This window comes from Sceloporus occidentalis, unplaced genomic scaffold (genome assembly GCF_023333645.1).
Source record: "Sceloporus occidentalis isolate IW3139 unplaced genomic scaffold, rSceOcc1.0.p SCAF_3, whole genome shotgun sequence".
NCBI lineage: Eukaryota > Metazoa > Chordata > Lepidosauria > Squamata > Phrynosomatidae > Sceloporus > Sceloporus occidentalis.
In genome coordinates this window covers 19027618-19130200 of record NW_028316983.1, presented here as the reverse complement: position 1 = coordinate 19130200, position 102583 = coordinate 19027618, and the positions used below count along the sequence as shown (strand labels likewise).

The 102583-nt window shown below is 40.8% G+C and overlaps 3 protein-coding genes across 10 annotated transcripts; all 3 read left to right on the top strand.

The window, feature by feature from the left end:
- Positions 1-11056: 11056 nt before the first annotated feature.
- Positions 11057-49428, top strand: SPO11 (SPO11 initiator of meiotic double strand breaks). Of its 4 annotated transcripts, XM_089513781.1 has the most exons (13): positions 11057-11357; positions 15996-16109; positions 30423-30511; positions 31081-31147; positions 37705-37813; positions 40100-40186; positions 41972-42005; positions 42237-42346; positions 44465-44564; positions 45049-45086; positions 46603-46679; positions 47209-47320; positions 48773-49428. In XM_089513781.1, exons 1-13 carry the CDS (start codon positions 11239-11241, stop codon positions 48890-48892), a joined length of 1176 nt encoding a protein of 391 aa, XP_089369907.1. In that variant the 5' UTR covers positions 11057-11238; the 3' UTR covers positions 48893-49428. The 4 variants fall into 4 exon arrangements, 2 of the variants coding, with proteins under 2 accessions (XP_089369907.1, XP_089369908.1); XR_016280380.1 differs by lacking the exons at positions 47209-47320; positions 48773-49428 and adding an exon at positions 45803-45962 and having other exon boundaries at positions 46603-46675; XR_016280381.1 differs by lacking the exons at positions 47209-47320; positions 48773-49428 and adding an exon at positions 45803-45926 and having other exon boundaries at positions 46603-46671.
- A 2104-nt stretch (positions 49429-51532) lies between these two features.
- On the top strand, positions 51533-74188 carry RAE1 (ribonucleic acid export 1). Of its 4 annotated transcripts, none has more exons than XM_089513765.1 (13): positions 51533-51605; positions 53277-53373; positions 55516-55620; positions 57041-57133; positions 57479-57565; positions 60065-60151; positions 62250-62321; positions 62638-62745; positions 64979-65085; positions 65191-65266; positions 67079-67273; positions 69432-69517; positions 73723-74188. In XM_089513765.1, the coding sequence occupies exons 2-13, from the start codon at positions 53284-53286 to the stop codon at positions 73811-73813; spliced, it is 1197 nt and encodes a 398-aa protein (XP_089369891.1). In that variant the 5' UTR covers positions 51533-51605; positions 53277-53283; the 3' UTR covers positions 73814-74188. The 4 variants fall into 4 exon arrangements, with proteins under 4 accessions (XP_089369891.1, XP_089369894.1, XP_089369892.1 ...); XM_089513768.1 differs by having other exon boundaries at positions 72622-73815; XM_089513766.1 differs by having other exon boundaries at positions 72256-73815.
- Positions 74189-85354: 11166 nt separating this feature from the next.
- LOC149315620 (uncharacterized) lies at positions 85355-94256 on the top strand. 2 transcript variants are annotated; one of them, XM_089518491.1, is made up of 3 exons: positions 85355-85404; positions 91518-91575; positions 93060-94256. In XM_089518491.1, exon 3 carries the CDS (start codon positions 93080-93082, stop codon positions 94223-94225), a length of 1146 nt encoding a protein of 381 aa, XP_089374617.1. In that variant the 5' UTR covers positions 85355-85404; positions 91518-91575; positions 93060-93079; the 3' UTR covers positions 94226-94256. The 2 variants fall into 2 exon arrangements, with proteins under 2 accessions (XP_089374617.1, XP_089374616.1); XM_089518490.1 differs by lacking the exon at positions 85355-85404 and adding an exon at positions 88546-88680.
- Positions 94257-102583: the final 8327 nt, after the last annotated feature.

Below are 102583 nucleotides of genomic sequence, written 5' to 3'. Positions count from 1 at the left end.
TTTGTTATAGGTGATGTCTCTTGACCTCGTAGCTCTGAACTGGTACCAACTGGATCAGATGCAGTCTTCTCTGGAACTCAGGATCAAAGCAACCTCCAACACACAAGCTTCAGCTTGCTGGAACAATGACTAGTGAAACAGCTGCTTAATTAAAGAAACAGACTTCACAGCAGACATCACTCAATGAGGGTTTTATTGTCTTAGTTGCTATTTACAAAACTAACAGCTACAAGTACTATGTAACACATCGTTCTCTTTCAGAGTCCATGCTCAAAAAAACAAAAACAAAACTTGAACAGTCCTTTGTTCTCTCTTCAGGAAAACATTCCCACGATGTAGTCCAGCCTCTTCCCACATAGGAACCAATCACAGTACAAACAACAAACATGTCATGTTTACATTCTGTCTCGGTCATTTGTCCTTGAACATTCTGTTTTCAAGCCTAGACTTCCTGGCCTTCAACAGGAACCAATTTTTACTTTAGCAAACCATTGACACATCTGAACATTTTCAATACAAATATACAGTATACATTAACAATACCTACAGATACCTGCACAAGAACTCCAACCATCACCCAGGACAAAAAAGAAGCACAATCAAAACAGTGGTAGACTGGGCAAAATGCATCTGTGAACCCCATTTCTTGGAACATGAATTGAAGCATTTAGACCAGGCTTCACAGGCGAATGGTTATTCCACTCAGACATCAGAAGGGCTGCCAGACCCAGAAAAACTGTAATGCTTAAACCTCTTTTTGAAAAATATACTTTGGCTGTAATTTATTTAAGGGGTGAAATAGACTGACATAAAAAGCTGACTTCTGGGTGTTTTGGGAGCATGGCGTACAGATGATACATGCCCCCAAGACGTCCAGAAGCTGGATTCAAGCCAGGCATCTGCCCAAATGTGGGTCAGCTTCTGGGCATTCTGGCGGTGCTGTGTTTACATGCTGCACACCGCCGGAACACCATACAGCTGGCATCTTGCTGTGGCGTGGTGGAAAAGACAGCTTTTTGCTAGTGCAAAAAGGAGCAGCTATTTGCTGTTTCCTTTTGGGCCAACAAAAAAGCGGATTGGGCCCCCGGTGCGCGGTTGCCGTGACCCCAATCTGGCTATCTCAGGAGCGGTTTGTTTTGCCCCTATGTAATGATATGATAAACTTGCTGTACTAATTTGTAAATCTGCCCTTCAACAATTATACGTGTCAATTTGTAGTTTTAATTATACAATAAAGAGATAAAGAAACAATAAAGAATCTGTGTGTGTATGGTGTGTGGCTGTGTGTAATAATGATCAGTGTTCCTTTCAATGGGAGCAATGCAGGAAATTTTATTCAGTGCTGCAATCGTTCCTAATGGCAGTCGATACTTGGTGATGAAATGAAATAAAAGGAAGCCTTTAAAGTATCTTACCATGTAAAATTTAATTAACTGATGTTATTTAAGGTTCTAACATTTATTTGTCAGCCTCTGTATCAAAGAAGCCCTGGAATACTGTTTGATATGAAGTTCTTAAATGGAGCTTCAGGGGTTTTGCATAAATATTTCCTGTGTGATCTGAAGATACCTAAAAAACCCAAAGGAAGGTGTGTTAATTCAAAAGGATTCAGTAATTTCCCCTACTTTTGTTGTTCCTTTGTGAACTGAAGCATTTTCTCTCATGTCATAGCCTAAAGCTTCACTGGATTTTTGTTAAAAAGGAAAAAACTTCAGATAGGTTACGGATAATCTGGTTAGGAATAAATGGTGATAACAGTATTGTATGTTCTATGTCTATATCAAAATAAAAGGTAAAATTCATTCTTCTAAGCCTAACCCACTAAAATAGTTTTGCACAGAAATAACTTATTTCTAAGAGTCTTACACAGAAAAATCTCCCATTTAATTCTACTGTAAAAGAAGTTGTTCAGTGGCAATTTGCTGAGCAATCCACCACTCTGAACATTATTCTAGCTTCTAAGAGAAAAATATATAATGCTATCCTGAACATACACGGATTTTGGTATCCATGGGGGGTCCTGGAACCAAACCCCAGCATAGCAAGGGCCCACTGTAGTTACTTCTTCTTAATACAATGACAATTCCAATTTTTGTTGTTGTTGTTGGGAACTGTCCTTGAGTCAATCTCAACCTATGGTGACTCTGTGAATGAGACATCTCCAAGACCCCCTGTCCTCCACTACTCTGTTTACTTCCTGTACATTCATACCCATGACCTCCTTAATAAGAGACCATCCATCCAATATGTGGCCTTCCTCTCTTTCTACTTCCTTCCATCTTCACTAGCATTATTGTTTTTTCCAATGAGTCGTGCCTCCTCATGTGTCCAAAGGACTGGAGGAGGACAAACGTTATCCCCATCTTAAAAAGGGGGGTAAAGAGGATACCAACAATTATCGTCCAGTTAGTCTGACATTAATACCAGGAAAGATTCTGAGCAGATCATTAAACAGAGAGTCTGTGAACATCTAGAAGGCAATTCTATAATCACAAAAAATCAACATGGGTTTCAGAGAAAGAAGTCATGCCAGACAAATCTGAGCTCTTTTTTTGATAAAATTACCAGCTTGATAGATGAAGCGAATGCTGTAGATGGGGAACCTTGTCAAAGGCCTTACTGAAATCAAGATACAGTATATCTTGATTTCAGTAAGGCCTTTGACAAGGTTCCCGATGACATTCTTGCAAACAAGCTTGTAAAATGTGGTCTAGACAAGGTAACTGTTACATGGATTTGTAATTGGTTGACTGGCCAAACCCAAAGGTTGTTCAACAATGGTTCCTTTTCATCTTGGAGAGAAGTGAACAGTGGGATCCCACAGGGTTGTACTGGGTCCCGTGCTATTCAACATCTTTATTAATGACTTGGATGACAGTATTGGGGGCATAGTTATCAAATTTGCAGATGACACCAAATTAGGAGGAGTAGCTAATACCCTAGAGGACAGGATCAGAATTCAAAATGACCTGAATAGACTAAAAATGGGCCACAGCTAACAAAATGAAATTCAACACAGAGGAATGTAAGGTACTGCGCTTAGGGTGGAAAAATAAAATGCACAGATATAAGATGGGGGACACCTGGCTGAACAAGAGTACATGTGAAAGGGATCTAGGAGTCCAAGTAGACCACAGCTTACACTGTATTTCAGACTACCCAAACCATGCCCTCCAAAATCTCACCAAAGTTCCCCAAAAGTGAATTTCATACACACCATGTAGGTTATATTGCATTGGTCAGACCATTCCAAACATATCTTGTGATACTTGCCTACAAGTGGCAGTCCCAGTCCTCCCTCTTAAAACATCAACAGTTTTCTGCAGTTTTTCTGTTTTAAGAGGGAGGACTGGGACTGCCAGTTGTAGGTAAGTATCACAATGTATATGAAAAATAGGTTTAGCAACTGAAATAAAGGTAAAACCTTCCATTAGAATTTATTTTCTTCTCAAATGTATACAGAATTGAGAAAAAGTGCCAGTTCTCTTGTTATGCAAAAAAAAAGTTTAATAACATACCTCCCCAAAAGTCCGGGCTGTAGGCATCCGCTTTTCCTGTGAAGGGACACCGTAGCAGCCAAACTGCGCAGTGTCCCTCCACCCCAAAAAGAACCCGGAAAAACCGAGTTATTCTTGGGACGCTGCATGCATGCCACAAGCGCACCATTGGTGCTCTCATGATATAAGCAACGCACAGTGAGTCTATACGCTGCGCATTGCTTACGTCATGATGGCGGCTGCCATATGGATGGGAAGCCGCCATGACGCCAGTGCCTGTGCACTCCGTAAAACCTAGAATTGGCCGGAGGACGGCGCTTCCTGCCCGTCTGTCCCGGGCCTCAGTTTCCCATCTTATACCAGTGATGGCCCATCTATATTCTTCTACTATCTTCATGTTTGTCTGCTTGCTTTGTGAGTTGAAAAGAGGTTGAGCTTTATAGACTACACGATTTTTATTCCCAAGGCTCTTTGTTAACAGGGAACCAAATAAAAACTAAACTGCCAGATGCCCCAGGATTATGTTACAAAATTACAAAATTATACACTTCCTTAATAATGAGGAAGCAGCAAGACAAGCCACACACCCTCTTACTTTAAGCAATTAATAATTATAGTACAGGTTGAAAAAGAAGTGTAATCACTGCCTTACACAGTAAGTCAAACAAAAGACAAGTCTTATAAACTGTGGAAGCAGCAGAATTTCCCAATAATAATATCCATCAATGGGTAATGACCCCCGAAACTGATGAACCAGAGTACTGCATTCTTCTAGGTATCATGGAACCAGAATCCTGATTCTCAAAAGGGCTGTCCAGAAGATATGAACAAGGTTCACACCCTCTAGAACCATGGGTTTCAGGGGGAGACACCAAACCTGAGAAGGATTTAGGCAGAAAGAAGGAAAGACCTTCAAACCCTCTTAAGAACCAGGGACCCTTTCACATTGCATATGATACCACTTTAACAGCCATGACAACATCATATAGAATCCTGGGATTTGCAGTTTAGGGAAGTGATTTTAGAATTTTAGAATTCTCTGAAGATGCCAGTCACAGATGCTGGTGAAACATCAGGAATAAACTCTTCTAGAACATGGCCACATAGCCCCAAAACCCACAAAAAAAAGGATTTTAGAATACTTTGCAAGAGAGATCTACTGTCTTACTCAGCTACAAACCCTAGAATTCCATAGGATGTTGCCATGGCAGCTAAAGGTGAATTATAGCACAATTCATGTGAAGTGTGAAAAGGCCCCAAGGTGGCAACTAAGGCTGACATCATGCAGTTTGAAATAATTATGCTGAGATGCAGTCTGAGACAATTATAGTTATTTTTGTTTATTTATATACTCAGCCATGATTAAACTAGTTACACTTATTTACAGGGCATCAGAAGGGAAAGTAGACCATATAAATCCTGGCCCTGCTTTGCATGGCATGACTGGAACATGCATGCCTGAACTCCCTGAAATTTCATTTACATTACAATAACCTGTTACACAATCTACAATGAATAAATATAAATAATCATTTTGTGGACCTTGAGTGGGAAGAACTGAATCAACTGGCATTGTCAAGTAGTGTGTTTGTTTTCATAGTCTAATTAAGTTCAGATGCTGAATTGTGTGTGTTTCTGTATTTGACTAGCCAAATTTAACACTATTTTAATATTTGAAGGCAGAGAATCATGTTGTTGTTGTGTACTTCAAGTCATTTCTGACTTATGGTGACCCTAAGGCAAACCTATCATGGTGTTTTCCTGGCAGAATTTGTTCAGAGGGGGTTTGCCCTTGCTTTCCTCTGAAGCTGAGAGATAAGCAACTTCATGGTAGCAATTTCATTCTCACTGCAGAAAAATTGAAATGAAGGAAAATATACTATTACTTTATGAATCTGCTGTCTGAGAATGAAAGATCTCAGTCCTCTCTACTTAACAATATAGGCATTGCAATCCCGCTGTCTGGTTAGACGGGGATTGTTAGTGCCTTCTTAAGATCCTGGAAGGTCCAGAATTTAATCCATTACCCTTCAAAGGCAGCTGATGGTTTCCAGCCTATGCCAGACCACCTTGGCTCCTAATACCAGAATGATTTGCCCAAAGAAAAAAGAAGAAAGTAGTGGTAGATATCAAAAGTAGGACACTATGCACACAGCTCCCTTGTAGATATCTCTATGAGCACCATCCATTATCAAGCTCTAAAGGCACTCTTGCTCTGAAGTCTGAAGGTAACATAATCTCTGAAAGCAGTCCTCAGGAAACCAAATGAATTACCTGTTAGATCGCCTGGTCATTGGTTCCCCTACCTACAGCTGGAAACTGTCATTAACAACGTAATTTAGTCTGGAGTCCAAATTTTCCCCATCTGCTTCAAAGAAAGAGAACCTCTCAGATTAAAAAGTGAGCTGTATTCTCAAAGATAGGCATCATAGGTCTGAATATCCCCTCTCTGTCCCTGAAGAAGATCTATGGAAAATACTGTATAGGCAGGGAAATGGTCCTATACCATGTGTGCTAAGGACAGCCATAAAATCTACAAAAACTTAAATAAACATTTTAGGGATTAAAAGACACCATTGGAAATCTTTCCTTTTGGAAAACATCATGGAGACTCCTTTAGGAGGATAAAAGGATGCCATAGAAATCTGAGTCCTGGCAACAGGCCAGACACTACAGGATGATAAAGGTCTAAAGTCATTAATTTCTCATGCAGTGATGAGCCATTTCAGGCTTAAAGGGGTTGATTATTGCCACTCTTACAAGTCCCATTAATTGGCCTTTGCGTGCCTCTGGAACTTAATCAACAAGCCCTAGCTCTGCAGGAACTTGAAGTCCAGCACAATGCTAGGATGATGTGTTAGAAACAGAAACCTAATTCTAGGGAATGTGAAAAACCTGGCAACTGTAAGGCATGGTCATTGCCAGTAGTACAGAGTCCTGAATAGTTCTCATTTTGAGGTAAAAAATCAGTGTGAGTGATTTCATAAACACCTTCTTTAACCTTTATCACAAATGATGAGGAAAAACATACTAATATGTTGACTGGACAGTCATTTGACTTGTATTTTACCTCCTTAACTTCCAGAAGGGTTTTTATGTCCATTGTAGCCCTTGCAAAAAAAGAGAGAGAGAACAAATTCAAGAAATTATTAAATCTCTAGCACTACAACATCTCCTCCTCCACCACCACCACCCCAATTATGTTTTGTTGCAGAATCCACAAAGTAGGCTTACAATACAGCCATTCTGTTATTACCTGCTGCTATGAACCATTTTTCTAGATTTCAGCCACTTGCCATGCAGTTTTTTCTTACAAATAGAAAAACAGCTGGGGCAAAACATATTCCAGCAAATCGATTTATTTTTGCCACAAGATAGGTTTGTTTGTTTAGGTAAGAGAATTTTTTTAAAGCCCCTATGTTGTTGTTTTACATACCATAAGTGTATCTATACTGCATAATTATAGCACCTGAAATCACCTAATTGCCATGGCTCCATCCTTCAGAATCCTAGGATTAGACTATTGCGCTAGAGAGTTAGAACAGCATTTGGGGAGAAAAGACTATAACTTTCTAGCAGAAAATTTTAAGTCTCTCACTATAGATCCCAGGATTCTGCAGGATGGAGCCACGACAGTTAAAGGGGTATCAAACTGCTGCAACGATGTAATGCAGAGACACTCTATGATGCAACAAAGCAAAACTGAGGTGTTTGGTTGCCTTGGTAAATTGGCCCCATTCATGAGAAATTGAAATGTCTTTCACGGGAGGGTCAACTTTGGAATTAACATGAGTAGAAAAAATGTACATTTTATTTTATCTGAGTTTGTTACACTTTTATTCTCTCTTGTACTACTTGGGTGGAATATATTTGATTCTGCACACACATGCAGCTTTAGACATGGGACATGTTTACACTCTACTGGGATTCTCACTAGTGGTCAAAAATACCCCACAACTGAAAAAAAAAATGTGTTTTTATCAGTCTGCAAGAGGGTCAAAGAAAATAACTATCCTTATAAGTATTTCGAAGACCCATTCCAAGGGAGAGGTACATCCCTAGAAAACACTTCATTTGAAATGTTTGTTTTAAGAACAAAAAATGCAATTATTTTGAACATTATATTCAACATATCTGTGTCCTTCCTTGCTGCATGCAGGTGATTTAGGCTAGGAATCCCCCCTCCCCCGCCCCAAGATGTCACAAAATGCAGCAAGGACAAATAGGGATCTGCACCCAAATCTTTTAAAGATGTAAAAATGCAATATACCATCCACTAAATCAAACTTGGTCTCTGCAGGAATGCATGCCAGGGTAGACTACGGAATATAGCAAGATACTCTTTATTCAAAAATCAATTTTTCAAGAAGTATTTTTCTAGTGGGGCAGGTTTCCTGAATACTTATGGTGATGACCAGCTCCCAATTTTTTAACTCTTAAGGCCTTGTTTTGTTTCATATCCTATCAAACCTTTCTCATCAGAAGCAATTTTGGGGCTTGACAGTATGGCATTCTCTTATTCTCTGAGAAGAAACAGAGGTAGCTGGTCCATGACTGCTTTGTACATTTTATAGGCTAACTTCTCTCTTTCTTTTTGACCTGGGCTAAATTCAGAAATCCTTGCAGTTTCTGAACTGGTCTACTTCCAAATCCTAACCCCCAGTGTTACCAGTTGGCCTTTGGCAAGTCTAATCCTTAAAAAGAAAAGGGAGAACCAGCTACTTGCTCTATAGTGGATGAAGTGAGTTGCCCTTCCTTTACGTTTGCTTTTTCATGAACAAGCCACAGAGCAGAGCACAGTGCTTCATATAATGAAGGAAAGAAGCAGCTGTTTTTCCCCTGAAGAATATGAACCAAGAACTGCTGTTCCACTCTGCAGAAATATTCTTTAGCCATCAACAAAGAAAAGACTTCAGTTCTTTGGGAAGAACACCAGCTACTGAATTATTCTGATGCTAGACAACTAGTGAGGCCTGCAGCCTCCCATTATTACTCTAAATCCCAACAGCCATTTTAAGATTTCACTTCCCACTCTCCACTAGGAGGCAGCAGGGAGGCCCTCCTCCAAACATTAACTCTCAGTTCAATATTGTTTTATAGTAGGCCTCAGTGCCTCTACAAGCTAAATTGGTGAGGCAGAAAGGTTTGCTGGTCTTTTGACCACCATGAAACCGGGGCAGAAAAGGAGGACAGTCACTGAGGCAATGGTCCAAAACACACTGCAAAAATAATCCAGCTTGAGACCGTTTTAACTGCCCTGGCTCAATGCTAGGGGATTCTGGGAACTGTGGTTTTGTGAGACATTTAGCCTTCTCTGTCAGAGAGCTTTGGTGCCACAATAAATTACAATTCCCAGGATTCCCTAGCACTGAGCCAGGTCAGTTAAAGCGGTCTCAACTGGATTATTTCTGTAATGTGTTTTGGACCTGAGAGAAAGGCAGCATAAGCCTTTGTAGACTGAAGTCTACTTCATCAGATGCATTCTTTCTGTCATTTAGCCTCAAAGGTGCCACCAGAAAGATCCCTTTGCAGACTGATATAGACTAACAGAGCTAAGTCTCTGAATTTACAGTACGTTCATTGCTCTCTTGGCATTCATGTGCAGTTGGCTTTTATTTTATGGCTGCTAAAAGACACCAAACCAGAGGTGAACTGCTGCCCTTCCCCAAGCTTTAGAGAGTGATTATCACTGCTTTCCTTCTCCACAATATTCAGCTTTGTGCCAGCTGTTGTGAGACACCATATGATGTCTGTGGAATATAGCCCAGTAATGCCACTGGCAGGTCACTGGGGCCAAGCAAATAGCCAGATAGGGACTCCAAAATATTTCTCATCACCAGCTTCTTTTGCTTCCATACTGGGAAAAAAGCCAAGCTCAGGAAACTGCACTAACCTCTCCACAGGAACACCCTGCTGATCGTTCTTCTTTGTGTTTAATACTGGAAACACAGCTTGAGTCCCAACCTAAAATGGTGTTGTACCTTCAGTCCAGGAGGATTTCCAAACTGTCTTCCATTTTGAGTATGACAAAGAAGCACAAATTTATATTTATATTAGCGGTTTTAGCATTTATTTGGTAGTGTTGTAGTAGGAGTCAGGCAATCGCTTGGCCCCACTGACCTGCCTGTGGCATCACTAGGCTCCTACACATTAATAAACTGATAAATACAATTCCAAGTGTGTTGTAATAGTTTGGGTGCAAGCCAGTGTGGTGTAGTGGTTTGATTGTTGGACTATGACTCTGTTGACCAGACGTCCTCCTTTTCCAGGACATGATCTACATTTCAACCTTCTGACCTGGAGGAATTACAAACTGTCCTCCATTTTGAGCATGACTAAGAAAGATGAATTTATATTTATATTAGTGTTTTTCGCTTTTATTTTGTAGCATCTTACAATTTTCATGAACGCCTTGTCCTCCTTTGCAGTTAGGAAACCTGGTCACCCTGCTCTGGAGACTGGGTTTCAGATCCTGGTTTGTCCATGTAAACCCACTGGGTGACCATGGGTGAGTCACAGTCTCCTAGCCTCAGAGGAAGGCAATGGCAAACTCCCCCCCCCCCCGACAAATCTTGCCAAGAAAAACCCATGATTATGACCTTACGGTCGCCGTAAATCAGAAATGGCTTGAAGGCATACAACAACAACGAACTAGTCATGCCAGAATCTTGCAGCTGCCTACTGGCCAGACTGGCTGAACTGGGAAGTCTGAATGGTGTTATTCCTGCTGGAAAGAACTGTGGGCGCAAAGAACAAAATCACACACACCCTAGTTTTTGGGGGGTTTCTTGGGCTATGTGGCCATGTTCTATAAGTTTATTCCTGACATTTCGCCAGCAACTGTGAAGATGCCAGCCACAGATGCTGGTGTAATGTTAGGAATAAACTCTTCTAGAACATGGCCAATTAGCCCAAAAAACTATGGATGCCGGCCGTGAAAGCCTTTGACTTCACACCTCTCTCACACACCCCTTTATACAATTGCGCATCTGACTGGAAATTGTATCATACTCCAGCACTGGCAACAGGGCAGGGGCTTCCATCACACCTGGAGCAAGAAACTAATCCAGAGCAGTGATGTCCAAAATTTGCTGTCCAGATGTCCAGATCTGTAGGTGTAGAGGCAGGATATAAATAAATTTTATTACTATCATTATTGTTATTTTGGACTTCAGCTCCCAGTCTTCCTGATAGCTGGCTGGGGCTTCTGGGACTTGAACTCCAAACCATGTGGAAGACCAAAATTTGGGAACTACTGGATGATGGAAGAGGGGTTCAGGAAGAATGGCTGTTAGGCTACCACTGCCAACACCCTCTGCATTTCCCTCCTTCTGCTACTTTTTCTGAGAGATTAGTATTATTTCTTCTTTTTAAAAATCATTTTACAAAAGCAACATCTCAGAACTAAAGGGGTGTGTGTGTGTGTGTGTGTGTGTGTGTTTCTGCAGCAGCAGGTGAGACTCGGCTCGTCCCGCCTCCCGACGCGATTGGCTGCCTGCCTGAATCCACCTGAAGATTGACAAGAAAGAGTCTCTGCTGGACAGGTGCACAGATTACCTCATGCCCCATTCTGCCTCTCCAATGATCCTGGCTGAGGGCAGGAAGAAGTGCTGGTTTTGTGGCACGTATTTGAACTTTTCATGTAGAAACTGAGCAGACAGGCGAGGGAGAAGGAGCATCCCTCGCCACGCTCTGCCAACAGTTTAGCCTTTCATTTTTGTTTGCTCGTATCAGCCTTAAGATGGCTTTCTCTAGACAGACAGACTGGACCTTGTTCACATTACTGGATCAACATCGACTTTCCCTCAGGGAAGCAATGGGAAAAACTGGTGCTGCCAGTGATAGCTATGAGATATCTAGGTAAAGACACAGAGTCATATGAGGGATTTCAAAAATAGAGCCACTTTCACTGTGGTCCAAAACACACTGCAAAAATAATCCGGTTTGATAGATTTTTGTGGGTTTTTCGGGCTATGTGGCCATGTTCTAGAAGCGTTTGTTTATATGCAGGCAAAATGTCAGGAACAAACTCTTCTAGAACCTGGCCATATAGCCCAACAAACCCACAAAAAACTATGGATGCCAGCCATGAAAGCCTTCGACTTCACAAATCCAGTCTGAGACAACTTTAACTGTCCTGGATCAATGCTAGGGAATGCTGGGAACTGTCCTTTTTGTGAGACATTTAGCCTTCCCTGACAGAGAGTTCTGGTGCCACAATAAACTAAAACTCCCAGGATTCCCTAGCACTGAGCCAGGGCAGTTAAAGCAGTCTCTAACTGGATTATTTCTGCTGTGGTGTGTTTGGATCTAAGAAAAGCACAGGAGAGAGTCGGAGCTCTGCATCCTTCTGTATTCACACTGCTCTGTATAAAATATCAGAGGAAAGAGATAGTATATATTGTTGTATACAAAACAATGTTGTTGTTGTGTGCCTTCAAGTCGTTTCCAATTTATGGTGACCCTAAGGCATACCCCATCAAGGTTTTTGTTATTGGTTTTGGGTTTGTTTTGGCAAGAATTGTTCAGAGGAGGTTTGCCATTGCCTTCCCTGAAGGCTGAGAGGATGTGACTTGCCCAAGGCCACCCAGTGGGTTTCTTAACTGAGCTGGGAATCAAACCCTGGTCTACAGACTGTGGACCAGGATAGTTTTTGTTGGCTTTTTGGGCTATGAGGATGCCAGCCACGGATGCTGGTGAAACGTCAGGAATAAACTCTTCTAGAACATTGCCTCATAGCCCCAAAAACCCACAAAAAACTATGGATGTCGGCCATGAAAGCATTTGACTTCACATGTAGTCCAGGACTTCTCAGTGTTGTTCTTCTATACCATCAAGTCATTTCAGACTTATGGCTCCCCTAAAGTGAACTTGTTATGGGGTTTTCCTGGCAAGATTTGTGCTGAGGGGGTTTGGTTTTGCCTTCCTCTGAGGCTGAAAGAATATGACTTGCTCAAGGTCACCCAATGGATTTCTATGGCTGAGCAGTGACTGAACCCTGGTCTCCCAGAGCCATAGTCCAACACTCAAACCACTACACCATGCTGGCTCCCACCCTTTCTCAGTAGGCTCAGGCAAAAGCACACTGCCACAGCCCCTCTTAGCTTGGGCATTATTCCTCACTAATAATCTTGCTATCTACACCCCGATGTCTCTTTCGTATGTTATATGCTGGAGGGTATATGAAGAGTTCCTGAGCAAGACAGGGCAGCAGACCTGTTTGTGGCTGTATTATTTCTTCACTATTATGGAGCTTTTCAGGTGCTACACACATGATCTCAGAAGTCTGGGGTGTGCCATGGGCAAACCAACAGATCAGAGAAACAGTTTTTAATCTCTATCTCCCCCCCCCCCAAAAAAAAAAAAATCAAGTGCAGAATTGGCTAAAACCGTGCAATAGTTTCCAGTGTCACAAAAATAAATTAATATTACTGCTGACAGTGTATGGATATATGGCACAAATACAGTGGATATGTAGTGTAAATAATTTACCATTTAATGCCATTGTCTTAAGCAACATACTGTATTGTTTTCCAAATTTAATTTAGAATATTTTAAATCTAGGTTTATATAACACAGTTTGCTAACATACTTGCACAGTCCCTTCTTCTCTTTCCCTCTCTCTCTCTGTTTAATTCTATAACTGAGTTTAATTCCTGTTGTGAAATAATAATTTAAGTGCATTTCTATTTGTATTGCCAAAAGGAAAGAAAGAATGCTCATGCTGTGACTTGTTGGAAAAGAGCTGACAGGCCTTATCCTCATGTGATACATCTCTAGTGCCTTGCTGTTCCCAGCTTAGATTTCTCTGTAATTAATGCTGAGAGCTTTTTAAGTTGGCATGTTTGGCCATTAATGCATCTTTTTCTTCTTAAGGGTTACTTCATCTTTAAGAAGTGGGAGCTAAAATGAAAGAAAGAACATATGTGATTTGTTCCAGTGAGCATGCCATTCAAATCCTCCCCTTTCTCCTTTAAAGCACTCTCAACTTCTGTTGGTTCCAAGACATTAAGCCTGGATGTGAAACCTGGATCTACCATTTGGCACTGTTTACCAGTCACACATTTCTAAAGATGAAACAAAAACATATCTGTCTAAATTATCTGGCTTAGGCAGAACAGTGATAAAATTCAATACACATGGAACATAAAAGAGCATTGCAACAGCAGGAGAAATTGAAAGAAACAGAAGTAAAATGATAAAAAGTACCAACAGAAAACATGGCAAATCAGTAATGTTCACAACCCTTTGATTCTGTCCATCAAAGTTTTTTTTATTCAGAAGCTGTTCAAACTTAAACACTAGCAATTTTGGGGGAAACTATGGCTGAAAACCATATAATACCTTTCTGATATATTCTAGCCCTCTAATATATATATGTACAATTATCTTCAAAAAGAACTTAATATACTTTTAGTAAGGAGGAAACACACTGTGAGAGTCTGATGTTCATTGTAATATATATCACAAATATGCCCCTATTGAAGAAAAGACCATATTCTTATCCACAATTGAATGTGATCATCCAGAGCTAAAAGTTTAATCATGATCCAAAAAACCACACAACCAGTTCTTCATGCCAAAAGGGACTTTAGACTTCTGCTATATGAAATGAAGCCAAATGGCTGGGACACCACCATCTCCATTCTCATGGAAAGCTATTTTTCAAACCAAGGGAAGACTCTCAAATTGTTTGCAGTATGGCAATAGTTTACAAGACAAAAATGGGAAGCCCTTGAGAATGCCTTAAGTAAGTTTTCTGTTGGATTTTGAACAAATCATCTGTATAAAGTGATTATGAGAAGGATGTTTGAAAATCCTGAGCTGCCTACCACTAATTTGGGACGTAAAAGCACTCACAAGGGAAGTTAAATGCATAAAGTTTATTTAGAATAAAAGTAACATCATGGAGTTAAAAGAAGGTAAATAAACAGATCTTGAGTCACACCAAGACATTTTAAGTACTTACAAAACAATGTCAGCAATAAGTGCTGGTAGTGGTTGGTCTCCTGGAATCACATCTGGAAGTACTGTATCCTGCATAACTCTAAGGTATTAGAGAGATCATATACTGCAAAATACCCAAGGTCTTTAAGAACAATGATAGTTAAAGATGCTTAACTCCACCTTCAGCAACCTTGATTACATCATGTTACTCATGCTAAAATCTAAATAAATGTGAAAAGCTAAATGATAGATTTATTTAAGAAATCCTTTTAGCTATGAACACTTCCTCAAGACCTCCCCTCTGTAGTTAGTTACTATGTAAGTTCTTACACCTCTTAGCAAGCCCTTGGCTGTCAGTTTTGTTTTGCTGAAATACATTGTTTTCAGCTGGCACAGCCCAAAGCCTGGTTTCTTGAATCTTGGCATAATTTTCTCGTTCGAGCAACTCTGGGCATCTTCTTTTGAATCTTAGCTATCTTGAATTATGGCATAATGCTGGATGTGATTTTGTTTTATATAGTCTGTTCATAGAATCATAGAGTTGGAAGAGACTACAAAGGTCATCTAGTCCAATCCCTTGCCATGCAGGAACACACAAAAAGCACCCCCAACAGATGGCCATTCAGCCTCTGTTTAGAAACCTCCAAAGGTTTGAATCGCAAAATTTTGCCTTGTCGAAGCCTATGCTAATAATTGAGCTAACCTGACCTAGTCAATCCAACCATATAGGGAAAAAGGCATAAAAATAAGGAATCTGACATTCTAACATTTCACATCTCAATTTATATGATTTTGATTATAGCTACAAGTTATAATTGCTCTTTAAATATGTTCATAAAACATCTTAATGCTATATATAAAATGTTCATCGAGACCACAGTAATGCAATTGGAGAGAAGGGGCTGAAAAAAATTAAGCAAAACTGTTATTTTCTTCACAGGAAGCTCAAATCAGCTCACTATTAAAAAACAAACAGGGTGCAGCACTACCAGTATTCTTTGTTCAGTTCATAATGTATTTTATCTCCGCTGCCCCCCCCCCTGCACCACACACACAATGTTGCTATCCAGCCAAAACCTTCATATAATTAAAAACCACAGGCACTCATTCAAAGTGTCAGATCAAAAGGTTAATGTGCTATGGTAGAAAGGAAGTACTTATATTATACCCTTGAACATTTTTTTTGAAGTTTACAGCATTTAAAAACAAGTTAAGTCAAACTCTGGCCAAAGCTAATATTACATCATTTGATTTAAAACATTAATCATAGTTGTTTTAAACCAGTTGATCCAAATGTTTGGCTCGCTGAGGAAAAATAACCCTCATCAGTAGGGGTTGGCAATGCACTTTCTAAGTTTCTACACATGGAATGGCAGATCAAGATTTCTAAGGCTATTGAAAGCAAAACAAAGTGCAGGGTTTTGGTTTTGCCATTTCAAAAACCTAAGTAATACATTAAATCAGTTATTAATTGTATTGAGAATTTTATCTGGAATTGTGGGACCGCAGTGTGTGCTGTGTGATACTGTAAATCAACTTGTTTTGTTTCAGCTCTGAGGTTCTTAGAACAATCGAAAATGTTATTGAAGATGCTATCCTATGTCTATCCAGAAACAAAGCACCTGTTCTCATCTTGAAAAACAGATCAAATTGGGGAAATATACAGTAGGTATCTCTTACTATGCTTGTCAATCTAGTGTTCATAAAGTGTTAAGAGCATGTTAAAGAAATTGTGTACAAAGTGTTAGGAATATAGGAAGCTACATGGTGCTGTCTATACTGTCTATCCAGTATAGTCAACTCTGGCTGGTAGCAACTCTTAAAGGCTTTAGGAAGGATTTTTTCTAATCCTACCTAAAGATGGCTGGTATTTTCTGGTGCTCTTCCATTGTGTAGGGATAAATCTACTTAAAATTATAAGACTGCATATGCTCAGAGTGATATGGCAGTCCTAAACTTGCTTGTTTGTTTATATTGTCCTTCATCATATTAGTTTTCAGGGTGTTGTACAACAGTAAACTAATTTCAGGGGCCCCTCCTCTCCATATTGCATGAAACCCTCTTCAGTGCTGCATGATCAGCAAGATTATACAGGCTTGTTCTTACAATTCATCCGGTGTATGATAACTGTAGCTTTTAGCCAGTGCATGGCAGTGGTATTTCTATCAGTAGCTGAGTGCATAACAATCTGGCTAAAAATCAATATAGGTTCACTAAAAAAAAAAATCAGTTACCATACAATGAAAAAGCCACAATGTCCTGAAAACTGGTGATAAGTTCTGAAATACTGTATTACTATATCATCTTAGCAACAGAAAAACAAATTGCCCATCTTTTACTGCATGCACTTAGGACATTTCTACTTGTCAAGTCTATTTCAGCTTATAGCAGCTCTATGAATTAAAAACCTCTGAGTCACGCAGTTATCAAAAGCCCTGCTCAGGTCTTGCAAACTTAGGGCTGTGGCTTCCTCAAGTGAGTCTATCCACCTGTAGTGCAGGCAGTGGCGTCCCTAGGGTTGGTGTCACCCAGTGCAGTAACTCAAGATGTCACCACCACACCATTGACCTCCTCCCATTTCACACCATACAGAATCCTTAGCAATGATTTTTCCACTAATGTTACTCGTAAATAGTAAATCTCAAATACCACTGAATGTAAGTAATGCTAATAGTGTGACATAAACAATGAGAAAAATTAAAAGTATACCTTCAAATTACAATATCATACACACAGCCTAAATGTATTTACATATACATGATGAAGATTTGGTTAAAATGTGATGTTTTTAGAGAAAATTTAAAATATTTTTTTAAAAATTAAAAATTCAATTAAAAAAGTTTAAAATTGCAAACTTTAAAATTTTAATTTTAAAAAATTCTGGGGCCTCTACTTTCTCCTCCTATGGAGCTTCACTCTACTCCCACCATCTTTTAAAGCATTTTAAAGGGAAGCAATTGAAAGCCAAAGCTTTTTTCTGCCAAAAGACAGGTGTTTCAGGAGAAGTGGTGTCACCCCCCCCCCCTAAAGTGTCACCTGGTATGGTTCACACACACCCCACACACTCCTCCTAGTGACGCTACTGAGTGCAGGGACCTTTTTCCATACACAGTTTTGACTAGGTGTTATGAATTTATGCCAGCTCCAACAATTCTCTTATGCCTTCATGAGTAGGGATTTTTGTCCATACCACAATATCTATATTAGGAAAAAAATGCATTGTAAAGTAGAAAGCAGTACGAAAAGAAGACCATATTACTGATGGATTCACTCAATAAATGAAATCACGATTTGAAAGACCTCAACAAGACTGTTGATGATCAAGGATCTTGGAGGGCTCTCCTTCATTGTTTGTTGCTGTTAACTGCCTCAGGTTGATCTTGACTTATGGCAACCCTGTGAATGAGAGAGCACATTGTTATCAACAGCCTGTTGTCCTATTGTCAAGACCTTTTATCAGGTTTTATCTCTGATAAATGCTTCACCAGTGTCACCCTCCACAAGTGGTGCAGTTGACACATTTAGGGGCAAAACAGACGGCCTCAAAGGAGTGGCTTCTGGCCACCCCTTTGATCACCGGGTTGTGGCCGCGGCATCCACATGCCATGCCCCCAACCCAGCCTTTCCCAGCGCAAAAAGGAGCAGAAGAAAGCCACTCCTTTTTTGAGCCAGGGAGAGGGTGTCTTTGCCTCCGCAGCGGCCTTTCTTCACTGTTTCTTTCATGCAGCATATCTAAATGCTGCACCACCAAAACACCATGGATCTGTCGCACATGTGGTTGGCTGTGCAGCTTCTGTCTGAATGCCACACCTTCAGTCTGCCGGGAAGCTGGCTCTTTTTGACCATCTGTTTTGCCTGTCAGTCTGGCTCCTCAGCAAAAACCTGTCTGACATGGGAGACCCTACCAGTAACACTGCTGCAATCCGTATATCCTCTTGCCTTACAGGGGCACACAGCCCCTCCATAGCAGAAATGTAGTGCCATTGGTGGTTAAATGTAATTATTATATACTAAATAGTTACCACATCCCCTAACTAGGCTTAATAGATTAATTTCTTGGTTAATGGCACCCCTTATTAAAGCTTGGTAATACTGTACTGTAAGTGGTTCAATTTAACTGTTGATTTGCTGACTCATTTCCTCTTCCTCCTAATAAGGCTTAAGAAGTAAATCTGCTAGTTAACAGTGTTCATTATTCATGTGGTGCAGTGAATAAAAAATTCTTCCTCATTATTCATTGCTGGTGTTTTGAGAGGAGGATTGGAGGGAGCACTGGCTATTTAGAAACTGGGCAAGGCCCCGACTGAGCTTGGGATCTTTGGCCCTTACATAAAACCTACATTGATCATTTGCTATACTTAAGACTGTATTTAATTATTCTAAATGAGTCAAGAAGCAGAGGAGGATATGCTCTGCGTAAGTTCAGAAACATTCAAAATATTTTAGATTAGAAATTTTCATCCATATTCTCCAGCTGCTCTTTATAGCCATTTATTGCTGGAGCTCAGTGCTGTAGTGAATCAGTATAAATAGAATGGACATATCCTTTCTTATTTACCACTTCCAATCCATATGAACAATCTGGAGTGTTTGCAGAGAGAGTGAACAGGGTGGGAATCAGAAAATGCCAGAACTATATTTGCTGATGGGTCTGTACTTTTGTCTCAAAGGCCCCATTTTATAATTCAAACCAAGAATTGTGTACAACAGGCCTAAAATAAGACAATAGATGGCCACTATTAACATTTAGTTGTATGCTATATACATCTTTATAGAAATGCTAATGGATGTGGCAAAAATGTGAACTAGTTCATTGAGGCTACTCTTTGGATGACTAAATCTGGTTCCAATTCACCCTCTTGATATATTTCAACTTTTATGAGCTATGCTGTCGTTACAGCCTTTTTGAGGTGTTACCACAGTGTCTTCTGCCACCTTAAGGCCATAAAAAGCACTGCATTTAACAAATAAAGCTCAGAAACAAAACTTTAGTAATCTCACGCTTTGCCTATTCATGTTTTGCATACTGAAAAATCAGTCATATAATATTTTTGCATAATAGAGACTCTAGACATTTCATTCTTGATAGATTCACAAGATAGTGCACTCTGATTATATAAGTAGAGTGTCTAGATTAAGGGAAGTAATAGTGCCACTATATTCTGCTCTGGTCAGGCCCCAACTGGAATATTGTGTCCAGTTCTGGGCACCGCAATTTAAAAAGGATGTGGAGATACTGGAGAATGTCCAAAGGAGAGCAACTAAAATGGTGAAGGGTCTGGAAGCCATGCCCTATGAGGAACGACTTAGGGAGCTGGGGATGTTTAGCCTGGAGAAGAGAAGGTTAAGAGGTGATACGATAGCCCTGTTTAAATATTTGAAGGGATATCATATTGAGGAGGGAGCAACCTTGTTTTCTGCTGCTCCAGAGACTAGGACCTGGAACAATGGATGCAAGCTCCAGGAAAAGAGATTCCACCTCAAAATTAGGATGAACTTTCTGACAGTAAGGGATGTTCGACAGTGGAACACACTCCCTCGGAGTGTAGTGGAGTCTGCTTCCTTAGAGGTCTTTAAGCAGAGGCTGGATGGCCATCTGTCAGGGATGCTTTGGTTTAGATTTCCTGCATGGCAGGGGGTTGGACTGGATGGCCCTTGCGGTCTCTTCCAACTCTTATGATTTTATGATTGCACCACAATATATTAATTTATTATTATGAGTGCTCAGTTCTACACATATTGCTATAACAGAGAATTCTGCTGATATGAGGAAATATTATTGGGATAAAAATGATATAAGGAATGTAACAAATAATAGAAGGAAGGCCATCAAACGGTTGACATTGTCTAATTATAGTTGTTGTTGTTGTTGTTGTTGTGTTCCTTCAAGTCATTTCCGACTTATGACGACCCTAAGGTGAACATCCTAAGGGATGAGGTGAATGAGTGGTTTAAGATGCCAATTCTGATGATCGGAAGATCAGAAGTCTGGCAGTTTGAGGCTCAAATGCTGTATGAGGGGGTGAGCTGCTGTCACTAGTCCCAGCATCTGCCAACCTAGCAGTTTGAAAGCATGCAAATGCAAGTAGATAGATAGGTACCACCTCAATGGGAAGGTAAACAGCCTTCTGGCCAGTCATGCTGGCCACATCATCACTGGAGCAGTCCTCAGTCATTGCTGGCTTTTCATCTTAGTAATGCAGATTACGACTAGACATTCAAGTCAATGGAATACTTTTACCTTTTTAAGGTGAACCTATCATGGGGTTTTCTAGGGCTGAGGGTGTGTGACTTACCCAAGGTCACCTAGAGGGTTTCTATGGCCAAGCAGGGAGTCAAACCCAGTCTCTAGAGTTAAAGTCCTACGCTCAAACCACTACACCATGCTGGCTCTCGCCTAATTATATAAATTTATGTTTATATTAAACACAACAGTATGTTTCCTAAGGAGCCGCTTAAACTAAGCATTACAGTGTACACCAAAGAGTGCTATAAAGGTGCTATTAATCCTAACACAAAATAATTGCTAATATATTGGAGCCTACTTCCAGATGTAATTTTTCAGCACAGCCGTTATGAATCAGCTTGATATTCACCTCTTTCCAACTACCTAATTGTCAGTCCCTAGTCTCTTCTCACCTTGTCTGTGAACAGTAAATTACCTCGACAGGAACAACTTCAACACTTGACATAATGAGTGGCACACAGATGATACTAAACAGCTGTTTAAAGGCAGTAACAGGAAGTACATGATGTTTAATGGTGCTGACAGGATCTAATGAAATACTGCTTGGTCCTCAGAAGAAATATTCTGTATCAGAAAAATTTTCTCAAAAATAAGACATGTATTGAATATGAGCCAGTTAATAAGTAAAGTTAGCAAAGGTCCTAAAACCATATGTGTCTATACAGTGGTCCTGCTGTACCAGCAGGGATTTGTTTCCGCACCCTCTGTAGATGCTTAAAAACGCAGAATATTGTGCTCCAATATTATTTAGTGGTGGTGATGTGAACACATACACTTCAGCATGTGCACATGTACATCACTGCCAATGAATAACGGGGCATGGTGATTTTCAGGCAGTCATATTCACGGATCAAAAGCCCAGTGATATGGAGGGCCCACTGTTCCTTTAGGTCAATCAAAAAGGCACAAAAACCTTTCTCTTAAAATTTCCCCTTAAAATACAGACTTTTGAGTGATTTTATAGCCAATGTGGCTGTTCCCATATTGTTTATGTGATTTTAAAAAATGGCTCTGTAGTACAAATGGGGCAGAACTTGTTTTAAAGTAAAGTTCATGTTAAAATTTCTGCATATGTTAATAAAAACAAATTTTCCAGCGATGGAGGTGGAAACATCCTATAACGTGGGTTGATTCCACCTCTTGCTCCGAAATAGGCAGGAAAAACAGAGCTCCGCTCGGCCACCTCCCTGGCAGAGTTCAGGAAGGAACTAAAAACCTTCCTGTTCAAGTTAGCATTCCCCGATATAAGCTCCAGTTAGTCTCCCCCCCTCTGACGGCAATGGCGAGCTGGCCAGAATGTATTTTTAATGTAAATTTTAATGTATTTTTTCTTATTGCATATTGTATTGTATTGTGTATTTGTTTATTATGCTGTACACTGCCCTGATTACAAGAAGGGCGGTATAAAAATAAAACCTTTATTTATTATTATTATTTATTATTGAAGGAGTCGATGCCACCAGAGGGAGCAACCCCCTCCATCCCTCAGTCTTTTTCCTGCCTCGCTCCAAGTAGGCTGTGTTTTCCTTTTCTCCTCCTTCTTTGACTTTGTCTTAAAGACTTTAATATTTCTTCTAATATTTCTTCTATTCTTCTTATATTGATGATCTGTTCTCTCCTGCAAAAAACAGCTATGTTTTCTTTAGTCTTGCTCTATTCCTTTGACTATCTAATGGCTGAATCAAAGCCAGGCAGGGAGAGACAGTTCAGAAGCTGCTGTGCTGTGAGGCAACAAGGCCCAACTCCAGCATTAAAGAAGAACAAGACAGCCCAGCCATGTCTGGCCGAAGGGGCTGAAAGGCCAGAGAGCCCAGGTGCGGCCAGAGGAGGGAGACCCCTCGATCCTGGACCAGATGTGCTCCGCTGCAATCTCCAACCCCAGGAAGGCGTCTGTGCAGTGAGATGGACATCCCGAAAGGAATTGGCATGGTGGAGGAGGGAATATTCCCTGTCCTTAACCAAAAGGCGCCACACCGCAGTCACCATCCCCAGAAGGGGTTTGGGCGGTGAGATTGACAACCAGAGAGGCCTTGGCGTGGCCAGAGGAGAGAACCACCTGTCCTTGGCCAGATTGCGCCCACTGCAGACATCAAACCTGGCAAGAGGTTTGGGCAGTGAGAGAGAGAGAGTGGAAGCAGACTTCAAGAGGTGAGTGATGATCCTACTTCTAATCCTATGTTTGTGGGTTAAGATTTACCCCAGAAGTTTGTTACTGCCTTCCATTGCCAGTTTTCAAGGAGATTTCATTTACCTCAATAGTGTGATTAGAGAGTTTGTTTCTGGCTTACATTGCCAGTTTTCAAAGAGATTTCAGTTATCTCAGAAATATGGCTGGAGAGTTTGTCTCTGGCTTACATTGCCAGTTTTAAAAAAGTTTCTGGCTTACATTGCCAGTTTTAAAAAAGTTTCTGGCTTGCATTGCCAGTTTAAAACAGACCTCAACACAAAATTACAAATGGAGAGTTTGTCTCTGGCTTGCATTGCCAGTTTAAAAGAGACCTCAGTTGCACAGAAGTGCAAATGGAGAGTTTCCCTCCAAAACCAACTGCCACCTCCTCCTCCTCTCCTTCCTCCATGAATCACTTGGACTGAAGGGATCAGAGAGGGTTAACAAAAGGATCTGCCAGGTACATTATCCCCTAGTTGGATTTTTCAGTCACTCCTTTGGATAAATTTGCCTAAACAATTTATTTATTGTTCTCCCCTTGTTAAAAGAAGAGGCAAAGCTACAACTTAAGGTGTGGCAGCCATTTTGTTTAAGGACACCAAGTCAAGTCAAAAGAAGAAAGGCCTGCTGCTTCTGCTCCAGTCTGCCTCTCTTAAAACAAAATATTAACCGGAGTTCATTCCTCAGAAGAGGAATCTGATCTGAAATATATATATATATATATATATATACACACACCTATATATGTATGTATATATGAAATACAAATAAAAATGAGGGCCCTTCAATAGCCTGAAATCTCTTAGACTTTTGGGGTCTGATGATCTTTTATTATTGCTATATTTGTTTTTATGTTATTATTGTATAAGACAATTAATATATTACAATTTAATAACACCTCGGTGCAATTAAAGCTGTAAGATCCTGATCTTTCTCAAGGGAAGAATGTTCTCCCCGTCCAAACCTGGGCCTTCAACACCAAATACTCCATTTTCATACAGATTTTATGAAGGTCATAAGGCCTCCATAGATTGTTATTGTGAGACCAAATCCAATAGCTCTGTGTGTGTGTATAGTTACAGCTCACCTCGTTATGGGAATCAGCAGATCCCACTTGTGATTGCCATAGTTTATGCTCAATGAAAGTTGTTTCTCCTGTTTTCATTTTTTCTAGAGCTATGTGTGGCCTACAGCGCTTGTTAAAAACAAACAAACAAAAAACACTTGAGGTCAAAATAAAGTTCTGCCAGAACATTAAAAAATGGTTTAGGATAGTGGCTATTTCAGGAGACACTAGCCTAAATGGGATTTGATACAATCCAAGACCACAACTGGTTTAGTTCCAGTACAACAACAGATTTGATCAAAGAAATTGACACATAGATGTCCATTACAAAGAAAATCTGACATTTCTACCTCTTACTGGGGACAAATTGTTTAGAATAAAGTCTCTTGGCTGAGTCTAAGGACAACAAAAAGACCTTACCATCTTTTATTTTTTTTTTTAAAAAGGTTCTTTCCTATAATACATTCCTCAAATGAAGAATGAAAACAAGGCCCTGACTTTGCTATATTGTCTAAATATGATAATGGAGAGCCTTTAGAGATCAAGATCGCTCCATCTTTGTGACTGAGCATTTTGCAGTGTTACTACACAATGGTTAAGATTTTTAAATAACATTTTTGAGGCCACCCCTCCACTCCAATTAGTCTACAAGAAACGGTCTTGATTTGCCACAAGGCAAAGGTGACTTTTCATAGACCAGGGCCTTCAATCCTAGAGACACTCTTCAGAGCTGTCTTCACAAAGGTATCAGGTAAGAGTGGGATAAACCTGCCACATTACACCTAAGTTCTGTGTCTGTTAATAAGCCTTATCATTTACCTTGACAGGTAATGGCAAAACTGCAATTCTAACCAATGGATAACTCATTATAAGTCCTGGGTTTCTCCCATTTATACTCAAGCTTTACGAGACACACATTCCCTCTCTCTTTCACACACATACATATACAATATACATGTATATATACATACCCTAATGAAAAGACAGATAAACGATCATAAACAGCATCCTCCTTGGCAATTAGGGCTGCTTCAACTATGTCATTTTCTCAAGGGCTGACCTTATGTGGGCTAAAGATTTTATGAGATCCCTCATAATCAGGTGAACATAAAATTATATCAAGACAACCTACAAAATACTCAGAACGGCTGCTTTCTCAGCTTATGCCAGGCCAGATGTAATACAATTTGACAAAAGGCCACAGGCAGCCTCTATATTGGTCAAGAGGCAGATTTTAAATAAAATCAAACAAATAAACCAGGGGTAGGCAACCTTTTTGAGTCGGGGGCCGGGTTGCTGTCCCTCAGACAACTGGGGGGCCGAAGCCGGAGGGTGGAGCTTCCACCCTCCGGGGGCGGAGCCGCACATGGGGGTGGAGCTTCCACCCTCTGGGGCGGAGCCACATGCCAGGGCGGAGCTTCCACTATTCGGGGGCGGAGCCACATGTCAGGGGCGGAGTTTCCACCCTCCAGGGGCGGAGACGCATAATATTTGCAAGAAGCTACTAGGGCCGGCAATGCCATAACACAGGAAAAACGCATGCACACTGTCTCAACCCACAAAAGAGCAAGCAAGTCCATGTGGGGGGATTTTACAAAGAGAATACCAAAGGAGAACAACAACAATAATAAGAGCAATATTTGCAAGAATGGAAGCGACTAGGCAAGGCCACAAAACAGCAAAAAATGCATGCCACTGTCTCAACCCACAAAAGAGCAAGCAAGTCCATGTGGGGGGATTTTGCAAAAAGAATACCAAAGGATAACAACAATAATAAGAGCAATATTTGCAAGAATGGAAGCAACTAGGCAAGGCCACAAAACAGCAAAAAATGCATGCCACTGTCTCAACCCACTTTCTTTCTCTCCCTTCCTCCCTCCCTATCACTCCCACCTTCTCACCTTTTCTCTCTCTCTTCTCCTCTCCCTCCCTCCCTCTCCTCTCCCTCTTACCTTTTCTCTCTCTCTTCTCCCCTCCCTCCCACCCTCTCCCTCCCACCCACCCTTTTTCTCTCTCTCTCCTCCCCTCCCTCCCTCCCTCTCTCTCCTCTCCCTCCCACCCTTTCTCTCTCTCTCTCTCCTCCCCTCCCTCCCTCTCTCTTCTCTCCCTCCCACTCTCTCTCTCTCTCTCCTCCTCCCCTCCCTCCCTCTCTCTTCTCTCCCTCCCACTCTCTCTCTCTCCTCCTCCCTTCCCTCCCTCTCTCTCTCTCTGCCTCCTCCTCCTTCCCCCCGCCCCCCCATTTATAGGAGGGAGGAGGGCGGGGCCAGGAGGGAGGTGGGCGGGGCCCATTTGAAGGCCCGGTGCGGCTCCTGGAGCCCCGATTCAGGGCTCCAGAGGCCGCATCGGGCCTCCCAGGGGCCCGGTGAGGCTGCTGAAGCCCCGTTTCAGGGCTTCGGCTGCCGCATCGGGCCTCCCAGAGGCCCGGTGCAGCTCCTGGAGCCCCGATTCAGGGCTCCAGAGGCCGCATCGGGCCTCCCAGGGGCCCGGTGAGGCTGCTGAAGCCCCGTTTCAGGGCTTCGGCTGCCGCATCGGGCCTCCCAGAGGCCCGGTGCAGCTCCTGGAGCCCCGTTTCAGGGCTCCAGAGGCCGCATCGGGCCTCCCAATGAGCGCCGTCATTTTGCCCTTCAAAATGGCGGCGAAGTCTCGCGCGGCCTTTATGGTCACGCGAGACTTTGCCGCCATTTTGAAAGGCAAAATGGCGGCCGGAGCGGCCGAAATCGGCGGCGATTTCGGCGGTAGGAGGGAGCGGGGGCCAGCAGAAAGGCGCCTGCGGGCCGCATCCAGCCCACGGGCTGGAGGTTGCCAACCCCTGAAATAAAACAAAACCGCAGTCATATGGATGCCTGTTCTAAACAAAATTTGATAATTGATTGGTGATATACTCTTTCAACAATCACTGGATCCAATATTGATAAAAAATTAATGATAAGGGAAAATCATTTGCTTTTTCACATAAAAATAAAAAATGAGGTCCCTTCATCAGGGACAATCCTCCTTTTCCCCCCATAGATATTTATTTTACAAGAGACAATAGGTTTGGCAGACAGTGGTCTGAGCTTAGTTATCAACCTTACCATCAGTCCCAGGCGCTGCTTCACCTGAACCTACAACAACAATGTTCAGTGACAATTCTTGTCAAACAATGACACAAATAGCCTCAGTCCTGACTGACTGGTGCTAAAGGGTGAGAGGAAGACTGCAGTCTTTCTTTCATCTTTCATAACAAATTCAGCCAGACCTATGAATCCTCCCAACTCTAAAAATTTGCTCACATATACATATACCATTCTCATCACTATTTCATTGCTTCCTCAAGATACAGGAAAGCAAAGATTCATTGGCTGATACCAAAAGCCACAAGACGTCTGATCAATATTGGGACAATTAAAAAACTATAAAAACAAAGAGGCTTGTTCCAATCTTCTTTAATTCTACATTTAAAACAATCAAAAACAAATTTAGAGTGTGGTGCTAGAGCTAAAAAATGGGTAGATTGGTTTATTAAAAAACAAAACAAATAAACAAAAACAATACAAAAAAAAACAGGGTCGGACTGGAGATTCTCCAGAAAACCCTGGAGGCACTTCAGCTCCATGATTTTGTGTGTCCCTGTTCTTAGTTGTAGTTGTTTCTGCATCCCAATCCACCTACCTCATCACAATTATCTACACACTGCTTACCAGGGAAAGCTTTTTCCATACAAGGCTCTACCATTCAGTCTGTTGTTTTATTCAGTGACACTCACTACACTGATAGGGACACATTAAAACAGTGAGATCTTCATGTATACCCGTTACTTCACAATGGCCTGATCAGATCTGTTTCTCTTCCATAAGATGTAACAGATGTCGAGTTGTGCTTTCCTTCCTATCCAGAAAAGGTTTTCTGCTAACTCATGAAAAGGACAACCTAGTTCCATTTCAGAAGGTACAATACTTTGGAGTGGTTGTAGATGCGTTGCTGACCAGAGTCTACCTGACCAAACAAAGGGTAAGATCCACGAAAAACACCTTCAGGCAGGTAGGTTGTTCTCAGTTATCTGACCTAGTGTTATTGGCGCACCTACAGTGCCCGATCTGCTTCAATTAATAGTTTGTCATGAACACGAGCCTAGAGTGGTTCCTCTAGCTATTTCAACAATAAATGTCACAGATAAATCACTTGTTCTGACATATCCCAAATAAGTTCAAATCCCTTTGAACGGTGGTTGTGCTGCCAATCGAGAAGGATTGTCTGATTTGGCCCCTGATGGAGTTCCAAATAATGGTGGATGCCAGCTTAGGGCGATGCAAATCATTTTGTTACTCCCAATAAGCAAAATGAATACGACCAACAATCTCTACTCCACAATATAAATTGGCTTCAATTAAAACCAATAGTGTTTGTTTTCAACTACAACTACTAACAGCTCAATTCTGATTCAAATTGACAAGTTTACATTAAGGGTTCATATACACCAAATGACTGACCCAATCCAGGTCACTGATGACAAAATCAACATTTCTAATAACTTGATTCAAGAAATGATTTCAACATCTTTTTGTCACAATTAAATTGTGGCTTGTCTTGGATGCATTTTAACATGCTACAAGAAGATTGAGATATCTCTGTTGTGATCAGTTGCTGATCACTCCATTTACAGTGCAGCTACTTCCTCTGCACTACCAACAATCACATCCATCTAAGATAAATGTAGGACATGACATGGCCTTCATCTTCCACATTTACATGCCACCTCTGTTGAGTTGCCTTGAATCAAGAAGAGGCTTCCTTTGGAAGACACATTTGGTGGTTCTCACATAAGTGATATGCCTCAGTTCACCCACCCATTGGTTTGGGGAGCTTTGGTAAGTCCCGCGTTATAGGCTGTTTCCACCTCCATCGCTGGAAAAAGGAACATTGGGTCTTACCTGTGAGATGTTCGTTTTCAGCGATGTAGGTGGAAATATCCTCCCCACCCAGAACTGAGGAGGCTGTTTCCCTTGGCTGTGCAAGGGTGGTTGTTAGTTATTTTTAGTTTGACTTTATGATAGTTTCCATTGATTATACTTAGATTTGCATTAAATCCTCTCTGAGTTTGTTTTCTATCCTCGGCTGTAATATTGACTGAGGGATGGAGGGGGTTGCTCCCTCTGGTGGCGACTCCTTCAAGTCTGTTTTTCCTGCCTATTTCGGAGCAAGAGATGGAATCAACCCATGTTATAGGATATTTCCACCTACATTGCTGAAAACGAACATCTCACAGGTAAGACCCAATGTTCCTTTTTATAGCATTTATTTCAAAAATCTACATATTTTATAAATACATATTTGATGTTGTTCACTGCCATCAAATCAGCCTCAACTTGTGGTGACCCTATGAATGAGAGATCTCCAAGTCACCCTGTTGTCAACAGCCTCCCTGAGGTATTGCATATTCTGGGCTGTGGCTTCCTTGGTTGAGTCTATCCATTTGGAATGTAGCCTTCCTCTTTTCTTACTGCATTCTACTTTACCAAGCATTACTGTCTTTCCTAGTGAGTCATCCCTTCTCATTATGTCCAAAGTATGACAGTCTCAGTTTAGTCATCTTGGCTTCTAGGGTGAGTTCAGGTTTGATTTGCTCTACAAACATTTTCTTTTTAGCAGCCCATGTTATCCACAGAAGTCTTCTCCAGCGCCATACTTCAAATGAGTTACTATTCTTCCTATCAGCTTTCTTCACTCTCCAACTTTCACAACCATATGTAGAAATTGGAAATAAGATGGCATGGACGATCTTAATTTTAGTATTCAGTGATATATACATTTACGCTTCCTTAAAATTGTATTAAAAGGAAAAACAGAGTTGGATTTCATCATCATACTGGAGCCACTAAACTCCAAATAACCTCTCCCAGCAGTTTCATTCTTGTGTTAAATACTAATGGGGAGAGAACTGAATGTTTAAGGACCCTGCAGGCCAGTGACCAAAGCACTGAAAAGGAATCCCCCAGCATCACTTTGAGAGATTCCCTCCACAAGCAAGATGGGAGCTACTGTAAAACAGAACCAACATGTCCTATCCCAGAGAAACAGCTCATGGCCAATGGTATCAATTTGATAAGAGGGCCTGAAGAGCCAACATACATTCTTCTTGGCCATCTCTCTGAATAAGACATCCAGTAAAGTGACTAAACTTCTCTCTCCCTTAACCAGACCTGACGTCATACTCAAATTCAAGAACTCCTGGAGTGGAAAGACCATCATGTGTTCCATGTTGCCCAAGAATGGAATGTTTTCCAGAAAAGGGTTTGGGGAGACTTTTTTTTTTAAAGCAAAGTCTTAACACCACATCTTTTAGGCAAGCTGAGACCCTGAGGTGTTGTAAAAGAGGATTCCACCAAATCCCTTACACAAAGGGCCAGCTCTCCTCTCGTGGCTTTCACGAGCCATAAAGAACAAGGGGTAGTTTGGAAGCTGCATATAGTGCAGAACAAAAACATCTAAAATGATCTGAATCAATTTATAAAATCACAGGTTTAAAGATTCAGTAGGCTTGCAGATGAACACCAACTGCACCACAAGGAAAATCAGAAGTGACTGTCCCAAATCAGCAACAACTTTTGGTAAGTCAAAGAAGTTTAATGATCTAGTTTTACTTTCTGTAATACTGTTCAGTAGGACTGAATTTGGGTAAACCTCAAACCAACACATTCTGAATCAATTGGGATGATCTGGAGGTTCAGGTTTCAAAAATAAGCAGAGAAAAGAAACCAGATACATGTCTCCAGTATACACATATGGAAAACCCCAAGGATATATTAGGAAGAAGCCTGAGAAGGAGGCGTGTGCACATGTCCAGGGAAAAATCCTGGGAGGGAGGACCCAGGAAGGGTGTGTGAGCATTCCCCCTCTTCCTCCCTCCTGGACCTCTTCCTAATATATCCTTGGTGTTTTCCATATATCATATGCTACTGTACTCTACTCAAGAGCAGAGCAGTCAGGGCAGTGAGGGGGGGTTCCCCATCCCTTGAAGCCCTACCCCCTGCCCCGGGTAATTATTTTTATTCATATTGAATATGTTGTGAATGCAATATGTATTATATGTATTTTAATACAGTGTGTGTTTTAATATAATGTCTCAATGGCTTGTGAACTTAAAAAATGATAGTGATGGCTTCGTTTTACATTTCAGCTCTGTTTCTTAAAATATTATCTATTATCTACAAGATGGTGCAGACAAACATTTATGCAACAAAAAGGTAATAATCATATTTGCATCTAATTACTAAACTAAAATAAGCATGCATTTGAAAAATATATTAAATTAAAATTTTACTTTCTATGGATATAATTCACTACTCATGACATATTTTAAACTACTGAGATATTAACTTAAAAATAACTAGGGCGCTGCTGGTTGCTGCGTCTGGGAACCGCTGCGGTCAAACCGCGTGGTTCCTGGATGCACCAAAAAGAAGCCGCAAAAAGCAGCTTCTTTTTGGGCCCCGGAAGTGGCGCCGCAAGTGGCCAATGGTGCACTCGTGACATCACTTCCATTGCGGGACATGCGGACGCTATGCAGACACGATGTCAAGATGGCAGCGCCCATGTAGAATGGGCGCCGCCATTTTGTACTTCCCCAGGACGTACTAGGGTTAGGGGCGTGCATAAAGCACGCTATTTCCTAACCCGAGTACATCCTGGGGACGTACTTTACGCCCGTGCGGAACGGGCCTAGGATACCCTGTAATAATTTGATAACATGCTAACAACAATGCAGCAACATGGAGTCATTTGAACAATGGAAATATATAACTTTGTCATTTACTTTAGCATTTTTCAATATATACTGAAGTGTACATTTGTTGTTCTACAGCAGACACCTGTTTTGGTCAAAACTATGATAGAGTGGTCCAGTATTGTTTGAGAATGCTCTACTTTCTGAAAACTGTAGTCACTATGTTAAAGCAATGTGCTTTAAATTTACATACCAAAAGTATATACCTTTACAAAGTAGTATACAATAACTATCCTGTGTCTAATTTTTCTGAGTATGTGCTTGATCAAAAACAGAAGTGTCATGTTTCTGTATCACATCTAAGTCTAATTTGTCCTCATTCTTTACAAGATTTAAAGCACTACATCTACCCAAACTGTACTGTGATCTACAAATAAATCATAGCCTTCTTGCACCTTATCTGTGCTCTGCGATACTATAACCTACGACTAGACCAGTGTCACCTTACTACATGACACTTTAGCAACTACCGTATGGCTCCCATATCCATAGGACAGGTACTCACAGTTTCACTTAACTGTGATTCATAGCTGTCCTGCCTGCTGGTGTCCTTCTTCTCCTCTTCCTCATGTGAGGAGGGGAGACAGGGAGGGAAGCAGCACCACCACCATTCTCTTCCTTCCTTCCTTCCTTCCTTCCTTCCTTCCTTCCTTCCAATGACCTCCTGCTCTCCATCTTCTCCCCTCATGGGATAAGGAGCACAGGGAGCAGCATCTACCTTGGCCATGCCCTGCTCACCATCACATTCAAGACAACATACATACAGTAGTTCTTCCTCCTTTAGCCTAAAGGTAAGTGGAGAAAATAGAAAACAGCAGTACTTTCACTTACCATATTCAAAGCTCATGGTACCACTGAATAGAAGTGTATGTTTGATCTTATGAAAGCGATGGATATGGGTGAGACATTTATCAGACCAATAAAAATACCATATAAATATGGGTGTTCAGTCATAAATAAATAAATAATAAAATAAATAAAACTTTTATTTATATACTGCCCTTCCGTCGATCAGGGCGGTGAACAACATAATAAAAACAATACATACATTGTACAAATTAAAAACAACTTAAAAACCCCGGTCAGCCATCCATCTTGCCGTCAACATAGAGAGGGAGGCCATCTAGGACTTCACTCGGGGAATGCAGTTTGAAATAGAAGGGTTTTTAAGTCCCTTCTAAACTGAGCCAGGGAGGTGGCCGAGCGGAGCTCTGTGGGCAGCGCGTTCCAAAGGGTCGGGGCAACGATGGAATACGTCCTCCTCGTTGTAGAGGAGAGTTTGGCCCCTGGAACCCTAAGTAATTGCTGCCCAGAAGTTCTGAGGGTGCGGGGCGGAATGTATGGGGAGAGGCGGTCCTTCAGGTATCCTGGGCCCAAGCCATGTAGGGCTTTATAGGTAATCACCAACACCTTGTACTGTGCCCGGAAGCGAATAGGCAGCCAGTGCAGATCTTTAAGCACAGGTGTAATATGGCTGGTCCTGGAAGTACCAGTGACCAGCCTGGCCGCCATATTCTGTACCAGCTGTAGCTTCCGGGTATGATACAAGGGTTGCCCCATGTAGAGCGCATTGCAGAAGTCCAGTCTAGAGGTTACCAGAGCATGTACCACCATTTCAAGGTCCCTCTGGGCCAGGTATGGGCGCAGCTGGCGAATAAGCCGAAGCTGATAACAGGTGTTCTTGACTGTCGCATTCACCTGAGATGTAAGGTGGAGCGACGAATCAAGAAGCACCCCCAGACTGCGCACAGAGTCCTTCACAGGGAGCGTGACCCCGTTCAGGACAGGTGGAACTACCACCATTCCTGGACCAGGGGAACCTATCACAAGTACCTCCGTTTTCTCTGGATTCAGCTTGAGTCGGTTTTCCCTCATCCAGCCCATTACTGACTCCAGACAGGCCACGAGAGGAGAGACACCATCCCCGGTCACTGCATCAGTCGGAGACATAGAGAAAATTATTTGGGTGTCATCAGCGTATTGATAACCCCGCGCCCCATGTCTCCGGATGATCTCTCCCAGCGGTTTCATGTAAATGTTAAATAGCATGGGAGACAGAATGGCTCCTTGAGGGACCCCAGTTATAAGGGCCCTCTCATCGGAGCACACGTCTCCCAGCTGCACCATCTGGAACCTCCCAGAGAGGTAGGACCGGAACCACTGGAGCGCAGTGCCCCCGATTCCCACCTCAGCCAGGCGTTCCAGAAGGATACCATGGTCTATGGTATCGGAAGCCGCTGAGATGTCCAAGAGCACCAACAGGGACACGCTTCCCCTGTCGATGCCAAGACGGAGATCATCGACCAAGGCGACCATGGCCGTCTCAACCCCGTAACCCGCCCGAAAGCCAGTTTGAAATGGGTCCAGATAATCCGTTTCAACCAAGACTAGGACTAGGATTCTGGAAACCAGGGCTCGATTCCCAGCTCGGCCTTAAAATCCACTGGATGACCTTGGGCAAGTCACATGCTCTCAGCCTCAGGGGAAGGGAATGGCAAACCTCTGAAGAAAGTATGGCTTAAGTGAACATTTGAATATTTGCCAATCTTTTAACCGAAGATTAAACTGTTTGGGCATAAAATAATTCAATGGTTGAGTAAAATAAAAGGAGAAGTAATTGCAAACAAATCTCTCTCTTTAACATTATTCACTGAGGAAAGCAAGAGATTGTTCCCTTCCATTCTTCTCCTCCTTTCCCAGTAGAAGGCAGAGATAAACAGACTGATGAAGTACAGTCATCCCTCCATATTTGCGGCTTTGATATTTGCGGCTTTGATTATTCACGGATTTCATTAATATGTTCTCTCTAGGACTGTCTAGGTCCTCCAGTGCAACTCTGTAGTCAACTTTAACTAAAAGTTGCACTGAAAGATAATAATAATAATAATAATAAATCTTTATTTATATACCGCCCTGTGGCGAACCAATCCGAGCGGTTTACAGCATTAAAATAACATACAGCATAAAAACAATTTATTTCCCTCCCCCCTTAAAAAGTAATTAAACAACATATCTAATTTAAAACCACAATAACTAGTTAAAATAACAATAAATTAAACAAAATAATACCAACCAATAAACCACTGCAACTTCAGTTCTAAAGAAAAGGGGGCTTTGGAGACATTACTGAGGAGGGGGAAATCCTGAGATCCTGAGGCCGGGATATTTCAGTCTGGGAAGGCCTGCCTGAAGAGATCCGTCTTGACAGCCTTTTTGAAACTGTCCAAAGATGTTAATTGACGGATCTCATCCGGCAGGCCGTTCCAGAGCCTAGGGGCGACAACAGAGAAAGCCCTCCGGGAGGTCGTCGCAAGCCTCGATTTTTGAGGCTGCAACAAGTTCCTCCCAGAGGACCGGAGAGCGCGGGGAGGATTGTATGGGAAGAGGCGGTCTCTGAGATAGCTTGGACCCAAGCCATTTAGGGCTTTAAAGGTAATAACCAACACCTTGTACTGGGCCCGGAAACCAATAGGCAGCCAGTGGAGGGACCTCAAAACCGGAGTGATACGGTCCCTTCTGGATGTTCCTGACACAAGCCTGGCGGCCATGTTTTGAACCAGCTGTAGTTTCCGAACCAGGCACAAGGGTAGCCCCATGTAGAGCGCATTACAGAAGTCAAGGCGTGAGGTTACCAGCGCGTGCACAACTGTCTCGAGATCCCTTACTTCCAGAAAAGGGCGCAGCTGGCGTATCAGCCGAAGCTGATAACAGGCGCTCCTGACCGTCGCATTAACCTGATCTATCATCAGGAGCGACGAGTCAAGGAGCACCCCCAGACTGCGAACGCAGTCACTAGAGGAGAGTGTGACCCCGTCCAGGACTGGTGGTTGCAACCCAATTCTTGGTTTCGGGGCCGCTACCGTGAGCACCTCCGTCTTGTTCGGATTCAGCTTCAATCTGTTTTTCCTCATCCAGCCCATTACCGCCCGAAGACATTCATTGAGAGAAGAGATGCCATTAGAATTTGAGGCCGACGAACGAGACATGGAGAAATAGATTTGGGTGTCATCAGCGTACTGATAGCACCCAGCACCATAACTCCGTATGATCTCACCCAGCGGCTTCATATAGATGTTAAACAACATTGGGGACAGAATGGCTCCCTGAGGGACTCCACAAAGGAGCTCCCTCTTTCTGGAGCCACTGTCCCCAATCAGCACCCTCTGGGACCTGCCTGAGAGGTAGGACCGGAACCACTGCAATGCAGTGCCTCCGATACCTAATCCCCCCAAGCGGTCCAGGAGGATGCTGTGATCTATCGTATCGAAAGCCGCTGAGAGGTCTAAGAGCACCAACTGGGTCACACTACCCCTGTCGATGCTCAGACGCAGATCGTCAGTCAAGGCAACCATGGCAGTCTCAACCCCAAAGCCTGTCCTGAAGCCAGTTTGAAATGGGTCTAGATAATCGGTTTCATCCAAGACAGCTTGGAGCTGAAGAGCAACTGCCCTCTCGATTACCTTGCCCAAAAATGGCAGCAAAGAAACAGGCCTATAGTTGTTCATATCCAGGGGGTCCAGGAAAGGTTTTTTCAGAAGCGGCTTAACAGCCGCTTCCTTCAGACAAGATGGAACATGCCCTTCCCTAAAGGATGCATTGATGATATCCGTGAGGAATCTCCTCAATGCATCCCCCCACTGGACGGCCAGCCATGATGGGCAAGGGTCTAGAGGGCAGGTTGTTTTCCTCACCTTGCCAAGCAGCTTGTCCACGTCCTCGGTACTCACTGATTGGAGCTGTTCCAGAATAACTTCATCGACGGAGTCACTGGACACCTCGCCTATAGATTCTGTTCCAACAGTGGCGTCTAAGTCGGCTCTTATCTGAGAGATTTTATCTGCGAAGAAGTTGTTAAACGCGTCACAGCAGGCCATCGTCGGGTTAAGCAAGGGATTTGGCGCAGGAGGTACCATTTGTAGCTACTCCAGTGCCATTCTATGGTCAGTGTATGTTGGACATTGACCACAGAGTTGCACTGGAGGACCTAGAGATTCCTATAGAGGTGTCCTCTCAGGTAAAAACAGTGTTTTTGTTATTTGCAGTTTTTCCATATTCATGGGGGTCTTGTTCCCCTAACCCTACTGAATATGGAGAGACAACTGTATATAGTAAAACCCCACTATATGTACCACTGGCTGTTGTTCTGTTAAATCTTGATTATTATATTTACTTCTGCTGAAAAAGATTATACACTTGGCATGAAGCAACGCTGCATCTCAGCCTTCAAAGGATTTTACATTCTTCAGTGTTATTTCATGTTTTGTGTTTGTTTGCTACTCAACATTGTTTCTTAGCCCTCTGAGGACATGACTCTTTTCTGACTGTTGTTTTGTAAATAATATTGCTATTTACCTTTTAGAGAATTATAGAATCTAATTAGCTGTTGTTTTGTAAACTTTTGAACTTCTGCTGAAAGAAAATACTACCTATTGCTAATTATACTCTTTAGTAGTTCAGTGTTATATAGTGTTATTGTAAATTAGTTATTACATGTTTGCTATATTTTTGTATATGTATAATTGTGAATTGTGAAATGTGAATATACTTTTTTGTCAAGAAGAACCAAGATAAATGTATATTTATTATTACAATATATATATATATCCATTTATAAAAGTAGATTTGTAATACATATATTGGGATGTTATTGCATACTTTATTAGTGCACTTGTCTGACTGTAGTTTCAGCTTAACCTTCTGCTATCCTAAGTGGTAAATTAACCCCTTATTCACTAGATGTAGCTTGTTTCATAGCTACTAAATAATGTATGAGTAACATTATAATAATATATATAATTTTTAATTTAAATTATAAGTGATTGGATAATGTAGATACATGACTATACCTCATATATAATTATAATTATTAGTGGGGTTGGTAGGTGGAAGGTTATGTGTTTGTCACTGTCAATACGTTTAGAAGAATAAAAAGATATTTTTAAAGAAGCATGTATTCAAATAATTTTATTAGACTATTTATTTTTTATTTATTTTTAAACTACATTTTTTTCTTGACAGAGATATATTTTACACTGATACAATACATTTTGGTAACCAAAGAGTTGTTGACGACATTATCACTGATATTTCCTGTATGCTCAAGATACCTAGGAGGAATCTACATATTGTTAAGTATTAAATCATTCTTCTGTTGTATGTAAAAATTGATAATTGGGAAACAAGCAGCAAATTCTTATTACTATATATTGTAGCAGGAAATGACAAGATAAATAGGGAATGTTAGTTCATTTTCAGCAGTATAGCAAACGAACGCTTAACACTATTTGGTTTCTCAGCTCAAGGCCTCCTTGGTAAGTGAGCAGCTGAGATTATCACAATGAACAGTAGCATCCCTGACCCAGACTGCACCCAGTGCAGGGGGCGAGGCTCCAGGAGGCGGCGTGCCTGGCCCTCCCTCCCATTGCCTCTGCATCATCGTTCTCGTGAGTAGTATTACACAGTGGCAGCAAGGTGGGATGTGACCCTCCCTCAGTGCCTCTGCATCCTACTCATGAGCAGGACAATGCAGAAGCAGTGAGGTGGAGGGGGGCCCAGCCCTCTCCCCCAGCTCCTCTGTATCCTCCTATTCACAATGGCAGCGAGGGGTATAGGAGGAGGCCCAACCGAGTGTCACCCCTCTTCTGCGGTGTCTCCTAAGACGGGTCGCACCCCCCTTGTGCCCTCCATTTGAAAATTTTGTCCTACATTTGTCCCGGTTTGTTTATTTAATTTTTAAAAATTATTTAATTATTTATTTTTTGGCTTCGGCCCCCCAGTTGTCTGAGGGACAGCAACCCGGCCCCCGGCTCAAAAGGGTTGCCTACCCCTGTTCTATGCCTTCAGCAGGCATGTGGTTATTTTGGTTGCAAAGCTTCTTGTTTTCTTGTATGTTCACAGACTTTATTAAATTTATTAAAAAAAATCATAATGCCTTTACAAAATTTTTTATTTCATGTCTGCCTTGTGAGAGGCATGTATCTATTTTGTTTATACAATATTCTGTAGTTTTTTGAAATGTGAGCAAAACTTGAATGTTTCAGCTCAAAGTGAATTTCAGAACTTATAATGGCAAGGCTTCCTGGTGGCGGAAAAAGAACCCGCAAAAGGCGGATTCTTTTTGCGTCACGCTTGTGACGCCTGAGTGTGCAAATGAGTACAGGGTGCTGCCATTTTGACGCCCCCGTCACGTGCTGGGGTGAGGCCGGTATGGACACTGTGTCCTCGGCCAACCCCTAGCATGTGACAGGGGCGGTGCAAAGGCCCGTTTAAATCGGGCCAATATTTGCTTTTTCCTTGAGCTGAGTATTAAAACACTGACATTCTTCTCCAGCTCAGATTTTGATCCGCAATTAATTTCACCCTAATTTTATTCACATGGCCACAGTACCAACTGCAAGCCACAAGAAAGAGAAGTTTTCTTTCTCCCACTCTCTAGTGCCAAGCCACAGAACTCTCCTACCTATGCATCACATATTGAGTTGTAGGCCTTTAAAAATGTCACTTCACAGGGAATAATTTATTGTTGGAAAGGGGAGAAGAGACATCATTCTCTTGCTGTAGCAGTCCTACTACCCAAGAGGATGAGTGCTATTCTAGTAAGAGAGGTGTAAAGGGTTAGAAGGATCAGTGGTCAAAAGTTGCTTGGAAGTTGGATAACAAAAGTCTGATGCATCTATTCCGACGAGCCTATCCCCCTGACCTGCTATAATAGCTTAAAGATGACACTTCATTCGGAGCATTTATGGGAAATTAGATGTTGATATTGTACCTGTATAGGACTATTGATGTGTTTTTAAGATTTTATGATATGAGAATGTATTTTAACTAACTGTATTTTTAAATTTGTTGCTGTACTCCCGCCTCGATTCGCAGGGAGAGGTGGGATATATATAAATAAAACTATTATTATTATTATTATTATTATTATTATTATTATTATTATTATTCTCAAGTCAAATCAAGCTGTTTTCCAATTTCTGAGAATTCATTCTGATATTTTCTTTTTTTATTGTTTTTAATTTTTTCATAATCCATTCTTCAAGTAAACCCATGCTTGTTTCCTTCCAATGTCTAGCAAATATCAGGCGAGCTACAGTGACCAAATACAAAATAACACCTTCTTCTTCTTGATTTAATTTTCCTTTTATATCTTCCATAATATTTAGTAGTTTAGGGTTCAGTTCAAATTCGATCTGCATGATATCCTGAATTTTAGCATGAATCAAATTCCAGAATTGATATTTTCTTGAGACAGTCCAAAATTGCACATTTCTAAAGTAATAAAAGATGAAAATGGCCGCACTGTCATTTGTTGCGAAATATCTGCATTTTTTACCTAATATATACAATTAATAATATGCAATGCTCTGTTAGCTACATAATTTTTATTGCTTCTTGTTTTTTTTCCTGGTAGCTGTCAACCAGCAAAGGGTGTATTGCTGGTAATCTAAGTTATATTGAGGAAGATGGTACAAAAGTAAATTGTACCTGCAGTACAACGGTATGTTTTACTTTTGCTATTGCTTTGAGTTAATATATTTTCTATATAGTTCTAAAAGAATAAGTATACAGATATACCCCACTCACTTCCATGCCAGCATTCTCTAAAGATGCCAGCCATAGATGGCGAAACTTCAAAAATAAATTCTTTCCAATGGAACAGCCACATAGCCCAAAAAACCCACACACACAAAAAACTACAAATAAGCTTTTGTTTGTTGGATTCAGACAAAATGGCAAACTGCCGTTTAGTACAAATATGGAACAGAAGCTTCTCATTTACTCCCATCACAAAAAAGGACAAAAATGAGGAAGGAAATGTGAGAGCCCAAGATATATAGCTGTTTGTTTGCAGAATGCTATTTTATGATACAGTATTATGTCTGAACAGTAAACATCCATCCAAAAGCCAGATACAATGAAATCTACATGTAGTTTTCTTGTATGCATCCGATGGCCCATTCATTTTGACGACGAAAGATGACGATATAAGCTATACAATACACACACAATATACTTTCACCCTGAAAAAACAGATGTAAGCTATTATAGGCTCAAAATGCCTATGGGTGCAAAAGATTGTTCATGTCTGGAATAGATTGCTGGATCAGAGGCTTTAACAGTAGAGTATTTATGGTCTAAGCAAAAATAGATGGCATTGGAGGTGCCTCTTTTATTTTTCCTAGTTTTGTAGAACTAAACCTAAGGTTTGTGCATTATTAATATTCCACTGGGAAGCCTCATATTTCGGTATGTTCAGCTGTTCTGTGCTGGACACCTGCAATAACAGCAAGGATACACTTCAACTTATGGTATATGGATTTCTGTGCCAATTACCCTCCCCTTTCCTCCTCCATATGTTTGACATATTGAGGTGAATTCCAATATGAGTTACAAAATGTTAACAAAACTTTCTATAACACTAAATAACAGATGAACAACAGTAAAACAAATGGAAAATAAAATAGTTTAAAATGTCTGTAAACATCTGTCATCGTGATGTTTAACTTTATCTCCCTCTATTGACCATATAAGTGGGCAAACGAGAAAGCTATTTGGTTTCAATGGAATTAGTGTCCAATGAAATTTGATCAAGGGCCTATACAAACAAGCACGATATAATGGGTCAACCCTATGGTATCCTGCCCACAATTCTGACCCAGTTCTGCCTGAGGCAGAGCAGCAACAGGCAGGTGTTCACATGCATGGATACTACTGCACTGTAGACCTGCTGTCAGCATGCACCTCTAACCTGCCGCCATCACTGGTGCTCTGAAGCCCACCCCCACCCCCGCAGTCTGTAAGGGCACAAACGGGGCCTGGCTATAGCCACATGGTCAGACACCCCATTCCAACATCACAAGCCTTCAGAGTGGGCACAATGGCAGCACCAGATAAGGGGCTCTGTTGTGAACAATTTTTCAGGAAACTCCACCACAGGCAGACTCTCTTTTTAGATCATGTTAAAGATCTCTTGGACCAAGGCTGATCCAGATACACCAGATTACCGTCTGCACTGGCCGGGCCCAGGGCTATTGTCCTGTGTCATCCATACAGGATGATGCCTGGCCAGGGGGAACACGGACCTTATGGCCTGTACATTGAGACCCCAAGACTAAATTTATCAAGACATAGCTATTAGACTCTCAGAAATAACAAGTGTTGTACAAAATTACTTTGGAAATTGGGAGCTTTGTGATATTTATTCTAGTTTTGCATTATCTAATTATTTTAAATAAATGCATTTTCTTCACTTATGCTCTTACTACAACTTTTATTGCTTTAGGCAGCTGTATCATCTAATGTTGAAGGAATGAGAAGTATCCTTTAGGCAAAATATATACTTGAAGAACAGGGGAGTGTTTTCTATTTTGTTTAATGACAGAAAGAGATTAATGAACAGAATACCTATTTTCCCTTAAAACTGAGTTTCTAATACAAAGTTACATCGCATGAAAAGTGTGAAACAGTTTGACATATACCAAAGTATTCAACATTATATTACGCACTAAACAAGAACACCAATATTTTTCTTAGCCTTAATATTACAGATTTGATCACAGATGCAAAATTTATTTTAATTGTAGAAAAAGATGCAACTTTTCAGAGACTGCTGGATGATGATTTCTGCAATACAATGTCCCCATGCATAATTATTACGGTATGACATTTGTGCTTTGGATAATCAGATTCATGCCTACTTGGATAGTTATTCTATATAGTTGAGATTTAGGCCTACGTTTTGCACTGAAAGTGCCTTGGTCATCCTGTGAGAAGATCTATGCTGGGAGAGAATGGATTTGGTCATCCTCCTGGACCTCTTGGCAGCTTTACAGACCATCAACCATGGCATTTTTCTGAACAGGTTTTTTTTTAATTGGGGATGAGAGATTATAGTAGATGCAGTAGTACCCTTTATACTTGGATGATGGTTTCCAGAACCTTGTGCTGAAAGATCCTGACTTAACTTTATGGTATTGAATGATTTGGGTCTTGTAGTGTCCCATCTTATTGCACAGTTTGATGTCTATGGGAAAATGATGAGTGAAGTCATCTGGAAATTCAGAGTTCATGCCATGAACATGCTGACAACACACAGTTCCCTCCCTCCCTCCCTCATCAGAGCCCGATAAGGCAGTTTTTAATCACTGCCTGGCCTAGGTAATGACCTGGATAGTTCTTTCTGGACAGAAATAATTCTACCTGGCTTCAATAATTCATGCTGTAAATGCAAGGCTGTAAAGATGGAGATGGGGTCAAGGACTGAGCCAGAAGTAATTTTGGGTGGAGCCAGAATTGGTAGAAATGTACCAATCCTGATTCTGGCTTGTAAAGAAAAACTTATAATATTAGATGCTTAGTTTGTTGCATATTTACTTTCATGGTAATTTTGGGACTATTTTTCTGGTTCAGAAATTTTAATCAAATATATTTTATGTTATGCCAGTCTAAGTAGCCTGCTATTTCACACTGCAGTGATGAAATACCTTATGCTACCATTTCACTACAGTAGATTTTTTATTACTAATTAAATATACATTTGTCATTATAAAGGAGTTAGAGTCAGACAGTAGAAAAACAGAGGAGTCTGAGTTATTATTATTATACTTTATTTATAAAGTGCAGTAGATTTAGTCAAAGATTTGGCATACCAACTGCACAGTCCTACTCTAGTGGCATCCCAGCTAGATTATAGTAGTGTATTACAGTCCACCTTTGCCTTATGTGGGGATCCGTTTCGGACCCCTCCGCGTAAGGCAAATAGCGCATATGCTCGAGCCCCAATGAAAATAATGGGGCTCGTGCATGACGTGCGTGCCATTGTAACTTCCTTTGCACAGCTTTCAGTGTAAGCTGAAAGCCACATAAAAGGCACCTGTGTTTGACGCAGGCACACTGTAAAAGTGGGACTTCCATTGAAAATGACAAATAAACTACAACTATAGCAAAAATTTCGATTAAAAAATTTCTGCCAACCTAGCAGTTTGAAAGCATGCAAATGCAAGTAGGTAAACAACTTCAATGGGAAGGTAACAGCATTCAGTGCAGTTATGCTCGCTACATGACCACCAGAGTCGTCTTCAGACAAGAGTGACTTTTCAGCTTAGTAATGGAGATGAGCACCACCCCCTACAGTCGGTTACAACTAGACATTTATATCAAGGGACTACCTTTACCTTTACAGCAAAAATACAGATTGAAACTGGCCACTATAGGCATATCATATACGATCTTCAGTGACATCCAAATCTTTCTGGATTTAGTTCAAAGTGCCAGTTCTAACATATGAAGCCCTCCATGGTTTTGATCCTCAGTATCTGAAGGCCTAACCTTTCCTATACATTTTTACTTGTGCACTTAAATTATCATGACAAGCTTTGACCTGATTGCCAACACTGACTCAAGAGTCAGAGCTTTCTCAGTGGTAGCTTCTCCAAACAGATGTGTGTGACACTTCTCTGACTATAAATAAATGCATGTTTTGGTGTCAAACAGAAGATTTTTTTTGGTAGCCTTTTAAAATGGTTGTATTCTCATTGCTCAGTTTGTACCTCAATGTGGTTTTTAGCTCTGAAATTTTAAAAATTGTAGTGGCTTCTTGGGTTCAGGGAGGGGATTTTGTTCTTAAATAGGTGGACTATATTATATTTTGATTTGTATTTATGTAGTCTACCCTGAGAATAATTGTTACAAAGGTACTAATAAATTGAATAGGAACACAGATGTGTAATTCTAGAATTTTATTTCTAAACATAAAAATGTGGCATTATTTCCTTAGGGGAAAGGTGTACCAGATGTGAATACAAGACTTCTAGTCAGAAAGTTATGGGATTCTTGCCATGTACCTATCTTTGCCCTCGTGGATGCTGACCCACATGGTAAGTATGGGAAGTATCTAGAGAACACAACTACAGCGTATGCAGCATTTTAATTGGCAAAATACAAATAGAGACAATCTACATGAGACACAGGACCTTTTGTTCTCTTAAGGGCTGCAGATCCAATAATGTATTGGGAATCACATGCTGTTGGTGGGTGTGGGCCATGTGCTAGCTAATGGGTGAGCTGGAATAACTCACTTTCTCTTGATATTAAAACAAAAGAAAGTGTGAAATCATCAGGGTGTTGATTTCACTTATATTATGTCTAGTGATGAAACGAGGGATGAAGGAAGGTATTAGATCTATTCATCATTTAAGCCTGACATTGATACTGCTTAGGGACTTGACAGATTTCAGATCTGACATATGCAAGGACTTGAAATTAAGGCATGCTCATCAATTTGTCAGAAAAAAAACTTAACACACTATCCTTTCTTAATTTTTATAACAGTACTGATATTTGATATTTTCTGTATTCCAGGTATTGAAATAATGTGTATCTACAAGTATGGTTCTAGGGTAAGTTTTTTCTTCTGCATTTCATATTCACAGTATCATTCACTATATTGTTTTCTAGCTGAAATGTGAAGAGCACTGATACGTGTTTAAATGGGGCTATTTTGGTTAGGGAGCAAAAGGCCATCTGATACTCAAAACCCTTCTATCTTAGGAAATATGGCTATGGCTGCATCTGCATTGCAGAAATAATCTAGTTTGATATCACTTTGACTGCCATAGCTCAAAGCTGTGGAATGCTGGGATTTGTAGTTTGTTATGGCACTAGAGTTCCCTGACAAAGGCAGCCAATTGTCTCACAAAACTACAATTCCCAGAATTCCACAGCACTGAACCATGGCAGTTCAAGTAGTGTGAAACTGGATTATTTCTGTAGTGTGAATGCAGCCTATGGCTGATTATACACCTATAAAATAATTCATACTTACATCGATCCTGATCCTGTTTAAACACATTATGTTCTTCTGCAGTCAAAGTGTCTGAGTGCTTTAAAGTAATTTAAAGTAAAAACAAAACACTTTTTACTCCACAGTTTCTTGGAAAAAAACATTTTTAAAAGTGTGTGCCCTGCATTCCAAAACAGTGAGGAACTGAGGGGGAGTGGTGGGCAGTGGCACAGGTAGATGTGAAGTTACCTTGGCATCTCTCTAGAACACACATACAGCTTGATCCTGACTTTTGCTCTGCCATTCATAAACAGTGTAATTTTATATCTGCAGAACCTCATCTGAACAAATCTTGCCAAGAAAACCCCAACCCTTAGGGTTGAAGTAAATTGGAAATGACTTGAAACCAGTCAAAACTTAAACATGCATGCACGTGTGCACACACCCACATACAGAAGTAAGTCCAATTGAGTTCACATGGGCTTACTCCCAGGTAAGAGAACAGGTGAATGCTTTGAGAAAACAGTCAACAAATAATCTTTACCCATCTAATCCTTTATCTCGCTTCAATATGAACTTTTTCATTAAATGTGTTTCTTTATTTCCAACTAAGAGAAATTTCCAAAGGGAAATGTGTTTCCTTTGCCTGGGTGGAACTATGTATGTAGCATAGAATGCATCTGGCAACAAATGCAAGATTTCCAACCCTTTGATTGCCATGAATAGCAATGAGAAAATTTGCAAAGTGGCTAGCAGAAGAGAGGATACACACTTTCCTCTCTATCCTATGTATAAATTCAGCTCTTTCCATACAGAGGGCAACTATTTAATGTCAATCACTTGCCTGCTTTGTTTCTGTTTTGCACACATTTCTTTAAACTCTGCACAGACAAAGATGCACCAAGTAGATGGATGTAGCTGTAGAAAAGCCAGAAAATTTAGGGTTTGAGTTCAGCCAGATATCATATGAGAAAAATAACATCATATTGTCTATCCTAATGCCATGCTATCATTTTGTGTCAAATAATCATCCCAAATGACATTAACTTAGTAATATTGCTTGAAAACCTTATTTTGTCTTATGTTTCAGGCAAATAGAAATACTACTTAATATATGCTATTTCATGTTTCAGTCTATGTCTTTTGAAGCCCATAACCTTACGGTTCCGGCTATAAGATGGCTTGGCCTTCTTCCGTCTGATTTTGACAGGTTAGTAGGGGGGAATTACCCCTTCATAAATCCATCAATGTATGTATACCTCTAAAATGTATATTTAACCAGTTAGCTGAACATTGTGTGCTCTTATCTGTTCTTCCTGGATTTTTTATTCTTACCATTAGCTCACCAACATTATTTTGCCTTTCATATACACTATGACTCTTGTATCTGGAGAGGATACATTCCCAGTCTTACTGCAGATAGTGAAAATTGCAGATAATAGTCAAGTTATATTTCTGGCTGATGTAGACCATAGGGTGGCACTGGGGGACCTCCAGATAATTAGAGAATTGATCTGGAGGACCTTTGGTGTGACTCTGTGGTCAACTTCAGCCACAGGTTTACCCCAGAATTGTGCTGGAGAATCTCAGATACCTAGAGAGATCATTTTTTTTCAGATACAGGTAAGTGAAACCGCAGGTACTGGTCCTGCAGATATGGGGATTTTACTTTACATCAAAAATAAAATGAAACTATAGTGAAAAATAAGCAAACTCAGACTAACCTATCTGACTTTCAGGCTGAACATACCTAAGAGTGCATTGATTCCATTGTCTAAACAAGATCAAAGTAAATTGGCCAGTTTGCAGATGAGACCTTATATTGCTTATCAGTCCACCTGGAAAAATGAAGTATGTATGAACCATTATTATCTCCTCTTTATTATACATAATAATCCTGAACAAATTTATTCATCTGAACACAGCAAAAAAGCACCTGATTTGTACAAGCCATGGCCATAGCTATAAAAAACCAATATTTCTGGGAGGAAACAGCACATCTTAACTTCCAGGAGTATTGGCAGCCTTATGTGGCAGTAGCTGTGCACTATCTGCAGAAAGCCACTGTAACCAAGGTAGTGCTTTGGGTTTGGAGTTAACTTTAAAAAAAAAAGGTGGCACTGCAAAACTGTTGTCTTCTACATGCTGTTGGATTGCAACCCCTACCATGTCTAAAACCCAGCCATACTGACTGAATTGATGGAAGCTGGGGTTTTTAAAATCTGTTGAGGGACACAAAGTGTCCTTGCTTTAAAGACAGTCTTCAGAATAAAAATAGCAAACTGTCATCTTCAAAGTGTTGTTGGAGTACAACTCCCATCAACCCTCACAACTGCCTGTTCTGGCCAGGTCTGATAGGCTTTTCAGTCAGCTACAGTGTACCCGCCACTGCCTTAGACTATTTTGTATAAAACATCCAATGTCAGAGAACTGAAACATCAAATATTTAACAATTTTCTGGTCCCCACATTAGTCTAAGGTGCAGGCCAGATCACTCTGACAAAACACATTGAACAACTACCTTTGAACGTTCATACCCATAGTTATTATGCCTATGGGTGTACCTCTAAAAGCTGCTGCACTACTGAGACAGTAGTGGTTTGTGAAATTGCACATTACGAAGATGGAAATAAAGTTAAAGTCAGATTGGAGCCATAGTTTGCATGTAGTATGTTTGGAACATAATTCGTGGTTTGGTTTGAACTCTGACCTGAGCCACCATAATTCATCTTCAAAATCATGTGTTCTTGTCAAGTAAGGCTTCATAAACACAAAATAGTAGTAACAGTATGATTCCTTAAAGTCATACGCATACAAAAAGCAAAGAATCATAATGAAAGACAGTCAAATTCTAGGCCAACAAATAAAATTCCAACTGAAGTGTGAAGAAAAAGTATACAAACCTAGACCACTCTGCCCTTTCCACTTCATACAAGGTGCTGTTTAATCTGCTGCAGTCTTCTGAATTCCACCAAAGCAACAGCTGACAGAATTGGGATGTAAATTGTCAAATGTATTGATGTGAAAAGGGATAAAGACCTTGAGCCAACATAAACTTAAGCCAGTTTAAGGCAAATGAAGTCAACTAGGTTCTATGCACTTTGTATGGAACTCAGCTTTAGTCAGAGTCTTGCAGCAGCACAATAAAGTTTAACTAGTTTTTGTAATGTGAAGCAGTCAGTCTTTAAAGCAAAGCAGAACTCTTGTCTTTATCCTGTGGCACAGGTACTCTTTTGAATTACTGTATATTGTACATGACATCAATTCAAACATAAATGTAAATTCTAGTATTTTCCCTTGCAGCTAGATATTATGGCAACATCTCAAATGAAGGCTGAGATTCAAGCACTCAATTCTTTTTCATCTGATTATCTTTCCAGAGTGTATTTGCCAAACAAGTTGCAGTTTGGTGGGTGGATATGAATATTCAGATAACCTTTCAACATTTCATGAGGCAGATTTAGTTCAGAGTTGTTAAAGTATATCTTATAAAATGTGCTTTCTACATGAAAAGAGCTTTGTGGAGCTGTTCACAGTTAATGTTCACAGTTCAGATTCAAGTCTAAATAAAGGCCACAAGTGTGGAGAGTATGGGAACTGTACTCTCCTACAGCCTGCTGCAAATTAGTTCATGTTTATACTTCAAAATTAAAACGACTGAAGTATAAAGTTTACCCTTTGTTCATTATTAGTAGTCTTTCAATAAATAAATGAAAAAATCTATTTTTCCATTTGTTTTGTTATAAATTCAAAATAATCAGTAATCAAAGATGATAGCTTCTTCTCTTTTCTGTCATATATTTCTACAGTGACAGAGACTAAATTTGTATCCTGAAATATTTTATTTGTGTCTAATGTGCACATAATCTTCTCTGTAAAAAGCAAGTGTTTTGTTTTGTGTCGAAATTCTAGAGAGAATATTCACTCCATTCATTCTTGTGTTCTTTCATAATCACCCAGTACATTTCTCCTAATTTAAAGAAGAATTAACTGCATCAGTATAATTAATATTATGGAATTAAGAGGAATTATTACTGTCAGCTGTAATGAATGATAAAACACATAAAACCAAGAGTGTCCTGTTCTACTGTCATTACTTTATAGAGTCTCAGATAATCTCCAAAGCAATCTATATTTATGGTACTTGTTGGTCCCTACAGTGACCATAGAAACTGAAGGGTTCAATAACGCACCTGGTTTTAAGACAGAAGCAAATGTGACTCCCTTTAGCTCTTTCTTGCTTTTCATATACAGTGGTCCCTCCACATTCGCTGGGGTTAGGGATGGAGGACCCCGTGAATGTGGGAAAACAGCAAATAAAAAACCACCATTCTTTTTACCTGAGAGAACACCTTTTTAGGAATCTCCAGGGCCTCCAGTGCAACTCTATGGTTAACATCTGCCAGACGTTGATCATACAATACAATACCATTCATTTATTATGACAGTTAGCCAGCATAATAATAAATAGGATAAAAACATTACAGGACAATCAACTGGCCATAATATATACAATTTAAAATATTTTCATCCATCGTAAAAAGAAAGTAATGGGAGGTCTAATAGCCAGATATTTAACAGTGTTATTTTTCTACCCGACTATGGCAATCGATGGCAGCTGCACAAAATCTGGCAACTTTTGCAGTTATCTGATCAGTTAGATCCGAGAGAAGGTATTCTACAGAGTTAATTTCATCTGCCAGGGATCCTTTGAACATGAGGAGTTATAAGTGAGGCTCTGTTGTCTTTATAGAAAGTACAATAAAGTAGGACATAATACACTGATTCAACTTCTTGATCCCAGAATCATCCTGGAGGACCTACAAATGCCTAGAGAAGGGTTTTCTCTAGAAACCTCTACGTTCTCCAGTACAACTTTATGGTTGACCTCTGGCATTTGCACTGGAGGACCTAGAGATAGCATATTAATACCTGCATTTAGGGTGTAAAATGAAAAGCACAGATATAGGATGGGGGACACCTGGCTGAACGAAACTACATGTGAAAGAGATCCAAACAGACCATAAGTTGAACATGAGTTAACAGTGCGATGTGCGACAGCTTAAAAGGCCAATGCAGTTTTAGGCTGCATCAATAGAAGTATAGTGTCTAGATCAAGGGAAGTAACAGTGCCACTCTATTCTGCTCTGGTCAGGCCCCACCTGGAACACTGTGTCCAGTTCTGGGCACCACAATTCAAAAAGGACATTGAGAAACTGGAGCGTGTCCGGAGGAGGGAGAACAAAATGGTGAAGGGTCTGGAAACCATGTCCTATGAGGAAAGGCTTAGGGAGCTGGGAATGTTTAGTTTGGGGAATAGAAGGTTAAGAGGTGATAGGATAGCCCTGTTTAAATATTTGAAAGGATGTCATATTGAGGAGGGAGCAAGCTTTTTTTCTGCTGCTCCAGAGACTAGGACCCGGAGCAATGGATGCAAGCTACAGGAAAAGAGATTCCACCTCAACATTAGGAGGAATTTCCTGGCAGTAAGGGGGCTGTTTGACAGTGGAACAGACTCCTTCCTCAGAGTGTAGTGGAGTCTCCTTCCTTGGAGGTCTTTAAGCAGAGGCTGGGTGGCCATCTGTCACTGGGGATGCTTTGACGGAGAGTTCCTGCATGGCAGACTGGGGCTGGACTGGATCGGGGCCCTTGGGGTCTCCTCCTCCTCAGATAATCAAACCCAGGAAGTCTCCGCTGCCATGTGAGGAAGGCGGGCCAAGTGGTGTCCGCGTCCTCTCCCGCACTGCTAGCTACCCCTTTAGAAAGTCTGTATACAATAGGATGCCTGGCTGTTTCTGATGGTGCGGAAGGTAAGTGATTTCCCGCTCGTGCCACTCGGCTGTTTGTTCGCTGCCAATGCCTACAGCGTAAAACTACTCGGCCTCGCTGGTTCCCGCCACGCCGACGACGGAGAACGCCCAAAGCTGTGCTCCTATTGGTCCTCCTGGGGGACGGATGGCGGATAGAACTCTCCCGGCCCCGCCCCTTGCCGCGGGCCACGCCCACCTTCAAGCCTCGCTGCTGGGCGCTGGTCAACGTGCTTCTCATCGGCGCATGCGCAGTCAGGACGGGCCTGTGCTGGGAGGCTGAGCCTGCCTTGTCGCCGCCGAGGAAAAAGAGTGGAAGGAAGCGGCGGGTAAGTCCTCCGGGTCCCTTCCTTCTCCCCGCTTCAGAGCGCCGGGGGAGCTCCGGTTCGGTTCCCTCGCCCGCCTCCCTTCCTTCCTCTTCATTCCCGTCCTAAATTGTGGCCCTTCCGCCTTCCTTTCGGGATCCTGGATCAGGGCTATGGAATTCTGGGAGTTGGCGCTTGTTGTGAGCCCTGACAGAGGAGGCTGGCCTCTCCTCAGCATTAAGGGTGGCTGCCTTATATTGCGCTTCCGACGGAGAGACTGGCCTGGCCCCAGAAACCGCTCAGTGGCCCTGGAGTGTGTGGGTTTCAGTCGGGAGAAATGTAAGGGACCCCGGCAGGAAGAATGAAACGCAGAGACATAGGAGGACGGGGGACTCCTGGCTGAAGGAAAGTAGATCTCTGCCCACACCTTCTTCCCGGATGTGGAGAACAGAAGTTCGTTTCTGAAAAGGTTCCCCCCAACAGTCGCAGACTTGGCTGGAGAAGCAGCCCCCGTTTTGCTTCCACCAAAAACCACTCGCCTTGGCTGCCCTGTGGACTAGCTGCATCCACACTGCAGAAATAAAATCTGGTTTGACGCCACTTTAACTGCAGTGGCTCAGTGGTATGGAATTCTGGGAATTGTAGTTTGTTGGGGCACCAGGGCGGATGCAGCCAGTAATAGCATAGGAAACCAGTACAAAAGATGCAGAGGTTTTTTGGCAGTAGTTGGGAAAAGAGAGAATGGTGCCATTATTGCAGCAGCCAATAACTGGTGTTTTCAACCTCTTGTTACGAGGCAAGCTTTAAAATACATATTCTTAACTGGAAAAGTTTGCCCAGGCTAGGAGAGCCTTCGCCCCTCCTGATATTTTATGCCTCAGGCAGCGTGAGAAGAGGTAAGGCATTATAGTTATACAGTAGTGAAAAGTATCTGAATGGCTTAAGCTTCCACCAGCCCTGCTTCAGCCACTGAGTATGTTAAATGTATTTATGATCCCATTATTGACATTTGAGAGTAAGGTAAAATTGCACAAATGAGCTGGTAAGTGAAGGAAAATGGTTGGTTAAGGGTCAAGGCTTGATTCTTTCCTGGTGTGAACTAGCACGATAAAGTATGCCTCAATATAATTTGTGATATTTAACTACAGTATTATGATAGTGCTGCTCAAAGTGGTGTTATATCGACTCTGCAAGACTTTAGTTACTGGGATAGAAAGAAGTAGTTGTACCTAATAGGCACAAATAGAGTCCCTGACACCTGAGGGGCGGAGGGAATGCAGCCTAGGAAGCATTGCATTATGAGACATGCTACTTCCTCTAAGGAACTCAGGCCTTTGTCTGAGAGTATTGAAGTAAGGCATCAATCCTTATACAGTGTGAGGAAGTATCACTGCCATATTATAGTGTAGTCATTTGTACATACCTGCACCAAAATAGTTACCAACTGTTCAGAATCACTTCTAGGTAAGTATAGATTGGCAGCCTTGGACTTTTGTGATGAGTGCATGTACTTGAAAGTCACAGTTAAACTAACTTTTAGATAAATATGAATAGGATTGTTCTTTGAACCCCTTTTAATTCAGGTCAATTTAAATCATTTATTTGTAGGGTGTCATTCCTGTACATGGATTTATGTGTTAAATAGTCTGTATAGCAAATTACTTACTGAAATGCTTTCAACTCTGTTATTCACAGGGCCAAAATGAGTTTGTTTGGGTCAACATCAGGATTCGGAACTGGTGGCACCAGCATGTTTGGCAGCACAGCTACAGATAACCACAATCCAATGAAGGTATTCAGCCTTTATTCACATGGGGAGAAATATAATTTTTATTTTTAAAATTCAGGTTCATACATAAAAACCTCAAATACCTTCAAGTACCAAAAATAACAGTAGCAGTTATGTATCCCAGTCTGTAAATATGTGAACAATTCCTTGGGGAAAGTTAGAATAGCTATGGCTTGATTTATGTTTCTTTCACAACTGGCATTGTGGGCCTCCCCCCAAGGCTGTTTGTTTATTTTTATTTTATTTCTATCGTGCTTTTGCTCCAGAGCTGGGACTCAAGATGCTTCTACACTGTAGAAATAATTCTCTTCAATGCTACTTTAATTGCCATGATGCCATCCTACATAATCCCAGGGTTTGTAGTTTGGCAAGGCACCAGCATTCATTGGGAGAGAAGGTTAAAGACCTTGTAAAACTACCAATCCCAGGGTTCCATAGGAAGGCACTAAAGTGGTGTCAGACTGCTTTATTTCTACAGTGTACCTTACAAAATTAAAGAAACAATATAGATAAATACAGGGTTGTAGTCAAGCTTAATATGTTAAAATGTAACCAAATGATAACATTAAAAATAATTGAAATCCTCCTCCCAGCTTTATTATTTAAAAAATATATTCCAGAAGCCTGTCAGAAAATTTTTAATGGGTTTTTCACTGCTGGAGGACAGACAACAACAATGCTGTCAGTCCAGCCTTGCAAGGAAGTGAGTTCCAGAGCCTAGAATTCACCACCAAGAAGTTCTGCTCCTACCTTCCCCACCACACATACCTGTGAGGGTGATGAGATGAAGAGAAGGCCTCCTGCCCAGATCTCAGAACTTGGGCAGGTTCATATGGGAGAATATGGTCCTTCAGATAGCAAGGCTTCAAAGGCCATATTTAGCACTTTGACCTGTGTCAAGAACCAGACAGATAGGCAGTGTGGCTTTTATAATCAGAGAGTTGTGTGCTTACTGTAACCAGCCCAGTCTGCTGTTGTTCTTTGGATCAGCTGAACTTTCTAACACCTTTTGGAAAGCAGCTTCCTCCCCAGTCACATAGAATTGTAGAGATCCAAATGGGATTTAAGACTTGCCATTGTGGCCAAATCAGATATTTACAGTGCACAGTTGGCTCACTAGTTTTAGCTTTACTTAATTGCTTTTTAACTTTGGTATAAACAAGATTTTTAGGCATACTTTGTTTAAATTTCTTGTAAGTTGACTTGAGTCCTATGCCAGAGGAAGGCAGGGTAGAAATTCAGTTTAAAATTTGGCAATGAAAATGTACTCCTAATACAGTCCTAATACAGGCATAGTTCCTATTATAGTAAAGGGCCAACATGGCTATCCCTGGATGTTTATAGTTCAAAATGTTATACAGTACATGTAGAATGATGTGAATGATGAGATTAAGGTTTGTTTTTTGTGGGTTTTTCAGTCTATGTGGCCATGTTCTGTAAGAGTTTAATCCTGACGTTTTGCCAGCATCTGTGGCTGGCATCTTCTGAAGATGCCAGCCACAGATGCTGGTGAAATGTCAGGAATAAACTCTTATAGAAGATGGCCACATAGCCTGAAAAACTCACAAAAAACTATGGATGCTGGCCATGAAAGCCTTCGACTTCACATCAGATTAAGGTTTTTTTGCGGGAATCACAGTACATTATAGGTACTTTGCTTCTGTTTATAACGTGTATGGTTATGTAAAGCTTTAGACATAGAAGACTGTATTTTGCATACAGTGAAGTAAGTTATTTCTCTGCCTCTTAAACTGCATCCACTTTGCAGCAATAATCCAGTTTGACCCCACTTTAACTGCCATGGCTTAAAGCTATAAGATTCTGGGAATTATAGTTTGTTGTAGCATCAGAGCAGAGTGGAGCAAACTACCATTCCCAGAGTTCCATAGCCTTGAGCCATGGCAGCTAAAATGGGGTCAAACTGAATTATTTCTGCAGTAAGGATGCATGCAGCCTTAGTGTCGTTTACATGCAGGTGAGTCTATGATAGAGCAGGCTACAGCTTTATTTTGCTTGTGGGTGTTTGGTATGACTTCCAAGAATTTTGCAATTGTGAAACTTTTTCGTTTGATTTTTTTTTAACTATTTAAAATGTATGTTGTGTACATGCATTAGAAAGTATGTGCAACTTTTGTTTTGTTTCAGGATATTGAAGTTACATCACCACCTGATGATAGCATTGGTTGTTTGGCTTTCAGTCCCCCAACATTGCCGGGTAATTTCCTTATTGCAGGATCATGGGCAAATGATGTAAGTAAAAAAAATGAAAGAAGGTACTGAGCCAAGCTGTGTGCTCAACATGCCCAGTTGTATGGCTGTTTCTTGCAGACAAAATATATTAACCATGAGAGGATAATGGCGAAGGTAACCAGACCGCCATTATGAGGCAAACTGAATAATACTATACTGCCAGTATGGAAGTCACTGGTTGTTTTTTTAAATATAATATCTGTTACCTCTTATTATAATACACCAGTAATTGTCTAACTGGGTTAGATTAAATGAGAAATTGAAGTAGGAAGAGAAATTTTATTTGCATTTTTTTCACTGTGTAGGTTGTTACTCACATATTTCTTCTTGACATTCTATATATGTCTATTCAGAACTTAGTCAATTCAGTTCACTGGGGCATACTCCTTGGTAAGGATTGCAGCACAAAGGTCTAGTCTGATTTGCCTTTCTATGGATCAACAAAATTGTTTGAACAGACAAAATTCCCGTTAAGTGGCAGTTTTGTTCAAACTTAATTTTAAATTACATTCTTTTGAGAACAGTGAGACATGCTTCCATGTAAGCATGCATAGGATCTTGTTGCAGAAAGAGCCCATCATAAATAATGAGATGAATCCAGATTTAATTTTGTTTAAATTTGCTCTGTTGAAAATAAAGGGGCAAATTAGTAATGCATAACTTGTCCCATTGATTAGAGGATCTCTTCTAAATTTGACTGAGCCTGAGTCCACCCACTGTATTTACTGCTACTTGAGCATTTGTGGATGGAGTTCAGATTCGTCAGATCATTGTACATTTTTTTGCTTACAAAGATACTAAGATGCTGAAAATGATAGCCAGTGTGGTCTAGTTGTTATACAGGTGGCTATCTATCTCCTTTATTAAAATCTCAACTAAATTAGGACACTCACTGGATGGCCAGCCTTTCTCTGCTTTCATTATCATTATGTAAGATAAGGATAACTAACTAGTCTTAAGGATTCTTGCAAGAATAAATAAGGTATAAGCTTATACATTAAAAGTGGTGTACACTCATCCCTCCACATTCGCTGGGGTTAGTGGCACAGGACCCCCCGTAAATGTGGGAAAAACGCAAATAATAAAAACACTATGTTTTTACCTAAGAGACTGCCTCTAGGAATCTCTAGGTTTTCCAGTGCAACTCTCTGGTCAACATCTGCCAGACATTGACCATAGAATTGTTCTGGAGGAGCTACAAATGCCTAGTGGAGTGTTCTCTCTAGGAATCTCTATGTCCTTCAGTTCGACTTTTGGTTAAAGTTGACCATAGAGTTGTGCTGGAGGACCTAGATATTTCTAGAGAGAACATATTAATAAAATCCGTGAATAATCAAATCTGCAAAGTCAAAGCCGCAAATGTGGAGGAACAAGTGTACAGATGAATTGTACGTTAAAATGTTCTGTTTTTTAACTTCAGGTACGATGTTGGGAGGTCCAGGATAATGGGCAGACTATTCCGAAAGCACAACAGATGCACACAGGACCTGTGCTAGATGTTTGCTGGAGTGATGTATGTTCCTTTATTAGACCTGGCAATTTCTTAAATATCTGTGATGGGGAGGAGGTGTCAAGATGTTAGAAGCCTTGCCTCCAAACTTTGACTTTTCCTTCAGTGGAGAAGGGTGAAAGATGCACCTCCATTCTAATGGACCTGTCATCCACTATAAGCTGCTTTGGGTCTCATGTGGGAGAAAAGCAGAATATAATTTACATAAATAAATAAACTGATCATGGAAATCTATCATTCTTTTCTGTGAGTGTGGGAAGGTTTTGCCGTGTAATACATCATCATCAGCTCCATTTAGACAAACAGATGCTATGAAGTAACAAAACTTTTTTCTCTGACATTCCATAGGATGGAAGTAAAGTGTTCACAGCATCTTGTGATAAAACTGCCAAGATGTGGGATCTTAACAGTAACCAAGCAATACAAATTGCACAGGTATGATTGTCAAACAGAATCTACTATAAAGGGGGACAGTAACTTTTATTTAAAAGAAAAACTTGCAAGTTAAAGATTTGTTTCAATTAAAGAGTTGTTTCAATTAACTGTTGATACAGATTCTTGTGTTTATAGTGATTTAAAAAATATGTGTACCAATACTTAATGCAATTAGAATGCCCACTTCTGTGTTAGTGAATGGATTAAATGTATTATTTATGTAAAATTGTTGATGTAATGTATTCTGTGCTATATTGCTTTGTATTGTGATATATGTTTATATAATTGATAACTATGTGAACCGCTTTGATCAGAAGGAAAAGCGGTATATAAATAAAAGTTTTATTTATTATTATTTATTTATTATTACTTGGAGTGCTCATTGATTCCCCCTTACATTTGTAGGAGAGATTACTTCCTCGTTGTTCCATCACCTCATCCCATTTTTGAAAGAATTGCTGCTTTGTTCTAATATCATTGTTGGTTAACAATCCTTATTTATCTGACATCATCTACCCATAGCAGAACAGTCTAGGTACGGGAGCACTGTCAAAAAGCAGAAATTGTTGAAATGAAAAACCATTATGTGTTTTGATGCCATGTGTTCTAATGCCTAACGTGTCAGATAAACAGGGAATCCAAAGAAAAAGGCAAAGCTTTCTTCACAAAGAAGGAAATCCCTCATTCACAGAGAGAGAGAGAGACCCTTCCTTTGAACCCAGGAGGTGGTTCATCTCCCCTCCACACTTCCCAGTGGTAAAGACTGACTAGTCACATTAGCTTGAGCAGGGAGAGGGAATACTACCTCAGCATTCCCCCTATGTGTTTGTATGTACCTCCACTGGTCCCATTAGTCTTTCTGCATCCTCTCCCTTGCCAATCCACTCCCTTTGCTCATATGCCATGAAGAAAAGCTGTGGCAGCAGTAGAAGAAGCAGTAAGCATAGCTGCCTTTCAGCAGCTGAGTGAAGGCAGCAGATGCGGAGGAGGAGAGGCTGATGGGACAGGTGGAGGCACACGCACAAAGACATGTAGGGTGAGCAGAGCTGGGACAATATTCCCTTCTTCCTGCCCAGGCAACTCAAGGGATGGAGGGGGCCAAGCTAAGGCAAGGAAAAGCTGAAGCAACAGCCATCCCATGAGGGGGAAAAAGAGGAATATTGGAAAATTACATCAAGTGAGGCTCTAGTGGGACTGCATTTCCTTTTATTATTAATTCATCCACAGTGCCTCAAAAGTGCCTCTTTAATGTACCTGTCTTATGTGCACTAGACCCCAGCTCTGGTCTTTCAACCCTTTTCAATGACCCATCCTTTCATTCTAAATTTAAAAAATTAAATGTGTGATAATTTTTAAAAAATGCATTGAATGTACAGGTTCTGGGTATACTTTAGAATAGTTGGAAGAGTGAGTCGTCAAAAAGTGGGGGACACATGTATGTACATGTGCATACAAAGAGCTATGAATTGTCCACTGTGTAGTAAGGTTACAGTGTGAGGTAGATGGAAGAATATGGTTGTGTGAATTAGTGCCCAAGTGACATTAAGAACTGTTAAGTTCAAGACAAACAAATATTAATTTTTCTTTCTAATAAAAATAATCAGTCATCTTGCAGTATATTGTAGGATTAAATGCAACACATTTAAAGTGATAGATCTGGAATGAGAGTTAGTGTTTTGCATAATATATGTATATATAACTTTATACAGTCAGACCTTGATATCCATGACAGATCCATTCCTTATACACATACCCTCACAGATATCAAAATCTGTTGATACTCAAGTCCCATTGACCCCAGTGGCTGTGCCGCACTTGGGGACAATGGAACTGAAGTCCTACCTACCTCCTTCCTTCCTCCCCATCTGAGGCTTCTGCCCCAGGCTTGGCTTTGGGCGTGGAGGATGGAGCCCTGTCGGCTGGAAGGAGCCAGAACTGGTGCCAGGGCTTGGGTCTTGGGGCCTGGAGGTTCCCTCCCGGGTACTGGGCCTGGGGTCAGGGGCTCTGAGATCCAAACCCTGGTTCCGATTCCCTGCAGCCAACATGGCTTCAGCCTCCATCTCCAAACCACCCCTGAAGCCAAGCCCAGGGCAGAAGCCTCAGAAGAGAAAGGAGGGAGGGAGGGAGAAGAAAAGATGCTCAAATCCATGAATGGCAACTCTGCGGATATCGAGGTCCCATTGTACCTAGGATTCAGTTTCAAAACCATATCCATCCATCGTTCTCTTTTATTCGGGGCCATGGGGAGAGTAAAAACTAGAATTGATTGATTAGATGTGTATGAAATTACATTGTATCTTTTCTCTTGTATTCTGGGCGAGTTTTTAAAAATTGTGTTTCCTGATAAGTATGTCTAGAAAAAGATTACAAAGGCAAGGGGAGGCTAGGCTCTCTTTTCAGAAGAGAGAGAAAGCGGTGCATTCTTATTTCAAGATATGTCAGAAATGATCCTTAGGTAGACCAAATCCCATTGTCTTTCAAAACCTGTTTATTCTTTAGCATGAAGCTCCTGTAAAGACTGTCCATTGGATTAAAGCACCCAATTACAGCTGTGTAATGACTGGCAGCTGGGATAAAACTTTAAAAGTAAGCAATATTTTAATTCCAATGATAGCTGCTGTCCTGTTGTGAAAATGCTTTCTGAAATTTATGTAATAAGTGTTATAGAGGAAGTTTTGTCTGTTCATATAGCATATAATCATGTCTGTTTATATAGCATAGTGACACACAAAGAAACAAGTTTCATCATGTTCAGAGAGCTTTCTTCCTAATAAGCGTCTTGGGGTTGAACATTAAGAGTTTGAGGTTTGAATTGGTTTGATTGTCAGGTCAGCCAAGAGTTCATTTTGGAAAGCTGTTGTTGTTATTAACTTTGTTTATATACTGCCTTTTTCACAAGACTGGGACTCAAGGTGGCTTACACATTAATAATAATAATAATAATAATAATAATAATGTTTGTTTATATTTCCTGCCTTTCCCACAGATCAAGGCGGTATTACATCATTAAAATGATGCATAGTACAAAATACAATCAGAATGATACATAGTACAAAATACTAATACTGAATTCACCAACATTCCTATTAGTTCTCTAAAATAGCAGTTCAGCAATTAGCCAACAATCATAGTCAAGAGTGGGGCGATCATCATAACCTTTTATATGGAATCTGGTGGATAAGCCCGCCGGAAGAGATCCATCGTGAGTGCCTTCTTAAATGCCTCTAAGGTAGTGGTAGGCCATTCCATAATTTTGGGACTGCGGCAGTGAACACCCTATGGGAGGTTGTCATTAACCTGGCATGATGTTCTCATAAAAACTTTCCAGATGTTCTAAGAGTGTGGGGCAGCTTATGTAAGGAGAGGCATTCCCGCAAGTAACTTGGGCCCGATCCATGTAGGTCTTTAAAAGTAATAACCAACATTTTGTACTGCACCCAGAAGCTAATTGGCAGCCAGTGAAGAGATTTCAATACTGGTGTTATATGGTCAGATCCGGTGTCCCGGTGACCAATCTGGCTGCCGCATTTTGAACCAATTGAAGCTTCCGAACTTGGTACAAGGGTAGCCCCAAGTAGAGCACATCACAGAAATCTAAACGAGAGATTACTAGTGCAAGTACCACTGCTTCAAGGTCCTTTCTGTCCAGGTAGGGACGCAGCTGGCATATCAACCGAAGCTTGATTATTAAAAAGACTAAAAAGTCAACATTAAAGCCAAATTAATTTATTAACTATTTTGTGAACAAACTCTAAAAAAGTTTTTTTTTTAAGTGAAACAATACAGTAATTATTATTAATCATGTAGTGTCTCCTTGCCCTGCCCAGTTCCAATCTGTAACATAGTTTGGAAAAGTTACGTTATTGGACTACAGCTTTGAGAATATTAGCACTTCTGGCCACGATAGCTGGGAGTTGGAATAAAAATCAATAATTGTTTCAAGTTCTGGCTTTGTACCATCTGTGCATGGGGTATATCCATAGAATCATAGATTTGGAAGAGACCAGCAGTCCAACCCCCTGCCATGCAGGAAATCTAAATCAAAGCATCCCCGACAGATGGCCATCCAGCCTCTGCTTAAAGACCTCCAAAGAAGGAGACTCCACCACACTCCAAGGGAGTGTGTTCCACTGTTGAACAGCCTTTACTGTGAGGCTGTTGGTTCTCTCTGGATGCTTTAGTGCAGAGAACTGTGTGCAGAGCTTGGAATAATTAATTTTAGGACTATACATCCCAAAGTTTTTCACAAGAGATTACCTGCAGGATTTTGGGAGTTTAAAAAGTGACTTTTCCAAGCTCTGGTTTAAAGTATGTAAAGAGTGCTGTCCTGTATCTTAAGAAATCTTTAGATGTATGTGAATTTTTCCAGGACCTTGGTAGTGATATAGAACTTTCTTCCTATAGGAATTTTAACATGGTAAGCATATTAATATGCTATTCTTATCTATTCTTATTTGTCTGTAAAGTTCTTTGCTGTCCTTTAATTAGGCCACTGTGCCACCAGCTTACTCAGATTGTATTTAAACAGAATATCTCGAGTTCATCATGGTATATGGAATATGCAGGCTTCTTAGAACCAGCCCTCTTAATAGCATGGAGGCAACTCAAAGCTGTTTCATTTTAAAACAGTCAATCCAATATCTCAAGTGGGGGGTTATTAATATCTTGTTTGATTTTTATACAGTTTTGGGATACACGATCACCGACTCCAATGATGACTTTGCAGTTACCTGAACGGTGCTACTGTGCTGATGTAGTAAGTGAATGAGTTCCAAAGGATTTGCTGGGGGGGGGGGGAAGCCTTCCTTTGCCATTTTTTTGGCCTGTTACTGTAATGTACATTAATAATTAGATTTTGTATCACATGTTGTTATAAAAAGATTTATTTTGTGGTGGGTAGGAGGAGCAGCAGTTGTATATTGAAAAATGAATTGCTTCTAATACACATCATTATTGCGAGTGAGTGACTTAATGTGAATTCATATGCTCCTGTAAATGCTTTTAACTTCTGTCTTCTTGACTGCTGTCTTTATAGCAATTAATTTTAATTCAAATGATCAACTTGTTCCAAGGTATATCCCATGGCTGTTGTGGCTACTGCAGAGAGAGGCTTGATAGTTTATCAGTTAGAGAATCAGCCTTCTGAATTTAGAAGAATAGACTCTCCACTTAAACATCAGGTAATAACTAAAGTTAAATCTTGGTTGGCAGGATTTGGGTCTCATAAAATCATATTTAGATATTTACCTCATATTCTAAAAATGTATTGATGATAGCTGTTTCATTTATATAATTTTGCATCACTGGAATGCACCCATGATTTTATATTGTAGAAAGTCATAGCTTGTTTTGATGAGTACAAGGGCAAGTGTAATGTTTTAAATCTTTTTGGGAGAATAAGTTTATTAAAAGACACATAAAAATAATAGAAGCAGTCAGTAATTATTAGAAGAGATCAAAATCTGTTCAGATGAATTTATAAAAAGCTGTTTGATGTGTCTTGGAAAGCATGGTCTTATGTGGTAGGATTTTTCTTCTCTTTTTTACTTTTGTTTGACTTTTGGTCTCAGTGCCATAATACAGCTATGCTTTGAAAGTCCCTTCAGTTTCAAAAAACAAAGCAGTATGTGGTGTGGTGGACTACTGTTTGAGAAATCTAAACTGAGCCTTCATGCATATGCTCACTGAATTGCACCATTTTTGGAATGCTAGATTTATGTATGTTGAGTGCAGCCAGCAGTACACACTGGGTGGGAAGAGGGGAGGGAATGGCTCCCAAAAGTCTTCAAAGGTTTAAATCTGTATTTCTCATGGAAACTTGATTTCATTAGCAGCAAATGCCATAAAAGTAATGCAGCTGGGATAACTTCAAATCAAGAAAATAAACTTGGTTTATTCTTAGCCCTTGGTGGGCAGAATAATGACTGCATTGCTTTGCTATAACTTGGAAGAGTTAAATATTCTAAGACCTCTCTAACCACAATGTTTGTGTATAACTGGACAAAACACTTGAGGCTCAGTAGTTAACATTCAAAAGTTTTAAAAATCTGGATAATTACAGTATACTTGTTTTTTGCCCATCTCCACTAAATTGTAGAAGTGTTGTCACTTGCTGGTTTCTTTTTTCTGCATGCCTTACATAGAAGAAATAGTGCTGGATTATTTGTTAATTGATAGGTAGATTTTACTAACAGTGTTTGTTACCTTAAGCAAATCTTGATCACTGCAATTGGCCACTTCGTTACAAAGCTAGTTTAACACTGACCTTTTAATTTGTGGTCTCTTTTAGACATAGCCTATTATGAGTAAGCATGAGCTTTAGGTTTCTGTATTCCTTCCCCTTCCACCCCAATCCTGGCTTGTTTTTTAAAAATAGGTTAAATGGCAGTTTGTACTTCGGGGAATACCTGCAGTTAATATTTTTTTAAAAAAGAAGATGAATGCCTTTATCTTGTCCTTATTACTATATAAGAGGAGTAGAGGACACAATTCCAAGGCTCATGCCTGCCTTTGCATAACATTAAAGCATGTTTTTGTATTATATTCAAAATGGGTCATTGACTTATAGCTGCCTGTTTTTGTAGTTACAAGCACCAATAAATGCAAAAAATACATATACTGAGTTATGTCTTTCCAGCAGAATTTATCATTCATGAATGCTACTAAATATTCATGCTGTCTAGTAAGACAAATGTAATTTCTAATGCATTGAAATAAGTTTCAGTTTATTCTGTTATCAACTTGAAAGTACCATATATACTCATCTGTAAGTCGATCTCATGTATACGTCAACGTCAGGTTTTGGGGCCAAAAGTTTGGATTTTGCCATGACCCATGGATAAATCAAGGATAAAACTTGGAGTTTCCTTCAGTGTGTGCATGTGTGTGTACAGCACAAGAGACTCTAACTGAGGTTGTTTGTTTCAACTTTGGTTTCAGCCTTCACCCAGGTAGTGGTGACCAGATGGCGGGAGAGAGTCTGTTAGTTTGTTTAAAAGCAATTAATCCCTCAGGACTCTTTCTACTTGGGATGAGAGAAAAAGAAACTGTCTTCCCACCACAGGAGAAATCTGAAAGATCTGCTATCACATTATCATACTGACCTGTAAATAAGTCAACCTGGGATTTACTGTCAATTTTTGGGCATAAATTTTTAGACTTAAAGACGAATATATATGGTAGTACTTAAGCCCAACAGAATTATCTAGTTCCTAGTTCTGCATCTTCTCTTGTTTAGGCTATCAGTTGGTCAAAAGCATTAGAAGCATATAGTTCTGACAATCAGTGAATTGTTTGTGCAACTCTAACTGATTATCAGCTTTCATGGTATGTTGTACACCTGCAGAATTTGCCCAGCCGAGTTAATAGTTAGGTTCTCTGAGATCTAATTAAAACACAATCTCTCTTACTTAGCATCGATGTGTGGCTATTTTTAAAGACAAAGTGAACAAACCAACAGGATTTGCCCTTGGAAGCATTGAAGGACGAGTAGCCATTCATTACATTAACCCACCAAATCCGTAAGTGTCTTGAAATGGGCTGCTTTTGGCTTCTGAAGCATGGGGCTTGTAGAAGTAGGTTATTGTGTGAAGTTTGAAATTAAGAACTTTGGTGTTTTTTTTCAGTGCCAAAGACAACTTTACCTTCAAATGTCATCGATCCAATGGCACAAACACATCTGCACCTCAGGATATATATGCTGTAAGTATTTCGCATGCCATGAAGTAAGTATCCTCTAGGGTAGTTAAATATAGCTATGATGTCAAATCTGGGCCCTCTATTCTTTGACATTTTGTCCCTACAGAGACGACTTGTACTTTCTGTGTAGAGGGAGAAAAGTGACATCTGTAACAACCAGATTGGCAGCAAGCAAAGAGCTTTTGCATGCTTCATTGTCAACTCAAGATATTTATCTTCTAGTGAAATATGTTTTGGGATTTAAAAAAACGATATTTTTGCATTGCCTTGAGCAGAGATTCATAGCTGCTTCTTTACAAATTATTTCCAATATCTTAAAATGCTCTCCTAGCATTTTATCATACTCTAGCACAGGGCCAGATAACAAAATTGGTCTTGAAGACCAGATTCTACCCACCATGCCGCAGACCCATTGTAGAGGGCTGCATTATACCAGGGCATTTCTCCCTCCTCCATGAGCACTCATGTTATTGGGCCCATTCTGTCTTCCTCCATGCAGAAAGGGGCATGGAACTTCATGCCTTTTGCTGAATGGAGAGGAACATTTGCCTGCCACTCGTCGCCAATGGGGACATCAAACCTTAGGCAGAGGTTTTGGGATAGATTTTTGAGGAGCTCCCCCTCTTAGGTTATGGCTGAATTCTCAGTTAGCTTCATTCCTTCTGCAGCAACCTTCATTGCAGAAGGCAAGAAAGGGCCAAGCAGATTTAACCAAAGCCTTGAAGAGTAATTTTTGAGGCTGTCACCTGCTTGCTTTCCTGTCCTTTTTGTGAAAGCAGGAGTTCAGGGATGGAGAGGAGCATAGGCTTAAAGACTGATGAACCAAGACAAATTAGGTCTGTGGGCTAGAGAATCCTTGCCCCTTTTCTAGCATGTTCACTGAATGAGACCCAAAGTAAGGCAGTGCAGTTTTAAAGCAAGAGCTACATAGCCCCAGTCCATTTCATCCTCTGTGACTGTCATTCTGTGGTGAGAACATTAATGAGATTTTATTTGGATAAATTTAAAATATAGCAACACCTATTTCTTACTCCAAACAGTTAAAGTATTGAACTAAGGATGTCCCTCAATGTATCTTTTGGTTTTCTCCTTCATAAGTTAATGACTTTAATTTGTTCAGTGATAAAAGTAAGGAAACACATAGTTGGAGGAGATCCACAATCTCTGGTGCTGGAGCCACCATCAACCAGCCCATAGTAGGAAAAAGCGATATTCCTTGTCCATTATAGAGGCTTTATTTCTTGATGGTCTCAAATGACCAAAACTCCTAATATAGACTCATAAAGCATATAAAACATTTCTTTTATAGGAATTGTGCATGTATTGTATGACTGCTTTGTTTTATATTGGGTAGGAATCATGTAGACGTGCAGGTGATGTTGGACTGTACATCCCAGCAACCCTCACCAGCATAGCCACTGGTAAGCAGTACTGGGAAGTGCAATCCAACAACACTGGGAGAGGTATCTGATCCCCTCTGCTGCAGTTTTACATACTGTGTGTATTAATTTGGGAAGTGATAAGGAAGAAAGCATCTCCATTGGCTGTGCTGATAGGCCAGCCCCATTTGGCTTTTCCTTTTCCTCTAAAATGTTTCCATTCATGGTCCAATATGGAAACTTTGCAGCATTAAAAATCGGTGCTCTAGTTGTTTTCCTTTTTCCTTTTTTATTTTGCATAATGTCTTTTAGATTGTAAGTCTGAGAAAATGTCATGTTTGCCATTTGTATTATATAAACCCCTCTTGCAACCTTTTCCGATGAAGAGTGGAATAAATATGTTTAAACTAAATTTAAATTAATTGTTACTCATAAGGTAAATGGAATCGCCTTTCATCCAGCCCATGGTACTCTTGCAACTGTAGGCTCTGATGGTAGATTCAGCTTTTGGGATAAAGATGCACGGACAAAGCTAAAAACATCAGAACAATTGGACCAGCCAATATCTGCTTGTTGCTTCAACCATAATGGCAACATATTTGCATATGCCTCCAGTTATGATTGGTCAAAGGTAAGTTGGAAGAAATGTAAAGATAGCAGTGGTCCAGTAGCTATCACTGGAGAAACTCATCATCCCTTTATCTTTCCTTTATCAGACTGAAGTCTGTTGTCATAGAAGGGAAACGTTATTTGTGGTATTGAAAAGTTACTGGAATGTACCGTATATACTTGACTATAAGTCGAAAAATTTATGCCCCAAAATAAAGTCCAAAATCCTGGGTAGACTTACGGAAGGGTCAATGAGTTAATGCTAATAAATTTTGTGAAAGAAGAAATGCCCACCTTCCTCTGTAGCCTTGTAACGGCTCCCTGTTTGAAGACCCGGCGCCGGCTCTCATTTCCTCCTCTCCCCCTCTGTGTGTGTCTGTGTGTCTGTGTGTGTCTGTATGTGTCTGTATCCCAGGCTCTCAGCCTTCCTGCTGAGCCAGACCTAACTAGCTGCTACTTGACAGAAGGAACACAAAGAAAGTATGCCCAGGCTTGTTGCCCATTTTGCCTGGAGGTCTTGGGGGTAAGAAGGAGAGAGAGAAAGCCCTGTCCTCTATTTCTGAAAGCTATGAGTCTTGGGGGTGAAAAGCAGAGAGAGAAAAAGCCCTGTCCTCTATTTCTGAAAGCCCTGAACCTTGGAGTCCTGGGGGTGACAAGCAGAGAGACAGTGGGGTCTGTCCTCCTTTTCGCAAGCCATGTGCCTTGGAGATGCTTTTGGTAAGGGGAAGAGTGTGTGTGAGAGTGTGCGTGTGTGCGCGCGCATGCACGCACACGCACGCATGAACACTGAGGTTTGTTTCCCCTTTTCCATGCTGAGACTGATGCTTGGGAGAGGTCCAGAGAGTGAAATATAGGGAGGGAAGTGGTGCTTTGTTTCCCCCCTCCTTTAGATCTTTTATAACATCCTCCAGTGTTTGCCCCTCGACTTATCCACGGGTCATATCAAAATCCATGATTTTGGATCCAAAAACTGCCCTCGACTTATACATGAGGTCGACTTATACATGAGTATATACAGTAGTCAGAATGCCATATCTGACCATATGAAACCTTAAGATGTTTCAAATAAGCAGCTGACCCTGTCATACAAATTCTGCTTGAAATGTAACTGTTTACATCTGCAGATGTATGTGAAGTTATTTATGTATGAAAATGTTTAGATAATGTTGAGTTCATCTCTGATATATAATAGGAGGGTTGTAGTTCATTGTAAAACACATGCTTTGCATGTGGAAATTTATTTGTTTGATTCATTTATATTCTGCCTTTCCCTCAGAGCAGCCAGATTTCATCTCTAGCATCTTCAATTAGCACTGGGAAAGGCATGTGGGAAGGTGCTTTATGTGAGGTCTGGCCATTGATCATCTAGAACTGATTTAGTATTTGAAACATTGGAGAGCTATTTCCAATATATTCACACTGAATTAGATGGTCAGACCTCACTTAAGGCTGCTTCTTGTGTGCCTAGTTAACTTTCCTATAGCATGACGTTGTGTATTTCCCCTCCAGTGTTAGACTTTGCAAAGATGCCAAGAGTAATTCAAAGTATAAAAATGTCTAAATGTGTACCTCTTGTGAAGAGGATTTTTTTTAAAAAAAATATGTAATATGTGTTTAGTGTATTTTTAAATATTTTAAATTAAATCCACTGGGTTAATTTTTTTTCTTATTTTATGTTTTGTACCATAAACTGTTTTGCCCCTGTCCTGTTTCAGGCTGCTGCTTTTCCTAAATTTATGTTATTTTCTTCTTCTTTTTTTTCTGATTACAAAAAGGGCCTATCATGGTCATAAAACAAGCCAAAGCCTCTTCAGAGTCTAGTTCTTGGAAGGAGCTTTTTCCAGATTACAAACCATAAAAAAGATTTTAAATAATAATAAAGAGGTGGTAAAGGCATGTTGGGGGAGATTTGGCCATTCAGCTCTGGTGGGGGACCTGTGTTGTCCCTGCATCCACCCCCATGATAATACATAAATCGAAGGTTTGTCTCCTTATTTTTAAATCTTGTGCAGAGAACATAGCTATTCTACTGTGATATGAGCCCTGTAGGGTTTTAAAGTGAATTTTTGTTAATTATAAAATTGCATGTGGCTGAATGTCATTAGGTTGTGTGACTACTTAAAAAGCTTCATTTTACATTTAGTTGTTACCTCTCTATACTAATTCAACTACTTTTACAGGGGCATGAGTTCTATAACCCACAAAAGAAAAACTATATTTTTCTGAGAAATGCTGCTGAAGAATTAAAACCAAGAAATAAGAAGTAGTGAGTATCATTCAGACCATCCTTTTCGAACTGTTTTCCTGACATGTGCCCTCCTCTGGTCTCTTCCCAGTTACTCATTTGTAACCCTCAGCTGGGGGCTGTGTGATTAATACCAAAGCACATTCTTACTGGCTAGAAAGCATCCTTTTGAGCAATGTGTTCAAGGCTGTACAGGACTGTCTGACATTTGCATGAAGACTTGCCAGTGTTTTTAATAGTAGCAAAATGTTTGCTTTGGACCAAGAAACCACAGTTGTATCCTAAGTAACTTCTTATCAGGATGAAGTGTATATTATGAATAATTCAGAAATGCAGGGTTAAACAGTTTGCTTTCTTGCTGGATGTAGAATTGGGCTAACAAAGATTGGGAAATTTAAAAATAATTTAAAGGGGACCAGTTGTGATTGTAAACTATTCCCTCCCCCTTATAAATAAAGTTAATATTAAACAGCTGACCACTTAGAATAAAAAAATATGTGCTAGGATTATGGAGAGCGGAAAATCTTACATGTTTTATTTTCCACTTGAGAGCAGGCTTATATGTTTAGGCAAAAACCTGAGATAGACCACACAGGGATTTCTGATGCCTTGTTTCAGATCTAAATTCTGTAAGGTTCAGTTCTGATTTATTTTCTCTTTTTCATGAGTTTCAGACTGTGCCTATGGATATAGTTTTGTAATGTGAGTCAGTCTCTAGGAGCTAAATAGTTTGCAGATCCTCTCTTGAGGCATGGTAATATGCAGCAGTTGGGAGACTGATTACAGACCCAGGGATTCCCTGTCATGTAGAAGTGCCGATACGGCTATGATTCTGTGAACTCTGCTATTCATTTCTTCATGTCAGTGTTTACAAAACACTGGATGAACAAGATGCTATTCTAAGATTGCAGTGTGCCTGTCTTTGCAATAGCAAATATGTGGAGGGAAGAACCATTTCAGATGAATGTATGCTCATAATATGATCACTGTTATAAATAAAGAAACAAACAAACAAACAAACTGATTCTGTGCCCTGAGTAGCTGCAGATACATTTGTTTTCAGATTCCCTTAAGCAGATATACTGGTTTTCTTGTAACTCCACAGTTCTACCATTGCCTAATATAAGCATCAACGAACAACCAAGAAGAAATGGTGTGCAGGTTTTCATTTTGAACATATAGTCCAGGCTTATTTTCATTAGAAAACCTGTTGTGCAAATGCCAAAGGATTTTCTTTTGTCAAGCTTAATACTTATTTCCACTTAAAATAAATGCAATTAAGATGAGGGACCAGAATTTGTATACAATGATGCTTCTGCCAAACTTCTCTGTAATCCTATGTGTTGTAAGACTTGCTACAATTTAAATAAAACAGGTTTGAATTAAAAGGTATTTCATGTTAATTGTCACTCTGCGTATTGAACTGGAATATGCATTTATGAGCAGGAAAATAGCCATAGATGACATACAGTTACTTTTATTAAAAGACTCCATGGGAGTCAGTCTCTTACCTGTTTGTATTGTACATGATTCACTAGAAGGTAAATATTCTATTCACTGAAAGCACAACCTTACATATATCTATTCAGAAATAAGAGATTTGCATGAGGCATATTTCCTGGGTAAGTGACTATGGGATTGCAGCCTCACTTTCATTCTGATAGGAAAAGGGAAAATCTATAGTAAAATCATGCAGTCCTACTGCCTTTCTTAGCTTCATAATACACTGCATAATCAAGAGTGTCCATGAGTTGCTCATATTCCCCTGATAGGAACATATAAAACTGCTTTAAATCAGATCTGAGATATTTGTTCACCTGTCATAGTATTATCTTTTCTGACTGTCAGTGATTCTCTCAGGTGTCAGACAGAGAAGAGCATTCTTGAGTTCTACTAGTTGAAAGCTTCTGAACTTAAGACAGGGACGTAGCTGGGGGGGGGTCCGCCGGGTCCGCCCCCCCTTCCGTTGGATACAATGAATGGTGCGTGCTGCCATGGCACCACACCCAAGCCCCATTATAATGGTGGCACTTAGTCTGGACCCCTCCCTCCCCTCTTTCCCAAAATCCTGGCTATGTCCCTGCTTGAGATGCCAGAAATTTAATATGGGATCTTCTGCATACAAAGCAGACAATCACTGAGTTTCCTTCTTCCTCTGTAGTAGAGATGAATTGGCACCATGCCACAGAATTCACCCTGTGCATCCTGCTTTTTCAGGAATGGTGATTAAAACCTTCAATTTCAGCAAAACATGAGATATGTGAAGAGGACTGAAGCAATACATAGTTCCATATGACATAGCATTTTATTTGAAGATTTATTTATTTTTTGCACTCGCCAATTCACATGCAATTTACACATCAGCATGGATTCTAATGGTGCCATAGATTTATGAATGCATAGTTGTATTTATAGTGGTTGTGCCATGTAGACCAGTAATTTGAATGTAGCCTTATGTGCACAATAGCTTATAAATAAGGTGGCACCAGACTTTTCAATTGGGCAAGCAAATTGAGAATTATAGGCTTCTAATACAAATTCTGCATTTGGTTAATTGGCATTATCCATCCTTCAGGAAGGGATCTCCTTGTGTAGCCTTTAGCTCTCATGAGCAGTTAGCTAGATTATGAATCAGTGTTCACCTGTGTTGTCTTGGGGGCTCTTTTTAAGACTTAGTTTGCTGCTGAACTATAAATAAAGTACTAGAGATGGAATGTTCAATCTTTCTGATTATAAAAAAAGAATTTTTCATTTTGCAGTTAAATCTTATGGATGTCAATAAGAGTCTAGAAGGTAACAACTGTGTGTGTGCGTGTGATCTGTGCAGAGCAAATACTCCCTGGCTTCATTAGAGCTATTGCCTGCTTATCTGTGTAGTGAATCCAGCAAAATACTGTACTTACTTCCCTTTTTAGCAAGTATTGTTGTAACCTAAAGTGTAGTGAAACAAAAAGGTATTCTGTGATACAGGCACTTTGGTTGAAGTTTGAAGAGCAAAATTTACCCAATTTTTCTTACAGCCACTCAGAAGGCTTGCAGTATATTTGTGTTTATGTACTTGTAAGTGTAACGTGCATTTAATACATTAGGCATATTCGGTGTGGTGGGTGCTATTTTTTTTCCAGGAACTACTCATGCAATAGTATTCAGATATGTCTGAAGCATTCACTTTTTACTTGCCAAGCCCAAGCTGAGAGAATTTCTTCAGGACCACTCTCGCAAGTCTGTAACAAAATGGGAACTTCAACCTAATCAAAATGTTTGTTTGTTTTTTGCCACCTTAATTTTGCAACATCTTTGAGATCAAAGTTGAGTATCATGTAGGAGAATTGAAGTGATAAACTGGGTTATTCCAATACTTTGTATAAGGTGCAGATTGCTATTTGAATACAACATGATATATTTCTTATTTGTTGATCTGGATAAATATGACCTATATATTCTTCTTACCTGCAGATACGCTACATAGTTTTAGAAAGACATGTTGATTTGTGGATAGGCTACACAGATTGGGAGTGGGAAGTACTGTTTGGCAGTTATACCTATAGATCCATCACTGTCATTAGACACTCAAGCAGCCTCTGTAATTTGAAGCATATTTTGTAAACTTCAGCTGATGCACCAGTTGCAACTGTACTTTGGTAGAGATAGCTTAGCCACAGCTAGCCTTCTGGGAACTTCCCATTGAGACTAAAACAATGCCATCTATGTGAGGTTGCCTTTAATAATTGGGTCCTAAGTTGAGCTGCAGGATATTAATTGAGATTGAGCCTTTCAACCATCTTAAGACAGCTGTCTCAACTGCACAGGATGCCAGTCTATTTCAAAGCCCAATTCAAACTTCTAAAACTCTCAATGGCATTAGCTGAAAAATTAAATTTTTCCAAATAACCTTACCTAGTCCTTAAAACCCTCGTGAAGCTCAAAATGTGTCAACCTGTTGAAGTGAGGGAGATAGCTATGAGGGAGAGGGCTTTTTTGGCCACAGAGCATCCTCCACAGGAATTTTTGTTGGTGCCATCTTTATTATTTCTTTTGATACTAGATGAAGACTGTTTATTCAGCCAGTTTTTAAAAAACTTGTGTTTGCTTGATTGTTTTTTACAATCTGGTTTCTTAATTTATGATTCATATTTTCATTGTTATCTGCACTATTAATTGCTTTGTCTCCTTCGGTCCTGGAAAGAACATATTGTATTTTAATAATGTATTTTATTTTATTAAAGTTCTGTAATCCTTCAAACAACATACATAATTGAGTGGCCACACAAATACAGTAAAACATGCAAACCAAAACATGTGAAGAGAGAATTGTGAGGATCAATTTGAAATTATATTGAGTTGATTACTTTTTTGTACACAATGTTGCTAGGTAATTTTGACATTTCTTGATGTGTTTTTTTGAAGAAAAAGAAATGTGAGGAAGAAGAAGGGAACTGTTATAAAACTCATTATCCTGTTGTAATGAATGTGATTAAACTTAAGAGTGCCTCAGGTTAAATCAAAGCTTGATAATTTAAATCACCAATGAAATTCAAGTCAAAGTTTCCTGTTTCCACTCCTGATATTTTGTGTCCAAATGTACAAATGTATTTACATTACAAACACTTTTGATTACTACTACTGCCATTACTAAACATTTGGTTTATAAGTAAACAGCTTTTCTGTCAGTTAGGGTCTAATGACTGTATGCCTATCAACTTATTAGAAGGTATATGTATTTTTAATTTGTAAATCCATACCTTTATTAGTAAACATTGTACAGTTTATTGCTTATATATACTAAATAAACTATTTGCTTATGATTTCTGATAAGTTCTGTTCAAATTATTAACTAGAAGTTAAACATGCAAACAGTATACCGACTGTATTTTGTCTTGCTGTATTTTGCATTTCTGTTTGCGTCTTTCTGTACACATACAAGAATTTTGTGCAGAAGATCAAATATTAGAATGTCCAGAAAGAAAAGCTAGTAGTTACTTGTGGGTGAGAACTTCAGGTAGTCATAAATGGCCTTAACGTGAGAACAAGATCTTAGGTGGCAGAGGGCATAAAATTGGCATGTAGGTGATAAAGCATGGACTCTTGGAGTTAGTGACTGGAACACAGGACTTGTAATGAGTAAATTGCCCCGTTATCAAATTCATAATAATATAGTGCTTTATCTGTTTTGCTGTATTTATAAACTTTGATATTATAAAGCTTGGAGAAAGAGGATTTTTATACTGAATAATTAATGCTGTAGGTCTTTCTCAATGATGGATTCAATGTCAAGGAAGTATATGGATGCAGGCTTTGCTTTAACACATTTTTGCTAAGTTTGTGGAGCATTTAATGAAGGCCAGTTTTAAAAGGCAGTTCTACTGTAAATGAAATGTGAGTGGAAATGTCTTTTAAAAAAATCAGTATGTAATGTCTTGTAGCACCTTTGATACTAACGGAAAGAAAGAAGCGGGCAGCATGAGCTTTCATAGACTAAAATACTTCAAATGCATTTGCTGGATTGTGAGGAGACAGACCTATATAAGGCAGTTCTGTGTGAGAATGTCAGTTCAAAATCATGTGTATGGAAATGAAGTGGCAAGTCCAATTTTAACTATGGTTGTTGGTGGACAAAGGCAGTAAGGAAGCTGTAGCCTGCAAGTAAGGAGAGTAGATGAATACAGTAACCAAGAGGGACATGATGAATGGGACAAGGGTGCTTTCATGAGGATGGTGGTTAGATAGTGTTGAAATGTGTGTAGTGTGCCAGGAAACCAGTATCTCTGTTAAACCCATTGCTGATGAACTGTAGTCTGTGGATAAATTCCAATTCTGCTGTTTCTCTTTCCAATCTTCCTTTGTAGTTCTTTTGTTCAAGGACCACAGTCCGGACTAGTCTGTTTAGCTTGACTATAAAAACCATTGAACTTGATAGGGTCTAGAGTAAACATATCTGGAATTATACAAATGTCAACACTCTCTTTCAGTGAAAGGCTTTAAGTTGAACTGTGAAATGCTCAACAGAGACAAAACCAGATACAGTTTAAAATGTTGCAACCTGGCCCAAGGCCCACAGTCTAAAAACAGATGTGAAATGATGTATGTTGTTTCCTTGTTCAGACTATTGTTCTCTCTTTAATCAAACATTTCCCATTTTGTTGTCCACCCTGTTCCAGACCACCCTGATAAGTTCCTTCGAAGTTTCTCAGGGGATTCCCCAATGGGAAGATCATTCTAGGTAGCCAAATTCCTTTGAAAGGCAGTCTTCCCATCCCTACTTATCTCCCCCACAGTGATCATAATCTGTATGCATTCTAGAGCAGATGGTTTCAAACTGGCCCACAGATTCTATTCAGGCGGTACATGGAAAATTTTGGAAAAGTCCAAAATATTCTTAGTTGTACTTAAGCTAGACTCTCCCTGGCCCATGCAGTTTGAAGCGCTTTTGACCAGGGCTAGATTATTAATTAGGTCAAGAAGACCCTAGCCTTTACTCCCTGGTTTTAATAACATGGTGTTGGTTTTACTGATGTTGATAGCATCGGGGAGGGGGATATTTCAGGTTGAATAATGTATGTATTTCATTTTGTTGAATAGAAGTATTCACGATTGCTGAAGACCCCAGAAATGCATAAGAGGTTTGTGGTTGGGAGGAGGGACTGCTGTTTTAGGATAAAGTGTTTGGATATTGCTGATGATCAACAGGGCCAACAGGTGAAGTGAGAGTAGGACATGCTGTTAAAGTAGTCTTCTGCAGTAGTATGCATAGGGGTTCCTCAGTGGTCAAGCTGATGTGAAACAGGCTTCCTGCAGGTGTAATTTTCATAAACATTTCTACCTTTCATCTTTGGACCCATCTGTATCCTCAAATTTGATTCCATTCATAATACTTATCCTATATCCATGCTCTTTTATCTTGAGGTTTGGTATGTGTAACACTATAAAAGAAATAGCTTAGCTACAGTAACAGCCATGAGGAAATATACTAAAACAAGGTGTAACTTTTCTCTATTGGCTTTGTTCTTCTCTGTGAAATCAAGCTGTTTTTCTCATCATGGAGGCCCTCTACCACTAATCAACTTGTTACACATACAAAAATAACTCCAAATTGTTCATCTTCACTAACAGTAGCCATGGTTCCTGCTATCATAACATAGTGGCCAGTTTGGACTCAATGTTGGAAGGCTGCATTAAGGAGCTGGTGTTAATTTGAACTGTGTCAAGCAGTCCTTCACTGCTTGAAGGACTATCTTCTCCAGCCTTTTTGCCTTCCAGAATACTGTCTCCCTCCCCCACATAACTCAGTTTAAAGCCCTCCTGATCAAATTCTTGCCAATAGCCTCAAGAATTTGATCAGGAGGGCTTTAAACTGAGTTATGTGGGGGAGGGAGACAGTATTCTGGAAGGCAAAAAGGCTGGAGAAGATAGTCAAACTGACAGAGAGGGAACAAGACAAACAGTGCAAGGACCCAACAGTGGGAGGCAAAAGAACTTGCACAGGCAGCAAGTAAAGGGAACACATGGTCTTAGATGCCTCTACACTAATGCACAGAGCATGAGAAATAAGCACGATGAACTTCAACACCTAGTACAACAAAGCAAATATGATATAATAGGCATCACTGAAACCTGGTGGGATGAGTCTCATGATTGGAATGTGGAAATAGAGGGGTATAACCTTTTCAAGAGAAACAGGCCAAACAGGAAAGGAGGAGGAATAGCCCTATATGTCAGAGATATTTACACCAGTGAAGAGATCCAGGACATCAATCCTGGAAGCCAGGTGGAGAGCATATGGATAAAAATTAAAGGGCAGGGAAACAACAAGGATGTTATGGTGGGAGTCTACTACAGACCCCCAAGTCAGACGGAGGAATTGGATGATGCCTTTCTAGAACAGATGACCACACATTCAGAAAGGAGAGGTGTAGTAGTGATGGGTGACTTCAACTACCCTGATATTTGTTGGAAGTCAAACTCAGCCAAGGTCTAGTAAATTCCTCACTTGCCTTGGAGACAGTTTCATTGTTCAAAAGGTGGAAGAGGCAACAAGGGGGTCAGCTATTTTAGATCTGATCCTAACCAACAAGGATGATTTGGTTAATGGGGTGCAAGTGGTGGGATCCTTAGGTGGATGTGACCATGTTCTCCTGGAGTTTGTTATACAGTGGAAAGGAGAAGCCAGGCATAGTCAGACACGCATTCTAGACTTTAGGAGAGCGGATTTCAGTAAACTTAGAGAAATACTGGGGGCGATCCCATGGTCAGGAATACTAAAAGAGAAGGGGGTTCAAGATGGATGGGAGTTTCTCAAAAGGGAGATACTGAAGGCACAAATTAAAAACAGTTCCAGTGAGAAAGAAAAATGGGAGGTGTCGCAAGAACCCAGCATGGATGACAAAGGAACTTTCAGCTCAGCTAAATTTTAAACGGAACATGTGTAAGAAATGGAAAAATGGGGAAATCACCAAAGAGGAATTCAAACAAATAGCAAGTGTAGAGATAAGGTCAGAAAAGCCAAAGCACAGAATGAACTCAGGCTTGCTAGAGAGGTTAAGAACAACAAAAAGGGCTTTTTTGGATATGTCTGCAGCAAAAGGAAGAAGAAGGAAATGGTAGGGCCACTGCGTGGAGAAGATGGCAAAATGCTGACAGAAGAAAGAGAAAAGGCAGAATTACTCAACACTTTCTTTGCCTCAGTCTTCTCAGAAAAGGCAAAGGGTGCTCAACCTGAGGATAATGGAGCAGAATACAGAATAGGGGAAATTCAGCACAAAATAAGGAGATAGTACAGGAATACCTGTTTAACCTAAATGAATTTAAGTCTCCAGGACCAGATGAGCTACATCCAAGGGTATTAAAAGAACTGGCAAATGTAATATCGGAGCCATTGGCAATAATCTTTGAAAACTCCTGGAGAACAGGAGAAGTCCCAGCAGACTGGAGGAGGGCAAACATTGTCCCCATCTTCAAAAAGGGGAAGAAAGAGGATCCCAACAATTATCGTCCAGTTAGTCTGACATCAGTTCTAGGAAAGATTCTGGAGCAGATCATTAAACAGAGAGTCTGTGAACATCTAGAAGGCAATGCCATAATCACAAAAAGTCAACATGGGTTTCAGAGAAACAAGTCATGCCAGACAAATCTAATCTCTTTCTTTGATAAAATTACCAGCTTGTTAGATGAAGGGAATGCTGTGGATATAGTATATCTTGATTTCAGTAAGGCCTTTGACCGGGTTCCCCATGACATTCTCACAAACAAGCTTGTAAAATGTGGGCTGGACAAGGCAACTGTTAAGTGGATCTGTAATTGGTTGACCGGCCGAACCCAAAGGGTGCTCAACAATGGCACCTTTTCATCCTGGAGAGAAGTAACCAGTGGGGTCCCACAGGGCTCTGTCCTTCGCCCAGTACTGTTCAACATCTTTATCAATGACTTGGAGGAAAAAATTGGAATTTGCAGATGACACCAAATTAGGAGGAATAGCTAATACTCCAGAGGACAGGATCAAAATTCAAAATGATCTGAATAGACTAGAAAGCTGGGCCAGAGCTAACAGAATGAACTTCAACAGGGAGAAATGTAAGGTACTGCACTTAGGGTGAAAAAATGAAATGCACAGATATAGGATGGGGGACACCTGGCTTAAGGAGACAACATGTGAAAGGGATCTAGGAGTCCAAGTAGACCACAAGCTGAACATGAGTCAACAGTGTGATGCGGCAGCTAACAAGGCCAATGCGATTTTAGGCTGCATCAATAGAAGTATCGTATCTAGAGCCAGGGAAGTAATAGTGCCACTATATTCTGCTCTGGTCAGGCCCCACCTGGAATATTGTGTCCAGTTCTGGGCGCCACAATTCAAAAAGGACATTGAGAAACTGGAGCGTGTCCAAAGGAGGGCGACTAAAATGGGGAAAGGTCTGGAAACCTTGCCCTATGAGGAACGACTCAGGGAGCTGGGGATGTTTAGCCTGGAGAAGAGAAGGTTAAGAGGTGATATGATAGCCCTATTTAAATACTTGAAGGGATGTCATATTGAGGAGGGAGCAAGCTTGTTTTCTGCTGCTCCAGAGACTAGGACCCGGAGCAATGGATGCAAGCTGCAGGAAAAGAGATACCACCTCAACATTAGGAGGAATTTCCTGACAGTAAGGGCTGTTCGACAGTGGAACACACTTCCTTGGAGTGTAGTGGAGTCTCCCTCCTTGGAGGTGTTCAAACGGAGGCTGGATGGCCATCTGTCGGCGATGCTTTGATCTGGATTTCCTGCATGGCAGGGGGTTGGACTGGATGGCCCTTGCGGTCTCTTCCAACTCTATGATTCTGTGATTCTACATATTGTTACAGACTGCAGTTATTGATGCACCAGAATAAAAACCACATGTGCTGTCCAAGGACTGAGCACCATTGTAGTGTAGTGGTTTGAGTGCTGGACTACAACTCTGGAGGCAGTTCAGTTCCCTGGTTGGCCATGAAACTCACTGGGTGACCTTGGGTAAGTCACATACTCAGCCTCTGAGGAGGGCAGTGGCAAACCTCCTCTGGACAAATCTGGCCAACAAAACCCTATGATAGGTTCCACCTGAGGGACACCATAAGTTGGAAATGACTTGAAGGCACACAACAATAACAACTAACACCAACTGGAAAAAATGAGTAGTGTCTGCATTCTAATACTTCTGTCTACTCTGAAGGATTATAACACAAAAATTACCAATGCAGTAATGCTGCTTCTGTACCGGTTATGGGTGGAAGGTATTATGAGAAGTGAATTCTGTAGTTCAGTGCTCTGGTTTTTAGTAGGCAAGGATTATTCCACCCCCAACCCCCGGAGATTTATTAGCAGAATAGAAGGGTTGGAATTGCATATCTGAAATTGTACAATGGATCATTTTCACCAGCTGTTTGTGTGAATTAGACACAATTAGATTTGAAGCCTTTTGAAAAGGGCATTTTCCTAACATTTTTAACAACTTAATATACACTTTCAAATGATATGCCCTCTGTACTTTGGATAGATCATTCAGCCCTAATCCAGGTTGAAAAGCCAAATCTGTGACTCCCTTTGAAACAAGATGTTAATATTCAGCATATAAAACTTTATGCTAAATGTTTCAGAAACATTGCCACCAACAAGAAAGATCTAAACAGTGTGTCAGATTCAGACTTAGTAATGGTGAATAGACCCATTGTTATCAATGAGACAGGTTGGCTATGATGGCAAAAAGAAATGGCTAGTAGGACTTGTCTATAAACTATTCCTACATTTTTTTCTCAATTTAATATGAGTTGATTGTGTATCCCTAATACATAACTAGGAGCCATTGCAGCACCATAGGTTATTTAAAATTACATTTTGGTGAAAAAAGAGCAAGTTTACATCACTTCATTTTACAGAATAAGAAAATGTGCAAGCTGGCAATCTTGTGATAATTCTTCACTTCTTCCTCAGCAGCTGGTTATTGTCAGACCATGTTATGTTCTTGAGACTTGCCTAATTTTAAATTTTTCTCCCACTCTTTGTTTACTTCATAGCCTGCTTTTGTTTTAAAGGGGGAAAACCCATGCCAGCTTATGACTCCACCAAACTATTTGAGCAAATCTACATTCAAAACACAATATTTTTAAACAATGTGTGAGTTTCATAGATTTGGGATGTCGTTGAATGTTTACTAGAAGAGATACAAGATACTTAATGTAGCATTGTTAGATGCTTAAAGTGCACAACCATGAAAGATGATTTCTGGGGGTTATTCAGACATTTTTAGTGTGACTATGGCGGGTTACACACCGCCATTTAGTACATATTCTCTTCCGCACCCCCCTAACCCTAGTACGTATAGAATACGTACAAGATGGCGGCGCCCTGTTCATACGGGCGCCGCCATCTTTACGTATCGGACGCATAGCGTCCAGACGTGTCGCGGCGCCTCGCGACGTCACAGAGGCGCTGCAAGAAGGAGCTCCATTTTGGAGCTCCTTTTTTGCTCCGCGCAGGAACCGCGCGGTGTGACTGCTACGGCTCCCGCACGGAGCAAGCGGCGGCGCGGCAGTCTGTAGCCCGCCTATGTGAATAATCTCACACATTCCAGTTTTGTTCACACTGTTGTTTTTTATCAGAACCGCATCTCTGCGTGTTTTGTTACTCACACATGTCAGAACTGTGAATAAAGTTGGAGTCGATTTGGGTGTATTCAAAACAGATTCAAGGCCTATAGAGTTTTATGCCAGTTTCTCCTGGGCCTGTTCATATTGGTTATTCACACAGCTGACAATGCAAATCTTTTAGGAAAACTCAGGGAAAAACCTGAGATCGATTATCCTGGGTTAAGTGGGGGTGGGGGTTTGGTAGCCTCCCCAACTTACTTGGGTCCATTCAAAAAGCATGTGAACAACAAAGGTTCAGCCCACTTTCTGCCAGGATCATTTCCAATTCCAAGTCTTGGGGGAGGACCTGAGCAAAAAGTCCTTAGTCAACCTTCCTCTGTGGACTCATCCCTGCTCATTCACATGTCCCTTCCTTCTAGGCCCAGTGGAACTGAAAGGAAAGAAAGGAAGAAGATGCAAACAGACTGCTCCTCTTCCTTTCTCCTGCCACTGTTCATGAGTTTGGAAGAAAGTGTCTAGGCAGTGACATCAGGTCACAGGCCAGTTGTCAATGAGTGAGCTCTCTCTTGGGCTCTTGGCCTTGGCTGAAGTCTTAACAAGCCTTGCCCCAATGACAAACTTGCTTCAGCATTATTGCAAATGAAATCTTTTCCACTTTAGATCAACTGGATCAGCTGTCATTCATACATCCTTTCAAAGAGCCTGTGAAACCTAAAAATAGTCCAAGTGAGGTCACACAATCACAAGATCTGACTGCTGGAAGTACTCAAGTTGCCCTCTGGCTATGCTTCCAGTGTGACATTCATAGAAAGGAAATAGCCACCACTGTTCTAAACCAGTAGATATTGTAAATGTTATTTAAAATCTCCTTTCTAGTGAGCCCTAGAATAGAGTTTCTCTTTATTCCAGCTGCCCCTCCACCCTTACACAGACACATTGAGTCTCAGGCAAGGTTTCTGCCATTTCTCTTTGATATCCTTTACTAGGAGATAATCTTTGGATTACATTTCAGAGCATGTACCATTGTCTTATTCTGTGGTGACACTCCTGGTTGCTGTTTTTCAAGTACATTGGAATCTGCTTTGGGAGGGAAAGGAAGGTATGATTAATTTAAAGTTATTAAATGAATTATTTATGCAAATAAGTTCCATTGCTGAATTACCCCATATTCTTCCAAAAACAAAATCACCATTACCACTATGGAAACCTTAATATTGCCGCCACTTGAACCACTAGAATAGCAATATGATCTCAAGTTATCAGGTGTCCCTTATTGTTGGGGTATTTCCTACTTACAGGCCAGAACTTACTGGCTGTTCACAAGACTTGAGGTGAGCCTTGTATAGATAGGCCAGTCTTAACTGTCCCTTATTGCTGTTGGAAAGCCTGACAACTCTAACTCAGACATTAAGCACTCTGGCAGCAGTGCTTATGAACAATAATGACTCTAATAGCTGCAATAACACATAACTGAATTTCCCCAAGTGTCAGATGTGTACATCCATACTCTCCAACTGTCCCAATTTGGCATAAACAATCCTAATTAATCTTCTTTTGTCCCATTTTTTTCAGATGCTTTTAAAATGACCCATCTTCTCTCTTCTTCCATTTCCCCCCTTTGTCCTTGGTTTATTTCCAATGCTGCAAACTGAGTTCAAAGTGCAGAAGTCGTTTTCACTCAACTAACTCATAAGAAGGGAGAGGGGAGAGGGCAGAATCTTGCACTTCCCAGTCAGCTAAGACAACAGCAAACTGCTGTAGCCTCTCCTAGCTTGTGCGCACTTCCTTAATACTATTTGCCATCTTGACTACACTCTGATGTTGCTTGGCCACATGTGTCTTGGTTTTCATGTGTGAAACACTGGAGGGTATGAGCATCCATCCTGTCCTAGCTTAATGTCAAAAGAGTGAATGGAACTTGTCACAAAGTATGTTCAGATGTTCCCTTCATGGCTTGTGGGGAGTCATCACCAAAGTTAAGGTTGCATCCCCAAAAGCTCTGCAAACTCTGTGTAGCCATCCACTGAGTGTAAACAAATAGCCGCTCTCTACTGAATTAATTAGCTGTTTTTAAGCAGTTTACTATTGCTGCCCACGCAAAGCATTCCTCACTCTGTTGTAAATCTTTATTTGGACCAGAAGATGGCAGCATTTGTAGTCCTTTGCATTCATGAAGCTTTTTGGATGGTTGGTATGTTCTGCCTTGTGCTAATAAAAGCAAACAATGAAACTCCAGGAAAAGAAGAAGAAGAAAAGGAGGAGGGAAAATTCCAAATGCATTTGGCTTTAGGAAATGAGGAACCATCTCCAAAGGTTGATCCTGTAGTTTATTCTCCTGATAATTATAGGAGAGTGCTGCACACAGGTCAAATGCTTTCTCTTAGGCTCCAGGATTAGCTCAGATATCTCTGATTACTACTATAAAGACATGCTTTCCCTCCTATGAACATGACATGTTGACTTCTCCAAACAGCAGCAGTAATTTGCAAGCGATTCCTGTTCCCGCACTGAGTTTTAATGTTTAGGGTTCCAACTTGACAGCCATGCCTTCTTCCAGAATGCTCCATTCTGCTTCTACCCCACATTTTCTATTTTACATTTCCAACAGTCAACCAAAAGTCTCTGGCTGCAAAGCACTGTTTGGGGCGCATTTCCCTCATGGTTTATTTATTTCTCTTAACTAGGTCCCCCTCTTCCTTCTCAAATTGTTGTATTCTCCCATGCCTCGTGCACTCTCTCCTCATTGGCAATGGTGCTATTATGACTGCGTAAAGAGCAGTACTTTAAATAGTCAGTTAAGGCTGAATCTATAGGATTCTCTTATAAAATGAAAGCCTGAGGGTGGCTGGGGAAGCATGAAAGGAGAGCAAAGAACCCGTATTCCTTTTTTGATTTAGCCCTGAGCCCCAAAGGCTACCAAAGTAGATGGGTCTTACACACTTCTAAACAGGTAATAATGTTTGGATTTTGGTGAGTTTGTGATAGAATCATAGAGTTGGGAGAGATCTCAAAGGCAATCCAGTCCAACCCCCTGCCATGCAGGAACACAGAATCAAAGCATTCCTGACAGATGACCATCTAGCCTCTATTTAAAAACTTCCAAAAAGGAGATTTTTAAACAGCTCTTACTGTCATGGGGTTTTCTTGGCACAGTTTGTTCAGAGGAGGTTTGCTATTGGCTTCCCCTGAGGCTGAGAGCATGTGACTTGCCCAAGGTTACCCAGCAGATTCCATGGCTGAGTGGGAAACTGAACCCTGGTCTCCAGAGCCATAGTCTAACACTCAAACCACCATGCTGGCTCCCTGTTGAGGGAGGGGATATGTTTACAAATAGGATTTTTTTGTGTTACATGTCCCATTTGTAAGACTACACTAAACATCTTTAATTAAAATTTAGAAACAAAGTGTCTTTTATGTGTACAAAGTGTCATAAACCAAGAGGTACTCCCAAGCTGATCAGAGACACCTGCTGTTTCCTGACCTGCCCATATTCCAAAATTTCTGATCTGCACCATCGTGTCTGCAACCTCATTTGTTTTTAAGTCAGACAAAAGATGCAACAGCCAACATTGTTGGCTTCCGAAAGGGGGCAAATTTTATTCTACTGACTGATTAATTACTCAGTGAACACATTCAGCTTGAAGAGACATTTTAATTATTCAGGGGCTGCATGGATGATAATATAGGCCTTCTGTGTCTTCCCAGTCGTCCAGATCTTGTCACGTGACACCAAGCCCCTGTTTTTGTGTACTTAAGGAAATGTTTCCCTGGATCAAAACCCACTGAAGGCAAGACCCAGATATCAGGCCAAGGTAACGTAACAGCCCTGGACAGGGAGTGTTTTGCTTATTCTGACTGCTTTTGTTGGAACTTTGAAATGAACAGCTGGCCTGTGCACATAAACCGCCTGCAATTGGTAAGCCTGTGTCATGACTCTATTTGCAGAACATGTCCCACAAAAGGGAGGGGTAAAAAAAAGAAAAAGAATGAGGCTGTTGGGGATCAGATTAAACAGGCTTCTCTTCTAGTTTTTATTCTTTGTGGCAAAGTACAGCCCTGGGGCAGCTCTTGATTCCTCCAAATTTTCCCTTCCAAAAACAGCATTTCATAACAAAACTGTACCTTTGGTTGTTATTATTTATTTATTTATTTGCTGGGGGGAAATTCAACCAAAAATCAGTTTGGAAGAAGGGAGTTTCCAGAGAGAGCAAGGGTGATATGGAAGCTCCCAGGGGCCACATGCAATCAGTTGGATATGCCATTCACACCCCTGTTCTCTGGCAAAGCATCTCTATAGGAGCCAAATGGTAATTTTAACTGGTTGGAGCGACAACAGAACAAATTTCAAAGTCTAATTGATTATCTTGCTTTTCCTACTTTCTCTTTCACCTGATGAAGAAGCCTGTGTTTCTGAAGCTAACCAATAATTTTTGTACCCTTTTGTCTAATTAAAAACATTACCACAAGGGGGGACTTTGGAATTTCTGTTGTGGCAGACACAGTTAGATTTAAATATTAGGGTCCTAAACTGGAGGAAGAAGAATTTATGCCAGTGCTTCCCAGGCCAGTAGCATCACTTGGGGGGTGCAGCAGGTTAGACCATACCAGGTAACGCCATACCAGAGGGTGTTCCAGAGGGAATTAGTGTGTTCTTAAGAGGTCACAATGACCTTTGGAATACCAGATGAATTTCCTATGGTAAGAATATGGAGATCTGAGGACATGTGCAAGGTCCAGGTATATATAATATAATAATAATATATTTATTTGTATACCGCCCTGTGGCGAACCAATCCAGGCGGTTGACAACAGTAAATATCACAGAGTAAAATATAAAATTAAAAACATTATAATCCCTCCCCTCCTTATGAAAGTATTAAAAAATATGACAGATTAAAAACACAATATCAAAACATAAAGCATAATTAAAACAACTAAAAACCCTGGTGTCCCTCTGGAGATCCTCAACCATCACTAAAGATGGGGCCACGAGAGGAAAGAGGGGATCAGGGAGCCCGGGCCGGGATGGTTAATCTGGAAAGGCCTGCCGGAAGAGATCCGTCTTGACCGCTTTTTTAAAGCTGTCTAATGATGTCAACTGACGGATCTCATCCGGCAGGTCGTTCCAGAGTTTGGGGGCGACAGCAGAGAACGCCCTCTGGGAGGTCACCGCAAGCCTAGATTTTAAAGGCTGTAGTAAATTCTTCCCAGAGGACCGGAGAGCGCGGGGAGGATTGTATGGGAGGAGGCGGTCCCTGAGGTAATGCTGCAATCAAAGCTAAATGGGTCTGCTGATTACTCCTCCCTCCCTCCAGGCCCTCTGCATTTCTTCTTGCAGCAAGACACAAAGGAGGTTTCACTGCATCAAAGCTAGCCCTTCCTATCTACCCCCTGCCATGCTCCCAGCCAACTTCCTATCCTTCCACTCTGGAGCTGTCCTAATCCAATTGCTGTTTTTGTAACCCTAGAGTTAAAGCCATCAACCAGTCTGAATTCCCATTGTTAATTATACTCTTCAACCAAATGTAAAGGTATCCAGATTGGCTTCTATTAACTTTCCTGGCCTCATCCAGAGCCTACATTGATCTCCAGTCCTGCCAATATGGAAATTCCCTGAGGTCCTCCCAGCTCTTTTTCTATAAAGGGGCATTTATAGGATCTTTGTACTGGATAGAGGTAGGTTTGAGTTTTCAAAGGTTTGTTTTTGCTTTTTGTACTCTCAAATAAAGAACCACATTTTATTGCCTTCTTGTTCCTAGTGGGTGCAGGGGCATTGGGAATATGGCCCGATAAGCCTAATTTGGTAGTCTCCAGGCCCTTCCTCCCATACAACATGCAGACTACACCACTCTATGTTTGTCCCTACTTTCTACTTTCCCTGTCTACTTTTTAATCTTCTTTGCATCATGAAAAATATGTGGTTTTGAAAGCTTGCACAGAGATTTTGGGCCTTCTTCTGGTAAACCTGAATAAAATATCTCTATCAGAACTTGCCAGAAATATATAACACACTTGTTCAAAAGCTAGAGTTGAAAGGTATGTGCCCATTTCCACCACTTTTTAATTTGTTGTGCTTTTAATAAATCAGTTTGAGGACAAAAGAAGAGAGTGGGAGGAGAAAAAAACATTGACATTTTAAAAGCAGCTGGAAAAATGGGATGACGGGATTAATTAGGATGGTTGGACTGTCTCCTAAACTTCCTTAGCTTCCAAGATCAGACAGATCAAAAATCCCTTCATAGCATTCAGGCTCACAAGAATATTGTGAGGTAGATTTCACTAAGGACCACCAGAAAACTTTATGGGTGAGAAAGAGGTAGAAAGTCCCAACTGCAACACTTAGTTGCATCTGTTTGTGTGAAGAATTCACGTAAGGAGCAATTGCAGAGGGCTTCATGTACAGGGCATGGCTCATGGTGTGTCACTCTAAAGCAAATGATTCCCAAACATTGGTCTTCCAGCTGTTTTGGACTTCAACACCCAGAAGCCCCAGCCAACTTGGCCAACAGTCAGGAATTCTGAAAGCTGAAGTGAAAAACATCTGGGAGACTGACATTTGGGAATCACTGCTTTAAAGAAATGTAGGTTTCTTGTAGTCCTCCAACTGTTATGAAACTGCAGCTTGTCTCAGTAGCCCTAACCAGCCTAGATAGTTGCAGTCCAACAACATCTGGAGGGCTGCATGATTCCCTCTCCTGCCCTAGAAGATAGCTAACTGCTGATTGGCCCAGCCAAAAAATTCCTCACAAATGGACTGTGAGTCACAAACACAGTACAGGGCTACTGTCACAAAGGGCTGTGATAACACATGTGCTTTAGCAACCTGTTTGAGCCCCTGCCTCCACTGCTGCAGGTGTTGCTTGCTGTGGCTGGCATGAGATTGAGGGGGCAGATGAGGGAAAAGATGCTACATTGAATCCCAACGTCCTTTCCTTCCCCCTTTCCTTCCAACTATGGCTGCCACAGAGGATAAGGTCTACAACAACTGCCTCCTCTTTGCTGAGCCCCACCAGAAACTACTGGGCACCATCTTGATTGTGTTGGGCCTTTTTGCCTTACTGGAATATGCCTTTAAAGTGATTTCCTTGGTAAGAAACCTGACACAGGTAGGCATTATGTTGTAGTGACGGGAAAGGGCTTTTGGGTGCTCCACACATTTTGGGATCAGCAAAGCTACCTTTGTTTTTTTCTGGAACATTTCATGTAATGTCATATGCAGTCTAGATTGAAGTAGCTGAAACCAAACACCATTAGGATTGGCAATTTAGAGATTGGCATTACTTGGCATTTGCCATATCCCTTCCAGGGAGGTTGTAGTTTGGGATCATCCCAGGTCCTAAGGTTTCTGGGCAAAAACCTGAGAGTTATGTACAGCCCCTGGTGATGTTCATAGGTCTCATGACAGTCACTAACAGCTTGTCCTCCAAAAACAGACAGAGAGAAAATTAAAGTGATGGAGAAATCCTATTTCCTTTTTGGTGGAAATTAAGAGATAAATATTCGTAGATCAATGTGAGAAATAGGGATTATCCCTTCTCACTTATTTAAGGAGACCAGATGAAAACCATTTAATCTAGCCTGATTGCTTGTAGGCAGAAGATGGACGAAGAGCAGAATGGAGGGTGAGCCCTGGCACCACGACAACTGGCAGGGAAGGCAATAGCTAGCTAAGTAAACATACAGACTCTCCCCCAAAAAGAGAGAGAGAGAGAGAGATACTTTACAAGTTACAAAAAGAACTAACAAACCAGTCAAGCCTTGCCAAATGTATTCAGCTGTTGTTCTACCAGCTGAGCTGCAGATTTGCAGACAGAGCTTTACTCTTAGCCAGAGCTGAATCCAGAAAAACTGGAGAATCTTTATTCGTCTCCCATCTGGAGATGAGCTACAGAAACTGGAGACTCAAGTGCTGGCTGTAGGATTTGACAAAGCTAGCTTGCAGTCACTGCCCAGAGACTCCTAACTGTATTACCTCTCTTACTCAACAAATGGGCATGAGAAAAAAAGGGTACTTTTACAGTTGGCTCTCCATATCCAAGGATTCTTTATCTACAAATTCAACTATCTACAGCTTGAAAATATTCCAGAAATATATAAAATCCAAAAAGCAAACCTTGATTTTTCTATTTTATATAAGGGATACCATTTCACTGTGCCACTGTATACTATATACTGTGCCACCTTGAATCCCATTGTGGAGAAAGTCAGGGAACAAATACTGGAAATAAATAAAATAAATAAATGAGACTTAAGTATCCACAGATTTTTGTATCTATGGGGGGGCCTAGAACCAAACCCCAGTAGATACCAAGGGCCAACTCTACTCACCTTGCACTCTCACTCTGAAAGTTGGTGTTATTTGGGTCAAACCTACAAGGCCAGCAAATGGGCTGAATTAACAGCAATAATAATATTTCCTGAGGATACTTGTCAAGTTTTTTCTACCTAGGTTCAGTATGGAAAATTATAGTTTTGGCCTAAAACTTCCTGAATCCCCAGCCAGCCATACTGGCTGGAGGGTTCTGGAAGTTGTATGTGAAAAAGTAACTTTCCCAAGCTCTGCCCTGGCTTCCAAACCTGCAGATGAACTGAACTTGGAACAAGTTTGACAACTAAATGCCCTTTGGACTACACGTGCCATAATTCTTGGCCAGTGTCCATGTTGGCTGAGGCTGAGGCTAAGATACCATGTTAACTACCCCCACCTAGATTTGTGTTTTTCCATGTTTCAAATAAGAATCACTGAGAGTAATTTGAAACAAAAGAGGGGGTTCTGTAATCCAATCTCCTAATATTTCCATTTTTCATTGTGAGCAAACTGGGCTGTTTTGAAGAATGTAGAAAAATTACTTTTGAAGGACTACGTCTCCCAAGGGTTATTCAGATAGTGAAAATAATCTTGGTAGAATGTGAGTTGAATCTTTATTGTTCACATGCATTTCAAATGCACCTACAGTAAGTAAATTTAGGGGATCTTCCAAAGAAACCATTTAACCCAGGATAATCAATCTAAGGATTTTCTTAAAAGATTCACGTTGCTGGCTTTGTGAATAACTGATGCAAATAGACCTGAGCTGAACCAGTCATTCAGACATCGTTTTTTTTAGCACGATGATGCGATTCATCTCACTTCTGGGTTTGTTATGCACACTAAGGAACCCCATTGATCTGCATTGATCCACATCTTCATGAGTTCAGTTGCTCACATGTGCGAGCATTCAAATAAAGATGGAATTGATGAGGTGAATGCATTAGGAATCCCTTTTTTGGTATGCAGCATTTTATCCCAGGTCTATTCAGGTCTATTTACATTGGTTATTCACACTACTCATGATGCAGATCTTTTTTAAAAAAAATTGGGGAAAAACATAATATCTATTATCCCGGTTTAAGTGGGGGGTTTTTGGGAGGGAACCTGCCCCAAATGTAATCGGGTGCATTTGGGATGCATGTGAACAATAGAGTTTTAACCTGGATTCATCCTGGATTATTTTCAAAGTGTAAATAACCCCCAAGATAAAACTCTGCATGCTTTGAATGTGTTTCTAATACATCCACATCATCAGTTCCATCTTTATTTATGTGAGGAACAGAATTCACAGAGATGCCTATAGATGCAGTTTCGATAAAGAAATAAAAATAGTGTGAACAACAAAACCTGAATGTGTGAGTGAGATTATTTAGTTGTGCGGGGGAAAAAACGATTTCTGAATCCCCCCCCCCCCCCCAGAATGCCCCTTGTGCAGCATGGTACCCCTCTTCCCTGAAGCCTTATCCCCATCAGAAGGGAGGTAGAACAAGAGGAAGAGGAGGCTGGAGACAGGGTTTTTCACAGCCAATTTTTTCCCCCAGCTTTGAAGGACCATCAGTATTTCCAGCAATTGGCTACTAGTCAATGCAATGACATGGTTTTTCTTTTCTACAGTTCTGGCTAAACTTCACTCCATTCCTGAAGAGAACATATGACTCTTGCTTCAAAAAAGGTAAACTGTAGATGAGTAAGAATTGTGCGATGAAACAGGCCTTTTGCTTTTCTTTTGTCTTTGTGTTTTTAAGATGATGACTGTACTTTTTCCTATCCTGGCTTGTGTGTGTTTTCTACTATCTTTTCCTTAGGCCATGCAAATCATAGGCTTTGGTGGGCACTGGAAAATATCAGGTAGCCTCCCAGCCAAAAATGTCAAGAGTTAATCAATAAAGAAGCAGCTGAAGGCTGAAAAGCTTCAGCAAACATCACTTCTCCACAGTATCCTCCAGTAATACCAAATTGCACAGTATCATGGCTGAAAAAAGAGAAGCCACAGTGACAGTGGCTGAAGGCATGGGGGGCATGTGAAAAAATCTGGCATGCAGATTTGCATGCAGCTTTTCTCTCTGGGATGCTTAAACAGTTGGGGCCTCTTAACCATCTGTCATCTACAATGACTTTTTCAGGAAATGGTTTGAGAGTCCTGGATTAGAACTTTCTGAATTTAGATTCTTAATTGCCCCTTAAGAAATCATTGGAGTATACACAGAATGAAGTGCTTTTAAACTAACAAAATAGTCCTGCCTTGGACATCTTGAGATGTGTCTCCAATTTCTTCTCAAGATGGCTGGAAGGCAACCAGACTAGGGTTGAGAGTGTATAACAAAATATTTTATCTGAAAATGGCACAAATGGCCAGGAGTGGGGAAAGTGTGGCCCTTTACATGTTGTGATGCCATCACTCTAGCATCACATGTGAGTGACCAATTACATTTGGAGTCCTGCACATTTTAAACTCCTACTATAGTCATATCTACACTTAGGTCCTGAATCAGCAACTAACACTGGTGGGCACCTGACAAGAGTCCACCACTCAGTTATCTGATGTCTGCCCTGGTCCCTAATGCTGACTGGTTCGGTGAGCTGTCATTTTAATTTTCCTGTAATTCTCCTTATCAATTATGGGACGTTGTGAGAATTTTCAAATTCCTGTTTGTAAAAATCTAGCCCTTCTATCAGGTGTGCCCATGCCTGGTTACCCACCAGCTTAAGAAATGGCCCAACAGAAGTCAGAGCTTGTTATAGTTATTTTCCCCAGAATCTCCTGGAGGTATTTCCAAAGAGTGTTTTCTTTTTCCTCCAGAAAGCACATGGCCAAAGGTATCCTCTAACCTTGGAGACAGCTCTGTATACATTATAAACTCATCTTTTTATTGTACCGCTTTAACTGCCTTGGGTTTTCCCAGAGAATCTTGGAAATGATGTTCTTCAAGTTGTCTCCATCTTAGTTGTTTCCACACCAATTGCCATGTGCATCTCTCAGCATTTTTCACATAACAACCTCTTCAAGATACAATATGGGAAATTGAACTGGACTTTTGATCAATCTGCGTTTCTACAAATTAATGTGTATGTTTCAATATGGCAAGCTACTTTGAATCTTTTTGTTTTCCCATTGTGATTTTGGTTGCTCTTATGCTTCTCCCCCTTACTCTACAGGTAGCAGGCTCTTCAAGACCATGAAGGTCCTCTCCAGCAGCAAGAGATTATGGAAAGAGTCGGTGCTACTCAGAAGCCGTAAAAAATTGTCCAACCTGCGCTTCCGCTGCGTCGTGGACCCAGTGAAGGTAACTGTGAGAATGGGCAACCCACACGAGTCCAAGATCTGCTGTACTCAGATTGGCAGGAAAAGTAAAGCCTACTACTCTGGTGAGTGGTCAAGCCATCATGACACAGATGACAAGAAAGCCAGTTGGTACAGGAACCAACAACGCCACCAAAACAGCCAGTCCAGCTCACACCTCTCTGACACAGAAACTCCCCAGCCAGCGTGTCCTGCTGGATCAGTGGCCTCATGGGTGCGTTTCAGCTTCAATACTCCAGAGCGTGCAGCAGGAAGCAGCTCAGTCCATTATGGCATTCCTGCCCGTAGCCACCAAAGGGCCACTGGTGATAAACAAAACAGCTCAGAAGTTGCAGGAGAAGGTCTCCAAGGACAGAGGTTGCCATCACATGCTGTTGGTTTGAATACAGAAGAGTCGGCTCCCCGCCGTTCAGAACACCCCCGTGAGCGCTTTAACTGTCCACCCAGTGAGACAAATTTCATCCCAAGTCCAATCTTACCAGGCCCCAGACGGGTTGTATACTCCACTCTGGCTTCAGATACTGTATCCAGAACCCATCTCAACAGTGAGGATTATATCTACCCGCATTCTCCAAGAGGCCCTCAGCATCGTCTTGGGTTAGAGTGGCACCAGCGTTTGCCAGTGGCCCAACAAGCTGAGGTGTATGTTTACCTTGTCAGCCCTCCCCCTCCTAGCCCAGAACACAACCCTGAGCAGCCCAACCATCCCTTCTCAGCACCTCGGACTATCTCTGGGAAGGAAATGCTAACAAACCGGATGTCTCTCAGCCAGAGCAGGGGCAGTTCCAGTCAGGGCCATGGAGTCCAGGGGACCAGTGACACCCACAAGCAACGCAAGAGCATCTGGGAGAGAAAACATCAGAGAAGGTCTCTGCAGCCCAATTCAGAGTATGAAAAGCTGGCAGGAAGCAATGGCAGCCCCAACATGGACCATCATGAACCATTCCCTCATAATCCATCTCTCTTGGCAGACAGAGGGAGGGGTGGACTTGATGTTGTACCACCCACCATTGCCAGCTAATGATGCCCAATGATGAGGGTGAGAGAGCCCAGCCAAGTTTAATGCGGTGAAACAGCAGATAGACTTCTTGGGTAAGGAAGAAACAACATCTCCTGCTGTCTTCACTTGCAAACTTTGGGTATCCTTGGGCTAGTTAAAATAAAAGCAAAGCACAAGCATTTCTGTATGGAGATTTTTTCAAGGGCCACAAAGCTGGGGGTGACCGGATAAAGAGACAACTGATAGACCTCCCATACAGACTTGGGAAGTTCACTCTACCCACACATCAGGGTTGCCCCAACCAGAACAGAACAGAACAGAACAGAAAATGGTGCCCACCCACTCAACACAGATACACAGTAAATAAGACCAGCCAAATTATTTTGATACATGAAGCAAATAATCTTATAAGCATCTCTACTCCATAAGTGATGGTAAAACTACAATGATAACACAGACGTCTCACCATCTACTGCCTGGGGCAGCCAGCTCACTCTACCTAATGATAGGGCTGGCTCTGCCCACTGTATTTTCAACTGCAGTTACTCAGTTTTGCTGCTTTGGAGACTGCAGACAGGGTACAGTTATTCAAGAGTCCAAGAACAGCAGCTTGCTTTGAAATGGAAGGGGAATCTGTTTGGATCCCATTGCTCTGCTTTGCCATGCACTAAATTGATTTATCTGGGAGGGAGTACCATTGAAGTAATACCCACTGAATTCAATGGTACTCCATCTCAGATAAATCAGTTATAGGGCTTAACAGGCTTAGGTCTATTCTGCAATGAAGAAATAATTCAGCTTGCCACCACTTTAACTGTCATGCCTCAATGCTAGGTAATCCAGGGATTTGTAGTTTGTTGTGGCACTAGAGTTCTTTGACAGAGAAGGCTAAAATAACTCACAAAACAACAAATCCCAGAAATTGAGCCATAGCAGTTAACATGGTGTTAAACTGCATTATTTCTGCAGTACAGATTAGACCTTAGACATGGAAATGCACCACATTTGCATCAGAATGGCTAAACTGTTCCACTGAGTCCATAGGAAGGAAATACTGGCCCGAGGGATAATATTCTTCATTTGAAGCAGGGATGGCCAACTAACAGCCCAAGACAGTTTCCTTTCTTACAAGAAAAACTGTGTGTGCAATTGTTTACCAAATCTCAACTATATTTTAAGATATCTTCTGCTGGGGGGGGGGGGGGGGGCTGGGGGTCAGGTATTGAATCTACATATTGACTAACCAGGCCCAACCCTGATCTAAAGCGGGAATGAGCAATTACACCCCTACAAATGTTGTTGTACTGAAGCTTCTAGCAGCTTTACTCAACATAACCATCAAAGAGAGATGATGGGAGTTGCAATCCGACAACTGGAAGACCACAGTTTGCCCAGCCTTGACTTAAAACATTAATAGGAGATTCCCTGGTTACTCCAGACATTATTTGGGGAAGTGAGGGGGTTAAAGGAAAGGGGACTGATTTTAGGGTTTAACCCCAATGCGCCTACTGCCCCATAGGCACTTAGTATACTAACCTAGCTGTACTTATTTATACCTGTGACACATCAGGAACATAGGAAACTGCCCTTACTAAGTGAGACCATTCATTAATTTAGCCCAATGCTGAAACTGACTGGCAATGGTTCTCTAGTGTTGCAGGCATAATTCTTTCCTAATTTATGTAGAGATACCTGATGGTTTCCAATCCAAAAACTAACCAGGCCCAACCCTACTTCAAAATCAAACAGCATTGAGTGTGTTCAAACTGGTATGATGATTCTACTATGGAACTCCTTTGACAGGCTTTTATTCAGCATTTCTGTTGCATAAGCTTTGTGCTCTGTGGTGCAATGAAGAGAAAGAGAGCTTAAAGTTTATATTTGAGAAATAGATTTATGGCTGCAGATGGCTTAACACTTAACCCCAATTTACCACCCCATAATGTATGCTCTGAGATGTCTGATACTTGAATGCTAAACTCCAAAATATCTGAAAAGATTAGTTGATTCAGAAGAACGGCTCAGCAAAGGCAAGGTCTGGAACCTTTTCTGCTTACATAGTTCACTAAACACAAAGATCCCCCCAACCAACTTTGAATTCAAAGGCTCATTATTTATAGCAGCAGCTATTTAAAAGGCCACAGTGCGTTCAGGGTAATCAGAAAAGCAGAGACAAAGGAAGGCAGCTTTGGATACAGCATGATTTTGGCTACAAACTAAAAGGCATTTAGGGCATCTCCTGCCCAGGCTGCTTCACAGCCCAGATAGTGGAAACCATCCAGGGTTGGTATTAGCAAAAGCAACAACCCTAACTATTCCCACAGTACTGTACAAGCTTTTGGATAACTGCAGAGGCTACAGTCTATGAAATGGAGTGCAAAAGCATTGCCTCCTAATAGGGTCAATGGTTCACTGAGCTCATGGCTGTCTCTGGATCTGTCTCAATTCTTCAACCCAAGATATGCCCAAGATCCATCATACCACAATGAATTTGCTCAATCTGCTCAGATTCCAGAAGCTAAGCAGGATCAGACTTGGTTAGAGTGGGACACTAGCTGTGAATATCAGGCATCTCGAAGTTGTTCTTGTGTGCCTTCAAGTTGCTTCCAACTTATGGTGACCTTAAGGCCCTATCACGGGAGTTTCTTGGCAAGATTTTTTCAGGGGAGGTTGCTATTATTTTCCCCTGAGGCTGAGAGAATGTGACTTGCCCAAATGGATTTAATGGCTGAGAGGGGAATCAAACCTTGATCTCTGGTCTAACCCTCAAAGCACCATGCCATGCTGTTTTTCTGTATCTCCAAGTAGGACTAAGAAAGAATGCTGATAGAAGCCCTGGAGAGGTACTGCTAGTCAGCATTGATAGCACTGGACTATATTGCAGAGTGCCAATAATGTGAGAGATACTGTGCACTTTACTGGGCCCCAGAGGGCTTGATGTTAACTGAAGTCAAGTTGACTTCAACTTAAAGCAACCCTATGAATGAGAGACTTCCAAGTCACCCAATCATCAACTGCCCTGCTCAGGTCTTGCAAACTCAGGGCTGTGGCTTCCTTGCTTGAGTTTATCCATCTTCGGTGAGGATTCTTTCCTAATGTGTCACCTTTCCTAATTAGTCATGTCTTCTTGTGATCTGTGCAAAGTATGACAGTCTCAGTTTAGTCATCTTGGCTTGTAGGAAGAGCTCAGGCTTGATTTGCTCATTGTTGTGGTGTCCCTTCAAGTCATTTCTGACTTATGGTGACCCTAGGGTGAACAAAGTCCCATTGGTCTGCTTTGCCAGGCACAGTGTTTTCTGAGGCTGAGAGTTTGTGACTTGCCCAAGGTCACCCAGTGAGTTTATAGGGCCAAGTGGGGAATCAAACCCTGATCTTCAGTCTCAGTCCAACGCTCAAACCACTACACCATTCTGGCTTTCTTGATTTGCTATAGGACCCAAGGTATCTGTAGAAGTCTTCTCCAGTACCTCATTTCAACTGAGTTGATTGTCTTCATAGAAATGGGAAATACAGTGAATCCACATTACTGTGAATAAAAACTTGAAGATGAAGAGTATACCTTAGGATATTTTCAGAAATGCCTATAAATGTTTCTTGTAGCTGTTGTCCTGATCTTGTGAGATTTTCCAAAGCTTGTCATCAATTGTGTTAGAGAAAATAAATAACATAATATAATCATCCCAGAGAGCCAATGTGGCATAGTTGTTTGAGCATTGGACTATGATTCTGGAGAACAGTGACCTTGGGCGAGTCACACTTTCTCAGTTTTTGCCAGTGCCTAAGTGGGTTTCCATGGCCAAGCAGGGATTTGAATCCTGGTCTCCAGAGTCATTGTCCAATACTCAAGCCACTACACCATACTGGCTTTCTCTTCTTTTCTTACATACCCAGATAAACCAGGACTTGCTTTATTCCTAGTCTGCAATTAGGGAACATTTTTGATTTTATTTTTCATTCTTTAAATCTAAAGCCAACCCAAGAGATTTCACTGGGATACCTACTTATCTAAGGTAAGGTGCACTGGCAATTTCCATTCAATACTATCCCCCCAAAAGGTTTAGGACCTTGGAAAGCTCCTTTAAAATTGACATTAAAAATCCTGGAGTGGATTCATCACCCCACTGACACTGGAACTACCAGCTGCCATTGACCCACAATCAACCAAGCTATTTTTGGAGCAGGAAGCAGAAAACCACTTGAGCATTTCTCCCTGCCTCTTGAGGTAAAACACTGGAAGATCAAATTAAAGTACTAATAATTGTCTTCCTTTTAATTAATGGTGGAAACTCCCTCTAATATTTGAGACAACAGAAATGAACTTGTAGCTACTGCTGCTCATGATACTCTTATGTCCTTTATTGGCTGTTTTCAAAGAAGGATTCTGGGACTTGGAGCTGGAAAAGTAATTTTCCGAAGCTCTGGTTATCCCTTCAATTTGAGGGCAAGTGAAACTATTTATTTATTTATTTAGAATTTATTTATTTCATTTGTATGCCGCCTTTCTCCCAGAAGGGACCCAAGGTAGCTCACAAATTTTAAAAAAAGTTATGTGACATAGCTGTCAATCAACCATATAAAATTCCCATTTACAAATAAATCGGTTTGCAATCTGAATTGATGGATCGATTTGACAGTGGAATGTGGTTCATACTACATTTGCCCTGATTGCACTTTTTCCCTGTAAAATAACCCACTTGTGGTTCACATTCACATCCCGATTGTGGTCGAAGGGTGAATGTAAATCAGTTCTGATCCACATCTCGTCACTTGTGCGGAATCAATTTATCCAAAAAGACGCAGAAAAAAATCAGCATAAAAAGATGTGGGTTAAATGGGTCTAGCACATGGCCCCCCTCTCCAAATCGCTTCAGCAATTCGCTTCAAATGGGAACCAGGGTCATTTGACCCAGTTCAAACCAATTTGTGATCTGGTTTAAAAGATAGTGGGAATCATGTCTCTATTGACATTAGTCTTTCAAAGCTTTTAATTGGTAGGGTCCTACTTTTTTTCCCTTGAAGGTTCTCCATTTTGCGGTAAGGATAAACCGCAGGCCTGGCTAGTGATCTCAGTGAATTGTGTGCAGGTGGTTCAACAAGGCCAGAGCTTGAGGTGGTTACCCTTTCGGGTTAGAATAATAAATCATAGAGCTGGAAGAAACCACAAAGGGCATCCAGTCCAACCCGCTGCCATGCAGGAAGACACAATCAAATAATAGCTCCCAAAATCTCCCAGCTACTATGGCCAGGAGGGGTAGGATTTTGTGAGTTGTACTCTTTTATTTTTTAAATAATCAGCTCTGTACAAAACACTGGGCAGATGACTAAACTGTTCTACCTTGATGGCAAGAAAGATTCGAGGAGAAAACCAGGCTGCATCTGCACTGCAGAAACAATGCAGTTTGACACTGCTTTAACTTCCACTGGCCCTCTCTTGGCAAAGGTTTATTCAGAGGGAGTTTGATCCAAAACACACTGCAGAAATAGTCCACTTTGAGGCCGCTTTAACTGGCCTGACTCAATGCTAGGAAATACTGGGGACTGTAATTTTGTGAGATGTTTAGTCTTCTCTGTCAGTGAGCTCTGGGTACCACAATATACTACAATTCCCAGGATTCTCTAGGACTGAGCAAGGGCAGTTAAAGTGGTCTCAATATGGATTATTTCTGCAGTGTGTTTTAGACTCTAAGTATTAGTTTCCGCTGAGGCTGAGAGAGAGTGGCTTGCCTAAGGTCACCCAGTGGATTTGCATGGCCAAGTGAGAATTTGAACCCAGCACTCAGGGATGATGGTGATATTATTATTACTATATTGTTGTTGATGTTAAATAATATTTTAATAATATATTTTATGATATATTAACACACACGTTTGTCAAAGCACAAGACACTGCAGCCCCCAACATTCCCCTATAGACATATATCCCTCTCCAAAACAAAAACAAAAACAGCAAACAAAATCATTTTAAATAATATTAATCAATACATCAAGCAATCATGATTAATGACTCATTAGTTGATTTTCCTAACTGAGAACTGTTCCAGCAAACTGCTTTGGGCTTTGTTTGTTTTTTTAAGCTCACATTAATTTTATCAAAATACACTTTTTAAAATATTTCCAGAGTTGCCACTTGAGATCCAAAGAAAAATTCGTCCATCTGCATTTTTTTGGGGGTCATGGCTTCTTCAGTCCCAAACACACTGCAGAAATAGTCCACTTTGAGGCCGCTTTAACTGGCCTGACTCAATGCTAGGAAATACTGGGGACTGTAATTTTGTGAGATGTTTAGTCTTCTCTGTCAGTGAGCTCTGGGTACCACAATATACTACAATTCCCAGGATTCTCTAGGACTGAGCAAGGGCAGTTAAAGTGGTCTCAATATGGATTATTTCTGCAGTGTGTTTTAGACTCTAAGTATTAGTTTCCGCTGAGGCTGAGAGAGAGTGGCTTGCCTAAGGTCACCCAGTGGATTTGCATGGCCAAGTGAGAATTTGAACCCAGCACTCAGGGATGATGGTGATATTATTATTACTATATTGTTGTTGATGTTAAATAATATTTTAATAATATATTTTATGATATATTAACACACACGTTTGTCAAAGCACAAGACACTGCAGCCCCCAACATTCCCCTATAGACATATATCCCTCTCCAAAACAAAAACAAAAACAGCAAACAAAATCATTTTAAATAATATTAATCAATACATCAAGCAATCATGATTAATGACTCATTAGTTGATTTTCCTAACTGAGAACTGTTCCAGCAAACTGCTTTGGGCTTTGTTTGTTTTTTTAAGCTCACATTAATTTTATCAAAATACACTTTTTAAAATATTTCCAGAGTTGCCACTTGAGATCCAAAGAAAAATTCGTCCATCTGCATTTTTTTGGGGGTCATGGCTTCTTCAGTCCCAAACACACTGCAGAAATAGTCCAGTTTGAGACAGCTTTAACTGCTCTAACTGAATGCTAGGGAATTCTGGGAGTTGTAGTTTTGTGAGACATCTAGCCTTCTCTGTCAGAGAGCAATAGTGACCCAATGAACTACAATTCCCAGGATTCCCTAGCACTGAGCCAGGACAGTTAAAGCAGTCTCAAACTGGATTATTTCTGCAGTGTGTTTTGGACCTTGTCATCATTCATTTGCAGCCACCATAAAAAGGCCAAAACCTCCCAGGGACTTTCTCAGTCCATCAGTGGCAGCAATTGTTTGCAATCTTAATTCCTTTTGTTGGGGATCTTTGTTTGCTTTTTGCAGGAAACCTCCTTTAGGCGCCTTTCTCTGGCGGGCTTCTAAAGGCAAACATTTGCTTTGCAAACGGACATTTCTTAGTCAAATCCAGCGCTCCTTCCAGCTGACTCTTTTCCCGCCCTCTATGCAAATGACTTCCCCGCAGCTGTTCAGGGAGGGGCTTAATTCTCCCCAGTCCCTTGCATTGCCTCTTGGGAAATGTAGTTTTAGCACTTTCTATGTTGAGATGGGCACTGATCTCAGTGCAAACAATTCATTGCTCCAGGTTTGGTCAACTTGAATCCCATTTTGGGGAGAATTGCTCCAGGTTTAGCCTCCTTGAAACCCATTTTGGGAGAAAGGCAGGATATAAATCCCTTAAATAAACACATTTATAAATAAATTTAACTTGATTTCATCCAGCACCACTTGCAATTTATGATCAGGAAAGTAAGCAGGCCCCAGGGTCAAATATCCACAAATGCACATTGTGTTCTTATAGTTCCTTGACTTACATATTTGGAATCCCAAGGGACTAAATACTCTAAAGCTGTGATGTCCAAACTTTGGTCCTCCAGGTGTTTTGGACTTCAACTCCCAGTCCCAGAAGCCCTGGCCAGCTTTCAAGAGTCAGGAATTTTGGGAGCTGAAGTCCAAAACATCTGGAGGACCAACGTCTGGGAATCATTACTCTAGAGGCATCAGACTGTCTGATCTTGGAAGCTAAGCTGGGTCAGTCCTGGTTAGTTTTTGGATGGGAGACCACTATGGAATACTAGGTGCTTTTGGCTATATTTCAGAGAAATGAACTGGCAAAACCACGTCTTAAGTAGTAGTCCAAAAAAGCAATATTTGCCATTTCTTTCCTTTCCCTTCTTTAATTCAGTAATTTTTACAATAATTAACACGTTTCCCTATCCTTTTAACTTAACAACAGAAACAAAACTTTCATTTACTTCATATCTTGGTTCAGTCGTTGTTCTAGTGCCTCCCCTCTGACAGTAAGGAATTAATTTGCCAACCAACCCATATCATTCCTATACTTATCTTTTCAAGATGACAAGATTATTTGAAAGCAAGAAAAGTAACTCTGGTACTTCCTTGTTTATCACTCAGTTCTTTATACCAATATTTGCAATTTCTAAA

Coding starts and splice junctions, on each gene's coding strand:
- SPO11 (XM_089513781.1), top strand. CDS start 11,239: ATGGCTTTCTCTAGACAGACAGACTGGACCTTGTTCACATTACTGGAT. Junction 37,814..40,099: donor CTAGGAGGAATCTACATATT/GTTAAGTATTAA, acceptor TTTTCCTGGTAG/CTGTCAACCAGCAAAGGGTG. Junction 44,565..45,048: donor CGTGGATGCTGACCCACATG/GTAAGTATGGGA, acceptor TCTGTATTCCAG/GTATTGAAATAATGTGTATC.
- RAE1 (XM_089513765.1), top strand. CDS start 53,284: ATGAGTTTGTTTGGGTCAACATCAGGATTCGGAACTGGTGGCACCAGC. Junction 65,267..67,078: donor CACCTCAGGATATATATGCT/GTAAGTATTTCG, acceptor GTTACTCATAAG/GTAAATGGAATCGCCTTTCA. Junction 67,274..69,431: donor CCAGTTATGATTGGTCAAAG/GTAAGTTGGAAG, acceptor CTACTTTTACAG/GGGCATGAGTTCTATAACCC.
- LOC149315620 (XM_089518490.1), top strand. CDS start 88,546: ATGGCTGCCACAGAGGATAAGGTCTACAACAACTGCCTCCTCTTTGCT. Junction 88,681..91,517: donor CCTTTAAAGTGATTTCCTTG/GTAAGAAACCTG, acceptor TCTTTTCTACAG/TTCTGGCTAAACTTCACTCC. Junction 91,576..93,059: donor TGACTCTTGCTTCAAAAAAG/GTAAACTGTAGA, acceptor CTTACTCTACAG/GTAGCAGGCTCTTCAAGACC.